The 144,179-nt window shown below is 39.5% G+C and overlaps 4 protein-coding genes across 5 annotated transcripts; 2 read left to right on the top strand and 2 right to left on the bottom strand.

The window, feature by feature from the left end:
* Positions 1–1,899: 1,899 nt before the first annotated feature.
* TFPI2 (tissue factor pathway inhibitor 2) lies at positions 1,900–10,316 on the bottom strand. The gene is made up of 5 exons (XM_083377212.1): positions 10,202–10,316; positions 9,087–9,266; positions 7,294–7,473; positions 5,053–5,226; positions 1,900–3,673 (listed from the first exon to the last, which is right to left on the bottom strand). Exons 1-5 carry the CDS (start codon positions 10,281–10,283, stop codon positions 3,651–3,653), a joined length of 639 nt encoding a protein of 212 aa, XP_083233338.1. The 5' UTR covers positions 10,284–10,316; the 3' UTR covers positions 1,900–3,650.
* Positions 10,317–15,870: 5,554 nt separating this feature from the next.
* LOC310648732 (guanine nucleotide-binding protein G(I)/G(S)/G(O) subunit gamma-11) lies at positions 15,871–20,974 on the top strand. 2 transcript variants are annotated; one of them, XM_083376750.1, is made up of 3 exons: positions 15,871–15,963; positions 16,457–16,554; positions 20,703–20,974. In XM_083376750.1, exons 2-3 carry the CDS (start codon positions 16,459–16,461, stop codon positions 20,826–20,828), a joined length of 222 nt encoding a protein of 73 aa, XP_083232876.1. In that variant the 5' UTR covers positions 15,871–15,963; positions 16,457–16,458; the 3' UTR covers positions 20,829–20,974. The 2 variants fall into 2 exon arrangements, with proteins under 2 accessions (XP_083232876.1, XP_083232877.1); XM_083376751.1 differs by lacking the exon at positions 15,871–15,963 and adding an exon at positions 15,980–16,345.
* Positions 20,975–28,962: 7,988 nt separating this feature from the next.
* LOC310650414 (putative acyl-CoA dehydrogenase 6) lies at positions 28,963–103,081 on the top strand. The gene is made up of 10 exons (XM_083379399.1): positions 28,963–29,218; positions 48,314–48,434; positions 63,137–63,266; positions 81,180–81,286; positions 89,841–90,008; positions 94,115–94,288; positions 95,894–96,055; positions 96,156–96,306; positions 101,129–101,215; positions 102,465–103,081. The coding sequence occupies exons 1-10, from the start codon at positions 29,006–29,008 to the stop codon at positions 102,478–102,480; spliced, it is 1,329 nt and encodes a 442-aa protein (XP_083235525.1). The 5' UTR covers positions 28,963–29,005; the 3' UTR covers positions 102,481–103,081.
* A 246-nt stretch (positions 103,082–103,327) lies between these two features.
* BET1 (Bet1 golgi vesicular membrane trafficking protein) lies at positions 103,328–114,238 on the bottom strand. The gene is made up of 4 exons (XM_083379400.1): positions 114,025–114,238; positions 108,147–108,262; positions 106,975–107,031; positions 103,328–105,333 (listed from the first exon to the last, which is right to left on the bottom strand). Exons 1-4 carry the CDS (start codon positions 114,041–114,043, stop codon positions 105,178–105,180), a joined length of 348 nt encoding a protein of 115 aa, XP_083235526.1. The 5' UTR covers positions 114,044–114,238; the 3' UTR covers positions 103,328–105,177.
* Positions 114,239–144,179: the final 29,941 nt, after the last annotated feature.

The following is a 144,179-nucleotide window of genomic DNA, read 5'->3' as shown; positions in this document are numbered from 1 at the left end:
ATTCTATTTACATTAATTTATTACAAATTTGGGGAAAGCCACAAATAAATGAAAGCTAAGAAGCTTTGACATCCGTAAGAAGCTTTAAGCATTTTCTAAAGACTGATCAGATTCACATTTTTGCTTGTGATTTATTAAATAAAATAGTGGTTTCACACAACTTACTAAGTCAAAGTCAAACGTATCATCAAATGGCCTAGCTTGATGAATGAACTCAACTGCTATCTCTTCCCAGTTCTGTTGCTAGTCACAGCAAACAATATTTTTCTCTTCAAGTTCTAATCTGATAGGAAACAAGAGTAAGGGCTCTCTATAATGATTATACTGATAGTAACTATGACGTTCTAGGCCAGGGGTCAGCAACCTGAAACAGTGAAAGAGCCACTCGGAACCTGTTCCCTCACAAAAGGAAAAACTGGGAGCCACAAAAAATGTGTGCACATGCGCGTACATGCGTGCATGCACAGAACGGTTTGACTGAAGAGTGGAGCCAAGGCGAGATATGCACCTACCCTGCATATTTGAATTGATTGGTTGACCTTTTTAGGCCCACTTTTTTTTTTGGACTGCACATGGCAGAGGACTGGGAGCCACAGCAGACGGCTGAAAGAGCCGCATGCGGTGCTAGGATGTGTCTGTATTGTTCTAGGCAGAATAGTTTCTTCTTACTCATGCCCACCTGGGAACTTTGGGGAGCACCAGAACTGTAACCCTAAAGTTTTTGTGGAATTCACTGGAAGCTACTAGTACACAAGGCAAATTAGAAATAGATATGGTTGGTTGTTGCTAGAACAAAAAAAGTGTTATTTTTATTTCATCGCTTTATAATTTTCCCTTTGTTCTCTCAGAGGCTCAAAACACAGGTGCTTTATCTTTCTTCATTTTAACCTCATAATGAGCCTACCTGTCAGCCCTTCAAGGTAAGCAGAAAAAAACCACACACTATGAGCAACTATACTACTTTTATTATAAGTTTATATGCACAAGATCTTGTGAGTTTGAAATAATTTCTCCCCTACTTTACTTATACTTTCAGAGAACTAGGAAGAACTATTCCTTCTGGGATGCTTCCCACATCCCATTGGCTTCTGTGGATTGAAATATATTTTGCATGGTGGTTGTCTAGTCCATGGTTCTTCGTCCAGTGACCCAATTTACTTATTGAGACCTATGATTAGATGAGTTAAACTTGGGTCTCCCCAGATTTTTCTAACACCTGAATTATTGTACTTCATTGGCTTTCTTAAAACATGCTAAATGCTTCCCCTTCTCAGCCCTTAACCTCTCTCTTATCTTTATCTAGTTCAAATGCTATTTAATTTTTAAAAATGTTTTATATGTTCAATTTATAAGCCACTTCAGTTGCTCAGACAACTCCAGGGGTCGTACAACATAGTAAAAGAATAGACACATAGAAAAATAATTAACAAGAAAAAATACTATTAATTACTGTTGTTGTAGAAGATACCCCAAGAATGATTAGACTATCAAATTCAGATATCAGCACAATCACAAATCATCCTGTTCTAGTGCTTACTAAATAATCCACTCTTTCCTAAATGACAACAGGGTTTAGGCCATGTGGGTTCGGAATCATTCTATCTGTAGGACATAGTTGGCCACATAAAAAGCTTGCCTGCAAGGTTCAACTAGGCACAGTGATTTGAACAATGGGAATCTTGTGCATACTACTCTACAAGATATGTTCTACCAAATCTACAAATTCCAACCTTGAAGAAAGGACAGTCATTGCCACACTGTGGTGAGGTTGTTCTTTGAATTGGAAATGTTTTGTTTTGCAGGGGTGGCAATTAATACAAAGAAACAAAATAGCGGAGGCATTTGTTTTTACCATGTACAATGAATTTATTCACAGCAGGTATTTATAACAGTGGAATATACAACAGTCCCAAGAAAATTCCATACCTGTTTGAACTCTCATTCTGGTGACTGAGAGGATACAGATAAAACCCCCAATGATTTTCAGAAAGCTAAAGGACCAACCCTCAGAGTGCTAACAAACAGATGACTGCAAAAAATATAAGTCCCTCCATTCCCTTCCATTCAGTCAGAACTGAAGAAGCATCTTGGATGAGAAGCAAAACATCTTCAAGGGAAAAACCAAGAAAGTCCAGATACCTTCTGGAAAAGTAACTTTGGAACAACCATTAAGAATCTCCATAAATAGAATATACAACATAGTACTGGTATTCACCCGGGTTTCCTCCTAGGTCTCCCTCCCAGAGACTAGCCCTTTCTAGCTCTCCTTCACCTTTCTGTCAGTCTTCTACCCTCATTTCTGGATTTGGCAAAAAAAGAGAGTAAAAGAAATGAATTAACTGGAATTTAATGTAGTGTGTTCAGCGTGGCTTGACTTTCTGCTGGAACTACTCACCTGAACACCCATGCTTTTCTGCTGGGGGGTGAACCAAAGCTTGCCACCAACAGCTGATGCCCTCCTTCCCATCTGAGCTCTTGGAGGAAGCTCTCATCCCTCTGGGCCTTCACTTCTTTTTTCCAGAGAAGCCACCCATGGAGTTTTCTTCTCCCTTTTCCGACGAGGAGCCAACAACTGCTCTGCACCCTACATCTCTTTACAATCTTTAGCTTCAGCCACTCCATTCGCTCCATGAACAGACTTTGCCCCCCCTTTCTTTCTCTCTCCCTTTTTCCTTCTCTCCAGTATTTAGGTTTGACTGCTAGCATGTTGCCAAAAGTCTGAGGTGATGGATGTCATCCCAGGCCTCTAGTGCCCAACACCTTTATATCAGACTGGACCAGTGGGACCACTGTCTTGACCTCTCACTACACCAGACCTGATCAGCAGTTAGGTCAGCTCCTCAGGCCTTGTGATAGCACAGCTGCTTTCAAGACTGAGAAATAATAACAATAATAATAATAATTTTATTTATATACCGCCCTTCTCCCGAAGGACTCAGGGCGGTGAACAGGGCAGATATATAAAAAATACAAAAATACAAAAGTTAAAAGAGAATTAAACATATGCCCAACTAAAAACAGTAAATACATATATTAAAAATGACAATAAAAACCCAACCCATCCCCCATCAGGCCAGACCGGCTTGTTCAAATAAGAATGTCTTCAGATCGCGACGGAAGGAGGGAAGGTCGGGCGCCATCCGGAGCTCAACCGGCAACCGATTCCATAGCTCCGGGGCGCCCACAGAGAAGGACCTCCCCCTGGGGGCCACCAATCGACATTCTCTGATCGGTGGCACCCTGAGGAGGCCCTCTCTGTGGGAGTGCACAGGGCGGAGGGAAGTTGATGCCGGCAGCAGGTGCTCCCTAAGGAGCTGTGTTCTTTTCCCCCACTTCTTTTACTCACTCCGTCAGAATAGCAATCTTTCAAGGCTACTTGAACAAAGATATTTAGTCAACAACAACTGAGGAAGGATTACAAAAAAGGGAAGAAGAGGCAATAATTATATACTGTGCCTTCAGAGGCATTATAATGAATTACACAATAGTAATTTCCTATATTTGAGAAATGATCATAATATTTTCTGTATATAATGAGGTAATAAATTATAGCTTCCAGTAAATTCAAATAGTTCAGATTTCCAGATTTAGGAAACTGTGCAGCATTCATTTTGCTGGAGAGATTTTTGTATTCATCCATTTCTTTGGTCTCACAAAATTTGCTTCCTTGTTCCTATTAAGAATAAAATACAGACTGAGTCATTTTCAGACATAACTTGATCACATTAATTTAGATAATAAAATGCTGGGCACAACTTCTCTGCAGATCATAACCAATTTGGGATGATTTACCAATCTGGGGTAAGTATAAAAGAAAGATCACTATTAAAACTTACTCCTATTCTCACTGGCAAGTCAAGAGCTGGCTTAGACAAGCAAAATCCAGAACAAATAGGGATCATAGGGTTCCCAATTTGTACACTCACCATTCACAACAAGCATCCGTGTTTAAAAGCATTTGGATCACATCCTTCTTCCTCCTCAAAATTATTTCAACTCTTATACTATTAAAATAATATTGTAATATTAATGAAGTTTAGCAGAAATTCTAATTTGACATTTCCCATTTAAACCAACCCATTAGTTTCTTGGTAGTCCTTTATAACATCACAAATATTTCAGCTGCCCTACAATTCTTTACACCTTACTCCTGGCTGGCTGTGCTTTCCTTTAATGCCCCTCAATTTCCTTAATAGTCCCAACATACTGGGATACGGGGAGAAGTAAGATACTAGAGAATCAGATTCATCTTGCCTGCCTGTAGGCAAGGCATATTCATTACTTCTGTTATAATAGAATCATTTCCAGTGTAGGAATAATAGAATAACAAATGGCTAGGTGTGATTTAAGATGCCAAGAATTATCCAGGTTTACTAATAGGGAGCTAAATCATGAATATTCACAGAAAGGCTAACTGTTCTGCTTTCTGACACTTCACTGTGAGGGTCATACAGTATGGACTTTATAGTACTGGAATTTTTTTTATGCAGTATTGTTGCACTGGGTAGCTCACATGCACTGGGTTTTCTTGTATTTTAAATTTGTTTTTGCAAACGTACTGCTCATAATTTGCCATAAGCCTTAACTTTCAAGAAAAGCCTCACTTTTAGAAACCAGAAATGGCAGAAAAGCATTTAATAGCTTGCAGATAAAAGTTTTGTTTTCACCTCTTCTTATGCCTCCAAGTATAAAGCAAATATTTCAGACCCAGGATTGGAAAGCGCTGACATTTTTCTCTTACAAATATTTCTTTTACTTTTATTCTGAATACATTTTTTTCCCTACAGTTATGCTCATGTATTATCGGGTGGTTTAATTCCTATGATGTAAAATGGACAGATTATTATTTCTAAATCAACTCTTACTCTGAAGTTCTCTGTTGTGCTAACTATAAAAATGAATACAGGCTATTTTTCCAGGTTCACCCCCCCTCCACTTTATTAAAGTATTGTGATAAATTGTTTTTAAATGATCTTCCAATTTGGTTGCTACCTAGAGCCAGATTTGGCCATCACCTGGGCCTCCCCCCAAAGCAAGAGGAAAGGCACCTACTTCTCCTGCAGATCTTGAGACAGGATCTTTCTGTGGTAAAGTTGTTATTATTCCCACCGCAGCCAGTGTAGGTGAACCTCTCACATGTTTTTGTCCTAGTATTGTAATAAAAGCGAGCGACTGAAGCTGAACACGATCCTTCTTCTTTTGGACTGTAACAAAATGAAGGAGCAGCTTTAAAACAAAAAAGAAAAAAAATCATTAGGCTATGACATGCTTTAGATAGAGCAGAATACCAGATTACAGCAACAAAGCCCACTTGGGCTTTTTTTAAATAATAGCAATCTATTTTTTAATTAATTAACCAAAAACATGGATAAATTTGTCTAAATCTGCAATTGAAGTCTGGCCTCCCTGGCCATTTTTGTATTCAGATGTGACACTCCTGTGCTATAGAAAGAGAGGAACTTCAGTTGGAACTTTGCAACCGCTAAAAGGTAGGTACATGATTAAAGCAAAATATGCCATTCCAGTCATCCTCCCTTATTATGTCATTCAAGAAACTCCACATATACACATCTTCCTGAACCTGATCAGGGGTTGGACTAGAAGACCTCCAAGGTCCCTTCCAACTATTCTATTCTATTCTATTCTATTCTATTCTATTCTATTCTATTCTATTCTATTCTATTCTATTCTATTCTATTCTATTCTATTCTATTCTATTCTATTCTTTCACCTTCGTTCTGAAAAAAGTAGTAGCTAGTTAGGAAACTTTTTTCCAACAACAGAATTCCATGATCTTTCTTGGAAGGAGGAAGTAGTTGAAATTCCTATTCTTTCCAGATGGTTTATATGGAAAGATATTTCAGATTATCTTCAAATAATAAAAAGTAAATTTAATACAGTTCGTTTGCTGGAAATATTTAAAAATATTTAAAAATTTAGCTGTGCAAACATTCCAAAGAGGTGATTTATAAAGTACATCAGTGGAACTAAAACATGCCTCACAGAATCGTTAAAGAAGTCATCATCTTTGCTAGATATTTTATAACTTGTATTTGTTTGCATGCACATGTACACAAATACACTTCTTTTGGTACTGATAGGAAACCAGACTGGATACAAGTCTGAATATCTATACACACACTCATAAAGGTAATTCAGTCATACTCAGAAACTTTTGAAGCAGCCATTAGCTCTGCAAAGAATATGGCTCCTTAACAGAACAAGAGTTGAAAAGGACCTTGGAAGTCTAGTCAGAAGCAGAAGATCCTTGAGATAAATGGTTGTCCAATTTCTTCTTAAAAACCTCCCATTTTGGAACACCCACAACTTCTGGAGGCAAGTCATTCCAGTGATTAATTGTTCTTTAATATTCTGAAAACATACTTTTTTTGCCTTCATACATTTTGAAACACTTTTTGCCTATTCGTTCCTTAACTTTTGTGAAAAGCAGTAAGTTTATCTTATAAACCAGTATTTCAGACATAACTTTTTAAAAAACCTGTTACATCTGGATTTGAGGGAAGGGGATTTCTAGGAACAGCTAAAATGATAGGCTAAATTGACCTTTCAGAACATAGGTTTCCAGTTCATTTAGTACTTATAATATGGGTCAAAACCAACTCAGGATAAGACTAGAAGCAGGTAAAAATTGATTAAATTCTTAGAGATAGAAATCATTAATAGCCTTTAACTTCAAGAAAATAGATTACTGCTTCAAAATTTCTGGAGGCAAAAATAAAGCACAATGTTTTCAAAAACCAATGGATGAATGGGACAGACTTGTTTACAAGTCTTGATAATAAGTGACTTTGACAGCAACAGTTGATATACAGTGGAAGCAGGGATGGAAACATCCCTTCCGTCTTAATGAAAGCCATTTCTATTTGCCAAGGGGTGGACAACTAATGTTTCGGATCTTCCTCATCTAAACTTTGTAAGTGTTGGGTTAAAACATAATTAAAGCATTCCTAACTCTAGTTGCAAGAAGAAATAATTTTGTTTATCTGATTCTCAAAAGATACAAAACAGGATTTATTTGAGGTAACAGAAGGGCTAAATTTAGAAAAAAGTCTGTTTAGAGATACATTACATTATCATTCAAAATGTTAACAGAGATGAAGGAAACAATATACCTTTATTATCTTATTTACTACAAACACTTTTAGAATGCTCAGAGCAAGCCAGTTCTGGTGTGACCACACACAAAGGTAAAATTAGGGAAAGAAATTCAGCTTTCTGGCTCTTCTTAAACTTCCTAGATTGTTGTCTGCCTAGTAATAAAATGTTAATTACTTCTTCTTGGCAAACAGAAGTCCATGCAGGTGTCTGGGCTGTCAAATCGGTTTTCGTTTCCAAAACAACCTCCATAATAAAACTTTTCACATTTCATTGTTCTGAGGTTGAAGAAATATCTTGCAATGTAACCTCGGCATATTCCTGGGTCAGCTTCTAGTCTGCATATTTTTGGCACTTCTAAAATAAAAACAAACCCAAGGCAGATATTGAACATTAAACCATTGCTATGAGCTTTTGTGTGTTATAGAACTTACAGTAACTAGTAATCTAGGAAATACGTCAGAGTGCAATTAGTCACTAGTCAACCTTTCCTTCCTATCAATTGGAACAATTTCAGCATTATTTTTTTTAGAAATAAAATAACGTGCTGGATGTCCATGTTCATCCCCAACAGATAGTTGTCCAGATCTCCACTGAAGAACAACCCACTCAGTTTTCTGAATAACTGATGATTACTGAACACTCAGTAAGTTGCTCCTAACTGTATCATTTAATTTTGTCCTGCTCAGTTGGCACTGGAGAGGTTTGTGTCTTTTCTCAGGCGCCAATCTCAAATACTTAAGAAATATGCTCACATCTCCATTTTGCTCCTCTTCTCTAAGCTATACATGTTTCTTCAGTCTTTCTTCACAAGGCCTGTGATTCATAGCATTGACCATCATTGTTTTCTCTTCTCACAGTTTGCACTAGAACAGAAGCACACGTCCTTTTTGATACCAGAAGAAAACAGGGCAAATGGTTGGGCATGATCAGTGTATGGGGCATGGCAGTGATGGTATAAAAGGAAGGTAAACAATTTTTTCAGCTTTTGGGCAGGTTTATTCCAGTGCATAATATGCATGCTTCTGTCATTAAGGCTGAATGAAAATGTTGGGCCCTGCCATCTAACATAAATCCAGAAGACATAGATATTTCTTTTCTCTTATTGCCTGACTTACAACTCAGGAGCCTTTGATTCTGTTGGACTCATCAACCATAGACAATAGATACTGCAGTCTATGAAAACTGAAGGGAAGTGAAATAAGGAAAACTGGATCGATGCATATGGCAGACTAGCCTAGATCATATAATTAACAGAGGTTTTAGGAAATCATACAATGGCTTGAATAATAAATTATATAGCAAAAGGGAAATTAAACAACTCAATAAGTTTGAATAAAGTAGTCTCAGTATCTTAAGATATGCATGTAAGCTTTACAAAACACATTTAACTGTTAATTACTAACCATGTCTTCCTCAAAGAAATCTGCTGCATTTCAAGGTAATTTTTTATTATTATTATTTTTTAATCCCATTTATATCCCGCCCTTCTCCGAAGACTCAGGGCAGCTTACATTCTAAGTACAATCAATGTGCTTAGCAATAGCCTTCATTCTATGTATATGCCTGCTTATTAGGGCTTTCACACACACCCCAAGTGGCATTATTACAAAGTCAGCTTAATTGCCCCCAACAATCTGGGTCCTCATTTTACCTACCTCGGAAGGATGGAAGGCTGAGTCAACCTTGAGCCTGGTGGGATGCGAACCTGCACTAATTGCAGGCAGCTGGTGTTACTTAAGGAGGCATCAGCCCACTGCTCCACCAAGGCTCTTTTAAATTCTTTTAGAATTTAATTCTAGGATAATGCATATAAGGTTTCAGCCTTGGACTTATTTTTTAATTAACCAAATTAATAAATTAAACAATGGGAATTATAAAAGTAAACAAAATAAACTTGTCAATAATAGTAATTTATCTAATTAAATCCACACTTGCTTTGCGAACTGAAATTTTTAACAATAACGTACTTTTGATCCGCTTGCATGTTTCCGAACACTCTGTAAAATCTAAGAAATTGTTGTCATTCCCTTCGCAGCCTCCATACGTAAACTGCTTGCAGGTTTGCGAATATCTATTGTAGTGCCACCTGTAATGTATGGCCCGACAGGGTCCTTTAAGTGGCGGCTGCAAACAGATACTTGTACTCCCTTGCCAGAAAAAGAGAGAAATAAATGAGACAAGCAACTTTGGTACAAATCTTAAGTATAGGGAATAAAACATTATTAAGTAATAAAAAATCCAGATGTTACAAACACTTCATTAACAGCATAATAACTAGGTTTCAATTTTTTTTAAAAAAATCTCATTCTCAATCATAAATAAGAGAAAGAAGGCATTTCATCTAGACTTTTCTATTCAGCCTTTGCACCTGATTTCAAATGGTTTCTGGAAGAAAATGTCCTGTTCATTCATTCACCAAATATTTAATTTCAGTCTATTCATCTGAGCATGGTCCTTTAGTGAATTGAATCAGTTGAATTATCATTCCTTCTCTGGGAATTTGATATTTTGCTACTCTTTCTATATGTGATGCACCAGGATGAGGGCTAATCCTCATGTATATACATAGAGTCTTACCACCAACTATCAAGAAAAAATTAATTAATAGTTCAGAACGCCCTGGTTCAATGAATAGAGGAGAAAATAGAGGAAAAACTGAAGAGTTCCTTATACTACAGCGCTATAGGGCCTTAATAGCCTGGGTAGTCAGAGTATCAAAGTATGCTAAAACAGGAATACCATGATCCGACAGGTTTCTCCCCCCGCACCGCGCGCGCCCATTTTAAACCACCACTCGCCTATTAGGACCACGCTGGTTTCTTCTTGAAGCCTAATTTTAGGGAAATTCATTGGAGTGGGGGTATTCGACCAGGGCAAACTTAAACCCGCAACCGGCATCCCCACAAGCTAAGAGCCACCGTGGACAGCAAGAGGGCAGCACAAGCAACGGCTTGGCGAAGGGACACTTATCTAGCGAGAAGTCAGTTCAGATTCCCGGGGAAAAGTGAAACCCAGCTTGAGCGCAGCGACCCTCTTTTCCACCTCCTTTCAAGAGAGCGAAGCGGCTCTCCGTACCGCTTACCTGACAGTGGGGACTCTTGGGCACACGCCCTCTCTAGGAGTAGCGGCAGCGAGCACACAAAGAAGACGTAAGGGCTAGTCATGACTTGGAGCCGAAAGCAACCCGCGAGCGAGCCCCAAACAACTCTGGTTCTCTTCAGAACCCTCGCGCGCATTTTTATTGATTCCGAACCCTTTTTTCCCTCCGCCTCCTCCTGCTGGGCGACTTTCCAAGGCCGGATGATTCATATTGTGATCTGAGGGCGAGGCAAATCTCTCTCGGGAGAGGGAAACGGGGTGGAGAGGATAACCCGACGATCCCGAAGTAGTTCCCCTCCTCAGAGGAGTAATATTTGGAAAGAGAAGGATGAGCTGGACTTGATTAGGAAGCCAGTGAGATGGAGAAGGTGAGGCCCCACAAGAAGAGCTATGAATGAGTATAGCATAAAATCGGAAAACCAGAGAAAATTGGAAGTAGTGGTAGATTGAAAGAATTAATATTACTTGATATCACTTGTCTTTACACAAGGCTGAATATTTGTCCTCTTCATCATCAGCCTACTAACCTACCCTCCTACTTCCACATAACACAATACCAGAATGGCTTTGACTGGGCCCAGAAGCTAAACAGCCTTGATCTGGAAGAGAATAATTGGTGAGAGTCCAATATTAGAGGCAGACTGGGTAGTTGAAAAAAATATCGCAAGAAGTCAATGATAAAACAATGCCATCTAGTTGCCAAGAAACAACATGAGCAATAATATCAAATCATCAGGCATCAGGTTCAGCTTAAAAGACACTAGATCTTTTTATAAAACACACCGTCCCCAATACCGCACCATGATAAGATAAGATAACCTTTATTGTCATTTTTTTTTACTGTGGGCACAATAGCACACATCAAAAAGCTAATGGAAAACTAAAATTGGGGTCGGTTGCTATGAAAACTGTTTTCCAACCAGATGTTTCAAATTTCTGGTCTGTACTGCAGTGTCTGTAGCATACTTTAGTCAGAATAAGCATAACCATGATGAATTGGGTTATGGGAATTATAGTTCAATATATTGGAAAACTCCAATTCGCAGAAAGTTATGTTAAGTCTTCTTTTACAGGCTAGTTCTAGAAATTTAGGAAGTGATCTACCATTGAGCTTCAGCCTTTGGAAAAGAAATATCACTACACACAGTCCTCGACTTACAACAGTTTAGTGACCGTTCAAAGTTACAACATCACTTGAAAAGTGACTTATGACCATTTTTCACATTTACAACCATTGCAGCATCGCCATGATTGTGTGATCAAAATTCAGACAGTTGCCAACTAACTCACATTTATGATAGTTGCAGTGTCCCGGGGTCATATGATCACCTTTTATGACCTTCTAACAAGCAAAGTCAATGGGGAATGCAGATTCACTTAACAACCATATAACTAATTTAACAACTGCAGTGACTCACTTAAAAACTGGCATGAAAGGTCATAAAATGAGGCAAAACTCACTTAACAAATGTCTCACTGAGCAACATAAATTTTGGGCTCAATTGTGGTCATAAGTCAAGGACTACCTGTACTTTCTTGAGGCATTGTATTTAATGGCCTTTTAAAAACTTGTTAATCTTCTTGTATGTTTTTGTTTGTATATTTACCAGTAGTTAGGTATAACAATTCTTGGCATTGGATGAAATTGTTCTTGTCCACTGAGTGTAGTACCAGACTAAAGTCCTTAGATATCATAATAAATTTTGAACATACTGCAACATCCTGGGTTTTTTTCCCTTCAGTTTTAACACTGCTGGGGAAAAAATCAGCATAATTAAAAAGACTTTTGCCAACTTTAAACACTGCCACAAATGTGGCAAAAACATGTGGTAACAAAACAACTTATTTAAAAACTGTGAGGTCCTTGATGATCTCTTATTTAAAAACTTCTGGAACATTATTAGAATGGAAGCTTTATGGATCTTTGGATGGATCTCATTCCATAGCGCAGGAAATATTCCGAACCCTTTAAGAGACTTTTTCACTTGCATTTTCAGTGGCAAAGACATGCTCTAGCAACAAATTTTTTCTGCCATGAAACTGTCTCTAGCTTATCTCTAGCCCATTGATGAAAAAGTCTCGTCTTGTCTTTGGAAAAAAAAATCTTGAATTAGTATTTTCCTCTAGCTTGGACACTATTTACAGCACCCTCAAAGTGTATAAAATCTGTTAGGCTTTTCACTCTATTACCTCTCAACGAGTTCAAGTGGTTTGCCAGTGTCTTCATAAAGGCAGGAATGCATCTAAAGTGAGAGTAGCAAAATTCATGCTGGTTATTTGTCAGTTCAGGATTAAGTGGATACAACTTCAACTCAGCAGAGAGTCCTATAGAGTTTCATTCAGAAGCAATTCCATGGATTGTCTGCCAAGGATTTACACTGTACAAGATGCAGTATAATTTTGATAATTAGTACTTGGGGGATTATCTGTGATGTGTAGGATGTTGGCTAGATTGGCTACTTAAAAAGAATCTTCAAAGAAGGCATTGGTAAGCTGCCAGTTTTATAACAAACACTGCAAAAAAAAATATGCATGATGTAGTTCTCAAAGAATGTTTCTTTTTAGTCCAGTCCCTCATGGAATTGATTAACCTTGAGTTAGAATGTAGTATGAATTATTCTGCACAGGATCTGATTTTATAAGTTCCAGTGCTAAATAGTATGTGTGTGTGTGTGTGTGTGTGTGTGTGTCTGTGTGTGTGTGTTAATTTTCATGTTAACTTTTTAAAAAACTTCTGGTGACTGCCTGAACAAGTCCACACAGTTTTTTCCCCTAGGCTGAGAGAGAGGAACTGGTCCAAGATAACTCAGCTGCCTTCATGCCTAAGGCTGGACTAGAACTCACAATCTCCTGGTTTCTAGCCTGATGCCTGAACCGCTACAAAAACTGGTGCTAAGTAATAGTAGTAGTCATTATCATAGTAGTTATGATGATAATGATGTGGTGGTAGTGGTGGTGATGTAGAGCCCACTCCAGAATAACCCTGGGTGGTTTACAGTTAAAAGTAGAAAACAAAAAAGAAAAAAAATAAAGTATCCATGTCCCACATACCTAGAAACAAAAACAAACCACCACAGTCAGGGCTCCATAAGCATACTACCTGAAGCTATTTTTTAAGACTTTTAGAACAGGGGTGTCAAACTCAATTTCATTGAGGGCCGCATCAGCATTGCGGTTACCCTCAGGGGGCTGGGTGGGCGTGGCCAGGGTGGGCATGGTTAGAGTGCGTATGGCCTACTGGGTGGGCGTGGCCAGCTCTACATCGTTGGCATCAAGGGTGCCTATGGGGTCCTGGGCAGGAGTGGGACAGATCTGAGGGTCTCTGGCAGGAGGAGGGTCTCTGGGCCAGGGCCAAGGCAGTGGAGGCCGTTCCCTCACTGTTTCCAGGATGGCTTCGCGGGCCACATGAAACCACTTCGCGGGCCAGATCCGGCCCCCGGGCCTTGTGTTTGACATGTCTGTTTTAGAACATCACAAGAATGGGATGTATATGCATCTCATTCCACAAGGATAGACATCACAACGAAGAAGGCATATTTGGGGTTTCTGACAGATGGCATTGTTTAATAACAGGATCCAAAGTGCACTGACTACAGTGTGCCAGTCTTACTGAGTGGGAAGAAGCCATGGGAACAAGTAGATCCCCAAATAACCTCACCCTATGCCATTAAGTTATTTCTGCTTTCATAATAAGCATTTCTGCTTGGAGGTTTTCCCATCAAAAAACAAACCAAGACACCAACAGGTTCTTTCTGTTTTCACCTGAGATTAATTTCCTCCTCCACCTTCAGTTTTTAACGTCTGAATGCTATAATCATAACACTGGCTAGCCTGCGGATATTAGAGAGAATCTACAAGACTAGCTTGCCCCACTGTATTGGCTACGTACCCTTTTTCGATGACAGGAATACATGGCATTATCTTCTTTGTCATCCAGCCTACCAGAAAACCAATTTACAGCCATATTTTCCTGTTACGACAAAAATAGAGTTTTCTGAATTGTATTGGCTTACCCATAATTACCCAATGTGCATAGTATCTTCATTTAATTGCAGGCAAACACCTCTACTCCAGCTGGCTACTGTGCACTGTATAGGCATGACTCCTGTGCCCACAACAATCTTCCCCCCAAATAGCAAGGAATATAGAAAAGCTGTATTTAAAAAATTCCATTCTGAAGCCACAACTTTTTATTTTTCTTTAGCCAGGTAATTTGACAAGAGTACCGCTACTTTCCTTTTTCAAGGGACAGCAGAACTAATAAAATTGGTATTTTCTTTACTAGTTCAGGAGGTGTAAAGAAACAGGGAACTACATTAAACAGGCCTTGTGATAAATTGATACGGGCAGGCTGCTGAAACACAGGAGCTGAAGGACTCATCCTGCCTTAATTTGGTGACTTTAGCACAGTCATTCTCTCTCAGTACACAGGGTTGTTTTTTGTGGGGAAAATAGAAGGAATATATGTTGAATATGTTCGCCGCTTTGAGCTATTCGAAAAAATAATAAAGGCTGGATACAAACAAACAGATAAACTCTAACTCTAAGTACCATCTAATTAAAGGACCAATAAATACACTTTAATAATTAATATTTTAATATACAGTATGTTTCATTTGATACTTTGTGCTGCTTTTCAAAGTGTCTGATTTATCTCATCAAAGCTACAGTTATGAGAACTGCACAGTCAACCATTATGAATAATAAAGCCATAGTTGTATTGCAGCCTGCCTCTGTGGGGGTTGAATATAGCCCTTAAATCTTCTCTATCAGGCATGGAAACCCTCGAACAAGACACCTCCAGAAGCTTCTCTGGCTTTCCAAAACATTATCTCCTTGCTTGGGAGAAGGTAGGGAAATAATTCCAACCTGTTTTCTCTTTGGTTGTATTTATATGATAGCGCAGTTGACAGCTAGTCTTCCTTTTTTACTTACATTGTGCTTCTATAATTCTAATCTATGCAGTTTGGTTATAATTCAGTGTGAAGGTGAAAATTAAATGGAATAGGTTGTTTCCTGTAAACATAGTCATGGTGGGATTATCTTTTTTTATTTAGTAATGGCATTCTAGCTCTCATCTTAATGTGGGGAAGGATGGGCTGTGGTTTCACAGCTTCATGAAAGCATACCCTCCAATGGTATTTGTACAACACGTTAAAATGTTGTTCAGTGGTCTATGTAAGTGATGTGCAAACTTAATCCAACTTTGGGTTAATTCAGCAAATTATAGTTCATTTGCATGTTGTAACCTGCAAACAATTTATGCAATCAGCAACAACAAAAATACAAATTTGGAATCAGCATTTTGGGTGTTGTAAATACAAAAGCGTGGGAAACAAGAACCTTCTCATATATGCCTCCTTGGAAATAAGTCCAAAGGCATTCCATAAGGCACTCACTTAAATGAACTTCCATCTAAATGAGTAATATAGGACACGTGCCTAGAGGGACAAGCTTTTCTGTGTGCTTGCCTTTTCCTATTTTCCCGTGTTAGTTTTCCAAACACCCCCATTGTTTAGCTCCTCCAGCTTGGCACAGGGAAACAGCCAGATGTTTCCTTAGCAAACCTGTTTCCTGTGGAACTCTCACAATAGTTGGTATTTCCATTGTAACAAAAGGAGAGGCACACATCCTGCCTCTAATAGCTTTCTTCTCTTCACTCAGCCACTCTTCACAACTCATTCCATGCTCCCTTCATGGATGGAAGACATTTTACACTCAAAGGTCTTTGCGTAGTGTAAACAGGTGTGCCAATCCCAGATTAAATTTTTCAAGGGGATTTTTTTTCTATGATAACTCTCCTATTTCTGAACAGTTCAAAATTCATTGTAGCCAGAACTGGCTCTTCTTATGTCTGTGTTTTCTGTTAGAGCTATTTTAGCAAATTTAGGCATGGCATGAAGACACATGAAGGAAGATTGGCTGGCTTTCCATGAATGTGGAAGGCCTCATTTTGGTTTGAAGTAATAAAAACTAGAAGGGGAGGGGGCACTTTTTGTGGCGTAATCAGATTTGGGCAAATACTGCTGATGGATTAAAATCCTTCAAATAGTTACTAGGAGCTTGAGAGAGCTGGCAGAAAAAGAAACAGCTACTTTAGAGAAATAAGGAGGAATTCATACAAAAAGTAAGGATTTTCCTTCATCAGCTGTACTCTCTTATTTTACTTTCTTACACACACATACACACGCAGACAGATATACCACTAAACTCACACTTTCTTTTTTCTCCAACCCAGCAATGCCAGCAATCAACATAGATGATCTAAGTGAGAAGGATAAATTGAAAATGGAAGTAGAACAACTCCGGAAAGAAGTCAAATTGGAAAGGCAACCTGTAAGTAGTTCACCCTAATGTTTTTCTCTTGAGTTCTGACTTTTAAGAACAGGATTTCAGTGTTTTCAATGGCTGTGTGTGTGTATGTGTTGGGAAAAAAAATCTGTTTCGCAATGTATTCCATGTGGGTTATAAATGCATTGGAGCTGAGTTGCTTCACTTAAGGAGGCAAATATTTTCTACTGGTAGATTTACTGCACATTTTCTTTTGACAGAGCGGTAGAATAAACAGGATTTACTAGACTAATATAATTTTCACCTCACCCCTCTACACCCCACAATCTCTCTTAAGTAAAGTGAGTAGACATAGTTTGTATTGTATTCCATTGTTAAAAAGATCAGCCTGATAGCACTAAAAAGTTCTTAAAACGTACAGTCGCAGGTTTCTTTAGTTTTTAGAAGTATTAGAAGCATTTTTGTTTTTGTTTTTTATATCAGGGCTACATTTGATGTACAAGTCGCTTTTTGTCCTCTTATTTTTATTGATGTCATTCTGATAATGCTTTTTTAAATTACCTGATAAATTATCTGTTAGTTAATGATGAATGGATCTTCTAACAAGACATGACATGTTAAGTGGATTGCTCATCTTTATTTTCCTGATTTGCTTCCTCTCTCACTTATTCCTCTATTTCTATCCATTTCTTACTGTAGCATTATAGTATTCTCAGATAGCAGGCTGTACTCAATGAGTACAATCAGCCTTCACTGAGATTATCCTTTTGTGAGTTGTTCATCTTTCTTTCTTTCTTTCTTTCTTTCTTTCTTTCTTTCTTTCTTTCTTTCTTTCTTTCTTTCTTTCTTTCTTTCTTTTCTTTCTCTTTCTTTCTTTCTTTCTTTCTTTCTTTCTTTCTTTCTTTCTTTCTTTCTTTCTTTCTTTCTTTCTTTCTTTCACCATGCCTATGAGAAGCAAAGCTGATGAACCAATTTAATATATTATTATATTTAATAACCAAGAATGGGACTTTTAGCATTTTCTTACTTTGGGCACTAAAATGCCTAGGATTCTGCTGGTGATAGCATTTTCATTATTTATAGGACTGTTTTGTTTACCCATAACTAGTCCATAGTTAATGTATTATATTTTACAATCCAGAATGGGACTTTTTGGGAAGGAAGGGACCAAAATGCCTTGGGCTCTTTCTACTGGTTCTCAATAGCTTCTCCTTCCTACCTGTAATCCCAACCGCAGCCTGGGAATGACTGACTGTGGACAATGTCGGTTAAATATTCATGGCAAAATGGATGACACATATACAGCTTAAAGAAAACCTATAATTATCAGGAAAGGAAAGAAGTGTGAAAAGTCTAATTATGGGTTGTAAAAGCAGTGAATTAAATTTGGGGTGTTTTATAGCTTAAGTATAAGACTTAAGGAGCCAAGTTATAGAACAGCATGAAAGAAATGAATGGTCAAAGGGGAAAAAAAGCTTTCTTAGCAGTATTCAGAATTGTGATTACTATGATAGATAATTTCCATGACATAAAAATGAGGCATTTACCTGACTAGGGGAATTGTTTTCAGAAAACTGGACAACTATGTATTTCCTGAACATGTAATAAAGTAGATAAGTATAGCATTGTTAGTGTATTAGCAGAAATGACAATTTTTTAAAATTAATTCATTGGCAATGTAAGTACCAGGATGTATTAAAATATATATTAACACTGTGTTTAATATTTGTGCTGTTTTTGAATGATACCCAACTGCTATTTATAAAGCTAGCCATAATTCCAAGTAAAAAAAATCTGCTTTATATTGAGATAGTAAAGATTCTATTTCTCCAATTAAAAGAAACACATTTATCTTAACAGCATATTATGCATTCATTTTAAATATTATTTTGATTTGACGTATATGTATTCATTCTTCTCCAGAAGAAACCTTAGTTCTCCCCTTTCTCTTTCTCTTTCTTTCTTTCTCTCTCTCTCTCTCTCTCTCTCTATATATATATATATATATATATATATATATATATATCCAAATTTTTAAAAACATTAGCAATAAAATTTAAACATCTACACAGAATATTTAAATAAATAACAATAAGCATTTAAAAAGCAATCAAACCAGCAGTTTGATCTTGGAACATTATCCCATAAATTCTTATATGAACTGAGATTTATTATTTATTTAAACAGAGTAGAGTATGTCTTTAAGTATTGTCTAAAAATGTTTGGGGGCATAGATCTCCTCTAATTGTGAAGACTTTTCCATTGATATCATCCAACCTATTCAATAGGTCAGCTGGGAAACTGTACTTAAGACTCCCAAAAGTTGGTTCAACTCTGAATATGGTGGCCAGGATTAGACCCTAACAACGACACAAAGTATTTTATATAAATTCAAATGCAGAACATGCTAAGTCAGATGGCTAAAAGGAACAACATAATATAGAACCCAAAATATTGCACTGACTGGCAAATTACATTTTTCTTTTTTTCTTAAACAGGTGAACATACTTCTAACAAAAGTGCTAAACTGTGACTTTATATTCTAAGAATGCCTGCATAATCTATTGGTGCCCAGATTAATTGCTAAAATACATGACACTAGAATTGGGTACCTACCTTATTTAGCTGTGATAAACAAAAAGACTTTACCTAAATGTTTTTAATCAAAATACCTTACAAGAACAAAAAAATCTGATGGGCAGGAAATTTGGTACTTAAATAAGAAAGCAGACAATACTTGCCTTTTTTGTTAATTAAGGATTTTAAAAGAAGAAATAGAACTATATACAAATACTTTCTACAATAAACAATTCTAAAACATGTCCTTTAAACTTCTGGTAAACTTGAACTGTATTTATGTTACCCTTTATAAAAGAAATATAATACTGCTAGTCCTGATAAAATAACTATTTTCCCTGAGCTTTTTGAACAAATGATTTTTTTTCTCAGATGCTTTATCAAGCAGACTCATTCTTCTCAATTTGTTTTTCAAATAAAAGATTATCCAAGTGTTTCCATTGGTGGATCTGAATTGAACGAAGTTGATTTTTTTAAATATCCCATTTATATCCTGCCCTTCTCCGAAGACTCAGGGCGGCTTAGAATCTAAAGCAACATGTGCTTAGCAATAGCCTTCATTCTATGTATATACCTGCTTATTAGGGCTTTCGGGGGCCCCCAAGTGGCATTATTACAAAGTCAGCTTATTGCCCCCAACAATCTGGGTCCTCATTTTACCTACCTCGGAAGGATGGAAGGCTGAGTCAACCTAGAGCCTGGTGGGATGCGAACCTGCACTAATTGCAGGCAGCTGGTGTTACTTAAGGAGGCATTAGCCCACTGCTCCACCAAGGCTCTTAAGGCACCTTCATACATTATATAGATATCTTTTCAGTCTTAAGTGAAGTCATTATAAATAATTTTTTTAGAATAGCTACAGTTCATATAGTAATGATTATATTATGCCAGGAATTTCTATTCTTCCATTTAATTTCTATTTAATTTATATATTTAATGCAAATATGGTGTTTCAGTGACCTCAATTCTGTATGGCACTTCTTGAACTGGAATCTTCCATATTATGTACAGTATATATTGACAACATGCCAAAACCCCATAATTAGAATTTTAACTAGGAATGCCTCTACAGAGAGTATTATCCGATTTTTATATCGTCCTTGTTTGCAAATTCACAATATTTCAGTTTCCAAGTCTTGTTTTTCAAATATCAAAATGTCTTGGACTTTTAATATTGTAGACTACCCTACCACATCTTTGTACATCATGCTACATATACTATATATAATAATAATAATAAAGTTGGAAGGGACCTTGGAGGTCATCTAGTCCAACAGTTATTGCCAGGCACCTGAATAATTGCAGACAAAGTTTACCGGTATATAGTTTTAGGCTGTCCTTGTATGGAAAAATACTGCTTATCTCCATCCTTACAGAACAGCAAGAGAGTTTTATCCAGCAAATGGGAAAAAGAATGCTGTTTATTATGCAACAATTCATTATAAACATTTTGCAAGGTATTCCATAAACACCAAGTTATGCTTGTTATGATACATAACAAGGCAACAGTTCTTCTTTCTCTTCCTCAGTTTCATAAACTCTGCATCTCAAAGGAATCTTTCCTACCTTTACAAAGGAGATTTAAATATTTTTTTCTTTTCTCTTTTTTCCTTAAGGTGTCTAAGTGTTCTGAAGAAATTAAAAATTATATTGAAGAAAGATCAGGAGAAGACCCTCTAGTGAAAGGCATTCCTGAAGACAGGAACCCTTTTAAAGAGAAAGGAGGATGTGTAATTGCATAGAAGAATGCAGATAATTTTGAATGGGAAAAATAACAATAGTATAGCTAGTTTAATTTAAATCTCAGGAATCTTATTGTACAAATGAAACGTTTTTTTTTTAAAAAATAAGAAAACAAATGATTGTATTGTTATTTCCTGAAACAAGTTTTGGCTTACCATATTATTAAATTTCTTTCAAGAGGCTGTTTTGTATTCTTAATTTTTTGTGTTCGCTGGTTGAAATTATTATTAACCATAGTATAACTTTGGTAAACTATTACAACAGCACTAAAAAGTGTTTTGCAACTAATCTGGTCCATCCTTACAACCTTTGCAGCATCTTCATGGTCACCTGATCAAAATTACAATAGCATATATTTACAATAGTGATAATGCCCCAGGATCTTATGATCACCATTTGTGACTTTCCTAGCAGACTTCTCACAAGCAGAGTCATTGAGGGAAGTCAGATTCTCCTAACAACCATATGATTCATTTAACAACTGCAGTGATTGACTTAATAGCTGCAGTAATTCATGTAACAACTATGTCAAAAAAAGGATGTAAAATTGTGTATGCCTAATTTAACAATCAACTTGCTCAGCAACTGAAAATCTGGTCCCAATTGTGATTGCAAATTGAGAAGTATCTAGAAGTAGTATTGTCTAAATCTAAACAAGCACAGGTAAAATTAACTTATTTATTTATGCTACATTTTTACATCTGTTCCTAATCAGAAGTCCAGGCAGGATTATTATAGGATAAAAAATATAAACTGTACAAAACAATGTATGAATTCTAAGGATCTCCCTCAAGATAAATACCAGTAAGAATCAATTTATCAAATTTATTGTTGCAACCACAGATCATAAAATATAGTTTGCTGTACAATAGAATAAATAACAGTGAAACAATAAAATTATGAAATAAAGTAATACAATGAGGATTATGACTTGTGGACTTCAACTCCCAGAATTCCTCAGTCAGTGTGCCTGGCTGAGGAATTCTGGGAATTGAAGTCCACAAGTCATAAAAGGACCAAGTTTGAAGACCCCTGAAGTAGACCATAACATGGTACTTGGTAAGATAGAAAAATGTGGGTTAGACAGCATCGCCACCAGATGGATTCATAACTGGCTGACCAACTGCACTCAGCATGTAGACCTCAAAGGAGCTACATCTACATGGAGAAAAACATGCAGTGGGGTATCCTGAGATTCTGTCTTAAAATGACTACTCTTCAACATCTTCATATATGATTTAGATCAGACATGTCAAACATGTGACATCCTGTGACATCACACAATGTATCGGAGCTTTTTCCCCATTGCCGGCAATGGGGTGGGTGCGGTTTCCTTGTGATGCATCTGGCCCGCGGGCTGGCAGTTTCACACCCCTGATTTAGATGAAGAGATGGAAGGAAAACTCATCAAACTTGAAGAGGATATCAATTTGGGTGGAATAGTCAACACTTTAGACGATAGCTCAAGATCCAAAAGAATTATGACAGACTTGAACACTGGGTCCTCTCCAGCAAAATGCAATTTAGTGGTGAAAAAAAAGTAATCTTTTACAGGTAGGCAAGAACAACCAAATGCACAGATACTATATAGCAGACATGTCAAACTCGCAACATCACGTGACGTTGTGCAATATATCAGATCCTTTTCGCCATTGCCAGCAATGGGGTGGGCACGGCTTCCGGATGACGCGTCCAGCCCACGGGTCAGCAGTTTGACACCCCTGCTATATAGAATAGAAGGTATTTTACTCAATAGCAGTAACTGTGAGAGGGATGTAGGAATCCTAGTGGACAACCACTTACATATGAGCCAAGAGTGTGCTGCAGCTGCCAAAAATGCCAATCAACAGAAGGATTGTGTAGTGGGTTCTGGACTGCATGGATGACTCCGGACAACAGGGTTCAGCATAATAGACCTTTATTGAAGTTAACACATGACTCCAGACAAAGGGCTATTAGCCCCTCTTATATATTTAGCTACCAACTTATCCAATTCACTCTCAATCTTTTGCTTGAGAGCGAATGGGACTCTCCGGGGCTTGATGCGAATAGGTAAGACCCCTGGGTTTAGCTTAAATTTAATGGGGGTGTGTGTATTTACCCAGCTTGTCATCGAATACGTCTTGCAGATGAATTCGAGACTTTTGGGTTGGATGTTATGTACTCCCCCCAACCAAATGCCCAGGGCATCGAACCAGTCCAGCCCCACTAGACTGGTCCTCCACCCATTGGTCACCAGGACGTCCAATGGAGTTGTCCAATGGACCCTGGAATTCCTTGAACCCCACAATCATGGTGGCCTTTCCCCTGATTTTAATGGGGGAATGCTGAAAGTCGGACAGCAGCAATGTGGTGGGCTTTAAAGGGATTCTCCACTTGCTCCGGTCACAAATTCCTTTAAATGTCTCATATGAAATAATTGAGACTGCGGAACCAGAGTCAAGCTCCATTGTGCAAGGTACCCCTTGCAGATGGACCTGTATTGTAATTTTAGGCTTGAGCAAATGGTGTATCTCCGTATGAGACATGGTCCGCCTGCTCCCCCCAGATTTCAGTGATATGCGCTGCAGGGACCCAGTACCTTCGAGTGCCGACGCCATGGCTTGTAATTCGTTCAAGCTGTCCCAGTTGCGGTTCCGGCAGATGGCTGCGATGTGCCCCATCTTGCCACAGGAGCGACATTTTTCAGATCTGAATCTGCAGGTCGCTCTCGGATGGTTTCCTCCACAGCTGGCACATTTTTGGCTGGCGTAGTTGGTTGCTCTTGGTTCTCTGCAGCTGCAGCTGCAAGCAGTGCTTTTGCTGACCAATGTGTATTTTCATTGGCTTCCGTCGTTGTCCTGCCGCGTTGGCTGTTTCCTGGGCCTTTGCTGGACCACATCTATCTCTGCCTCTCTGTCCGTTTCTCTGTATCCGCTGTTCGTGGCACATTCATGATGTATTGTCACTCCTGGGCTGCTGCCAGGATGGTGTGTGGGCTTGCCAGTGCCATTGGCTGCCTCATGAGCCATTACCTTGTCTAGGACTTCTCACAAATTTATCGGCGATTTTGCGAGGATTTTTTGTCGGCACTGATGGTCTCTAAGCCCGAACACCACCTGGTCTCGAATTCTATCTTGGAGATCAGGGAACTTACACAAACGGCAGTCTGTCTCAGAGCTGTGACATAGTGTGATGTTGTCTCACCCGGGAGCTGGATTCACTGGGAAAATTGGAAACGCCAAAAAATTGGAGCCCTGGACGGCATGAAATGTTCAGCTAGCTTATCCTTGAGTTCATCATATGGGATGGATGCAATGGGTGTTGGTGTGCACAATCTGATGGCCACATCGTATACATCCTGGCTGCTGAGGCACAGCAGGGCTGCTGCTTTCATCTGCTCTTCTGTGATCTTGTTGATCAGCAGGAACCCGTCGATCCGTCCCAGGTGCGCTTCCCACCGCTCGGGCTTGTCAATGTTAAAACGGAATTCGCTGGTGTGTCTGAACCTCACCATGGTGCACCCGGTCTGTGGATACTGCTTCGCTTGGAAGGTTTCTCGGGAAAGATTTGCCTTTCCTCCTTTCCAAGTGACTTCAGTTCTGCATGAAGCAGCATCCCACCCTCGTCGCCACTATTGTGTAGTGAGTTCTGGACCACATGGATGACTCCGGACAACAGGGTTCAGTATAATAGACCTTTATTGAAGTTGACACATGACTCCAGACAAAGGGCTATTAGCCCCTCTTATATACCTAGCCAGGTATACCTGGGACCAATCCCCTTATCTGGATTTCCCGCCAAGGACTACCCTGCCAATCCTGCCAGGGTACCATGCCACTTGGTGGTGTCAGTGGCTCACTACTGTGGAAACATTCCCTATATACATAACAGATAGTATCAAGATCATGTGGGGTGCTAGTGCTAGTGCCATTTTATATTGCACTGATGAGACCATACTTGGAATACTACAGCTACATCCAGTTTTGATCACCATGATACAAAAAAAAATTTGAGAGCTGAGAAAAAGTGCAGAGAAGAACAACAAAGATGATTAGAGGACTGGAGGCTAAATGGTTGCAGGAATTGGGTATGTCTAGTTGAATGAAGAGAAGGACCAGGGGTGACATGATAGCAGTCTTCTAACATCGAAAGGGCTGTCACAAAGAGGTGGTCAACCTATTCTTCAAAGCACCTGAAGGCAAGACAAGATGCTCTACCCTTAAGCAAGATGGAATCTTATCAAAGAAAGTTCCAACATAGAACTAAGGAGAAATTTCCTAAGAGTGAGAACAATTAATCTGTGGAACAGCTTGCCTCAGAAGTTGTAGGTTCTTTTTAACTAGAGATTTTAAAGAAGAGATTGGAGAGCCATTTGTCTGAAATGGTATAGGGTCTCCTGCTTGAGCTGGAGATTAGACTAGAACTAAGGAGAAATTTCCTAACTGTGAAAGCAGTCAACCAATGGAATAGCTTGCCTTCAGAAGTTGCAGTTGCTTCATCACTGGAAGCTCTCAAAAAGAGACTGAACAACCATTTGTCTGAAATGGTATAGGGTCTCTTGTTCAAGCAGGAGGTTGGACTTGAAGACTTCCAAGGTCCCTTCCATCTCTGTTATTCTATGTTTTATGTTCTAGAAGACCTCTCAGGCCTCTTCCAACTCTGTTATTCTGTTAAATGACAGCAGAACAAAAGTAATGACTTGAAGAATATAAATCCTTCCATTCCCCACCATTCAACTGAAGAAATTTCTTGGATGAGAAGCGAAACATTTTCAAGGAAAAAACTAGAAAGTTCAGTGTCTCTTTTGAAAAGCATCCTTGGGACCCCATAGGAGTTGACTGTGGCGAGTTGTTCCATTCCATGGAAAGAGACCTTATTTGACAGGGATTTATGAAATCTCCCTTCAAGATCTGTGGAGAACACAATTTGCAAGTGAAAGGACATTAAAGCTTATCGCAGTGAAGTACTGGTAGTGTTAACCAGTGGGAGAGGCTTTTATATATTTTATAATGGTGAGACCAAGATGAAAATTTGGATGATTATACCTCCTAATGAGAAGGAAGGACTCACTGGAGAAGAGCCTAATGCTGGGAAAGATTGAGGGCAAGAGAAGAATGGGATGACAGAGAATGAGGTGGCTGGATGGAGTCACTGAAGCAGTAGGCGTGAGCCTAAATGGACTCCAGAAGATGGTAGAGGACAGGAAGGCCTGGAGGAATGTTGTCCATGGGGTTGCGATGGGTCGGACACGACTTCACAACTAACAACAAAAGTAATCACAAGTATTGACTTCCCAGTCTAATTTTTTTTAACTTAACTCAATGGGTAAGAAAAAAACTTTCTTTTACAAAATGGCAAGTAAAATGTCAGAAATATAATCAGCCGCTTTAAAATTCAGGATGATTTTTTTTTACATCTAACAATATTTTTAAGCTTGAGGAAATCTCTTGACATTATTTGCAGTCACTGAGCCAAGCATAATTAATTTTGCTGTAAAGAATATTGTGAGTCCATGCTGTAATTTTAAGTTATAGTTCACTTGAAAAAAGCAAAAACAAAAGCAGGGGTGGTGCTTTTCTTCTCTTTTTATAGATTTAACTGACTGCTTTAATTCCCAACACAACAATTTGAAATGCCCGTAAATATAAATACAATCCTCATATGTTTTTTAATGTGCACAATAAGAATCTGCCAGAGCATGAATAGTCATTAGTTAGTGCAGGGCAACATCTGTAAAGCTACATGTTATTAACGACTATAAATATATTTACCATATTTCCTTCAGCTAATGAGAGAAAGTAGCCGGGACTTAAACTGGACAAATGTAATCTACAAACAAATTGTAGTATGGACTCCATTAAGAATTTAGCCATTTTTAGAATTTTGCATTATATTATTAGTCACAACACACTTTTCAGTCCTCCCACTACTAACAGCTAATAAACATTCTATAACTAGGAGTAGTAGTGATTTTATTGATTTTTATTGTCTTAGACTAGTGAAACAAGACAATAAAAGCAACAAGAGCAGCAAGAACAATAAAATTTAATGAATTCTATTTGCCAATCAGTCAGAGTTAAAAAGCACTAAAAGTGATAAGGTTCCATCTAAATATATTGAATTACAACCTCTGTAATCTTGAGTCAAAGAATTGAGGCCTTTGAACTCTGGTGCTGGAGAAGACTCCTGCGAGTCCCTTGGACTGCAAGGCGATCAAACCGGTCAGTCCTAGAGGAGATCAACCCTGACTGCTCTTTAGAAGGCCAGATCCTGAAGCTAAAACTCAAATACTTTGGCCACCTAATGAGAAGGAAGGACTCACTGGAGAAGAGCCTAATGCTGGGAAAGATCGAGGGCAATAGAAGAAGGGGACGACAGAGAATGAGGTGGCTGGATGGAGTCACTGAAGCAGTAGGCGTGAGCTTAAATGGACTCCAGAAGATGGTAGAGGACAGGAAGGCCTGGAGGAACATTGTCCATGGGGTCGCGATGGGTCGGACACGACTTCACAGCTAACAACAACAACAACAAATACTACATGGCATCTTTATTGATATTACTTTTGAAAAGCCAATCTCTAATATTTTCTCTGTTCCAAGAAACATGTTTTCCCAAAGGTACATTTGTACGATGGGTGATAAAAGTTCTTCCATTGGTTCCCAACTTAGCAACTGAGAAAACAGACTTTGAAAAATGGGATTCTTGAGCTCTTTCAAGCTTCTCATAGTGCCCCAACAAAAAAAGATATATTCTTACCATGATGGAGACTGGCCTTAACTCTGTTCTTAAATAGGCAGCAAGTATACCTGAGGAGAATTTAAAACCTTCCTGTTTTGGAATACTTCCAGTTGGACAATAACATTCTAGTCCCAGTCTGTTTTATACAGCATCTGAGTGATCACCTTGTCTTAAAATATTTTTTAAAAAAATATTTTATTGGTTTTTTACAATAACAATCTCCAGTGCCTTGTGTACAGCATGTTGTCTTGCTTTATATATTTGAAAAAAAAGACAGTAATAATTAATTAACAGTCAATAATGATTGATTTTTATAATTCCATAATTAGTATATTAATTAATAATAAATTTCTTTGATCTTCCCTTCTCCCAATTGTATTCTCCTTCTTCAACCTTAAACAGATATAATTCTTAATATTTTCAATGTATAAATAATTAAATATAAACATTTTTCATGTTTGTACAGATGATAATTTATCATCAGCTTATATTATTCTTATAGACATCATGTCATTAGTTCACCATGCATCCTATTTTCATAGTTTGTTTAAGCTTAATTTCCCCTTTATATTCAACCCATTCTTAACAATCATGATTTTCTCAATGTTAGTCATGTAAATATCCAATTTTTTCCATTTAAGTACACCATCCCAATATTTTCACATTTCATATATTATAAAAATACTGTATTTCTTATCTATCTTATAGTATCTGCATATAACATCCTTTCTGATCAGTTTATATTTCACTTATATTTATAAAAATTACATCTTCCCAATATTTTTACATTTCATATATTGTAAAACATACTATACTACTTAAATCTCTTATCCCTCTTCTTGTAGAGCCCCTTTATGTTCAAAGTTCTCTATTCTTTTAGCCATTTTGAAACAAGAGTTTGCTCATGAAATACTCCATCTGGTAGGGTGAGTCGAATCTCTTGAATCTGCGATTCTAGCGATCCTCCACTTTTCACAATTTTTGGAAATACAAAAAACAACTATCATTTGATCAGAGAGAAGCAACCTGGAATTAAGGAGAACTTCCTGACTGCGAGGACAATTAACCAGTGGAACAGCTTGCCATCAGAAATCGTGGGCGCTCCATCACTGGAGATTTTTAAGAGGCTAGACAGTCACATAGGTTCTCCTGCTTGAGCGCGGGCTTGGGGGGTGGGGGCTGGACTAGAAGACCTTCAAGGTCCCTTCTAGCTCTATCTATCTATCTGTCTGTCTGTCTGTCTGTCTCTCTCTATCTATCTATAAAATTGGGTAATTCTCCGGCGTCAGTTACTGTTCTGTATGCCTCTACGTCAGCAGTTGTGTAATTTATTAAAGACCCAGCTCAGTATAACTGCTTTATAGAAGCGAAACAACCGCATTCGAGGATAATCCACCGTCACTAGTTGCCGTTTTCTAACTACAACGCATGCGTTCGTCGTGCTTTACTCAACAGCATGGCGCTTTCTCGGAATTCTTTTTTCAGTCGTAAAGACCTAATGAAGTTGTTAAAACTACCGCTGCTACGTTTTGTTGGAGTCTCAATTGCAGGTTTTCCAGAAAGTTGGTCGCTTAATCCGAACAACCGCCCTTATAGTAATGGCACCCTTTCCGGAGGTCACCTAATATACACCGAAGATCATTTTGCATTAAGATCGTCTCTGAGAAAGGTACTTGTTTTTTAGATCTATGCGGAAGGCAAAACTAGCTTTTATCCTTTTATTCGCTGAATTGGTTATAGGGAAGTGGCAGGGGGCAGAATCTGAAATTAGGTTTGTCTATGGTCAGGTTGCCTCAAGATCGCTTGGCGAAAAAAGTTTTGGATCATTGTTCGGATTATGTTACAAAGTTTGTTAAATCTGGAATCACACAGATCGCCCGGTTTATCTACTCGGAGTTTTATTATTATTCCTTCATATAGTTGGAGAAATTCAGATTTAAGAAGGCCAAAAGTGCTGCACCTCAGTAGGAACTTCTAATACTGTGGCAATTCCTTTAATTCCCCCGTCCCCCGCAGGAAACATTTAAGTACTGAAATGTCTTATTAAGATACTGCAAAGCCTACTTGAATCAGTTGCTTTAGTAATGCTTCATGCCATTGTTACAATTATTCATTATTATATGCTGCAGGATATAGTATTGTGAAACACATCTGTTCTTATTGGCAGAAATAAAAAAAAATATCTACCTAAGCGTATAAGCATTTGTAATTTGGATGGTTTGGGCAGAAGTCAATGGTGCTTCTGAAGCTCCATAGTTGTTAGAAATCTGCAAAAATCACTTGTGGCTCTATGGGCTCATTCCCACAACCAAATTAAAGTGCAATCCACCCAAATTTGAGGTTAGCAGAAAATGATAATCATCTAACATTTGCTTTCTCCTTTGATGTTTCCTATTTTGCCATAGATATTCATTACAGTAGAAGAGTTACCTCCCACTTGACCTTTCAAACTGCTTCCCCCGTAATTGCTTGCTATTTTCAAGTTATTTTTAAACACAGTATGGCTTTGTTGCTCTTCTGAAAGTGGCAGAATTGTACTCAAAATCAGCCTAGCAAAAGCTGATGCGCTGATGTACTCTACAGCAGAGAAATGACAGGCTCTTTCTCTCTCCTGCTTCACCATTCAGCTCCTCTTCCTTCCCTGTTTAGCCACCATCTACGTCTCTGGCCAGTGGTTGGGCTAAAGCAGGGGACTTCAAAATTGGCCCTTTTATGACCTGTGGAGGGACGCGGTGGCTCAGTGGGTTAGGACGCTGAGCTTGTTGATCAGAAGGTCGGCAGTTTGGCGGGTCAAATCCCGAGTGCCGCGTAGCAGAGTGAGCGCCTGTTACTTGTTCCAGCTTCTGGCCACCTAGCAGTTCGAAAGCACGTAAAAAAAATGCGAGTAGAAAAATAGGGACCACTCCGGTGGGAAGGTAACAGCGTTCCGTGCGCCTTTGGCGTCTAGTCATGCCGGCCACATGACCAGGGAGACGTCCTCGGACAAACGCTGGCTCTTCACCTTTGAAACGGAGATGAGCACCGGCCCCTAGAGTTGGAAACAACTTGCACGCATGTGCGGGGGAACCTTTACTTTTATGACCTGTGGACTTCAACTCCCAGAATTCCCCAGCCAGCATGCCTGGCTGAGGAATTCTGGGAGTTGAAGTTTGCAAGTCATAAAAGGGCCAGGTTTGAAGACCCCTGGGCTAAACAGAGGCCCCCTGACTGGAACTAACTGGAGGCGACTGTGTTGAAGGGTAGAGATTAGGGCCTGGAGCAGAGGGTCTTGTAATGCACCAGTTTAAAGTGGCCAATAGATGTTAAATATTTAGTTACCATTTATTTGTTTTAAGTAAACATTTTTATTAATTAAAACCAGACTGCTTTAGAATAATGGGGTGGCTTGATGGCTCAGCGGTTAAGACGCTAGTCTTGTCACCTGATATGTATTAATAATTCTAGATAGATTTAGTGTGTATTAAGGAATTCTCTATCACATTTTTTTGTTCACTAAGACTTTCAGAACAGCAGGGTATTTAATTTAATATAGTCCTATAGTAACTGTATCTGCAGCATATCTAGGATTACAAAGAAAAAATGCAATATATTTTTTTATAAAAATCCTGTTTAAGTATCAGTGATCATATTGGTCAGTGGTGGCGAACCTATGGCACGCATGCCAGAGGCAGCACTCAGAGCCCTCTCTGTTGGCACACGTGCCACCACCACCAGCAACAGGTCCATCAGGATGCCACCGCTGCCCAGAGCAGGAGCCCCGCCCAGCACAAAGGAGGCAAAGTGGCCAACTAGCAAGCTTGAGTAGAGGTGGTAGAGCAGACGTCACCAAGCATTGTTGATTGGTGGACTGGAAGAAAAGGGAGAAGGAAGCATTTTGCATGTGTGCATGCGTGCACAGGCCTGCGAGCACGCACCTGCTGTGAATGGGGTGGGGATAGCGCATGCGTGATACTAGCTGTGCCCCGTTCTTGTGTGGTGCAGTGCCTTGTATCTGCACCCCGCTGCATGGCGGTGGCCATTTGTACACCTTGCACACGGTGGCCCATTTTTGCACCCCACTCAGTGGTGCCTCCCTGCCACCCCCCCCCCCGAAGGCACCACAATGCTGATGCAGTCCTGGCACTTTGCGATATACAAGTGGGTTTTGGGTTGCAGTTTGGGCACTCGGTCTCTAAAAGGTTCGCCATCACTGATATTGGTAGTTAAAATTATGAATATAAATTTTTTGCTTAAGGTTGAATTTCATTTTGCTTGTTTTATTCCAGAAGGAATAAAGCCAAGTACAAGGGAAGGGATGCGGTGGCTCAGTGGGTTAGGACGCTGAGCTTGTCAATCGGAAGGTTGGCAGTTTGGCAGGTCGAATCCTGAGTGCCACATAACAGAGTGAGCGCCTGTTACTCGTCCCAGCTTCTGCCAACCTAGCAGTTCGAAAGAACGTAAAAATGCAAGTAGAAAAATAGGGATCACTATGGTGGGAAGATAACAGCGTTCCATGCGCCTTTGGTGTCTAGTCATGCTGGCCATATGACCATGGAGTCGTCCTTGGACAAGCGCTGTCTCTTTGGCTTTGAAACGGAGATGAGTTGGAAACAACTAGCACGCATGTGCGCGGGAACCTTTATTTTTATTTTATTTATTTTAATTCCATTTATATCCCGCCCTTCTCCAAAGACTCAGGGCGGCTTACAAGCTTAGCAGTAGCCTTCATTCTATGTATATGCCTGCTTATTAGGGCTTTCACACACACCCCAAGCGGCATTATTACAAAGTCAGCTTAATTGCCCCCAACAATCTTTACTTTACCTTTACAAGGGAATAGCAGGAGAGGATAATGTATCAGTCAGAATATGTATCAGTCAGAAGTCAGAATATCAGCAAATAGCCTGTGCCTGCAAAGATGAAGTGAGGAAAGCTAAGGCTCAAAATGAACTAAGGATTGCGACCAAAGTCAAAAATAACAAAAAATGCTTCTTTCAACATATATAAAACAAGAAAAAAGTTAAGGAAATGATTGGTCCATTAGTGGGGGAAAGTGGCAAGAAGGTGACAAGCAAGAGGGAGAAAGCAGAACTATTTAACTCGTTTTTTGCATCTGTCTTTACACAAAGGGAAAAAACAGTCCAAACTACCAAAACCAGTGCCATAAAAAACAGAATAGAAACGCAAGTTAAGATAGGCAAAAAATGGTAAGTGAACACCTGTCCAGCCTAGACGAGTTCAAATCACCAGGACCAGATGGATTACACCCCAAAGTTCTCAAGAAACTGGCAGACGTGATCTCAGAACCACTGAACTATATTTTTCAAAGATCCTGGAGCACTGGGGAACTACCAGAGGACTGGAAGAGAGTTGATGTAGTTTCCATCTTCAAAAAAGGGGTAAAATAGATCCAGGAAACTATAGACCTATCAGCCTGACCTCAATACCTGGGAAGATTCTGGAAAAGATAATCAAACAACAAATCAGCGAACACCTTGATGCAAACAAAGTTATCACTAAAAGTCAACATGGGTTTGTCAAAAACAGATCATGCCAGACAAATCTTATTACATTCTTTGACCAAGTGACAAAATTAGTGGACCAGAGGAATGCTGTCGATATAATTTACTTGGACTTCAGTAAGGCATTTGATAAAGTAGATCACAACCTACTACTTGATAAGATAGAAAAATGTGGGTTAGATAGTATCACCACCAGATGGATTCGTAGCTGGCTGACAGGCCGTACTCAGTGTGTGGTCCTCAATGGAACTGCATCTACATGGAAGGAAGTGTGTAGTGGGGTGCCCCAGGGCTCTGTTCTGAGCCCAGTGCTCCTCAGTATCTTCATTAATGCTTTGGATGAGGGGATAGATGGGGAACTCATCAAATTTGCACACGACACCTAGCTGGCAGGAACAGCCAACACTCCAGAAGATAGGCTTAAAATACAGGAGGATCTGGACAGACTCGAACACTGGGTGCTATCTAACAAAATGAAATTCAATGGTGAAAAAAGTAAGGTTCTACATGTAGGCAGGAAAAATCAAATACACAGGTATAGTATAGGTGGTAACTTGCTCAATAGTAGTAACTGTGAGAGGGATCTCGGAGTCCTAGTAGACAATCACTTCAATATGAGCCAGCAGTGTGCTGCAGCTGCCAATAAAGCCAACACAGTGCTAGGCTGCATTAACAGAGGGATAGAATCAAGATCAAGTGAAGTACTAATACCACTTTACAATTCTTTGGTAAGGCCACACCTTGAATACTGCATCCAGTTAAATAAATAATTTTTATTTAGAATATGATTATTGTAACTATAATCCTGTATTTAGCTCTGGGAAGTGGGGGGAGGGAAGTGGGTGGGAGACTTGTTTCGGGGGATCCAGCCTCTGTCACCCCCTTCTCTCAGTGAATGGAATAGAATAGAATAGAATAGAAATATAGAAAGTGAATAGAATAGAATAGAATAGAATAGAATAGAATAGAATAGAAATATAGAAAGTGAATGGAATAGAATAGAATAGAATGGAATGGAATGGAATGGAATGGAATGGAATGGAATAGAATAGAATAGAATAGAATAGAATAGAATAGAATAGAATAGAATAGAAATATAGAAAGTGAATGGAATAGAATAGAATAGAAATATAGAAAGTGAATAGAATAGAATAGAATAGAATAGAATAGAATAGAATAGAATAGAATAGAGCTGGAAGGGACCTTGGAGGTCTTCTAGTCAAGCCCCTTGCTCAAGCAGGAGGACCTATACCAGTGGTGGTGAACCTATGGCACGCCTGCCAGAGGTGGCACTCAGAGCCCTCTCTGTTGGCACGTGCGCCACCACCGCTGCCAGCAGCAGGTCCTTGTCGGTTCGTGGACTGGAAGAAAAGGGAGGGGGAAGCATTTTACATGCGTGCATGCGCGCACGGGGCCACCAGCAGGCACATGCTGCAAAGGGGGCGGGGCTAGTGCCTGCGTGATACTCACTAGCCCAGCCCCGTTCTCACGTGGTGCGGTGCCTTGTATCTGCACCCTGCGGCGCGGCGGTTGGCGTTTTTGTGCCTTGCGGTACGGTGGACCATTTTTTGCTCGCCCTTTTTTTTCGTGCCAGAGGCGGCACTCAGAGGCGCCTCCCTGTCCCCTCCCCCAAGGGCACCAGAATGCCGATGCTGCCTTGGCACTTTGTGATAAACAAGTGGGTTTTGGCTTGCGGTTTGGGCACTCGGTCTCTAAAAGTTTCACCACCACTGACCGATACCATCTCAGACAGGTGAATGTCCAGTCTCTTCTTAAAAACCTCCAGTGATGGAGCACTCTTGATTTCTGGTGGCAAGCTGTTCCACTGGGCAGCTGAGAGAAAGGGGCGGCAGAAGCTGCATCCCCCGAAAGAAGTCTTCGCCGAGAAAATGGGCGCTGAGACGCCTCATTCTCTCGCTCAGCGGAGACTTCTTTCGCGAGATCCAGCCTCTGCCATGCTGCACCGAGAGAACAGCAAGCCGCCCCATTCTCTCGGCAGAGCACTCCACCGCCCCATTCTCTCGGCGGCTTGCCACCCCGTTCTCTCATCTCAGCAGAGACGTCTTTCGGGGGATCCAGCCTCCAGCTGCTGCATTTCCCAGCCTCAGCTTATACTCGAGTCAATAACTTTTTCCAGTTTTTGGGGGTAAAATTGGGGGTCTCGGCTTATACTCGAGTCGGCTTATACTCAAGTATATACGGTAAGTTATGTTGCTATTAAGTATTCATAGAAGCAATACTGGCATTAGGAATGTGGTTAGCAAAAAATAGGTTGGGATAAACTTAAGTAAAAGGCATGCAAGGTTGTTTAAATATTAAATAGAAGATGTAGTGCATTAATCCTAATAGAAAAAAAAACAATTTTAGAAAACACTCCGGATTTTTACATTGTGGTCAATCAGTACAAATTGTTTGATTTTGGCACAGTATGGATTATTTTTAGCTTATCTAGTAAACCACACTTAAAATAAACCCCAATAGTTAGAGTAGAATAACTTAGAGGAAGTTATTCTAAGCCCTTCACTATTGTTTTAGTAATTTTTTCTGCGTAATTTCTAGTATGTTTTGAGAATACCTGGGGAAGGTTATTGCTAATTACTAGGTAACCATTTTAGCTGTTCCATATTCAGGTCACTCAATATATGCTTGAACATTTTATATTTGCCCTTGTGGAGAGGAAAGAGCCCCTCCCTTGGGGATTTTTCCAACTGGGACGCAACTATCAGCGCTTTGGAGAAATAATTGAATTGAAGCAGAGCTGCTGGAAATAAGTATTTTAATGGCAAAAAACTAAGATGAGTGACATTCAGCAAAGTTTCTTGGCTAGCTAGAAAGAGTGGTCTCCAAATGTGTGTCTTTATACTTTTCCAGGGTTTTCAAAATTGTCAATTTTGATTTGTTGAATTTCTGAGTTTTCAAAATGTCATTCCTGAATCGTGGAGCAGTGCATATTGCTAGGCTGGTTTCTTTATCCAGTCTTGTTTAGGAAAAAGGTTAAAAGTTAATCCCTGTCTCAGGAAAGAATCTGATGTGTTTCATTAATTTTATATATTTTTCTGTGTTTGTGTTCTAATCCTGTCAGTCTTCCTGTGGTTAAGCTTACCTTCAATGTTTGTTCAAGTTGATACTTTCCACCCGTTTGTTAGCACTTGGGTTGTGGGTTCTGAAAATGAGCTAGACAGAGTGTTTGTTTTAATTTATAAAGGACTCATGAGGGCTTATTTGGAAAGATTTAAACTGTTGTGATTAAATTTTCTTCCCGCCTTCAGATTTCTTCTTCTATCTGAGGAGGGGGGGAGGTCTTCCTTCACCATGATTGATACTTTGTTTGGATGGTGTTTTAGACGCTCTTTGGGAAAAAAGTTACAAAGACTTGTTACAATTAATCAGAACTGCTTGTCCTCTTTTGTTATCTCCCCTGAACATAGAGATAGTGATGTCTTGCTTTCATAAAATATCAATAATGGTACATTGTAAACTTAGTGCTAAGGAATATTATGTATGTTTGTTTATTCTACAATTCCATTAAATAATAAAATAAGGTATGTAGTAATTGATGGAAATATTTCAATCAACAAAGGATTGTAGGAAGGTAATAAAAATCAAATGAAAAATTAACTTCCGGTTTGCCGCTGCAGCTGCCGCAGCCATTGGAAGGCGAGCTCGGGCTTCCACGTCTGATTTCACCCTGCTGGGGGACCCTGGAAAGGGTCGAAAATCACCCTGTAGGGGCAACAAGCAAGGAGGGGACCCCTGCTTGTTCGTAGGAGGGCAGTAGCCCTTCCGCTTGATCCAGGTCAACCCTCCACACTGGCGGATGAAAGACCGGCCATAGAAATATGGCCCATCACTAGGCTGCAGACAGCCGAAGTCAAACTTACCACCAGGCACCTATAAAGCAGCGCAGATGAGACTGGGTGTCATGCCTTCATCCAAGCCTGACTCTGAGGATGACATGGAGTGCTTTATTGAGGCCCAGGTGGGGGTGTCTGTGGCTTCGGAGGACTGTGGGGAAGAGCAGGCTGAGGCAGGCCAGGGCTCTTCAGGTTTGCAATAGGAAAGGTATAGTGCAAGCGAGGAGCAAGGTCCCACCACCTGATCCTAGAGCAAGGAGAGCAGAGGAGGAGAGAACAACGGAGGCCCACTTCACAAGGCACACCTGGGGACTAAGATATAAGGAGATGCTGTGGGATGGAGTATTTGCCGGGAACAATACGTGTTATCTGGAGATGTGAATTGTGCCTTGTCTAGCCTGGTCACCTTGGAGTTCGGACTGGTCAGTTTCCTGTTTCAGCCACAGAAGATATTTCTGAGTCTTCCCTTGCAGACTGCAGGCAGGGCGAGAGTTGGAAGGATTATTTATGTTCTATTTTTGTGTTATCTGTCTTGCCTGTGTGTGTTTGCTTGAACTCTTGCCAGCTTCTGTGGGAGCTTTTGGAGAACTTGGGCAATGATTAAAGAACTGTTTCTTTGCTAGCTTGTCTCCTTTCGGGGCCCTGGGTCATCACACTGGGTGAGATCTGAACCTCTCTTCAATCCTAACTATTTTTTCTACCTGTATAAACTGCCCAAAGTATTTTCCTCCCTGAGGGAATGGAAATTTTATCCCACCCTCTAAAAACAGTGGGGACTGACTATCCAGGGGAGTTTAAAATGCTGAAAGAATAACCTGATTTTAACTGGATTTCTATCTTTCTAAAATTCGAGGACTAAAAGATTTCTTATTCTTATTGAAGATTTGGGTTTTTACTACAAAAAAGAAGTAAAATTGGAAAAAGGATTATAAAAAATTTTGGACTTAAAAAAAAGTTAAACGTTATGGGTGACATCTTTTGGCTTACCCTGATATTACAACTTATTAGAGAGCCTTGGTGGAGCAGTGGGCTAATGCCTCCTTAAGTAACACCAGCTGCCTGCAATTAGTGCAGGTTCGCATCCCACCAGGCTCAAGGTTGACTCAGCCTTCCATCCTTCCGAGGTAGGTAAAATGAGGACCCAGATTGTTGGGGGCAATTAAGCTGACTTTGTAATAATGCCGCTTGTGGGGGGGTGTGAAAGCCCTAATAAGCAGGCATATACATAGAATGAAGGCTACTGCTAAACTTGTAAGCCGCCCTGAGTCTTCGGAGAAGGGCGGGATATAAATGGAATAAAAATAAATAAATAAAAAATATTATTGCCTAAAAGAGACTTGGCTTGAAGCCCAGACTATAGATAAAACAGATATCAGCTGTGAGAAGCCCAGTGACAAAATTATTTTCATTCTTTGGTTGTAAAGCTTTTAATTTAACACACTACTAAGAGAACATGGATGAAGATCAGGAACAGATTCTCTTTATGTTGAAAGCAATTTATGAAACTATTCTTACAGCTTCTGATGAAATAAGAAGCTACAGAAAAGAACAAGATGTCAGCCTAGATATACGAACCCAAACTTTGATTACAACTAAAGAAACAACTACACAGAATATAATAGAAGAAGTGCAACAATCAAATACTATGATAGAAGATTCAACTGATCAACAAACACAGTTAACAGAAAACCCAGAAAAGGGACTGAAAATGGAAAAGACTTTCTATATAAACCAGAAGAAATCTGAGGATCAAGAAGAAGAACAGACTGAAGGGAAGATAAATATTTCAGGACAACTACGTTAAGATGGAAAAATAGACAGACGATTTGTTAGTATTTGATGTTGAAACAAGAGAAACTTTGGAAATTAAATTTAAGACATTTGGAAATTAATAGAAAATAAGAATGTTACACTGAATTATTAATTAGATTATATAAGATGGTGAGAAATAGAATATATTTAAATAGATAAGACGTGTATCCTGAATATTAGATTTTGTGATGAATTGTGATAAAGGGAACTTTGATTTCTTAAAACTTGGAAATTAATATGAAATGTTAAGTTTAAATATTAATGGGAAATTAAAATTGGGAAAAGCTAATTAGGACATAGATTGTCTATAAAGACTGAATGGTAAAATAACCAGGATATGTATAAGCTAAAAATTATTGATAAATGTAAGAATGTTTTTGTATTTAATTGTTATAATAAGAATTGTATTAATTTAGTGGTTCTGGATTTTTGGTGCAGCCAGACGCACGAGGAAACCATTCCTTGTGTCGCCTGGATTTCTTCATCAGGGAGCCCCTGTAAAGGGGTCGAAAGTCGCCCTGGAGGGGCGATGAGTGGGGGAGAGGTCTTTCCAGTCAGCAGTAGAAGGGTGGCGGCCCTCTTGTCGGCTTGGAGCTACTCTCCGAACCGAAGAAGAAGGGATTGGCCACTCCCATGGCCCATCATTTAGCTGTTTCCTGCCGAAGCCAAAAACACAACAAAACACTTGAAAGCACTTAAAAACTGGGTCAGAATTGCCTTCTTGTTTTCCTAATTGTCTACTTTCCCTGCCAAAAGCTTCTCAAATTTGCTTCCCCCTGCGAGGAGAGAGGGAAGGGATTTTTTCCCCCACCCTCCTTAAGAGCAGCCTTTGTCTAAATTTATTGGACTTACTGCCTTTCTACTTTTGGCCCATTTCTACAGAAATGGACTATTCTACCTATTAGTCTAAAAAGGGGACAAAAAAAGAAATAAAAAGATACTGTCTGAAAAGGATTTGAAGTACTCTGGGGATATTTAGTGAATACTATTGGCAAACAAGCTTGTTTACATTTTGGACTGACCTTGGCATTAAGATAAAAATCTGAAACAGCTGGAGATGAATTTGGCTTAGACTTGTGGAGGTGGACTCTTACTGATTTTTGTTTGAAAAATAGCCTCCACCAAGGACTATTTATAATTATTACAAAATGGAGAATGATCAGCCACAAACCTCGCTTGACTATAACCTCATACTTGAAACAATCTACAGTCACTGAGATGTCTATCTCCAGATTTAATAATTTACATACCAACCTTAAGTCACAAATTGAAACCCAGACTGCAACTAAAGAATTTATACTTCAGAATATAACAAAATTTGAAGATATTACTACTGAGGCAGAGGAATATAAGCAACAACTATCCAAAGAACCGACAACTAAAAGTACAAGGAACTATCACTATGGCAAATAACCTTAAGGACCAACAACAAACTATGGGAAAACTTAATACTCAACTTTTGACTCCATCAAAAGAGCCTATAACTTTAGAAGTATACTATGTGCAAGTAGTGATGCTAACTTAGAGGATGTGGAAGATCAACAAAGACAGTTTCCTGAAAGCCTGGATAGCCAAACATTAATTACAAAATTGGATAAGACTCTTTACTTAAAGCAGATGAACCCAGACGGAAGAGGAATCCAGACCGAACTGAAGATAAAGTTTTTAGAGCAAATTCAGAGACTAGAATTAACAGGGCCACAAAGTAATGATTACAGATTGTAATATCTGCTGCAGGTTCCCAGTAAAGAGGACAGCAGTCTTAGGTATGATTAGCTGTTTATTGCCTCCACAGGAACGAACAAGTATGTTTTTGAAACCCCTTATATAGTGGTGCTGGCGAGCCTCTGGCCAATCCCCGCTTGTGGATTCTCCCGCCATTTCGGTGTAAGCCAATCCGCGCGGACCGCGTGCACAGCTGTCAGTTTCAGCTGTCATCGGTAGCCGCGTGTGGAGCTGTCAGCGGTAGACGTGTGTGGAGCTGTCAGCAATAGCCGCGTGTGGAGCTGTCAGCTGTCAAAAGCTGTCACTTGCGTTTCTCTAAGTTTAACAGTGTTTAACTCACATATATTACACAAATGGTTTTGTTTTTGTGGATCACTGATGGCTAGATGGCCTCCTTCGATTCAAATAATATGTACTGGAGCGAAGGGAGACCTATCTGACAATTCAAAGGCCTTGGTCTGGAAACCTGATTGGCAAAAAAGGAAAGCCAGAGTTAAATATAAAAAATGAGTTCTTAGAGAACCATTAAAGGCTATCCTTTTAGTAATCAGTGCTCTATCAGGATCTAAGATAGAAAATGTTTATGAGAGAACTAGAATGTGTTTATGTATCTATTAGGCTTATTTTAGACATTATAATTTGTGCACTGACATAATGGAAATTTGGTTCATAGATCCCACATTTGATGTTAAAAGACATTTGATTATTCTATTTAAGAATTAAGAATTAGCTAAAATTTAAAACAGAATCTGGTTTTGTATAAATAGTTGTAGATAGATAAACATAGGCTGTGGTCCTGTCAGTAATGTGTGATGTATTAGGATGTGAAACAGACAATGTTTCTTAGGTAGAACATAGCTACTCAACCACTGTGTACATGTTAGATGCTATAGTTTTTGCTGTAATGAAATAAGGGAAATTTGGGTTGTGAATATTATTTGGGATGTTAAAGGCTAAATTTGAATAATATAATTAAAAATAAAATTAGGTAAACTTTAATAACAGTACATAGATATATTTCAATGAAATTGAATTAGCAATTTTTTCAACTGACCATGCTATTTCTGGAAATTTATTAGTTTAAACTGGTTGTATGAAATGTTAAGGGAAATTGAGAAGGATGTTTTGATAATGTAACCTGAATTATATACTGAAAACTCTGTTACTGAATCTCTGATTACCCAGTCATCGTGATGTTTTCTAAATATGTAGATTTTAACTGAAAAACTAATAAAACTTGTTAAAAAAAGAATTGTATTAGTTTAAACATGAGACAGTAAATACTAAGGGGAAAAGAGAAGAAATATTTAATATGGTAGTTTGAGACTTGTACTAAAGATATTTGTATGTCATTGAATTATCAATTAACCCAGCCACCACATTGCTTTTTAAATACTTAAATGTAAAATTTAAGAGAGAGAGAGAGAGAGAGAGAGAGAGAGAGAGAGAGAGAGAGAGAGAGAGAGAGAATATTAGAATATTAAATGGTACAGCAAACCTGGCCTGCAAATAAAACTAGTGCTTATGATGTCACTGGGGATACCAGAATCAGAGAATGTTTCTGAAATATAATTTTCTAAACAAATAAATACCTCCTCCTGTGGAAATAAAGCAGTAGTGGAACCCTTAATATATAAAGGTAGACATTTTGAGAACTTTGTATCTCCCTTGACGGAGGAGGAGGAGGAAAGAAGAAGAAGAAGAAGAAGAAGAAGAAGAAGAAGAAGAAGAAGAAGAAGAAGAAGAAGAAGAAGAAGAAGAAGAAGAAGAAGAAGAAGAAATGCACTTGATTAGATTACAGTGGAGCAGCCTATTCTTGCAAATCCACTGAATCTCACTGATTTACTGAGTTGCTCAGGAAGATGAACCAAGATACCTTGAACATATCTTAATGACGATCTCTCTTGAAACTGCCTGGACACTGGTAAGAATCCATGTTTGAGCCTACACCAAGGAAACATTATGTCATTTCCATTGCATCTGCTGGTCCTCATTCCCTTTTCACTTTGGGGGAAAGGCATGTGTGAAGAGGTGCAATAAAGAATTTAAACAGCAAATGGTAAATAACATTTCTCACTTTCAGATGGGGTTGAACCGGGGATAGTACCAGTGGAGATGACTGAAGTTCCTTCTGTGGAGTGATCTTATATCAGTTTGAAGTCCTTTTGAAATAGAAAGGCTTTCTGTAACCTCAGCTTTGCCACTCTTACTTGGATTCCTGCCTTTCAGGGTTCCTTAAGGCCACTCATGAGAAGGCTATGGGAGGCTGGACCTGAGCAGTAATAAATGCTTTTTTGTGTGTAAATGGGTGGTCAGGTGCATCCCCTGATCAATAAGGCTCAGAATACAACTATATTGAATAATTTGAGACCTGACTCCAACTTCATTTTTATCATAGTTCCAAAACTCCAGACACTCTAGAAGAAGTGGGTTTCAGGCCAGAATAGAGCCCATAAACTTCATTAGTTGTGCTGGTGGATGACCTTTTGAGAGAATGGGACAATGGGAATGCAATTCTCTTGGGCCTCCTTCTTCTCTTGGCAGCTTTTAATACTTGGTTTAACTCTCAAATATTAAAACTGTTTTTAGTTCTCAAAAGTAGTTTCAATAATTTTCTACTCTGGCCTATGGATTATAATTAAAATCATTTGTAAACCAGCTTAGATTTTCAGAAAAAATATCTTTAATTATGTTGATGTTTTTTATGTCCTCTGTTTGCGCTGAGGGGCTATTTGGAGTTTGGGGTTAAGGGTTCATTTATCTTTATAAATTTCACAAGGAACTTGAAGCTTGGAGTTAATTCAGACCACACACATTATTAGAATATAATAGAATAACAGAGTTGGAAGGGATTTTGGTGGTCTTCTAGTCCAACCCCCTGCACAAGCAGGAAACGTTAAACCATTTCAGACAAATGATGTCCAATCTCTTTTTTAAAACGTCCAGTGTTGGAGCATTCACCACTTCTGGAGGCAAGTTGTTCCACTAATTAATTGTTCTAACCGTCAGGAAATTTTTCCTTAGTTCTAGGTTGCTTCTCTTCTTGATTAGTTTCCATCCATTACTGCTTGTCCTGCCTTCAAAGGCTTTGGAGAATAGCTTGACTCCCTCTTCTTTGTGGCAGCCCCTGAGATACTGGAACACTGCTATCATGTCACCCCTCGCCCTTCTCTTCATTAAACTAGACATACCCAATTCCAGTAATCTTTCTTTATATGTTTTAGCTTCCAGTCCCCTTATCATCTTTGTTGCTGTTCTCTGCTCTCTTTCTAGAGTGACCTTACTAAGGCATTATAAAGTGGTTTATGGATTATAAATCCTATTTTATGACAGAAGAAGAAATACATTGTTTGGGTGGTTCATTTATCCCTCACATCCATACTAACTAGCTTGGGTAAACATTTGGGTGTTTTACATTTTGAAGTGATTTAAAGGACAAAATGTCTGTCTTAAGCTTTTCAGTTACTTAAGGCACCCACTTCTCCCCACAACATTTCTGAAACTTTTCCCTAGAATAACTTCTAATCCTGCCCTAGTTTAAAGTATGACCCTTGATGTATCATACAAACCAACAGGTTTAGCACACCTGGAATGAAATGTACACTGCAGCAGCAGAAGAGAAGCCTTTTGTTAACTCAGAGCTTTCCCAGAAAAAGGTGAAGATTCAGAGACTGTAGTCCCAGGATGAATGGAGAAAGAGAAAGAAGTTTGACTTCTCCGAATATATTTAGTGTGCTAAAATGTTTTTTACTTTAGTTTGGCAAGATTCTGTCCATTAGGTGTAAATAAATAAAGGAATGGACTCAATTGAATCTTATTGTCTCATCGCTGGGCATGGGCATGAAAACTGATTTATGATTTAGCAAAATATTCTAAGCAAAACATAATTAGACCAACTGTAGTTTAGCATGGTGTCTCAACTAGCTAGTGTCTGAGGGTCCTCCAATGAGTTTCATAATTCATTGCAGAATTGAATAATTTTATCCCAGTATTCTATTTTAACCATTTTACATGGTTACATGTTTCAGTGGATTTTAAAGGGAGGGAGTTCTCAGTATAGAACTCTAGCTTTTCAGCAATAAAACATTTTTTCTCTTAATTTAATATAGTCCTTGGATACAGATGATTTCATAATCAACTTCACCTGCTCCCCTATATCTTCAGTTATAGAAACTGTCTCATCATGACATTAAACATTAAACTACGTACTGAATTCATTATTAGGAACATTAACACAATAACTGCACTTAGAAGCATTCCCTGTTCATAAAACATAGACCACTTTAAAGTGAAAATGTTAATAAAAGATCTTTTAAAAGCGGTTATTTATATAAATAATGAAAGAATGGGTAAGATATTTTGTGCTGTTGTCTTTGCTGTATTATCATTGATCTTAATTTTAGTTTTTTACAAGACTTGCATTATTCTCAAGGAACTCCAGTAGGATTTGTTCTTCGATATTTTGATATTTTTCTTCTTCTTTTGTCATAAAAAGAAAGTAATTTTCCAGAAACAGAAAAACTCTGGTAGTAATATAAGTTAAATGAGTTCTTATTTTTCTCAAATAATCAGATATACTAAAACATCCAGACACACTTAATGATTACAAAATCTTATATTTTACAAATTCACTGGCCTTTTACCATACAGTTGCCAAAATGGTATTCTCAACTGTGAACAGTACTTGAGATATTCTTTAATAAAATTACACAATCATGCAGTCATTAAATAAACCCTTGCAGGTTGCTGCTGAGAATGCATGATTTGAACTGCAAACATAAGTATTGTTTACAATCAGTAGCATCTATTAATAAATAAAGGGCTAAACAAGTACAAAAAATGTTTACATTTTTTTAAAAAAAACATTATTTCAATTCTAGCCTAAAACCTGACAACATACCAGCGACTAGTTTCAGATTATGTATTTTTATTTATTTATTTATTTAATTGATTGATTTTATATATCGCCCTATTCCCGAAGGACTCAGAGCGGTTTACAGGGCAAATTAAAACAATACAAATAAATACAATTAAAATAGAATTAAATTAAGACTAGCCCACAATTAAAACAAATTAAAATTTAAAATTTAAAGTTAAATTAAAACCCCCTCAGTCCAGGCCAGAAAGATCAAACAACCAAGTTTTCAGATCCCGGCGAAACGAGCGAAGGTCCGGGGCAGTCCGAAGTTCCACCGGCAGTTCATTCCATAGGGCAGGCGCGCCCACAGAAAATGCCCTCCCCCTGGGGATCACCCATCGGCATTCCCTGACCGGCGGAACCCTAAGGAGGCCCTCCCTGTGGGAGCGCACAGGACGATGGGAGGCTGATGCTGGCAGCAGGTGCTCCCTGAGATAATCTGGATCCATGCCATTTAGGGCTTTATAGGTCATCACCAGCACCTTGAATTTTTAAACCTCAAAGATTACTCCATATTTTTGGGGAAGGAGGAAACATTTAATTGTGGTTTGTGGAGATGTACGAGAATTATTTGGGTCTCTTACAATTTATGTCTTTTTTATCTCCTCATTTTCTTTCTTTACTGTTTACACGTTCTAAGTTATAATTCCAATAAATCTGGAGATGGATATATAATTCAGTTTGGAAAAGGATCAGCTAGCTAGCTAGCTAGAGATGGCCCGAAACATCGGATTCCAACAGTGAACTCTTATCAGCTTTCTACACACAGTCACCTTCTGTTCAGTGTCTTCAGATCATTTGTTTATGTACCGTATTTTCCTGTCTGTGTTTCATATCAGAGCCTACCAGTGATGGGAAATACATATTACAATACACCAGGACATGGAACCAGTGTTGTTAGACTTTAGGAAAAAGGAAGTCAGGCATTAACCTACTCTTTTTGTGTAACGTTTCCTCTAAATCTCTCCTTAACAGCTTGTTCCTTCCTTCCTTTTTCTATTATGCCTCTTTCATACCTTCCCTGAGGTCAGGTCTCAGTTTGTTTACAGAGAGGACCAAAAAGCACTATGAAATATCCCCAAAGCCGAATCCTGGCAGATGGCACAGGAGAATACCATACTAGAGCTAGCAAGGGATTTAGGGAATTTAGCAGTATCCTTTTTCCAAATCTGCCATAGGCCATCTAACCATGTAAGCAAAAGAGTTTTGGTGTCATGTCCTGGATAAAAACTCTGAAATGTGTTCCGAAAATCAGGTCAGCTAAAAATATATCTGAAGTTCTGAAGCCACTGCTTTCTTGATCTTCTTACTCAGCAGTGAAATATTTGTGACTGACTATAATTAAACAAGATCTCTGGATCAAGGGAACGATCTGATTTTCAATAGTGGTATGATAACTTCCTCCTTTAAGCAGGCAGGAACACATCCTGCATTTTAGTAATCATTAATTACTTCTCAAGAGAGGACCTGTTCCAGTGTGGCTGATTTAGTCAGCCAAGAAGTACAGGAGTTGAGCAATCAGGTGATAATATCTTTCAAAACAGATAGGAACAGACTGCTTATTGAGCAATCTCAATATGGGTATTTATTTTATTTATTTATTTATTTAATTGGATTTATATACCGCCCTTTCCTGCAGGACTCAGGGCGGTTTACAGGGTATTTAAAACAAGAAATACAAAAGTTAAAAACAATTAAAATAATTACAACAGTCCCTGAAAAAGTAAAAAAACCCAATTAAAATTAAAATTACAATTCTCAGCCTGGGCCAGAGAGCTCGAAGAGCCAGGTCTTCAGGTCCCGGCGGAATGAACAGAGGTCGGGGGCAGTCCTAAGCTCCACGGGCAGCTGGTTCCAGAGGGCAGGCGCACCCACTGAGAAGGCCCTCCCCCTGGGTGTTACCCACCGGCAATCTTTTACTGGCGGCACCCTGAGAAGTCCCTCCCTGTGGGAGCGCACTGGACGAAGGGAGCTTGATGCCGGCAGCAGGTGTTCCCTCAGATATCCCAGACCCAAGCCATTTAGGGCTTTATAGGTCATTACCAGCACCTTGAATCTCACCCGGAGTGCAACCGGAAGCCAATGCAGCTCGCAGAGTAGAGGTGTTGCATGGGAGTATCGGGATTATTTAAATCTTGACTTGAGAAAAAGAGACTGTTGTGCAGTTAGAACACTAATGTTTTCCCTACATTGTCACAGTTATCCAAATGCAGTTACAAATACTATACTCCAAACTGAGAGATGATTAGATAGAAATTCTGGTTAGTGAGATGAGGTTTCTATAGACTTACCTATGGACATCACTCTACAAGACTCAGCCAACTGCATCATAAAATAACAGAATAAACACAGCTAGGAGAGATTACCCTTCTCTTTACCCTAGTTTATCTCCACAATATTTCAGCACTTTCAGCCAGGATTAAATCTTGGATAAGAGACATTTTACAAAACGATGGTATAAATTATTTCTTGATTTAGTGCCAGCATCTTCTGAAATAAACTTTCCTTTTTTTGCATCTTTACAATTTTGTGCAACATTTAAAGATGAAATATTAAGCAAGTTTTCAAGCTTCATATCACTAGTCTATATTTAAATTTGAATGAAGAACTCTGAAACATGATAGTTAAGCTGTTGTTGGTATTGCAATAATAAGGTTGCAAATCTATCCAATTAACTCTAGCTTCAACTGGTTTTGAGCATCAAACATAGATGGAATTAGTAAATCCATTACTGCATTAAACCAGCATTCCACCCTATTGTTTTAGATTCTGACTACCTTATACTTGCTGGAGATGATGGGAACTGTAGTCCAGCAGAGCAGGGGAGCTTCTATTTATGAAAGCCTGGAATAAATTACTATAAAGCCTGTATTAGAATAGTATTTATCATATAGATGTAATTTCACTCTGTAACTTTTTTCAATTTTCATCCTTCTCTTACTTTCCAAATGCAGATTATCAACAAAGAAATTAATCCATTTGTGGACAAATGGGAAGAAGAGGGACAATTTCCAGCACACCAAGTTTTCAAAACTCTTGGGAAAGCTGGATTTCTTGGAATAGACAAGCTGACCGGTGAGAAAGAAACATACTTTAACAGTTGCCTGTAATTTAGAAAGCATGTAATAATAATAATAATAATAATAATAATAATAATAATAATAATAATAATAATAATAATAATAATAATAATAATAATAATAATAATAATGAAGAAGAAGAAGAAGAAGAAGAAGAAGAAGAAGTAGTAGTTGGAAGGGACCTTGGAGGTCATCTAGTCCAACCCCTGCTCAGGTAGGAAACCCTATAGAAGTTCAGGCAAATGGCTGTCCAGTCTCTTCTTAAAAACTTACAGTGTTGGAGCATTCACCACCTCTGGAGGCAGGTTGTTCCACTGGTTAATTGCTCTAACTGTCAGGAAGTTTCTCCTTAGTTCTAGGTTGCTTCTCTCCTTGACTAGTTTCCATCCGTTGCTTCTTGTCCTGCTTTCAGGTGCTTTGGAAAATAGCTTGACTCCCTCTTCTTTGTGGCAGCCCCTGAGATATTGGAACACTGCTATCATGTCACCCCTCGCCCTTCTCTTCGTTAAACTACACATACCCAATTCCAGCAACCGTTCCCTATATGTTTTAGCCTCCAGTCCCCCAATCATCTTTGTTGCCCTTCTCTGTACCCTTTCTAGAGTCTCAACATCTTTTTTACATCATGGTGACCAAAACTGGATGCAGTATTCCAGGTGTGGCCTTACCAAGGCATTGTAAAGTGGTATTAGTACTTCACATGATCTTGATTCTATCCCTCTGTTAATGCAGCCTAGCACTGTGTTGGCTTTTTTGGCAACTGCCGCACACTGCTGGCTCATACTGAAGTGATTGTCTACTAGGACTCCGAGATCCCTCTCACAGTTACTACTATTAAGCAAAGTACCACCTATACTATACCTGTGCATTTGATTTTTCCTGCCTAAATGTAGAACCTTACTTATTCACCATTGAATTTCATTTTGTTAGATAGCACCCAGTGTTCGAGTCTGTCCAGATCCTCCTGTATTTTAAGCCTATCTTCTGGAGTATTGGCTATTCCTGCCAGCTTGGTGTCATGTGCAAATTTGATAAGTTCCCCTTCTATCCCCTCATCCAAATCGTTGATGAAGATGTTGAAGAGCACTGGGCCCAGAACAGAGCCCTGGGGCACCCCACTACACACTTCCTTCCATGTAGATGCAGTTCCATTGAGGACCATACGCTGAGTACGGCCTGTCAGCCAGCTACGAATCCATCTGGTGGTGATGCTATCTAACCCACATTTTTCTATCTTATCAAGTAGTAGGTTGTGATCTACTTTATCAAATGCCTTACTGAAGTCCAAGTAAATTATATCTACAGCATTCCTCTGGTCCACTAATTTTGTCACTTGGTCAAAGAATGTAATAAGATTTGTCTGGCATGGTATGTTTTTGACAAACCCATGTTGACTTTTAGTGATGACTTTGTTTGCCTCAAGGTGTTCGCTGATTTGTTGTTTGTTTATCTTTTCCAGAATCTTCCCAAGTATTGAGGTCAGGCTGATAGGTCTATAGTTTCCTGGATCTATTTTTTCCCCTTTTTTGAAGATGGGAACTACATCAGCTCTTTTCCAGTCCTCTGGTAGTTCCCCAGTGCTCCAGGATCTTTGAAAAATATAGTTCAGTGGTTCTGAGATCACATCTGCCAGTTTCTTGAGAACTTTAGGGTGTAATCCATCTGGTCCTAGTGATTTGAACTCGTCTAGGCTGGACAGGTGCTCACCATTTTCTTGCCCATCTTAACTTGTGTTTCTATTCTGTTTTTTATGGCACTGGTTTTGGTAGGTTGGACTGTTTTTTCCCTTTGTGTAAAAACAAATGCAAAAAAATGAGTTACGGTAAATAGTTCTGCTTTCTCCCTATTGCTTGTCACCTTCTTGCCACTTTCCCTCACTAATGGACCAATCATTTCCTTAACTTTTTTCTTGTTTTTTATATGTTGAAAGAAGCTTTTTTTTGTTATTTTTGACTTTGATCGCAATCCTGTTCATTTTGAGCCTTAGCTTCCCTCACTTCATCTTTGAGGGCTATTGGCTGATATTCTGCCTTAGTTATGTGCCCCTCTTTCCACTTCTTTATACTTGTCCTTTTATCTTTCAATTTATCAGAGAGTTCTTTATGCAGCCATGCTGGTTTCTTTTGAGAGCTGTTGTTTTTCTTCTTTGTTGGTATTGTGCTAGACTGGGCCTTTATTATCTCACTTTTCAAAATTTTCCAAGCTTCTTGAGTTGTTTTCCTCTTTAGGATTCTCATCCATGGAATTCTTCCCAAGGTCTCTCTAAGTTTATTGAAATTAGCTCTTTTAAAGTCCAAGACTCTAGTTAGGCTGTGTTCTATTGCTTGTGCTTCCATAATGTTGAATTCCAATATTGCATGATCACTTCCCCCCAAGGTTCCTGTGGCTTCGACACTTTCTATTATTTCATTTCTGTTAGTGAGTCTAATATTTGGGTGAAGCATTTATTTAGAGGCTGGCCTTTCTAAATACATCCTAATTATATAGCATTTTAACATGGATGGAATAGAATATAAAGTCATGCAAAAGCAAATACAAATATAATTTTACTAAAATCTAAAGCAGGCTTTATGTGGGACGTGTTTTGACATGGTACTCAAACTTGTTTTTTTTTAAGCTGTCAAACTATGGTATATAAATCTTCATAACCTTCTTTAATAAATAATTCTACTTGCTGTTTTAATTAACTAATTTAAATGCATTTATTTATAACTTTAGTTATCCCTCCACTATTCAATGTTCTATGTTATGAAAGTATATTTTTAAGGTGATTAAGGACTATTTGTTATGAACCTTTGCAAAATACGCAAGAAATAAAAGTCCTAAAGATATGTAAACTGAAAAGCCTTACAACATTGTTCTAGCAAAATATTAAATTGACTTTTGCAAGCTACTCGTGTCCATTTTCTGACTTTACTATCTCACTTGCACAACAGTATTTGCAGCCAGAGAGCATATTGAATCATTATTGGGCTGTTCTGGGAAGACTACTGTCTAATCAATTAATTTCTGCAAATATTAAAGTGTTCTAAGTTCCAAGCACAGTGCTTTCTTTCCACTTAGAAATGGATAGAACTGGTTGTACTACAAAAGAAAAGTGTGGTTAATAATACACAGGTTTAATTGAACATTTAATTGTACAAAAAATTTGGTGGTTTTATTGTTGAGCAGTACTGTGTGTCATCACCATGAAATTGTATTTTCTACTTAAAATCAGCTAACTGTGGAAACAGATGACTAGCTTTTTTAAGTATCTGATTTCCTTAATAGAAGTTTTGAATGTGTGATCTAATAGACAGTTGTGTTCATGATTAAATTTAATTATATTAAATACTTTTTGCCTATTTGTCAAATATTCTGCTATGGATTGTTGCTATCTTAAGTAGGAATCACAGCTTAAATTTAGAAAGGAGCTAATTAAAGAAAATTTTGAGATTTGAATGCCATAGCCAGCCTAATTCTGGTTTCTTAGATGTTATGGAATTCACTGAGAATTGTGAGCACACAAGACATGGGGTAGTCTTTAAATTTTATTTATTTATATATGTTTATATAAATAACCTGGAGGTCTGGGTTCAGTTTTTTTCCAGGATTGAATCTTTTGCCTCCCCCCACCCCACTCCTTTTAAAAATCTCTTCTCATAGGCTGTTTACAGTACAAACAAAATTTTACTTTAGGCATTTTCATAAATATCTTTTTATCTTATATCTAATGCTGTTGCCAACGCTACTAACATCGGATGTTTTTGCATTGACAACAGATGGAAATGTAGCCATTTTTCCCTTTCGCTTTTAGAGTGAGATGACGGTGGGAGGGGGGGATGTGAATGAGAGTCCAGCTAGACATAACAACAATAAATCTTAGCGTGAGAATCAAGGTTATTGAACTCAGAACTGATAAAGAATTGGTGGGCTGGAGAGCTGGAGAGGAAGTCAGCACTTCAAGCTAATTGGGGAATGTGATTTATGACTGTTAATTGGAGGAGGGAATTGTGCTTTGATACTATGTGCCCAGGGGAGGGGAATTTAGTTTTTGGCTTCAATTATTTAAGTGCTGATATTATGCTACTCAAATAAAAGATCCTTTAAAGTAAACAATACCTTGAAGTTCTTTTGAAGAGTTTCATCTGTTGGAACCATGACAGCTGTATTGATGCAGCATCTTTGAAAAGCAAATAAGGGTTAATTGCATACTTCAAATCTTGCTTTGAATAGACAAAAGTGAACATGTTTATGAATGCATGTTGTTAAATTATAGAACAAAATGGAACAAAGCTTAGTAATAATGTATATTTTGTCTCTTTCTTCTGCCATTTTGGAAGGAAAGTGTTCAAGTTTTTATGTTAGTTATTTTGAAGCTATTTCAGATCTTACAGAGTTGTCATTATAGTTTAGCATTTATTTTCAAGTATAATTTTCCTCACAGGGTGGAATATTTCAACATTTTATTCTTATATTCAGGTTTTGCAGTACATAATAGACCTCAGTTCACCTTGAAAAAAACTAAGCTGGGTCAAAAAATAATTAGGAACTCTTAGGTCAAGCCCCTGAAAATGAACCATGACCAAGAAAAGAAGATTCACATCAAATTTCATTAATTTTATTCAATATATGTATCTGTTAATATAAGTGATTAAAATATAGAAACTAAATATAAATTGTTCTCAGTTTATGACTACAATTGAGCTAAAAATTAAGTGTCTAGAAATAACAGGACAGTAGAAACATCAGAAAATTTGTGCAAAGATCAATGGCACAATGGAAGACACAGTTGCAGGTTAATGTCAAGAGAGGAATATTTCAAGGAGATTCAATAATGGTGATGATGATGATGTTGGAGGTCATCTAGTCCAACTCCCTGCTCAGGCAGGAAACCCTGGCTTATATCATTTCAGAAAAATGGCTGTCTAGTCTCTTCTTAAAAACTTCCAGTGTTGGAGCATTCACAGCTTCTAGAGGTAGGTTGTTCCACTGATTAATTGTTCTCACTGTCAGGAAATTTCTCCTAAGTTCTAAGTTGCTTCTCTCTTTGATTAATTTCCATCATTGCTTCTTGTCCTACATTCAGGTGCTTTGGAGAATAGCTTGACTCCCTCTTCTTTGGGGCAACCGCTGAGATATTGGAACACTGCTATCATGTCACCCCTCATCCTTCTCTTAACTTCATTAATACCCAATTCCAGAAACCGTTCCTTATATGTTTTAGCCTCCAGTTCCCTAATAATCTTTGTTGCTTTTCTCTACTCTTTCTAGAGTTTCAGCTTCTTTTTTACATCGTGGTGACCTTAGCAAGGCATTATAAAGTGGTTTTAAGTTTGGGTTTCCATGCTGCATAGTAATAGCTCTCTGTGAGAGTTAAAATCCAAATCCCAGGCTACCTGCATATTGATTGAGATAGCTCTTCAGTGAATTGCTATGTGGATTATCCTTTCTTTTCCTTTCTTTGCTTTTATTCACAGTCCATAGGCTAATTTCTTCTCCCTTAATCTAGATTCTCAGCAGGAACATATGTGAGAGTTTATCATAAAATCCTTCAGGATTTAGCAACATACTTAAAAATCCATTAACCTTCTGTCACATTCTCACATCTACAAAACCTGTTCTATTATTTCTTGTTAGGAAAAGAAAAGTGGGAAAGAGTAATTTCAAAGAAATTTAAACATTCCCAGATGCCCAGCAATTTAATTTTCAGTTCAAAATCCTTTCCTTTTTTACCTTTTTTTGTCATTGTACAAAGTAGGAAATATTCTTTACTGTTAATCATTAAAAATAAGCTTTAGAATGCTGACGCACTATGAACCAAATAACTTGGAATACATACTTTTTAAATATTTGTTCTTGAATTTGTCAGAAATGATACATAAAGGATTGGGTTGAGTTGGATTTGATGTGGTGTGGTTTTACCCAAATATTTGACCCAAACTATGTAATACTGAAATGCAAGCTTTAGTTCATTTCCTGGATATTGTTTTGTTTTATGACCGCACTTTTGTTATTCTACCTAAATTGGCAGAGCAAGTTTTTACTAAGGGAAAGCCAAGGGAAACAATTAACAGATAATCATTGTCTGTTGTCTACAGCCAGGTTTTTCTCTGGTTTCAGTACTAGAAGTCAATAAGAAGTCATAAGTTAATTTTGGACTTGTAGTTCACAGTTCTTTTTTTTTTTATTGAAAAGTTTTATAAAATACAATTTTCCTTTAAAAAAACCCCCCTTCCCCCTCCCTCCTCCCCTCCCTACCTCCCCCCTATCTCCCCCCCTCCCCCTCCCCCTCCTCCCTCCCCTACCTCCCCCCCTCCACTTCCCCTCCTCCCCCCTCCCCCCCCCCGACTTCCCAGAGCAAAATACAAGGTATATATCTAAAAGGCAATCATAAACAATCATATACTAACAATTATAAACTCTAAAATCCATCACTCTCTAGCTTGTATATAGTAAACCAATCCTTAATAATACTAAATATATATAAAAAACTAAAATAAAAGAAAACTAGCATCATTCCCATCTATGTTCTTCCACAATTCACTATTACCTTAACATATTCTCATTTGCACATTAATAAATAGTTCTTACACAAATTAACCCACATTAACCCACAAAACTTTCTTCCTCTTCCTCTGTAGTAAGTTGTCCATTAATTCCAAATTAAAAAAAAAAAATCTATTACCATACATAGCATCCCAAAACTTTTTTTTTTTAAAAAACACAACTACCACTTAACTATAAATATTTTGTGGAAGTTCCATAGATTTCTACTGGTCTTATTTTTTTTTTCTTTTTTGAGCGTTTTAAGGCAGCACGCGTCACCCTCTGTTCTCTAAGATCATCCAAAAGAGTTGCAGCTTGAACTCCTCCTGTACCCTTCTCGTCTATCTGTGCATCTTCATCCTCTTGATGTTCTCCTTCTCCAGATCCCTCTGCAGCTTCCAGAAGTGTTGATGGGGTTACTTCCAAGACATTATTATAAAAATCATGCGCTTGCTTCACATTACTCAAACAGTATCTTTTGCCATCATACATGAAGCTCAACCCAACTGGGATCTCCCATCTGAACCTTATATCTCTTTGCTTGAGCTCTTGCACAAGAAATATAAAATCCTTCCTTCTCTTTAAAATCTTTGGAGGAATTTCTTTTAAAACCAAAACTTGTTGACCAGCAATCACAACTTTGGTATCGTAGGCAGCTTGTATAACTTCATCTCTAATTTCCCTTTTTACAAAATAAACCACCACATCTCTAGGCAACTTTCTCTGTTTAGCAATCCACGAATTCACACGGAACACTTTGTCCATACCTTGTTTTAATTCAGATGCTGGATGGTTCAATACTCCCTCAAAAGCCTCAGAAACCAGCTGCTTTAAATCTTCCTTAATATCCTCTTTTAGGCCTCTAATTCTCACAGCAAACTGCATCTGGTAAAATTGGGCCAAGCTCTGTTCACTGTCAATTTTGTCTTTTAAATCTTCAATTTCCAATACTTTTGCTTCTAATAAAGCATTCTTTTGAATCAAGTCTTGCACTTGATCATCCAGCACCTCCACACATTTAGCAACTTTTTGCACTGAGGACAAAATGTCTACCTTCATTTCTCTAAGTTTCTGTTCCATCCTTTCTTCCATTCTCTGCTCCAATTTCTCCAATTTCTCCTCCATCTGTAGAAATTTAACACCCATTGACTCCAAAATTAACTGGGTATGTTTTTCAAGATCCTTCGATGTCAATACATCAGGAGAATGCAACGCCTGCAGCAATGATTGTTGTTGCACCGGAGAATTTCCAGCACTCCGAAAAGTTCTAGGGGGAGGTTTAGCCGCCATCTTTTACTTACAATTGTGACGCACTTTCACTTTAAATTTTAAACAAAGTCCATCAAGCTTGAGAGTAAAATAAAATCTTCTTCATCTCTTCATCTTTCCCTCTTGTACTGCTCTGCCTGCTCTTTCCCTTTCATAGTCTCTCCTTCAAGCAGGGATGGTCGCAGACGCCTGGCTCTGCTCCATAAAGTCCGGAGCAGAGACGCTGGTCAGCTGGGAGCAGCCCAGGCTACGGGGGAGTTCAATCCTTCGGCCGCCCAAGCTCCAAGCTCAGGCGGCCCCGGAGAACTCAACCCCCACCTGGGGGCTCACCCCCTCCTCTTCTCCCGAGGAGGGGGCTTCAGATTCGCCCGAACAGCTGATCGGCGCTGTTTCGGGCGAAAAAGCACCAGCTGAGCCGCGGGCAGCCCGGGAAGGCTCCCTCCGTCGCCGCGGAGCCACCGGAAGTCAAAAGTAGTTCACAGTTCTGAATACACAGGCAGTCTTCAGAAGATGCTGAAGTTCAATTGTAAGGGTGAAGTACAGGCATATGAGGCAGCTACATAACATGATCTGCTCTTAGGAATTTGTCCATTGGGGTTGTGGAAGAAAATTACATTCTGCTATACCATTTGTTTTATTATTTTTTTTCTCCTATCCTCTCCCTCTCTCTTTTTTGCTTCTGAACTATTTTTATTCCTGCTCTGCATCTTCAGGTATTGTTTTTTTTTTCAAAAAACATAAATTTTTTAAACATTTTTATTTATCCACGAGGGTGTAATTGTCTCTCTGCATGTAGACTTTGATATATGATAGACAGTTTTCAAGGAAGCACTTGTGCACGGAAAGCAGTTTGAGGTTCAACTGTAATGCATTAGAAATGGCTCTTTCCAAAGGAACATTATTCACTTGTCAATCAAGACAACTAAATAATTTATAATTTATTAAAAATATAATTTTCCAACTTTCCTTTTTATGAAACTGACACCGGTTTAATCCACTTTGAAAGTCCCCCCCCACTTAAAAATTAGACAGGTATTTAAAAGTGTTTTGGACATTCAACCAATAAGTAAGTAAGTAGGTAGGTAGGTAGGTAATAAGTAAGCAAGTAAGTAGGTAGGTAGGTAAGTAAATAAATAAATGTAAGTTTGCATTTCTGAGCAAAAATATTGATGAAGCTGGCTATAAGAGAAGGGTGAATATATAAAATAATATTTTCCTAAGACAATATATAGTAACAAAATGTCTCTAAGTTCTGTTAGGCCAGTCTTCCATATCTTTTTTTTAAAAAAAAATTATTAGTTTTTAAAGGGTTAAGGAGGGGGGGTGTAAGGGGATGGGAATTAGGGTTAGGGTACAGGAAAGGTTGGGGGTGAGGGTTGGGGTTTCCCCCAATAACATTCAATATTTGGCAAACAGCATATTGTCTGGGTAAATATATATAAATAAAAGTAATAAAGCTAATAATTGATAACAATGATAGGTATAATAGATTATCATAAACAATAGTAAGTTTTCAATGTATAGTATTTTTCTTACTCAAATAAATTCAAAATTGCATATCACATTCCTTTCTCTCTAACTCGCTTATCTAGCCATTGATAGAATTTATTCCAAGTTCTATAGTAAACTGAATGCTCTTTCTCTTTAATCTCTAAAGTTAATCTATCCATTTCTGCACAATCCAATATTTTCTTGATTAATACTTATTCAGTTGGTAACTTTTCATTTTTCCAATATTGGGCATACATAATTCTCGCTGCTGTCAATACATGTAACATTAAGTATCTGCTCTCCTTGTCATAGTTGGGGCCTATCATTCCTAACAGAAACAATTCTGGTTTAAATTCTATTTGTTTTTTAATCATCTTCTCCAACCATAAGTATATCTTAAGCCAAATCCCTTTAGCTTTAGGACATGACCACCAGATATGGTAATATTCCATATCTTAATTTTTATATGCTACCTTTTTGCTGTGTGCTTTATACAGGTACCTAGTACAATCCTACTTTTCCATTTATGTTCAAAAGTATTTTTAATAAAATTTATTGCTTTTATAATTAAAGTTTTAATATGCCAATTACCTGGAATGCCTAATATTAAATTAAGTATATTAAATATATATGAGTATTTCAAAAGGCTTTAGTAAATTTCTAGAAATACAATGTTTATACATCTTTTCATAGAATTCATGTGTCTTAAAATGATTCTGTACATTCCGTATCTTCTCCATTAGTATAATTCATTCTGCAGTATAAAGCCATTCTATATTCTGCGTAGTTTAAGACTAATGTTTGAATTAAATAATGATTTTTCATTATGTGTATTTGCTTTTACACATAATCACCACATTCACTAGATATTTCTTGCAACAATGGACAAGCTTCTTAAAGTTGTTGTGAACGCTATATTTGTCTTTTCAGCCAGATTCTGTTATCTCTTCTTTGAGTCAAACATGCTGAAAAAAGTTTTTCTTCAGCTTTGGGAAAAGGTGAAAATTGTTTTGTGCCAAGTTTTAATTATATGGCAGATGGAGTAAGATAATGAGATCCAACTTTGTAATTGCCATTTGGGTAGCCTGAAAAGTGTGAAACCAGCCTTTAGCACATTACAACAAATTTACTTTCTTGTGCTTCTGAACTCTGCTTAATCATTGTTTCAAAGTTTTGAATATTTTAATGTAGTACTTTATAACACTACCTGATTCAGGGAAATCCATATGAATCGTAGCATCTGATTCCAAAAACTGTGGCAACTTTCCTCTGAGTGATCTGATTGTCCCTGATCAATTTATCAACCCTTCTCTTGTGAAACTTAACAGCTGCTGTACCACTTTGTTCATTTCATTCTTGATTACTCAATTAAACTTTTCTCAGCTTACCATCTTTACATTTGTTGGCCTAGCCGTGCACAGTGCTGATGTCAATACAATCATAACCTAATCCTAACCTTTTCCCCGCAATCATATAAACACATTTTGGGCGCTTGGCAGCCAGCCCACATTTATGGCTGTTTTCAGCATCCCGTGGTCATTAGGATGTTTTTTCCAAAAATCAGCAAAAATGCCTTAGAGAGAACCCTACTGTTAGTGACAGTGGGGTTCACTTAGCACTGTGCTCACTTAACAATCACAGCTTTCATTTAACAACCACTGCAAAACTCACAAAATTGGGTCACTCATGTGATGACCCACTTAATGTCTGGTAGGTCATGAGTCATTACGGTCATGATGGGGGTGGGAGTGGGAGAGAGATGGTTAGTACTCTTAAACTTTTTGTACTTTGACATTTCTTGGTATTTTTAACTCTATTGTACACCTCTTTTGGAAATATACAATTAAAAAGCAGATTATAGATTCTTTTGCAATACATTTTAATGAACTTCTTATATTCTGGCTTCCTGTTTCTCTTTCCTTACATTTTATCTCTAACCTTTTGAATAAAAAGTCAGGGAGATTTGTTTGACTCAGCATCCACTCTTCCAAACAAAACTAAGCCAGCATATACACATTGTTCCTTTTTCAAAAACAGCCATTTTTCCCCGCTGCCAAGAATTTTGTGCAACATAGGCAAGCCAAGAGAAAGACAGATGAACTCCGTAGTTTCCTTCAGATCTGTTCTTTCCAAGTATATGTTTGTTTTTGGGGGGAGCATGATTTGAAGAAATGAGTTTATCAAGCGATCTTAAAAATAATATTTTTTAATGATCAAGAAGACCATGGCAAAATTATAGTGTGCTTAGAAAAAGCACATTTAGCTGGAGGAAGGAACAAAAGTATCAGGCTGTCCATCCTAACTTCCTTGCACAAATTAAAGCGTGAACCCAATGTTATTTCCGCTTACTAGTTTTGTACATTGAATTCCATTCCTGCTAGAGCCCATCTACTAAATAAAAAATACCTATTTTGCAAGATTTTTTTTTATTTTTACTCTATTTTATAAGATGATTTATTTTGTCCATTTTATTATATACCACCCCTACACACACACACACACACACACACACACACACACACACACAGAGAGAGAGAGAGAGAGAGAGAGAGAGAGAGAGAGAGAGAGAGAGAGAGAGAGAGAGTTTCTTCTTTGTTTTCTACCTGCTCTATGTGAATGTGTGTCTGTCTGTCTGGTCTCGTGTCTATCTGTCCTGCAGTAGGCAATACAATTTGTTTTATCCAAAGTTATGCAAACAAAATTCATTAGTTTACAAGCAAGGACATGAGTGCTTAGTGTCTGATAGCTTCTGCTTGTAACTTTTATTTTTTTAAAAAAATTCTTTATTCATCAATATTTCAAGGCTGCCTGATTCTTCAATAGTCTGGGTGGCTTACAAATAAATATGCAAGGAAGCAAATTGTATAAAAAGAAGAATAGCCTTTTCAAAACCTAGGACAAAGCTAAACTAACTAAAAGGGATACACAACTATTTTAACCCATGGCCTTGGAGAACAGACAGGTTTTCATAATTTTCAGAATGTTATAAGGGTAGAAGCTGCATGAATCTCCAGGAAGATATCCCAGAGCTTGTTGCAGCTCAGTAAGCATATCTTCTGAGTCACCCAAAATCTCATTGTTTAAAGCAGAGGTGAGGAATGATGGCCTCTTTATGACTGGTGGACTTCAACAGCCAGAATTCCTGAGCCAATATTCTGGGAGTTGAAGTCTACAAGTGATAAAAGGGTCCTCATGTCCCACCTTTGGTTTAAAGGCTCCACAAGGCTCAGAAGGATCCTAGGTATAGTCAGATACCCCCAGCCAAAGATACAGTTACTAATTAATCCAAACTATAATGCAGAATTTGAGAATGGAAATCAAATGACGATTTTATGGCCATATTTATTATTTTTGTTTTGGCTCTATCTCCATCTGGTTGATATTGTCTTGAGGGCCTGATAATTAATCTTTCCATTTGGTTGAATTTATTATAGTTGAACATTTAACAGGAAATAGTGGTATTATTCAGAAATTTAAACCATCTGGAAAATGAGTTTTATTTTCTTCCTTGGCATAGCTGATGTTGCCCTCAGTTGCTGTATGATAAGCTAAAAACAATGCAATGTTTTTTTGCAGGCAATAGGTGAAGCAGCCAAGCAATGCAGTCATGATTTCATACTTTACAACCATGTCACTTAGCAATGGAAATTCTAGTCCCATTTCCCATCATTAAGTGAGGACTACCTGTATTTTCTATCCCTTATAGCCATCAATTCTCTTTTTTCCCCAGGCCTAGTAACAGCTGCCACTTGGTGAGGTGGAAACTACAACTGCACAAAAACAATCACATACAAAAATGTCATCCCCTGGTAGCCAGGAAGTGCTATATTATTTTTATATAGTATATTATTTTTCCCGGCACCATACTTACCATTTGTTTTCATTAAGCTTGGTATCATGGGATCACTATTTGCAGCCTCCTGTTGGTTTCCCCATTGACTCTGTGTTTAGAAAGCTGGCAAAGAAAGTTACGAATGGTACTCATGTGACCATGAGATGCTGCAATGTCATAATTGTGAACCAGTCATCAAGTATCTGGATCGTGATCGCATGATAGGATGCTGCAACTGAGTAAATACAAGAGCTAACTATAAGTACCACTTATTCAGTGCCATCACAATTTGAATGGTTGTTAAGTGAGATCACTTGTATGTATATCTGTGTCACAAAGGGAAGCTTCAGCTGGATACTATCATTCTTAGATACAATTCAAAAAGAGCAACTCCCTCCCCCCTGCTTCATTCTTGTGATGTGGTCACCTATGAGGAATCATCAACCCTTTTACTGCTTAGATCCTGCTCTGAGATATGTTGGTTTTTGTCACTGTGAAATTAACATTCACATTTTCTTATTTTTGTCCTCTCAATCATTTTTGTGATAGAGATTTCTGTAACTTTTGTATGCTGTTCTTTTTGCCTAAACTTGATCTAAATGCTTTTAACTGTAGTTATCTCAAGGAATGCTTTGAAGTTCTCTGTAGGGGAAAATCTGCTATTGCAACCTTCAACTCAATTCAGAATAGAATTGGAAGGGACCTTGGAGGTCTTCTAGTCCAACCTCCTGCTTGAGAACCTTCTAATAAAATGCATATAAACTGTGGCCATTATTCCAAATAGCAAATAATCTATGGACTTTCTGCTCCATGATTTCAATACAATAAAAGATAACATATGCTTATAAATGTTCCCAGATAGTGGCAAAATGCTAGTTCATATTAAGTGTATCTATAAACATTTGCAAAGCCATTTGTACTTTGCTATACAAATTTTGTGCAGGATAGGAACAGGGTACAAAGCCACATCTGCTCTGTAAGAAATACACAATATGGCATAAAGAGCTACACCTGACATCATTTTTCAGCCTGTGTAAAAATTATTGATTGAAATAGAGATTTCATTGTGCCATTGCTAGCACTGACATATAACTTTAAGTAAAATATTAAATGGACAGTGTAAATAAATTATTTTGAACAGATAGTTATAGTCAAGAATGATTTTTAAGACTATAAATCTTTCCCATATTTTCTCCTATGTTGGAAGATCAAGCTAAATATTCTTTCAATGCTATCCAGCATCTCCCAAACTAGATTATTAGAAGAAATGGAGGATTCCATTCTCTCATCAGTGTTGAAGTAACAATGCTATCCAGGTCACATTTAGGCATTGATCTAATTAAGAAGTATGATTAGTTCAAGTGGTGTTCTTTGTTGGCAAAATGTCTTCAGCATGCTTGAGCGTTCTCTGAAAGATCTGTTGTACTATCATTTTAATTCCATAGGTGATAGCAGTAATTCAACGAGGTAATTCATTAAAATGGACTTGCTACGTTATGCAAAGAAGCCATATAATAACTCTAGAATTCATAACTTTACATCAGTTTTGTAATGGTAATGTGTTTTCTTATATTCAGAATATGGCGGCCTAAATTTGGATTTCTCCTACAATGCTGCAGTGGCAGAAGAACTTGGATATATTCGCTGTGGAGCTATTCCCCTAGCTATTGGGGTACAAAGCAGTATGGCTACACCAGCTCTTGCAAGGTAAATTTGTGGGGGGAAAACCTTCTTGGATCCTGTCTTTTTTCCATTAAACCACAGAATTAGAGACCATTCAGAACATCAAGTCCAATTTCCTACTTAGTTTGTGGGGTTTTTTAAAGTAATACTGGAATTTCCAGAATCTTTAGAAAAGACAACAGAAGTAAAACAGTTTGGAATCTAGCCCTGCAGAGCAGAGATTTTTTTTTTAAAAAAAGTAATTTCGTTATTCCACATTTGATCTCAGGATTGAAGTGTAACAAAGTTCTGATTTTGGAGATGTGCTTCTATGGGTGTTTATTATTTATTTACTCATCATGGTGAGTCCTGGACTAGGGTGGTGGCAACTTAGACTTTAGAGACCCATGGCAGCTATGGCTGATGGTTACTCTCCAGCTCCTCCCTGCATGTCCTCAGGCAGCAGTTCATCCGGCAACTCTGGAACTCCTTGTTCGTTGTTGGTCACCTTATCTAAGTCTGAGCTCAACATGACAAGGAGCAAAGAAAGCTCTGATGACATTTGAGAAGATGCTTACCTTTTGCATTTACTTATTACATATTTGCAACAGTTCAGTGAAGGAGGTCAAAAATGAACCTAGGATATCCCCAGTTGAACCATTTGCTCTGACATCAGGCATGCTGTTGTTACTTCATCAGAGAGGCTGCTAAGATCTCTTCAAAGGTCAAGAGACATGGGTAATAATAATAATAATAATAATAATAATAATAATAATAATAAGGTTGGAAGGGACCTTGGAGGTCATCTAGTCCAACCCCCTGCTCAGGCAGGAAACCCTATACCATTTCAGGCAAATGGCTGTCCAGTCTCTTTTTAAAAACTTCCAGTGTTGGAGCATTCAACACTTCTGGAGGCAGGTTGTTCCACTGGTTAATTGCTCTAACTGTCAGGAAGTTTCTCCTTAGTTCTAGATTGCTTCTCTCCATGACTAGTTTCCATCCGTTGCTTCTTGTCCTGCCTTCAGGTGCTTTGGAGAATAGCTTGACTCCCTCTTCTTTGTGGCAGCCCCTGAGATATTGGAACACTGCTATCATGTCACCCCTCACCTTTCTCTTCATTAAACTACACATACCCAATTCCAGCAACCGTTCCCTATGTTTTAGCCTCCAGTCCCCCAATCATCTTTGTTGCTCTTCTCTGTACTCTTTCTAGAGTCTTGACATCTTTTTTACATCTTGGTGACCAAAACTGCATGCAGTATTCCAGGTGTGGCCTTACCAAGGCATTGTAAAGTGGTATTAGTACTTCACATGATCTTGATTCTATCCCTCTGTTAATGCAGCCTAGCACTGTGTTGGCTTTTTTGGCAGCTGCAGCACACTACTGGCTCATATTTAAATGATTGTCCACTAAGACTCCAAGATCCCTCTCACAGTTATTACTATTGAGCATGATACCACCTATACAATACCTGTACATCTGGATTTTCTTGCCTAAATGTAGTACCTTACTTTTTCACCATTGAATTTCATTTTGTTAGATAGCGCCCGGTGTTCGAGTCTGTCCAGATCCTCCTGTATCTTAAGCCTATCTTCTGGAGTATTGGCTATTCCTGCCAGCTTGGTGTTGTCTGCAAATTTGATGAGTTCCCCATCTATCCCCTCATCCAAACCATTAATGAAGATATTGAAGAGCACTGGGCCCAGAACAGAGCCCTGTGGCACCCCACTACACACTTCCCTCCATGTAGATGCAGTTCCATTGAGGACCACATGCTGAGTATAGCTGGTCAGCTAGCTATGAATCCATTTGGTGGCGATGCTTTTTAGAAAAGTACCGTATATACTTGAGTATAAGCCGAATTTTTCAGCCCACTTTTTGGGCTGAAAAATTCCACTTCGGCTTATACTCCAGTCAACAAAAAAACTTACCGAGGACTTGTGCGCGGCCGAGGCTTTGGTGCTTCCGGGATCGCGTGCACCTCTCCCAAGCCACCGCCATCCGGAGACCTGCCGAAGTTTGGGGAGGTTTGGGGAGGTGCGCGCGCACCTCCCCAAACCTCCCCAAACGTCGGCAGGTCTCCGGACCTCCGCGCCTTGCCTTCCTGCTTCTTTCCGCAGCGGAAAGAAGCAGGCAGGCAGGGTGCGGAGGAACGGAGACCTGCCGACGTTTGGGGAGATTTGGGCGCCTCCCCAAACCTCCCCAAACGTCGGCAGGCCTCCGTTCCTCCGCGCAGACCTGCCGACGTTTGGGGAGGTTTGGGCGCCTCCCCAAACCTCCCCAAACGTTGGCAGGTCTCCGTTCCTCCTGCCGACGTTTGGGGAGGTTTGGGCGCCTCCCCAAACGTCGGCAGGTCTCCGTTCCTCCGCGCAGACCTGCCGATGTTTGGGGAGGTTTGGGCGCCTCCCCAAACCTCCCCAAACGTCGGCAGGTCTCCGTTCCTCCTGCCGACATTTGGGGAGGTTTGGGCGCCTCCCCAAACCTCCCCAAACGTTGGCAGGTCTTCGTTCCTCCTGCCGACGTTTGGGGAGGTTTGGGCGCCTCCCCAAACGTCGGCAGGTCTCCGTTCCTCTGCGCAGACCTGCCGATGTTTGGGGAGGTTTGGGCGCCTCCCCAAACCTCCCCAAACGTCGGCAGGTCTCCGTTCCTCCTGCCGACATTTGGGGAGGTTTGGGCGCCTCCCCAAACCTCCCCAAACGTCGGCAGGTCTCCGTTCCTCCACGCAGACCTGCCGACGTTTGGGGAGGTTTGGGCGCCTCCCCAAACGTCGGCAGGTTCCGTTCCTCCGCGCAGACCTGCCGACATTTGGGGAGGTTTGGGGAGGCACCCAAACCTCCCCAAACGTCGGCAGGTCTGCGCGGAGGAACGGAGACCTGCCGACGTTTGGGGAGGTTTGGGGAGGCGCCCAAACCTCCCCAAACGTCGGCAGGTCTGCGCGGAGGAACGGAGACCTGCCGACGTTTGGGGAGGTTTGGGGAGGCGCCCAAACCTCCCCAAACGTCGGCAGGTCTGCGCGGAGGAACGGAGACCTGCCGACGTTTGGGGAGGTTTGGGGAGGCGCCCAAACCTCCCCAAACGTTGGCAGGAGGAATGGAGACCTGCCGACGTTTGGGGAGGTTTGGGGAGGCGCCCAAACCTCCCCAAATGTCGGCAGGAGGAATGGAGACCTGCCGACATTTGGGGAGGTTTGGGGAGGCGCCCAAACCTCCCCAAACGTCGGCAGGTCTGCGCGGAGGAACGGAGACCTGCCGACGTTTGGGGAGGTTTGGGGAGGCGCCCAAACCTCCCCAAACGTCGGCAGGAGGAACGGAGACCTGCCGACGTTTGGGGAGGTTTGGGGAGGCGCCCAAACCTCCCCAAACGTCGGCAGGAGGAACGGAGACCTGCCGACGTTTGGGGAGGTTTGGGGAGGCGCCCAAACCTCCCCAAACGTCGGCAGGAGGAACGGAGACCTGCTGACGTTTGGGGAGGTTTGGGGAGGCGCCCAAACCTCCCCAAACGTCGGCAGGTCTGCGCGGAGGAACGGAGACCTGCCGACGTTTGGGGAGGTTTGGGGAGGTGCCCAAACCTCCCCAAACGTCGGCAGGTCTGCGCGGAGGAACGGAGACCTGCCGACGTTTGGGGAGGTTTGGGGAGGCGCCCAAACCTCCCCAAACGTCGGCAGGTCTGCGCGGAGGAACGGAGACCTGCCGACGTTTGGGGAGGTTTGGGGAGGCGCCCAAACCTCCCCAAACGTCGGCAGGAGGAACGGAGACCTGCCGACGTTTGGGGAGGTTTGGGGAGGCGCCCAAACCTCCCCAAACGTCGGCAGGTCTGCGCGGAGGAACGGAGACCTGCCGAGGTTTGGGGAGGCGCCCAAACCTCCCCAAACGTTGGCAGGAGGAACGGAGACCTGCTGACGTTTGGGGAGGTTTGGGGAGGCGTCCAAACCTCCCCAAACGTCGGCAGGTCTGCGCGGAGGAACGGAGACCTGCCAACGTTTGGGGAGGCGCCCAAACCTCCCCAAACGTCGGCAGGAGGAACGGAGACCTGCCGACGTTTGGGGAGGCACCCAAACCTCCACAAACGTCGGCAGGTCTCCGTTCCTCCGTGCCCTGCCTGCCTGCTTCTTTCCGCTGCGGAAAGAAGCAGGCAGGCAGGGCGCGGAGGTCCGGAGACCTGCCAACGTTTGGGGAGGTTTGGGGAGGTGCACGCGCACCTCCCCAAACCTCCCCAAAGTTTGGCAGGTCTCCGGACGGCGGCGGCTTGGGAGAGGTGCGCGCGATCCTGGAAGCACCGAAGCCTCGGCCGCGCGCATGTCCTCGGTAAGCTCCGGGCGGTCACTTGCTTCGCGTCTCCTGAGGGAAGGGGGGGCGACTGGAGCGGGCGTGTTTCCTCGCCTGCTGGGCGCCGCGATTTGCCCGGGGAACGTGCGGGCCCCGAATGGCAGCGTGGAGCGAGGAAGCGGACAGCCAGGGCTTCCCCGAGAGCCGCGGCCACACAGGGTATTCCTATGTATTCAGGCTTGCAACATGGCGGATCGAGCCTCTGCTGGCGGCAGAGGCTTGCAGAACGGCAGATCGGCTTATACTCGAGTCAATAACTTTTTCCAGTTTTTGGGGGTGAAATTGGGGGTCTCGGCTTATACTCGAGTCGGCTTATACTCAAATATATACGTATCTAGAAAATACTATATAACTGACCCAAACCCATTTTTGTTTTATTTTCTTGCTAGACTATATTAGTATGGTAGATGTCATTCTTATAGACATTGGACACTGACTCACATTTTATTTAGTGCTTGTGAGAAATAAAAAATATTTAAAACATTAAAGTGTCCAAATTAATTCATGATTGTCATATCTCACAAGATTGCAGGATTTTTGTCTTGAAATTTAACAAGGATTCAGCATGGTTTACCACAGTCGGATAAAGATTTCAGCATTCTTGCACTCTTGCACTCTTATGGGTTCCAGCCAGTGGTGGGATTCAGCCAGTTTGCACCACTTCGACAGAACCAGTAGCTATTTTTTTGTTGCCCAAGCCCAGAATGGACTTCCGGAAGTGGCATCATAGAGAACCTGTTGTTGACCTATTTGAATCCCACCACTGGTTCCAGCTGTTTGTATTTGGATTTCCTGGATGCCATCATGGTGCCCTATAGTATCTATACTATACTATGGTGCCCTTTAGTATCACTTTGCTGATCCTAGATCAGGGGTCTTCAAATGTGGCACTTTTAAGACTTGTGGACTTCAACTCCCAGAATTCCTCAGCCATCATGGCTGGTTGAGGAATTCTGGGAGTTGAAGTCCACAGATCTTAAAGTTGCTAAATTTGTAGACCCCTGTCCTAGATGCAGATTATGGTTTGGAAGGGGAAAGCTCTTGTCTTTTTTGCAACATGATATCATCTGATGAATCAGTATTCTCCATGGGAATGTTTTAGATTAACTAAATAAATTAGCTATTTAGTAATTAGGCTTTGCATAATTATACTAAAAGTGATTTTGATATTGGTGGTTGCTTTCCTGTGGGCATGTTTTCAAAATTTGCATTGCCCAAAGCCTTGGGAACGGTCTCATTTATATATGATAGAAAGAAGCAGTTACGGTACTTATTTTGATCTTGACACCATACTTCTGTTTACACAGCCTAGGGATGAATTTTAATCTACTTATCCCATGCTCAGTAGAGGTTACCATATCTTCCTTTTTTAATAAAAGTTTTATTGATTTTTTACAATAACAATCCTTAGTGCCTGGTGTACAGTGTGTTGTCTTGGTTCATAAATTTTTTGGGAAAAACTTACAATCAATACTAGTTAATTAACAAGTCAATAATAATTAATTTTTATATTTACATAATTAGTATATCAATTAATAATATATTTCCTTGATCTTCTCTTCTCCCAGTAGTATCCTCCGTCTTCAACATTAAACAAATATAATTTTGATATTTGATATTTTCAATATATAAATGATTTAATATAAACATTTTCTTCCATATTTATGTCAACAATAATAGTATCCATATGTGGCATTTTTTTCTTATCAACATGTTATTTTCATAAAAATCTTAAATGATTCACCATATATTTTATTTTCTTAAATCTTGTTTAAGCTCAATTTCTCCTTATATTCAAACAATTCTTATCGGTCATAATTTTCTCAGTAATTAACTAAATACTTCATCCCAATATTTTCATATTTCATATGTTATAAAAATACTGTACTACTTATCTATCATAGCATCTACCTATAACATCTTTTCTAATCAATTTATATTTCACTTCTATTTGTAAAAGTTGATTTGTTAAATGACTACGTATCCTTTTTTCAAAGTTCTTATTAAGCCTAATTTCCCTTCAATATTTCAGTCATTAATACTAAATCTTTTCAAACTTAATTTATCTTTAAAATTCAAACTTTTCATTCATTTACACCAGCCCAGTATTTTTACATTTTGTATCTTATCAAAAATACTATATTACTTATATCTAGTGCTTTTTTTCTAAAAAAAAAAAAAAAAAGTGACGGAACTCTCATCTTGGCAGGCGCAGGAGGTGGGGGGTGGGGGGCGGCACTACTGTGGTCACGGGTGCGAGGGGTGTTGGTGGTGGGCTTCCCCCCAGGGCCGGAGCTGGCGCAGCTGGTGCTGTGGAAGCAGCGGGGCCTGTTCTATATGGCAGGGCTGCGCGGGGTGGGCAGCAGAGGCGGTTCAGGCCAGGCGATGCAGGACGGCCACTTAGGCACACAGGGCGAGGCGACAGTGGCACAGGTCCAGCACCAGATAGGCCACCAGCCTGGCTGACACGGGTGAGCACAAGGAAGGAGTGCACATGGACTCCGCAGAACCCACCTCCCATTCCTCGGCCTCTCTTACTTACCTAGTTGAGATAGTGTAGTTGGGCAGCAGGGAGGGATGCAAAGTTCCTGCCAACTTGCCTTCGCTGCAGACAACTTGCCGGTGCAATGTTTGCCGGCCAGGTCTTTGGCACACTCAGCAGCAATTCCTATTGGCTTTCAAAAGCCAATAGGCTTTTGAAAGCCAATAGAGGGAGTAGCATAGCTTGTGCAAAAGCTTTTTTGTGTGTGTGTGTGCAAAAAAGGGTGCCGGAACGCCATTCTGAGCATTCTATGAGAAAAAAAGCCCTGCTTTTATGTTTTAATCTTATGATTTTAAAAATATTGTAAGTTGCACCAAACCTCGCCATGTGGATTGCATACAAATATTATATAATCGGTAAATAAAAGTAGAACATATGTTAAATATACATCAAATGATAATATGCTTCCCTACAAAGTCAATTCTTGCTCAATGACAGACCAAGGAGTTAACTCGGAAAGGTTTGTGCAACTTGTAGAAGAGAAAGGCCCACAGTGATAAATTAAAAATCTTTGTGGTCTGCAAAGGAATGCTGGTGGGCTAATCAATGATTTGGTGACTAGAGGAGCATCTACAGTGTTGGAGTTCGTGGTTATGGTAAGCCATTGAGGCACTAGGCAACATGACTTTCAGGGCAGTGGTGGTGATTTTATTACTTTAAAAAAAAAAGTCTGTGCTCTGTCCAAGGGTGCTTGGTAGGCTGCATGTACAGGCCTGGTCTAGAATTTATTTTGGAGCATTCAACTATCTAGAGCAGGCATGTCAAACTCATTTTGTTTAAGGCAACTTCTTATAAAAGAATTGCCATTAATTTGTTTTAATAAAATAATTTACGGTAAATCAATTTTTCACTTGATTTCAAATTAAAAGAATTATATTGGTTGACAATGAGATTTTTTTTAGTACAATTGCCAAATGCAATAAACTGGTTTTAGGTATATGTATGCACTAATTATTTCAACACCAATACATTTTAATAACATATTCTATTTGTAAATGAATACAAATGCAAATTATACAATTTTTGTGCAAAAATAAAACAAAATAACAGATTTAAGAGCTGTTATCATTAGTTACCCTTAGATAAAAATAATTCCATCATCCAAAACTTTGTTATACTGTATTTAATGAACAGATGCTTTAGGAGTGTATCACCATGGCATTAAAACAAAATTCGAACAGTGTATGAAAAATAAAGGTTCCCTAAACGTCTGCTGGCTATATCTATACATTTTCCTTGATAAAACTCTATTGCCCTCTTTTTTTTCAGCTTTTTTTTTCAACTTCTCAGCTTAAAAATGGCAAGGCACCGGGAGCTGAAAGTTATAGAGACTGTTTAAGCAGGTTGCTAAGCAACCTGTTCACACTCGGCCCTTCTTACCCTCCCACTTTGAAATTAGCCTGTATGGATCGCATTTCCTTCGATGTAAGCCATCTGAAGGCCTGTCACTGTGATGCATTCTGCTGCTCTGCAACCTGGCTGCCTGAGGAGAATTTGGCTCTCCGGAACAGTTTCCTTCAGCTTTTGTGTGTGTGTGTGTGTGTGGGTGTATGTGCAAAAAACCGTGCTGGAACGCTGTTCTGAGCGTTCTATGGGAAAAAAAGCCCTGGATATATCACATATAATTGAAGATTGTAATTAGTTGCGTCTGCACGTTCAGCAAGTGTGATGTATTTGTGCTGGCATTTCTAGGCCTCTTTCCAATCACATCCAGAAAAATCATTGGAATTCTTAAGACCATGCCCTCGGACAAGCGCTGGCTCTTCGGCTTTGAAACGGAGATGAGCACCGGCCCCTAAAGTCGGAAATGACTAGCACGCATGTGCGGGGGAACCTTTACCTTTACCTTTACCTTAATTATTTAAAGACTGAAGTGCAACATAACTAGATTCTAAATAATCTATTTTTCAAAACATACAACAGTCTAAACAGTAAAAGTAAAGTCCAAATTAAGAATATTTCATTCTTAAGAATTGTTTAATTTAAAGTGGTTTAATTGTAATAGATGTTTAGATTCAAAATAGTTTTCAAGAGTATATACAAAAGAACTATTTTTTCTACCATCAGCTAAATTAGACATATTACATTGAGAAAAATGTTTCTCATTTCTTTCCTGTTACCTTTATTGATTTCATTGCAGAGATGTTAACATAGGAAATAGATTATTTTGTTATCTAATTTTACCTTCCAAAAGACAGAAGCAGATGAAAAATGTGAGGTTCTTTCCTGTTGGCTTTTTTGAATTAGCTGTTTTAGATTCTAAAAGTTTAGTTCCTAAAGAAGTAACCCTGTAAATAATTTTAATGACCTCCTCTAGTACAGGCTCTTTTATGACTCAAGGACTTCAACTCCCAGAATTCCAGACCTAGCATGGCTCAGCTTGGAAACCTCTCCCCTCAGCATGGCTGGCTCAGGATTTCTGGGAGTTGAAGTCCACGAGTCATAAAAAAGGGCCAAGATTGCCTAGCCCTGCAATAGGCTTTCAGAGGGAGCTTTTTTTTTCTTTAAAAAAAAGGTGCCGGAACACCGTTCTGAGCATTCTATGAGAAAAACAGTCCTGCTTATATCTCTTATCTCTCTTGTTGTAGGGCCCCTTTATGGCCAAAGTTATCTGTATATTTAGTCATATTAAAACAGGTGTTTACTTGTGTAATATTCCATCTTGTAGGGCAAGTCAAATCTCTTGAGCCCATCTCTGGCCTTCTTTTGCTAAATAGTTTTCCAAATTAATATTTTCAGCTTGTCAGTCAGTTCTTGTATTTTTTGTAATTATTGTTGGGAGTGAAGGATACATAAGATGTGTGCTTTTTTTCTCCCAAACAATGATTCTCCTGGCAGTGTCCATTTTGTTAAATCTTCTTTCTTCTCCTAAAGTTTATTTTGATGTTCTAATGCATCAGATATCTTTTCCATATTTATTGTTGTATCCAAGTCTTGTAAGTTTTTTTTCTGTTTGAATTAAGTTATAATTCTCTTCATTTGTTGGTTTGCCGATTAAGTTATTTTTTCTAGTTTATGTTCTGTTATCTGGTTTGTTTGTTCATTCTTTATCATTTTTGCTGTTTGCTTTTTGATTGTGAATTTAAATTAGAAATGTATTCATTTATGTTATCAAAGTTGTGTTTAATCTCCTTATGGTTTAAAGCTATTGTGATTTGAATCTGTCTAGCATTGCATAAATTTACTCTTGGAAAGTATTTGTCTTGGAATGTTGCTTCTAGAGATCTTTGATCTTTCAGGCTAAGTCCTTCAGCAGTAGGTTTTAAGTGTGGTTTTCTATCATTTTTAATGAGTATGTCATATCCATGTTGTGTCCCCCTTTCAAGTACTCCGTCATGAGTGCCATAATCTCTGTAATTAGCCTTGTCAAGCCAGCTAAAGCTCAAAATCCAAACAGTCCAGTTTTGTATAGTTCATGTCTTTATATATAATTTTTTATAATCCACTGTATTTTCAGTTGTAAAAGTTTCAGTAAAATCAATGTTTTATAACAATTCTTTCATTGAGGGGTCAATTGTCAACCAGTCAGAATTACAGTTCAATATATTTAGCCACCTTAAATCCTTCCTGTAACTTCCCCCCTCAAAGATTAGTCATAAATCAAGTTTTTCTTTTTCTGTAAATAATTCATAAATTTAGGACACAATCAGAGTATTTCTTTTCCTTCAGACACTTTCCAATCTTATATCTGGCCCAGTGTACATTCTCTTCTTTGTTCCCTAGCAGCTATCTTCATAAAGGTTATTAGAGTGCTATTTGCTATGTTCTACTTCTCCACTAGATGTCAACAGGTATTTGTTTTCCAGCTCTTTCAGACAAGAAATTATTCTTATTATTTTTCTTTTTTTATAATTTCATCAAAATCCTTTAGAACAGGGGTGTCAAACTCAATTTCATTGAGGGCCTCATCAGCATTGCGGTTGCCCTCAAGGGGCCAGGTGGGTATGGCCAGGGTGGGTGTGGCCTACTGGGTGGGCATGGCTAGAGTGCATATGGCCTACTGGGTGGGCGTGGCAAGCTCTACATTGTTCGCATCAAGGGTGCCTATGGGGGCCTGGGCAGGAGTGGGACAGATCTGAGGGTCTCTGGCAGAAGGAGGGTCTCTGGGCCAGGGCCAAGGCAGTGGGGGCTGTTTCCTCACTGTTTCCAGGATGGCTTCACGGGCCACATGAAACCACTTCGCGGGCCAGATCTGGCCCCCGGGCCTTGTGTTTGACATGTCTGCTTTAGAATATAATCTTAACAGTTTGTTTTATTTTCTAAGTTTGATCAGATCGTAGTATTTTAAATTTAATTTTGGTATGTTTCTTTCCTCCTTAGAGGTTAATTCACCCATCTATGGGGAATGGGAGTGTAGTCCCCTTCTCTCACTTTCAGAGGTTTTCTTGCTTTAGGGATCTTTCCCACGGACTTGGTTGCAAAATAGGAGAAGATCGATACTCTCACCAATTTCAAGCATGCTGTTCACTGTTGTTCTGGTTCATGCTTTTGGACTTTGGCTGCAGGTAGCTTGGCTAGACACTGTCGGGTCAGAGGGCTTTCCCCTGATTGAACGGAATGACTGCCGCCATTCTGTGATCAATGGGGCACCACTTTTCCTTTGCCGCCTCTCTGGGGCGACTTCAGACCCATTTAGGGTCCCCTGGCAGGACAAAATCAGCTGTGGGATGCAGAGCTTTGCAATCCCATGGCTGGGTGCTACGGCGCAAAAAACCGGAAGTCTACCATATCTTCCTTGTACTTGCATTTGTTTAAAATATTCTTGGTGTAAATTACATGCAGTATTTCACTCTGATTTATCCAAGCCAGAGTGTTTGGTTTTATCTTCCTGTTTAGATAATAAATAGTACTTCCTGCTTCTGACTTGACAGAAGCAGCAACATAATTTAACAGTTAAAATTAGAAAGATTAATGGAAGTAATTCAAATTAAGAAAATAATGCATGGGAAGAAAATACTTATCATCCAGGTGCAGTACTTAAATGGAAAAGACTAGAAATGTGTTTATAAAAAGCATTTTTGGGGAAAAGTAAAGATATAAGTGGAACAGTACTTCATCAGACCAAAAGCTTATGTAGCTGAACATTTTGTGTATGCAAATAAGTCATGAGTTCAGTTACCTTTTACCAAGAACATACGCTGTGGAAGATCACCTGAGAACTATGCAGTCTTCTACCTTGGAATGAAGTCATGGCTCATAAAGGGGCAGATCCTTTGCATTCAAAGGCTCTCAGGTTCCATCTCTAGAATTTTCAGGTAGGATACTCAAATATTCATGCCTAGTAGCTGACACTGCTTCTTTGCAGAGGTTAATGAAATTCTAACAGATTTGAAACTTTATTATGTCTGGTTTACTTGGTGAACAGAAAGTGCTGCTTTAAAAGTTGTATTTGTAAGCCAATGGATTGCTGGGCTGCTCCAATTATTATGGTTTTGGTTTTACTGTTTTTGTTTTATTGCTTGTATATATGGTTATATCCTTTGTTTGTGAGCCAGAGGTTGGCTTAAGATGGATGGTCATATAAACATGTAAAGTCTCTCTCCCTCCCTCCCCCCCCCCCACCTCTTTCTCTCTCTTGCCTTCTTCACTTCCATTCTGATTTGAATATTATTATAAATGAGTTTATCTGGAAACTGACATTTTTTCTGTGCCTTTATTCATTATGAAGACTTTTTCTGAACAAATCTTTGAAATAAAAATTTTCTCATGCCTTTATACATGCATAAGGGAGTTCTCTATGTAATTGCTTCTGACAGCTTTCTAAGCCATTTCTTGCATTGTGCAGATTAAAATTATAGCTTTATATAATACAACTGTAGCAAGTGATCCAGAGAACAATCTTATTGTGTTTAATTTTTCTCTGCAATTTAACATGAATCAGTAAACAACGAAGTTCTGGTTGCAGTCATTCATTCAGCAACTGTTCAGTTACAACAGTATTGAACAAGAGGGCCTTACAACCAACAAATCTGTGTAATTACAACTGTCACAGTATCCCCACAGTCATGTGTTTGGACAGCTGGCTTGCAATTACATCATGGTTACAGTCATGTGATCACCATTTGGGACCTTTCCTGCCAGATTCCCATAAACAAAGGCAGTGGGGAAATTGGAAGGGAAAGTCATAAGTGGCTCTTGTACTTTTTGTCCCAAGAAGACCTATAGTGTTTAAGATCCTAGGGTTATTGTTCCCCATGGCACTCATCTGTGCACTGTAGCGGCCCCTGTCAGCTCAGTAGAGCCCACCCGCACACAGCACTTGTCCCCTGCCCTCCTTACTTACAACTCTGATCACAGGCAGTCACTGGGTTTTCAAGGTTGCTGTTGCTAAGCCACGCGAATCGTACGACATTGCATTTTATGACCATATCACTTAGAGACAGAAATTCCAGTCTCAGTTGTCATTGTAAACTTAGAACTATTTGTTGAGTTTAAAAACGTTCAGTTTGCCAACTCCTGCAGGATAGCCCCCCTAGTTAAACTAACTATGGTCTGGTGTAACTTACATACGAATCAGACCATTTCCTATTCAATAATCATACTAATTTTTCTTCTCTTTCTTTTTGTTTTATGATTTTGTACACAATTTAGACTCATGTTTGAATTGGGTAACTATATAAATAAATTTCTAAATATATAAATAACAGCTGAAGCTGCCAGTATTTTGTTCACAATTAGATTTTTTTAAAAAAACAAAAGTGTGGCCTTAATAGCTTTTAATCCCAATCTGTGAGCTATAGAGATTTGGTTGATTTATTATGTGTCATCAAGTCAATGCCTAGTTATTTCTGCCTAGAATGGGAACTCTGGATTGATTTGTTCCATGATTTATTTGTTTGTTTTCTTGGCTGTCCATGATGTTCTCAAGACATCTTCTCCAACGCTAAAGTTCAAGTGCATTAATACTCTTTCTAACCTGCTTCTTCAGATTCTGTCAGGTGCAAGTCCAAAGACAGAACAATGAAATCCAAACGAGTATAGATCTTTATATTTGCTTACACTTAATAAACAGAATCCTATCAGATTAAAGCTATAACTTTCTAATGTAATAGATACACTCTGGGAGATTTCAGAGTATGACTACCCTAAACCTCTTCCTCCCCACTCCCCAAGTGCAGTCCAGGGCTGTGCATTCTCTTATTTTGGGCTTTTCTCTGGAATGTACTGCCTCCTCCATGTGAAACATCAGTGCTTTTGCTGGAATTCTCCTTCTCCTAGTGAACATTCCATCACAAATTCCAACTTTTCCTTCCATTGTCTGTATGAGTCTGATTTTTGTATATATAATGGATCTTCATATTTTTCCCCCAAAAGCTTCATTTCTGTTCCCAAGGTGCTAATCTGCATCATCATCATCATCATCATCATCATCATCATCATCATCATGTTGGAAGGGACCTTGGAGGTCATGTAATCCAATCTCTGCTCAGGCAGGAAACCCTATACCATTTCAGACAAATATCTGTCCAGTCTCTTCTTAAAAACTTCCAGTGTTGGAGCATTCACAGCTTCTGGAGGCAGGTTGTTCCACTGATTAATTGTTCCCACTATCAGGAATTTTCTCCTTAGTTTTAGCTTGCTTCTTTCTTTGGTTAGTTTCCATGCATTGCTTCTTGTCCTGCCTTCAGGTGCTTTGGAGAATAGCTTGACTCCCTCTTCTTTGTGGGAGTCCCTCTTTCTTTCCAACCCCTGAGATATTGGAACACTGCTATCATCTCACCTTCTCTTCATTAAACAAGACATACCCAAATCCAACAACCATTCATTATATGTTTTAGCCTCCAGTCCCCTGATCATCTTTGTTGCTCTTCTCTGTTCTCTTTCTAGAGTCTCAATATGGTTTTTACACCGTGATGACCAAAACTGGATGCAGTATTCCAAGTGTGGCCTTACCAAGGCATTGTAAAGTGGTATTAACACTTCACATGATCTTGATTCTATGCCTCTGTTAATGCAGCCTAGCACTGTGTTGCTTTTTTGGCAGCTGTAGCTCACTGCTGGCTCATATTTAGGTGATTGACCACTAGAACCTTACTTTTTTCACCATTAAATTTCATTTTGTTAGATAGCGCCCAATGTTCAAACCTGTCAAGAACCTTCTGTATATTAAGCCTATCTTCTGGAGTGTTGGCTCCCTTATTGGTGATAATTAATCTAAAAAAGGCAGAAATTATCCACTGTTTCCTTCATTGCCTGAGGCTAGTTGCTCTGCCTGTGTCACTTTTTTATCCTAATTGATTTTTCTACTGCGTTCATTGACTTTCATTATTAAAACTTGCAGATAATTTATATTTTCAACTATTATAGAGTAATGTGATCAGAATATCACAGTTACCAATGTTTCTTCTTCCTATTTTAAAACCACAATAATATATTTTCAATCAAGCCTCACTCAATATATAATCTACATATAGGTTGAATAAATAGAGACCATGTAACCTTTGCCAACTTGTAGCCAAAGTCTGTATATAATTATCTCTGTTCCCTCTTATATCAAACAAATTCAAAGCAGGATTATTTTGAGTTCCTTTCTCAGGCTTCCCTTTTCTCAAAACTCTATAATCTTTTCCCCTTAACTGCTTGTTTATTCCTTCACTATACAAAAAGTCAACTCTCATTTTCTTTACATCATGCATCACATGATGTGCATTATTTTTAGTACTCTTGGCTTTCTCAATTATCAAGCAACTGAATTGTACTTATGACAGAGGGGAGAGGAGAAATTAATGGAAACCCGTGTATCATTGAGAAACCTAAAGCTTTAATGAGCTGAATTATGTGCAAACATCAGATGAGAAGCCATTTTATATTGGAAAGCAAAGAGAAAAGTGGAGTGCATTACTTAAACCTCCTCACATTCATCTTCCACAATAGCATAGTGGAAAACCTGAGTCACTTTCATTAAAATAATTGTAGTAATTGAATATGCTTTCATAGATTTATGAATGAATGAATGAATATGAATGAAAATTATATGATGGCCCAACTCCCTTTCAGTGACTCTGGGCAGTTTACATGAATAAAAATCCAATATAAAGACAATAAAAAGTAAATATCCCCTACCCCCTTGGTGACTTAAGTTTCTGTTCCATTCCAACAGCTGTTTCATGCAAACTATGTCATTAAACATACACACATTTTGTAACTTGCACACACAAAATAATATACACCATTTTAGCTATAGAAGCAAATACAGAAATTTATCCTCCAGGTCAAGCTAAGTTGAAATCAATACAGTATTAAGTGGAGCTTTCATCATACTGTTTGCTCAGGCCCTGTACAGGTAGTCCTTGACTTATGGCCACAATTAGGACTGGATTTTGGTTGCTAAGCTCTGTGGTCGTAAAGTGAGTTATCATGTGACTGTGTTGCTTAGCAGTGCAACCCCGGCAATCTCTGTTGTTTTTAATTGGGGTTTTATATTTTTTCAGGGATTAAATTTAATTCTTTTTAATTGTTTTTAATTTTTGTATCAATGTTCTAATTACCTTGTAAACCGCCCTGAGTCCTTCGGGAAAGGGCGGTATATAAATCCAATACCGGTAAAATAAAAATAAATAAAAATTGTCAGTTTACTGGTCATCGCTAAGGATCCATTGCAGGTTTAACCTGTCACCAAACCCAACCTCAATAGGATAAGGGATTGCTCCTACCTCCCGACCCCACCTATGTGTCCTCCCCACCACCACCACCCTCGAGTTCTTTGCAACGGGATGTTTTGGTGTGTTGTCAGTTCCTTGTTTTATTTTATTTTATTTATTTTAATTCCATTTATATCCCGCCCTTCTCCGAAGACTCAGGGCGGCTTACAAACTTAGCAGTAGCCTTCATTCTATGTATATGCCTGCTTATTAGGGCTTTCATACACCCCCCAAGCGGCATTATTACAAAGTCAGCTTATTGCCCCCAACAATCTGGGTCCTCATTTTACCTACCTTGGAAGGATGGAAGGCTGAGTCAAGTTTTCCCTTGTTTATTTTCTTTTCTGCGGTATGGAGCCAGTCCCAGCCCAGCCCACAAGCATGGTGCACTGCAACTCAGGGGCTACTTTTTCCTTTTACTTTTTGCAGCATGAAGCCAGCCACAACCCAGCAGCCAAGCTAGGCATGCCTTGTCAGCAGTGGGAGCAACAGGATAGGAAGACCCTCTGGAGAAGCAGAGCTCAGGAGGCCAAAAGAACTTAGATGGGAAGGGGGGTGGTGGAGATATGTGGGAGTTGCAGCATCCCTGTGGTTATAAGTGCATGTGGGCTGCCAAGCGTCTGAGTTTTGATCATATGACTGCAGGGATCCTACAGCAGCCATAATTTCAGGTAAAGCTTGTAAGTCCCTTTGTTTAATCAGATATTTTGCAAACGATATTATTACTGGGAGATGCAATGCTAGAAAATTTGGGGGTTCCATGCTGAAGAATAGGCAAATGTTCAGTTTCTAAAAAAAAAACACCTTGTCATGCTCAGTCCTCTTTTTCTTGAGAGAAATGTGTTGAATTCAGAATACAAAATGTGATGTAAGACAAGGCCAGAACAAAAAGAGGAGCAAGCTAAGTATAGCCCCAATTTTATGCAGATGAGACCTCTTTTCTGCCTACTATGCATAGAAAGAGGACAACTGGGGTTCAAGTGTGAACATTTTGTAGAGGTACGATTTAAGTAAACTTTTTCCAATTTGTCTTCTCCAAAAGTGTAGGACAAAACACGTGGCTTTTTTTGTTTGTAGTGTCCTTGGTTTGCTTGCACAAAAAACAGTAATAGAAAATTGGTCACACCCTATGCATCAGATGATTGGGAGATATTTCTCCTTTCTTAGAAACTGTTGACATTTGATCATTTGCCTTGCTAGCTTTTGCTGCCAAATGTTACAAAGTACTTTTTTCCCCATGAATTATGTTGCCCAACTTCTATTGGAAAGACAGGCTTAGGATATTTTATGTCATGCTCTGCTTTCCGTTCTTTATTTTCAAAGTTATACATAAAAGTATCAAACCTTTCCTCTTAAAAAAGGAAGTGAAATACTGTTGTAGTAGATCTTGCTTTCAGAAATCACACAAAAGGGCCATGGAAAAAGTGTTTCACTTTGCCGTCATTGCAGATTTGGTACAGATGAGCTGAAGAAAGAATTTCTTGCTCCAACAATAGCTGGAGATATGGTGGCTTGCATAGGAGTAAGTGAACCTGAGGCAGGTTCAGATGTTGCAAGTAAGTATAAATCATGCATATAAAATTTGTAACTCATTTACAACTGATTATTATTTATTATGCAAATTTATATGGCTATTTATGTAGCATACACATTAAGAATTCTAGGTAGTGAGCAACAATAAAATCATAATACAATTAATAAATTAGGAAAGAAAAAGAAAGGAAAGAAAGAAAGAAAGAAAGAAAGAAAGAAAGAAAGAAAGAAAGAAAGAAAGAAAGAAAGAAAGAAAGAAAGAAAAGAGCAATGTTGTGGCCTCAGTTAAAAACTGATCTATAAACCACAACCAATTATGCCAAGCTTCATTAATATCCTGCCCCATGTATGTTTTGCTATTCTAAATAACTCAAGAATACTACTACTACTACTACTACTACTACTACTATTATTACTACTACCACTACTACTACTACTACTACTACTACTAATAATAATAATAATAATAATAATAATAAATGGAAGGGACCTTGGAGGTCATCTAGTCCAACCCCCTGCTCAGCCAGGAAACCCTATACCAGGGGTCAGCAACCTGAAACAGTGAAAGAGCCACTCGGAACCAGTTCCCTCACAAAAGGAAAAACTGGGAGCCGCAAAAAATGTGTGCACATGTGTGTACATGCGTGCATGCGCAGAACAGGGTTTGACTGAAGAGCCAAGGAGAGATATGCACCTACCCTGCATATTTGAATTGATTGGCTGAACTTTTTTGGTCCCACTTTTTTTTTTGGACTGCACGTGGCAGAGTACTGGGAGCCGCAGGAGACGGCTGAAAGAGCCGCATGCGGCTCCGCAGCCGCGGGTTGCAGACCTGTGCCCTATACCATTTCAGGCAAATGGCTGTCCAGTCTCTTCTTAAAAACTTCCAGTGTTGGGAGCATTCACCACTTCTGGAGGCAGGTAGTTCCACTGGTTAATTGTTCTAACTGTCAGGAAGTTTCTCCTTAGTTCTAGGTTGCTTCTCTCCTTGACTAGTTTCCATCCGTTGCTTCTTGTCCTGCTTTCAGGTGCTTTGGAGAATAGCTTGACTCCCTTTTCTTTCCCCACACATTTTGCTTTGTTTTGTTTTGCAATAATAACCATACCAATAGTGGAGAATATTTGTAACTCAGGATTTAAATGAGAGGTCCCTGGTGCTCTATAACTCAACAACTGTGAAGTAGCCAGAAGTACTGGTTCAGAGTATTAATGTTCTTAATTCTCAACTGATCAACAACAACTAGAAAAAGATGCTTTGTGAAAGCCCTGTTAAAACAATTGGAGAAGAAAGAATCATTGTTATTATTACAGTTTCATTGAATTTGTGTGCTGTAATTAATTTTTCTCCTATGCACTCCTTGGTGTGAGTTTACAGATGTTTTGTTATTGGACAAATTCACACGGACCATTCATTGAAGTTGTATCTAGTCTTGTAGCAAAACATCTGCGAGCTAACAACCAAACTCAGAGAGCACCATAGTTCAATCCTGGGTTACAGATATTCTGTTGGAATTCCTCTCTTTCAAACTAGCTTAAATAAATAGGAATATTAAAATATGCTATTAAAACCTTTTAATAAGGCCAAGTTTAATTTTCTCTTTTTATACATCTTTTATCTTAGTAATCTATAGGATTTATCATTTCTACCTTGACAACTCTTCAAATCAAACAATTAAGACAACACTTTCCCATCTTTCTTTATGGACCACAGTTTGCTTAAATATTTATAGAGCTTCAAAACTAAAGCTTCTGTTTATTAACTGAGCCTTGGTGGAGCAGTGGGCTAATGCCTCCTTAAGTAACACCAGCTGCCTGCAATTAGTGCAGGTTCGCATGCCACCAGGCTCAAGGTTGACTCAGCCTTCCATCCTTCTGAGGTAGGGAAAATGAGGACCCAGATTGTTGGGGGCAATAAGCTGACTTTGTAATAATGCTGCTTAATAAGCAGGTATATACATAGAATGAAGGCTATTGCTAAGCACATTGTGCTTTAGATTGTAAGCCGCCCTGAGTCTTTGGAGAAAGGCGGGATATAAATGGGATTTTAAAAAAAATTGTGAAGAAGTGAAAATCTAAGGTGGCTCAAATATAATGTTGATTATTGTCTGCACAAAGTACAATATTTAGTGAATGAAAATAGGATAATAGGGAGAAAGAAGGCATGGGATTGGATTAAAGGGTTCAAAGAAATTTGGGGCAGGCAAAAGAACCACTAAATTGAATTGACCAATTGCCATGAGTTGGTATCAGGTAATTTAAAAAAAACAACCTAAAACCCATGTATTAAAAACTTTTTTTCATATTAAAAGAAGTGGAATGTGACTATGGGGATGCTGCAGTGGTTATAAATGTGAAAAATGGTCATAAGTCCCTTTTTTCTGGGCCTCTTTAACTTCGAACAACCATTAAATGAACTGTTGTAAGTCGAGGACTACCTGTGAATGGTTCTTCTGCCATAGACAGAAGTTAGTAGGTATTTTCTTTATTGTGTTTTACAACTTTTAGAGAACAAGGTTCTTACCTCTTACTCTACGATTTCAGTGTGACTCTTCTTTTTGTAATCTCCTGTCTAATTATTAAACCCATAAACTGTAAGTTCATCTTTTTCTATTTCATGCAAAAAAAAATCTATAAGGAGTTTCCAATTATCAATAAACAGCAATGGGCATAGTCAAGTGATTCAGAAGGGTATAAAAGTTTTAGTAAATCACAAGAGTACTAGACTCTTTATCTACCAGCATATTTACTTAATTAGCTAAAAATTCAGCCTACTTTGAATTTGGGACTCTGTTGAGGAATCAGGTTCATTTAAAGGTTAAATCCTTAATTTCCAATGTATATAAAATAAATTGGTAGGTACATGTTATGACAGCAATTGAGATTTGTTGTGTATGTAAATAGTTAGCAATAAGCCATAAAAGATATTGCAAACACCGTGCAGCTTTGCAAGGTTTAAAGCGGGAAAATAAGGTGCAATCATTGGACGCCACAACCAAGGAGCGGGAAAACAGACTGTTTGTATTGGTTACAGTTCAAACGCTTTCTCTATAAAAGGGTTGCAACATTTGACATTTGACAGTTGACTTTGTGTATTCAATAAACTCGTTCAGTGTTAACCACTCTGAGTCCTCGTCAATTCGAACTAAACAACTGGCGACGAAGGTGGGATTGACAGAAGACCAGAGATTAGGAAGAATTGTCGTGAAGGCGGCAAAAGTCTGAGCGAGTCACAGTCAACCGAGCGGCCGCGGCAGAATAGGAAAAAAATTCTCCGAATGGCGCAAATCGGGTCATTGAAGGAATTTGACCCTAACTTCCCCGAAGATTGGGAAGAATATATTGGTCAGGTCGAAGGATTCCTGTTAGTGAACGGAATCACCGACGACCGAAAAAAAGCGGCGGCACTTTTGACAATTTGCGGCACACCGGTCTACAGAGTCGCTGTCGGGCTGTGCCAGCCACAACCAGTCTCCAGCGTGCCCTATGCCGACCTCCTTGCAAAACTAAAGGTGCACTTTACTCCCCGAAGGTCCGAACTTTTTTGGCGGCGCATCTTCGAGAAGAGAAATCAGAGACCGGGGGAGTCCATACAGAAATTCGTCGCTGCCGTTAGGGAAGCCGCAGTTCGTTGCAAATACGATAATTTAGAAATTAGGATTCGGGACAGAGTTGTGCTAGGCTTACGCGATGAACAATTACAAAACAGAATAATCGCCAAACCTACTGGCGATTTACAGGAAGTGCTCGACGAACTCCTAACGTATGAGTCAACCGGGTATCGCGACCCCCCCCGCAGTAGCATGGCGACAGCACCTGAAATTAACCAAGAGGGCTATGTGGACTGCGGGGAGGTGGATCAGCAGTGGGAGGAAGAGATCGCCGAAGTCTCCAGGCGATTTGGGAAGATGGCACCCAGACAACTTAGAAGCGAAGGGCCCGAACCCGGCCGCCGGCAACAACCCGCAACACCGCAGAGACCACCGACCGGGGCACAACGACCGTGGCGGGACACCGCAACCAGACCGCGCGACAACGACACCCAGAACCGATGCGGCAGCTGTGGCGGCAACCATCCCCGCGCTTCCTGCCGATTCCGCACCGCCAAGTGCAGGGCTTGTGGCAAGACCGGCCACATCCAGGCCATCTGCAGAAACCGCGTCCGGGACTCCCGTCTGAATGAAGTCGATGTGTGGCCAGAGGGTAAGGTAACCCCCAATGCTAGTGGCAAGGAGACCCCTAGATCCCGGGCGAAATTTTCAAACCCAGGGGAGGTGGCCCGAGTCAATCGGAAAAGGCAGGGAAGGGGGCACAATTTTCCGGACGGAAAATTAAAAATCACAGTCCTTCTGCAAGGGGTTCCTTGCAGAATGGAAATCGACTCTGGGGCTTCAGTGTCGATAATTTCCACTGAAACCCTGGAAAAAATCGAACAACTAAGTGGAAAAAGAATTCCACTTAGCCCAACAAATATTCAATTAATGGACTTCCAAAAAAGTCCAATAATCGTAAAGGGAAAGACCAGCCTTAGAGTTAATTTTAAGGGATTTAAGGGGGTCTTAGATGTGGTAGTTACGGAGGGGAATAGGACTAGCTTAATAGGGCTTAATTGGTTTCCTGCCCTGGGAATTTGGATAGGGGGAATAAATTCTGTGATTAGAAATAAGACCCTCGAATCCGTCTGCAAAGAATTTGCAGACGTATTCGATGGATCTCTAGGCAAGTACAAAGGGCCCCCCATTAATTTTAACCTAGACCCCTCAGTAAATCCAATCAGGCTAAAGGCCCGGAGGGTACCTTTTGCCTTAAAAGAAAAAATCGAGGCCGAGCTAGACCGGCTTGTAGGCCTCGGAGTTTTAGAACCCGTTGAGGGCGGTTTATGGGAGACGCCGATCGTCACACCCCTCAAACCCAATGGGGATGTGAGGATCTGCGCCGACTATAAAGCGACCCTCAACATTGGAATGAAAAAGCATGCTTACCCGGTCCCGACGGTGAAGCAGGTCCTCGCCACGATCCAGGACGCCGCCATCTTCGCCAAGCTCGACTTGGCGCATGCGTACTTACAGTTGACTGTTTCCAAAGAGGCTGCAGAGGCGCAAACAATTGTTACCCACAAGGGGGCGTTCCGAGTCCACAGACTGCAATTTGGGATTGCAGCTGCTCCAGGCATCTTCCAAGAAGTGATGGAGAGGACCTTAAAGGGCATACCTGGAGTATGCCCTTACTTTGATGATGTCCTAATAGCTGGAAAAGATGAAGGAATGTTAGTAGAGCGGCTGGAACAGGTACTGGGTAGATTTAGAAAGGCTGGATTAAAATTAAAAAAGGAAAAATGTAGCATAGGGGTTAAATCCACTGATTTTTTGGGGTTCAGGATTGACAAAAGCGGAGTCCACCCTACCCCTGAAAAAATTAAAGCAATAAAAGGGGCTCCTGAACCAAGGAACAAGGCTGAGCTACAGGCCTTCCTAGGCTTGGTAAATTTTTATCACACTTTTGTGCCACATAAGGCTGCCATTGCAGAACCACTGCACAGGCTTTTAGATAAGAAGACCCCTTGGCATTGGCAAGAAAAGCACAAAGTGAGTTTCCAGACCTTAAAAGATATCCTTTCCAGTAGCTCAACTGTAACCCACTTTATAGAAAATAGACCAATCTACCTGGCGTGCGATGCTTCGCCTTATGGCGTTGGGGCAGTAATCAGCCATTTAGACACCCAGGGAATGCAAAGACCCATTGCTTACTACTCCCGCACACTAACCAAGGCAGAGCGGAACTATGCTCAAATTGACCGGGAAGCTTTAGCCATAGTGGCAGGAGTTAAAAAGTTCCACGACTACCTGTATGGCAGGAACTTTACAATACTGACAGACCACAAACCCCTGCTGGGACTGTTTACCACAGATAAACAGACTCCCCAAATTATGTCTCCCAGGATGCTGAGATGGTCCATTTTCCTCTCAGCATATTCATTTTCCCTCCAATACCGACCAGGTAAAGACATGGGTCATGCAGACGCTCTTAGCAGATTGCCCCTTAGCACAACAGAGGAGGACCCTGCCCCAGTGGGACAAGTAATGTCCCTACAAGATATTCCTGATCTGCCCCTAACTGCTAAAGACATAGCTGAGGCAACCAATAAGGACCCCATCTTAAGGAGAGTAATGGCCTGGGTCATGAGCGGTTGGCCCAACGCCAACCCAGACGTAAAATACAGTCCATTTTTCCGAAGGAAGGATGAACTATCAGTTCATATGGGTTGCTTACTTTGGGGAACTCGTGTAGTAATCCCAGGAATCCACAAATCAGCTATTCTATTGGAATTGCATGAGGGACACCCTGGAATAGTAAGGATGAAGGCCCTAGCTAGGAGTCACTTGTGGTGGCCAGGATTGGACCAAGACATTGAGGAATGCGTTGCCAATTGCCATCTGTGCCAACGTTCCAGGCCTGAACAACAACACATCCGCACACATAAATGGGAGCTAGCTAGGAATCCTTGGTCCAGGATTCATATTGACTTCGCTGGACCTTTCCAGGGGTTAACGTTCCTTGTAGTGGTCGACAGCTACTCTAGATGGCTAGAAGTAGTACCGGTCAGTTCAGTAACGGCAGGCAGAACAATACAGGCATTAAGGGGCCTCTTTGCCACTCATGGGTTGCCGGATTTAATAGTGTCTGATAACGGGCCACAATTCACATCTATTGAATTTCAGGATTTCCTCAAGGCCAACTCGATTAAGCATAAGACTTCTGCACCCTTCCACCCCTCCACCAACGGATTGGCTGAAAGGAACGTGAGGACCACGAAGGACGCGCTTAAAAGAATCATTCGAGGTGACTGGCATCAGAGACTAGCTGAGTTCTTGTTGGCTCAACACACAACCCCTTGTTCGGCTACAGGGAAAAGTCCAGCTGAAATGAGGTGGGGAAGGAAAATCTTGACCAAGTTGGACAGACTACACCCCGACCGACTCCAACCAAACATTGAATTAGACATTCCTAACAGAACATTTGAAGTGGGGGACTTGATTTGGGCCAGGAACTACGCCCAAGGGGATAAATGGATTCCTGGGGTGGTAACTGAAATCTTAGGTCCCCTATCATACATCATTGAGGGGGAAGGGAATAGGGTCTGTAAAAGACACATAGACCAGCTGAGGAAAAGATCTAGTGGGTGTGTGCCAGCTGAGGGGGACCAAAGCTCAGTTAGGGCAAACAGTACAGATAACATTAGGCCAGAAAGTGGTGTAGTGGTTGGGCAAGATGACATATTTCCTGATGCCCATCAACAACAATTCAGTCCAATTGATTGGGAAATACCCCTGCGAAGTAGGCCAGTGACAACTGAATCCCAAACACAACCTAATACACAAGGCAGTACATCTGAAGCCAGTAACCCTGAGCCCAGGTCTAGTAGTAACCAGCATAGTAACCAGCAGCCAAGCAGTCAACCAGGAAGAAGGGTCCCTAGCAGCCAAAGTAACAGATACCCTTCTAGAATACATAGGCCACCAAAATACCTAATGGACTTTGTAAAGAAATGACACCAACTGGGGGGTAAGGGGTGTTGTGTATGTAAATAGTTAGCAATAAGCCATAAAAGATATTGCAAACACCGTGCAGCTTTGCAAGGTTTAAAGCGGGAAAATAAGGTGCAATCATTGGACGCCACAACCAAGGAGCGGGAAAACAGACTGTTTGTATTGGTTACAGTTCAAACGCTTTCTCTATAAAAGGGTTGCAACATTTGACATTTGACAGTTGACTTTGTGTATTCAATAAACTCGTTCAGTGTTAACCACTCTGAGTCCTCGTCAATTCGAACCAAACAAGATTGGGGGTGTTATAGATGAGTGTTGCTGTCATAAAGCGTGCCATCATATATTTCATTGGTTAATGACAACAATCCCAGCATTCCTGGTTGCTGTCAGCTAGGGTACATGGATTATTAACCGGGAAGTGGCAGAAGTCACAGGAAGGAGTGCCAGGAGGCTGCTGCAGGAAAATGTGGGATGCAGGGTCATAAGGGACGCCCTGAGAAGCCTGGGGCAGGCTGTGTACAGTGAGAGGGCTTGGGAGATGAGGCACAAGCTGCACACAAATGCAAGAATGCTGGGGAGTGGATGGCACAGGCAGGATGTGAGAACAGAACGTGTAACAGGTGGGTGGCATGGAGGGAGCACCACAGAAGGACTGGGGAGGATGGGTCATTAGAGCAACCTGTGATCTTCCCTGTTAGCTTCCACTTTGACTTTGCTAGTGGGAAGGTTGTAAACAGTAATTACATGATTACTGGATGCTGCAATTTTCCAAGTGCCAGTGATCAAGTGCCGGTCATTTGCTAAAGCATGTCAGCAGGGAAGATTGCAAGTTGCAATAACATGACCTTAGATAGAATACTGCAACTTCATAAATGGAGCCAATTGCCAAGTACTCAAATCACAATCACAGGCCAGTGGGGCACTATGACGGGTGAAATTTCAAATTCATAAGGATTACTCATTTAGCACCACCATCACTTCATATAGTGGGACTCTTCACATTGCTTACCATTTTTTTCTTCTTTGTATATAGATATAAAGACCAAAGCTGTAAGAAAAGGTGATGACTATGTGATAAATGGTAGCAAAATGTGGATCACTTCTGGATTTCAGGCAGACTGGATGTGCCTCTTGGCAAACACAAAAGATGGACCACCCCACAAAAACAAATCACTCCTATGCCTGCCAATGAAGCTGCCTGGTAATAAAGTTAAGATAAATTGTTCTCAGGAAAAAAAAAACTAATATAAAAGAGTAAAACTTAAAAATTAGAGGAGTGGAAATTCGTATTTAAACCTTATAAATCATCATGAGACATATCACTTCCAAATTATGACAATCTTTTTGAAGTAAAATAGTGTTGGGTATAAGAATTTGAAAAATGTATATTGTGAAAGTGCCTTGTTAGACTAACACAAAATCTTCAAATAACTATCAGGCTTTCCAAATTAAAAACAGAAATCTTAATTGAAGTTTCACAGGGTTGTTGTTTTTTGGGTTGGTTTTTTTTTGCTATCTTAAAAGTTTTTATCTTAAATGTTGAAGCAACCAAGCAAATAAGTACTTAAAATTGAAAAAACCTTAACAACAATTTGATATAATTGATAGTTATCTACTCAAACTTATGTCATAATAGGTTTTTGTGTGTGCTATAAAATTATTGCATGACTATTTCTTTGTTAATTGAGATATCAATCATTAACAGCAGGGTCAGGAAAGAAGAAGAAATTAGTAGGAACAAAAGTATTTTAGACTACTGGTCCCATTTCATGCATTTTACACAATATGTCTTTTTAGTTGTAGCCTGCTGTAGGAACAGATAAATTAGAAGCTGCTACTGATTATAAAATAGTACTTGTAAAAATATCAGTAGAAACATCCAAACAAAAACTGATTAAGGCTATCACTTGCAGTATTCCAAATGTCGTATAATTGATTGCTATTAGGGCATTTTGAAATTATAATTTCTGTTTTCATTACATTTTTAAAATTATTTCTAACATGCTGGGGTTTTTTCCCTTTCATTTTGGTTGGACACTGGATTAACATCTTCATTTAACTGTTTTTTATTACTCACACATCAAGTTAATGCTAGCTCTGATCCTATTAGCTTGCATGAATAGTTAGGTTCCTTGGCACCCATGTATATCATTTTATACTTGCTCATGTAGAATGACAACTACGTCCATTTTCTTATTGAGTTCTTTGCAGTTTATTGTGGTTTTTATATCACTCTGAACAATTTAGTGTTTTCACCAACTTCACTAGTCTACAAGTCACATTCAATTCTTTTATAAATATTTTATAAATCATAAATATTTTAAAAGACATCATTTCTAAGATAAAAAATGGCAGACCCCACAAATTATATCCTCCCTTGTGAGAAATATCCATTTACTCGTGTGTATTGTTTTCTATGATGTAGCCTGATGCTTATACACAAGAGACCCTACCCTTTTTTCCCATGGTTCTTAAACTTACTGAGAAATATTTGATGAGTGAGTTATCAAAAGTTTTTTTTTAAAAAAACTTAAGTAAATAATGTCTACTGGTTCATCATTATCACATTTATTAATATTCTAAAATATTAATATAGATTAATTAGATAGGACTTTCTTTTTGTGAGCATGTTGGATATCCTTCAGCAAGGCCTATGTCTCAAGGTTGACTGTCAGGTTTTTTTTCACACTAAGTACCCAGATGAATATCACTCAGAAATGCTATTAATAATGAAGAAATGATGAAGTCAGTTTTCCAAATATGTCTGGGGCACATGATCTGGTGAAGGAATAAAAGTTAACAATACCATAGTCCCATTTAAATGGGAAAGTTTTATAGCTACTTGAAAGTCGATAAATCCACTTTGGGAAATTTCATAAGAGCTAGTCCTCTGAATCTTGAATGTGTTATTAAATACAATATTAGGGTAGTTTTTTCTAACAGGTGGGAGTTAACTAAAATAGGAAGAACAAAAACAATTTGGAATGTTCTCTATCCAAAAAAGAACTAATGCTAGGTACCACTCAATCTTAATTGCAGTCTGTTAGTAGTTAAAAATATAAATGAAATTTTTGGATTAGTGAAGTTACTTTAAACAATCAAAGGATTATATTATTTAAAATTGTTCTACGCCCACTGATGAGTAATTCTAAAGAAAGAAGTAAGATTTTTTCAAATACATTGCACTGATTAAGCTATGAGTGATTTTTTTCCAATTTTCCAATATAAGGACAACAGTTTTATTGACAATTTAAAAAAAAGAATTGGACTGTAATATTGGGTCATGCAGGGACGCGGTGGCTCAGTGGGTTAGGATGCTGAACTAGTCGATCAGAAGGTCGGCAGTTTGGCGGGTCAATTCCCGAGTGCCGCAAAGCATAGTGAGCACTTGTTACTTGTCCTAGCTTCTGCCAACCTAGCAGTTCGAAAGCACGTAAAAATACAAGTAGAAAAATAAGGACCACTGCAGTGGGAAGGTAACAGCGTTCTGTGCGCCTTTGGCGTCTAGTCATGCCAGCCACATGACCACAAAGACATCTTCGGACTTGGCTTTGAAACGGAAATGAGCACCGGCCCCTAGAGTCAGAAATGACTAGCACACATGTGCGGGGGAACCTTTACCTTTACCTTGTATTGGGTCATGCTGCAGTCCCGTTTGGTCTTAGTAAAGTTGGTAATTCTGATATACAGACATTAGTCTGTTAATTTTTTAAAAATAGTAGAGCCAACATTGCCCATGTTGCTGATATGGAATAGCATTCTTTATATATAATAGTGTGTATTATCTAGGAAATACCACTAAAGCCTATTATTTATCATCTTTAAGAAGAACCACTCATCTCCCTCATAGAAGGACTCTGGGCAGTGTACAGTAAAATATTAAAAACATAAAAACAATACATAAAATTTAAAAGAGGCAATGAATGTTAAAAAAAATAATTAAAAGGTGGGAGAGGGGTTTCAGGGCAGTAATCAGCTCCACGGTTCTGTGCTTCTCTGCATGCCCCAAGCAAGGCCACAGAGCCATGTTTTTAAGCATTTATGGAAGGCCAAGAGAGTGGGTGCCCACTTCACTTCAAAGAGAGATTGCTCCACATTCCGGGAACAATGGCAGAGAAAGTTTTTCCTCCTGGAGCCTGCCAGTTGGAATTCTTTGGTTGACAGAATCCATAACATATCTTCCATGCCACATGGGTGGGATGGGCTGATATAACAGGATGAAGAGAGTCCCAGAAGTAACATGGCCCTGAAGGGCTTTAAAGATCATAGCCAACACCTTGAATTGGACTCATAAGCAAACTAGTACCCAATGGAACTCACGCAACAGAGGTATTACATGCACTATTTTTGGTGCCCCTAGCTGCATTTTGTACCAGCTGAAGCTTCTTGATACTTTTCAAGGATAAGTCGATGTAGTAGTCCAAACAGGAGATGACCAGGGCATGAATCTCCAGAGAGTTCCCTATCTAGGAAAAAAAGTAGATGCACATAATACAAAGACTTATCCGGAGCTCAAGGGGAACTTGATTCCACAGAGAAGGCCCTCCCCCTGGGGGTCGCCAGCCAACATTGTCTAGCTGACGGCACCCTGAGGAGGCCCTCCCTGTGTGAGCGCACCGGGTGATGGGAAGTCATTTCTGGTAGCAGACGGTCCTGCATTTGTCTGTACTGTATTCCTCCTTCTTTCTTTTTTATTCAAATCTGTAAATTTGTAAATTCATTGATCCAGATGGAACGTAGACTATCCAGTCAAAAGTCCCTGATTCTTTCAGGCATATTTTCCCCCATTTTGAATTAGTGAAGGTACTGAATGTCTCAAAATACATACAGTCTCAAAATACATACAGAAGCACCACAGTATATTGTGAGTGATTGGCAGTCAGAATACTATTCCTAGTGTAAATAAAGGATATTATCGAATGACATTCTTGACAAGCCAATACACAAGGGATTTTATTCATTGTTCAGGAAAGTAATAGGCATATTGCACTGTAAAAAAGTGAGCATTCACATTTATGTGTTTATCATATATAGAGATTGCCCGTTCATTCTCAGAGTGACTCTTTAATTTTGTCTTCCTCAAATCAGAAAGGATCATTCCAATTTTCTTATTGACAGTGGTAGCTTCCGCCCCCCCCCCCAAGTGGAAACATTAATTTTACTAACACTTGCACTTTTTTAAAGATGAATTTTAATTAGGATAAAGAAAAAGCCATAATGTAATTGTCATTGAATGTCCCACATATGCAATTCATATTATTCATTTGTATTAATCATTTCCCTTAATCTATAAACACTCATTTTCAGGTATTCACATTGCTAGGAAAATTAACACACTTGGTTTGAGATCATCCGACACAGTGGAAGTTTTCTTTGAAAATGTCAGAATTCCCAGCAATTACCTTATTGGGGAAGAAGGAATGGGATTTATTTACCAGATGTTGCAATTCCAAGAAGAACGAATGTGGGTAGTAGCCTCAGGTAAGTAATAAGCCACACTGTCCAGCCACTAAGATGGCTTTTGCTTTGAAAACAATGTGGAAAGTTGATTTTGGCAGTAAAATATAACACTCAATTATGAACGTGGAAGCCAAATTCTTGTTGAAGACAATATTGTACGCATTTCCATAGCTGCAGATTCTTTCCATATACAAACCTGTGAAAAAGCATTTGTTCCCATTCAGTTTTTCTGAATTTTGAATATTTTTGCCATTACATGTTACCAAAACTTTATATGGGTCTCTCTGTTATATAACAGGCTCTGATGAAAAACACCAAATATGTATTGTTTTATAAACCAAGTTGTCTGTGTTGATTTGGTTTGACAAGTACAACTTTAATAAATAAAATAAATATTTTAAAAACATCAGTTCAGTTAATACAACTAAAAAACAAACCATAACAGTTGTTTGAATACAATTAATTTGGACCAGCTCTTCTCTACATCAATTTCACAAAGTTTGGTTCTCCTTATTACAGTAAAGTGCTCTCCAGAGAACATATGACAACTTCCACAATAAAGTCATTGATGTCTTATCAGTCTGGACGATACTACAAGGCCATGTGGAACCTCTAGGACTCCACTACTCTAAATTTTTTAAAAAAGGTTCTGTGGTAGTGAAAGTTTGGAACAACAGAGAAACTTCTTCTTTTAGCTTTTTTAAAAATAAAGAAGTAAAGAAAACTGACTCTAGCCAGATCAAGAAAGGGCTGAAAAAGCCAAGCATGTTCTGAGATTCCTGGAAATGTTATCCTGTACTTTGGGAATATTCTTGAGAGATAGCCACTGTTTCAAGTTGGCTAAAAAGCATCTGGATGACCTTCCAGATAGGTGGACCTTTTCAGGCTCCATAGGTGCTATTATGTTTGGTGGAAACCAAAGAATTCCAGATTGGTTTTAATTAATCAAATAAATTAATTTCAAATCTCATATCAGTCATCAGAGAGGTGGTAAGTTCATAGTTTGGAGATGCTCTTTGGTCTCAGGATCTGGACTACTTGCTATCATACAAAACGTATCATACAATTCTGCAGAATATCAAGCCATACATGCATCGCAGATGGGTCATAGACCAAAGCAGCGTTGCCAAATAAACAAGCACATTTTTGAGAGATTGGATGGAGAACTACCTCTGCATTTAGATACTCTAGATCTAAAAGCTGAAATATTGTAGCAAGTCTTGAGGCAAGCAGTTCAAATAATAAAAATTCCAATTTTACTGAGCAAAGCAACGTGCTATGAAACAGGCAAAATCCCTGCATAATTATTAGGAAGCATTACTGCAGTTCAAGATGGTGCAACCACTTACTGAATTTTGAGGTTGCTGCTGACTTGTTCCACACACATTGCATGTTGTCCATGAAACAGAGTTTCATTGTGTAGAGTATTATTACTCCCTTTGACTCCCTTTAAGTAACAGTAGCCTTCATGGAAAGCTCTTGATCATGTTCTGTGGCAAAGATATGCAAAGATTCAGAAAAATCTGAAGGGAGAGAGGCAGAGAGGGAGGGGAAGGGGGAGACTTAACCTTCAATGGAAAGGAATTAAATAAACTTACTTTCATCTTTTATTATGTCACATTTTAGCAGTGATAAGTCTAGAAACCGTGATAAAAGAAACTATTGATTATACTTCTCAACGGAAGGTATTTGGCCAACCAATACTTCACAATCAAATAGTGCATTTTCGCCTGGCTGAACTAGCGACTGAACTAGAACTCCTTCGTGCATTGCTATATGAGACGATAAGTAAATGCAATAGAATTTTATTTCTAATGATCTAATAAAAAGTAATTTTAGTTTTGAAAATATGGCTAACTTGACAGGCGAATTTGTATTTTTACTTGAGGTCTCTATATACGTGGCAATGATGTGACAAAACTTGTATCCATGGCCAAGCTAAAGTGTGGACGTCTATGTCGAGAGATTACGGATAGCTGTCTCCAGTTTTGGGGAGGAATGGGGTACACTAATGAAGTGCTAGTAAGCAGAATGTACAGGTGAGAATGATTAACCCTTTAGTCTATGTTGGTATACATGTATAAGTATGTAATGTTGCTGTTGTTAGATGCGAAGTTGTGTCCGACTCATCGTGACCCCATGGACTCCAGGCCTTCCTGTCCTCTACCATCTTCTGGAGTCCATTTAGGCTCATGCCTACTGCTTCAGTAACTCCATCCAGCCACCTCATTCTCTGTTGTCCCCTTCTTCTATTGCCCTCAATCTTTCCCAGCATTAGGCTCTTCACCAGTGAGTCCTTCCTTCTCATTAGGTGGCCAAAGTATTTGAGTTTCAAATGTAATGTTACAAACATTCAAATTATTAATCAGGTATTCATATTTGATGCATTGAATTTGAAGCATGGCATTGGATTCATGTAGTTAATGTAGAATTTTAAGAAAAGACACATCTTATAATCCAAGAAACTTTATATACTATGTATCCTGCAGGATATTTACAGTATACATTTCTTAAATTCCCCACGCCTCATGTTAAGCTCAAATGCACTCAAATCCACCCCCTCAAAAGAATCCTACAAATACACAGGGAGAACAGTTGAAGCAGTAATAGTAAACTTTTATTTCTGTTATTGACCAACAATATTTATATTCATTGTAAATTTAAATGCATTCTATTATGCCAGTAGTCAAACTTAAGTACAATAAGAAATATGAGGTGGCAACAGGAACTACTATCTCAAAACAATGAACATATATACAATAGATTTAATATGTGTATGTTTGTATATGCACATACACACACCTGGAATAGTGTGTCCAGGTTTGGTCAGCACAACATAAAAAAGATGTTGAGACCCTAGAAACGATGCAGATAAGAGCAAAAAAGTGACAATGAATTATTGAGAGAACTAGGTATTCCTAGGTGGCAAATCATTAAAGAGCGTTCCAACCTAGAACTAAGGAGAAAACAGTGAGAACAATTACTCATTAGAATGTCTTACCTCTGAAAGTTGTGGCTGTTCCATCACTAGAGATTTTGTGTGTGTGTGTGTGTATGTATGTATGTATATATATATATATTCATTGCCCGTGTTCTCATGCCAGGGGTCTTAAATGGTTGTTGCTCTTCTTCCCTGTGTTCAACATTGCAGGGCGGTTGTCTGTTGGTGTAATCTTGGATTTGATTGTCGCTGCCAATTGCCTCAGTCCCTGCTAGATTATAGACGTGGTTGTGTGTAGCCATGTGTGCCCACACCTGTGAATGTTGTTCTTGTCTTCTAATAGCAAGCTTGTGTTCATGCACCCTAGTCCTCAGTCATTTTTCTGTCTCCCCAATGTAATTGCAATTGCAATTCTGGCATGACATCTTGTACACAACCGAGGATTTCTCTTCATTGGGGAGTGGATCTTTAGGGCGCATGACACAAGCTCATAAGGTCCGATCAGGTCTGTGGGCAACACCGACTTTGTGAGGGGCTAGTATGCGCAGTCGGCAGTTTGGCGGGTCAAATCCCGAGTGCCGCGTAGCAGAGTGAGCGCCTGTTACTCGTCCCAGCTTCTGCCAACCTAGCAGTTCGAAAGCACGTAAAAAATGCAAGTAGAAAAATAGGGACCCCTCCGGTGGGAAGGTAACAGCGTTCCGTGTGCCTTTGGCGTCTAGTCATGCCGGCCACATGACCATCGAGACATCCTCGGACAAGCGCTGGCTCTTCAGCTTTGAAACAGAGATGAGCACCGGCCCCTAGAGTCGGAAACGACTAGCACGCATGTGCGGGGGAACCTTTACCTTTTAGTATGTGCACTGTGGCCTCAGATACACCATAGATATAAGGCAGTGTTATCCGTGATGTTAAGGCATTTTCACATTCATGGCGGATAGATTCACCTGACATGCTGTGTTGTCTGATGAAGTTAGATGGGTACCCGTTGTTTCTGCAGACACGATAAAGGCGGCGTCTTTCTTCCCTTTTTGCCTTATTCATGCTGCAATGCGTGTCTATACGTCTAAAGAGGGTCCCATAAGGCCAGCTGTGTTGAACACAGGGAAGAAGAGCAACAACCATTTAAGACCCCTGGCATGAGAACACGGGCAATGACCAGAGCCATGGCTACAACACATGGAACTATCAGCAATTCACTTTTAACAACAGATACCCAGAGACAACTACATCCCCCCAAAACAGATGTGCGACAACTCAAAGAAACACGGCAGACCTCAACAAACAGATTGGTGACGTGCTCCATGAGCAGAGTGCAGACATCAACAGTATAAACGTGATCTCCCCACCCCAGCGTCTCCATCCTGACGACGTTGGCAGTTAGCCAACGAAAGCTTGATTTTTTAGCAATAAAAACTGTTTTAGTTTTTTAATTCCATCCCAGTGTTTGGGTTTTCGCGGGTGTTTGTATGTGGATGTTTGGTCATTCGGGTTTTTTCCGGCGTAGAACTAAAGGTGTAGGAGCAACGTTTCGACGAAATCTCATCCGTCATCCTCAGGCTGGTGGCTTCCCAGAAGAACGAAGCTGAAACCACCAGCCTGAGGATGACGGATGAGATTTCGTCGAAACGTTACTCCTACACCTTTAGTTCTACGCCGGAAAAACCCGAATGACCAAAGATCCATATATATATATATATATATATACACACATACACACACACACACACACATTGTAAAAGAGCCCTTATTTCTTACATTATCAAGATAAGAATACAAAAATCTTGCTGTAAAGGAAAGATACAGCAAAGTGCAGCGAAATGCACATCCTCATTGTCTACTTTGGATGCAGATAAAACCTAAATTCAAAGAGTTCACAGAATGTATTTGAGTAATTTTTACTAATTTAAGTAAATGTTATATATTATCAGGATATACATGGCAAAAATTATGTAAATGTTAAGTGTTACATAAAATTTTATATACTACATAAAAATTACATATAGTTTTAATGGTCATTAGTGTATTTTGAGATTTTTAATCGAACACATTTTTTCAATTTCAACAGTGTAAAACACTGCAATTGATTAGGAGTTGGGATGTTACATCTCATATTATCCTCTTCTAGGCTTGCATTAGTCAATTCTCAATGAACAGTTTTGTGCTGTGAGGCAAAATGATCTCTTCTTTATTTTGAGGAAATGAAGAAGTAAAATTTGCCTTAACAAAACACTTTGCATTACTTAAGGTGAAGCATTTACCTCTGTCATTTGCAAAAGCCTGAAGAACTTCAAGTGCTTTTGACAAGTGACAGGTTATGATAACCATACAGTTCCCTTATAAAAGTATCTTGAAGGGGGTTTTTTGCTCGAAACCTCATTGAAGATTCTTCAAAGATTAGCATAAACCTATTTTATTCTGCATGATCACACTGAAACAGCTTTTTCAGAATGAAACTTCCCCCCCCCAGTGATTAAAAAGTACACTAATCTATAATTCTTAGGTAGTCCTTGGTTAATGACCACTCATTCAGCATCTATTCAAAATTTCAATCATGCCAAATAAGTGGTATAGATAGTCCTTAACAACAGCTCATTTAGTGACTGTTCAAAGTTACAACAGTACCAAAAAAAGACTTATGACCATTTTTCTCACTTATGATCATTGCAACATCTCCATGGTCATATGATTTACACTCACATGCTTGACAAGTGGTTCATATTTATGACAATTGCAAATGTCCTGGGGTGATGTGATCCCCTTTTGCAAGATTCTGACTAGTGAAGTTAATGGGGAAGCCAGATTCTCTTAACCATGTTACTAATTTAACAACTGCAATGATTCACTTCACAAACATGGTAAGGAAAGTTGTAAAATGAATTAAAACTCACTTAACAAAATTCTCAATTAGTAACATAAATTTTGGACTCAATTGTGGTGATAAGTTGAGGACTACCTGTACTAGTAGACATTCCTTAGCATTCCAGCCATTGCAGTGTCCCATTAATGTGGTCACTATTTGCAACTTTGTTTGGCAGCTTCTGAGAAGCAAAGTCAATGGGGAACCCAGCAAAAATAGCAAATGTTGATCATGCAATGGCCTCACTTAATGAGCCACCGTGATTTGCTTAACAATGGCAACTGGGACTGACAGAATTGATGTCACTAAGCAATGTGACCACATGACATCATTCTTTATATTTGTAGTGCTTAATGATGGTAATTCCAAGCCCAATTGCTGCTGTAAACCAAGGACTACACATACTTGCAAATAGATAGGTCATTTCTAATTCAAGGAGGTGTACCAAAATGGAATTGAAATAACTCTGCCCACCCCCCAAGGAATTATCATGCTTTTCTGAGATAAGAGGACTGACTGGAACTTTGGGGAATTTTTATGGGCTGCATTTTTTCTGACATAGAGAAAATATGCATCAGAACAATTCTGTTGAAAGCTATGACTCCCACAACCATTAAAATCATGGGGATTAATGCCTGTGTATCAAAAGATTAAACCCTACTGTGGATCCAGGATTGATGTTCAAGATTGTGTTTTCCATTTTCCAAAGAGCAGCACTAGAGTAGGAATCTTGTTACCCAATTCATGATTATTTAGCTTGGCAACAGAGAAAGGTTGGCAAGACTTCCTTTGTAGGCTTTGGGTGCTATATATGCAGCCACACTCAGTTACACTTGCTGACCATTAGACTGAGGATCATTAGATTCTGTCCCAAACTGAACTTTTGTACTTATAAATCCAATACATTATAAGTGATGATGATGACTGGTATATTAAAGCATCTTGCAATTCACTTTAGTTAAACAAGAACTGTTAAATAATATTTAGCATAACTGAAAGGGGAAAGAGAACAGACAAATTTCACTTTATTGATAAGTTTCTTTTGCCTTTTCTGTCATGGCAGAGATTTAAGACTGACATCAATAGGAGGTGGTCCTGATGAAATCATGCTGTCCATTATATGCAAATACATGGGTATATTGCCACAAAAGTAAGTCTTGTGAACACTGTAAATGTTTAGTACTGTTTTAATAATCTGTATTAGACAAGAGGTTTTTTTTATGTTGGTATGATAAATATATCCAAAGGAATTACATTTTTAATTTTCTTCATGATTTTTTCCTTGCATGTAAATTATACTTAAATTTAGGAGATAGAGTCTATAAGGCTACTGAAAGTGTGCTGAAAGCAGGTGCATTTTTTCCCCTGATTTCATGCACAGTGAGGAGAGCCAGGCCAGATCTGAAACCCCTTTTCAGCTTTAATGTGAATGCCCTGCACATTCATACCTATAAATTGTTTTTCTGGGTTTTTCTTTTAATTCTAAAAAGTGAATCCATCGTTTGCTTCTGAACAATGTAAGGTAGGAATATAATGTAAAAAAAGGTAATGATAGGATCAACCTAGAATTCTTATCTCACATACTTTATAATCAAGATATTTAAATATTAATCAGAGATATGATCACACATACCAGTTCATATATTTCATGCATCTCATAGATATTAACATATGCATTAATATTGCACATCTTAATGTCCACCATACAACTACATTGATTTAAATAATTATTTAAATGTATTGTTTGTGCAACCCTGTTAGTAACAATCGAATAAGACATAGAATGCATTCTATATTTATTTATTCATTCATTTATAATACGTAATGTATTAAAGGCACCATTACTTTCCAAAAGATGTGGAAAAATGTCTACCTGTAGTTGACTATATAGTTTAATTGAATATGGTGCCTGAAAAAGAATGAGTGCCATGGTGCACATGAAGTTATGCATAGCTTAGATAGGAGAAAAGTTTTTATACTTCTTTCACACTGTTAGAATTTCAAGTCATCTATTACCCAAACTAAATGCAGAGAGGCTAAAGATGGTAAGAAAGAAAGAAAAATTCACACCATATAGAGCTAATTTAGGAAATTCATTGCCAGCAGTTGTGATTACAGCAAGTAATTTGGACAGCTTTCAAAGAGAGATGAATGGGTTCATTCAGAATCAAGCTATCAATGCTTGCTAACACTGAAGGTTTACTATCCCCTGCATCATAGGCTGCATACTCAAATATTGGTTATTGGGAAGTAATTGTGAAAGGGAACCATTTTCTTCCAGTAAAATTTTATGACATTAGGACATTCAGATATAATATCAGTAAACAGTGGGCTTGTAGTTAAGTTACAAAAAAGCTATTTTAAATTGAAACATTAATCTGTATTCTCTTATTTTATAGGAACCAAAAAGGATGACCCCTGGAATTTTCAGAACTATATAGCAAAGGTCCCCCAACACCCAGTCCATGGACTGGTACCAGGCCACGGCACGCCAGCAACCAGGCTGCACAAGAAGCAAAGCCCCATCCGCGAGTTGCAGTCAGCACACAAAACCATGCTCCCTCTTATCCACGGAAAAACGTCTCCCCATGTAACCGGTCCCTGGTGCCCAAAGGTTGGGGACCTCTACTATATAGCACAATTATGATGAAAAAAATCTTAACATCAGTCAGCCTAATCATATTCTTCAAATGGTTTAAAGCTTTAACGTTAATAACTTTAATTTTTCATTTTTCTTTCTTTTTATTATTGTAAGTTGCATAGAGCAGTCCCCCCCAAGCAAGATAAGCTGCAAATAAATTGAATAAATAAATGATACGGAAATTGAAACACTCCTATTGCATTTCTCTACATTTTTAAATGATAAATATGTATAGCGTATATAAGCCTTACCATTAGTAAAATCAAAGATATTCTTCACTATTTTCAATATAATAAAATAGGATAAAATTTTTATAATTGAAGCATTTATATATGATTGAAATAAACTTCAAATCATGAATTGTTCTACTATATTTTTTTAAAAAATCATTTCAGTTGGAGAATTTGACAGTATAAAATATATATAAATAAAACAAGATACACTTGCTCCATATTGGTGTGACTCTATTTGTTGGAACTGAAAAATGGATGGAAATTATCATTGCTGTTGAAATGGCCAATTGTGACGGTGACTAGAATCCTCACTTTAACACCTTAATGGGATCATAGCTACATAGTGACTGGATTTGCTGAAGATTAACTAGATATTTATCCAGCATCTAACTTAGCTTAATAAAAATTATTTACCAATTTTCTCAAAAAAAATTCTGCATGCAAAAGACTTCTAAGAAGCTTAACATAACACTCAAGTCTATTCTGTTAACAGTTCTTTACAGGTCTGTTAACTCTAGCAAGTTAATATGAAGTTGAACACTGGAAAAAATCTTCTATTATCTTTCAATTTTCTCAAACTTGCAGGTGTGTTAAAAAATAAATATCTATGAACTTAGCAAAAACAATATTTAATATAGAGAATTAAATATATACTACCCTCAAATCAGATTTGACTTCTGGCATCTGCTTGGATAAATCCATTATTTTTTGGAAACATTTCAGAAGTGGTTTGCCATGGCCTCTTCCTACGGCTGAAAGTTAATGACTGCTTAAACTCAACCAGCTGGCTACCATCTATAAAGCAGGGCTAAGTCAGGTTTTCGCACTTCTAATCTAACACCTTAACAACTAGCTCTGAGCATGAATTTTAAAATCTGGGGTGACGCAATGGGTTAGAATGCAATATTGCAAGCTAACTCCGCCTACAGCCTGGAGTTTGATCCTGATATGCTCAAGATTGACTTAGTCTTTCATCTTTCTGAGGTCGGTAAAATGAGGGCCCAAATTTTTGGGGACAATATGTTGACATCTGTAAACTGCTTAGAGAATGCTGTAAAACACTATGTAAAACACTATGGGCTGGTATTTAAGTTTAAGTACTGCTGCTATTGCTGTTTTAAAACAAGAATTGCAAGTTAAAAGAGATTAATTGAAGCTCTTGCTGTGAAGAAATCTTCATATGAGATAGGTATTCCTTATAGAGAGAGAACACTTTTTTTTCAAAGAATATATACTGAGGTTCTGTTCTCATCACCAAAATTTATCTCTCTTCTTGGAATTGTGTAAATATCACCTATATTTCAAATGTCACATACTATCAGATTTCATATTCTGGAAGTTAACACTGTCCTACCAAATTAAAACAGCAACATTATTAATGGTGCAAATATGTAGTGTTGCTACTAGGAATATACCAATATATAATAAAACAGGCCATTTATTTAATGGGGATTTAATATTTGTGGATCCCTTTCATTTTTTAACTAAAGGGAATCTAACCCCTAAATTTCTTTTTTCAAAAAAAAAACCAAAGCCAGCCTGTTTCACTATTATATTACATGAAACCTCAAACATTATAACAGCGGGTTATGCAACTGCCTTGCCTACCTAGAATGTTGCACAAACTGCCTATTGTAAGATAGTGTAGAAAAATTAGAACTGCCTATTCTGGTCTATTAATCCTAAACATAATAGTAATGGAACCCCAGTACAGACATGTGGGTAAAGAACCACGTTTATCGCAAAACTATTATATAGTATAAAGTATATAATTAACTGCAAGCCAAATTCAGAACACAATTAACTATTTTACTAAAACAATAGCCCTTCAATTAATTTAGCTTTAAAGTCATTTCACTTTTTAAAATATTCGATAAATTCATACAAAATCACCAAGATTATTTATTACTAGGAAAAAAAGCAACCATTTTACAGTGTAATTTTTGAATAGGAAAATGCCTGTTTCAATAATGGATTTAATCCGTAGTAAACGTGTTTTGTCTGCAAAGAGTTCAGATTTGAACAAATTCAGTTCAGGAAAGTCTACAAAATAAGGGCTTTTTAAAACAAAACACAAAAAAAAACCCCACGTCTAGCTTGATAAGCATTTAAGGGTATACCACAGAGATCCAAATGCATTAATCCTAAATCCAGTTACAAAAATTATTTACCAATTTTCTCAAAAAAGGCTTTCAAGAGTCTATCATGTTGTAAATAATCTCATAATGGAGATCTGCATTACCTTAGTTTAATAATCCAATAAATCACAAAAAACACAAACAATGAGAACAGCATCATGTAGCATAACAGTTTTGTCTGGCTTCCTCTGGAGAGGATTTTCAATCTGCCCATTGTTGCACCAAGGAATCCACTTGTTGAATCAAAATCATTGTCCTGTTGTTAAAAACATGCAGAATTATTTTACTGTTTGCATCTTACCTAAACTTTTAATACATAAAGATAGAGCTTGCAACCAGATGTATTTTCTCTGCTCATAGATCAGCAAGCTATCTACAATGTTTTTCAACATTGAGAGCCGTGGTGGAGCAGTGGTTAGAATGCAGTACTCAGGTGAACTCACTGCTCACTCCAGGAGTTTGATCCTGGCTGGCTCAAGGTTGACTCAGCTTTCCATCCTTCTGAGGTCAGTAAAATGGAGGACCCAGATTGTTAGGGGCAATAGACTGCTTAGAGGGCTGTAAAGCACTGTGAAGTGATAGATAAGTCTAAGTGCTATTGCTATTGCTATTAGCAACTTTTAATACGAAAAGACTTCAACTCTCAGAATTGACTACAACTCTCATGCCTTAGAATATTTTTGCTCAACTCGGGCTCCCTTCAAATGTGTGGACTTCCAGCTCTCAGAATCACTTTGTCATATTGGGTATTGCTGAAAAACATATGTTCATATTTCCAAGTAGTACGGGTTGTCCTTGTGTTACAACCATTTGTTTAGTGACCATTTGAAGTTACAATAGCACTGAAAAAAGTGTTTATGACTTTTTTCACACTTATTACCACTGCAGCATCCCCACAGTCACATGATCACAACTGGGGCGCTTGACAATTGGCATATATTTATGATAGTTGCACTGTCCCAGGCTCATTAAAATATCATTATTTGTAATCTTCCCAGCTGGAGTCCGACAAGAAAAATTAACAACTGCATGATTTATTTAAAACAGCAGTGGCCTGCTTACCTGTAGCAAAAAAAGTCATAAAATGGGGCATAAATCACTTAACTGCCTTGCTTAGCCATGAAAATTTTGGCCTCCATTATGGTCATAACTCGGATTGTAGAAAGCTAAATCAGTTTTGAACAGAATATTGAGTTCAAATCACCATTCAGACATAGTCCTCACTGGATTTATTTAGGTACGTTACTGACTTTTTGGTATAATGTTTTTTACTGAATTTCACTGCTTGATCCTTAGAGAGAAAGTGACATAAATTGAATAATTCCTTTGCTTCATTTGAAAATACTAAATTTTAGACAGTGAAAGTTTAGCAAAATGTTGAAGAAATTAAATTGTTCTCACTTATACGGAAAGAACTGTACTTCAGTGTTTAGTTCACCTTCCCAAAAAATGTGGCCATGGATATTTTTGCTTTTTAAAAAAATGTCCCATGTATTTAACTTCATTTATTTTAATAGCTGTATGCAAAATTTGGATTTTTTGCGTCATTCATTTTTGCACCTTGCAGCACGGGGGTGGTCTGTTTTTACATCCCACAGTGCGGTGGCACCCCGTTTTTGCGCCCTGCGGCTGTGGTACTAACACAAGTGAGAGTGTGTGTGCGCACTGGCCAGCCTGTCTCACGGCCCAGTGGCCACGGCCCACTACAGGGCCATGGCCCACTGGTTGGGGACCCCTGAAATAAACCTACTGAAATAACAAACCTAAATCTTTATTCACTTATTAAATTCAGTGGTGTCATGTAAGCATGACTTAAGGCTAAATTGATTTATTTGAAAGCTTAGAGTTAAGCTGTTTCTATGCTCATCTAAAATAAACTGCTTAAATAAATACATACCATTTCAGTTAATAATTTATTATGTTGTTTAACTTCTGTTCCAATTTCAATGGAAAGCTATGAGAAAAAAAGACATACATCATATTTTACCATGCATAATAGTATATAATGAGATAACAAGCTTATTTAAGGTGTTTCAGATGATCCTAAAAGATCCCAGGTTTGTAATGGAATTGAGTAAGATAGCGTTATTTTTCCAACAATTTCATTCACTTTCAAATACAAATTCTCTCCCTTCTGTTATTTTTTTCCTTATGCAGTAGGAATTACAGTATTACAGTTTGCTTTGCTCTCTGAAGCTTTTAACTAAAGACACTTTGTATACTGTTAAATCTGTGTCTTATTTCTTATTTCTTTTCTGCTTATATTGTACTTAGATAATTTCTTTTTTTCAGCATTTTATGTTTCAGTATTTTAAAGCCTATACTTCAGAACTACAGACCAGCCTTGTTGAGCAAAAAATGGTACACACAGCAGATTAAATCACAGATGGTGATTAATAGTATAGTAGCTAGTTTGGGTAGTAGATTACTCTATTACATCTCATTTATCTCTTATAGATTCTTTTGAGCCATAATAATTCCACAAGATTTGGTACTTAGATCAAGGGAGCTATTAGGCAGTTAAAATGTCTTGGTGTACCCTCCTTACATGGTGTATAATAAGTCAAGTTGGAGTCAATGAGTTCTTTTTGAAGCAAACCTGATCTTTTTTTGCCATGCTGAGGATTATTAAAGACATAGTAAATGAATTGGCGTGAGGATGTGCAAATTGCCAGCTTTATTTATAGGGACCAGACTAGACAACTGGGCTGGTTCAGTTTATTTTCAGTATTTATTTAACAGAACAATTTAACTTTGTGGCTTATAAGTAGACTGACTTACTAACCTTTCCTGATTTATCATTCCCTTAGGAACACAATTCTTAGTCACAATGCCAAACAAGAAAATCTTCTGACTGTTCCAGCTTGTAACTAATACTCTGATTAGCTAAAAAGGGCAGCTGAAACTCAAATCCAATTATAGCTAGAATCTATTCTACGAACAAATGTACCATGCTTTCTGATGAGCAACATTGTGCCTCAATTCAATTAAATTGTTGCTACACACTGATAATCCAACCATTATGTACTCCAATCAATTTGGATGTTGCTAGTATAATGACATACTTACAGATTTTATGGCAGTGACTTTTGAACGCAAGCTTTCTGCTAGCTTTTCATTTTCTTCCTCATATACACTATAGCCACTATTGGTATAACCATAATTGCTGCCAGCAGCTCCTTCACCTAAAAAAACCAATCAAAGCACCAGAAGTTCAGATGGGAAAATACGGTTTCTGGAGGGAAAGATGATTATTAAATCATCACCTGTTTTAAAAGTACAGGCAAGTAATGTCATCATGCAATAGGAACAACCTAAACCTTTCATAATGTAAAATTGAACAGGGTCAAAGTACTCAATAAGGGAAGAAGGAAGATATAATACAAAGGGTGATTAATTCATGTTACCCTCAGAGCCTTTCAGTCTACAGCCCAATCCAGTGGGTTGCAAAGAGAATTCAGGATCCAAATCTACTGTCTTAAAAAATAACTAAAAGGGACAGTCCAAAGCTTCCATATACCGTTAACATTTTGCAAAAGAATATACATTAAAGTCCATCTCTCTTCCTCTTCTTTGATTTTCTAAGTATTTGGATCATCTATTAAATTAGATGTGTTATTTTCTTACTCCTTTCTTCATGACAACACAAAATCAAAAACATCTTCCCCAAATGCTAGGTTCCACTCTTCAAAACTGGTCTTAGAAATTGTCCCTTGCTTTTTTTCTTTCTTCAGTCAGAATAGGCAGTGTTACTCTTCAAGATTAGCAATTAAAAAACTTTATAATTGGGTAATTTTGGTCACCTGCTCCCAGTGGGTTTTGACTGATACATTTTGTAAGGGAGAGCTTCTTTCACACTCCTATTTAGTATCAGGGACCACATGGGTGGGTCTTCTCTGTGCCAACATCACTTTTGGAACATCCTGAGATTGGTTAGAATACAATGATAATATTCTGCATCACTTTAGTCCACAATCAGGACTGAAATTCCAGTCCCAATTGTATTCATAATCCAAGCACAACCTGTATTATTTTTATTTGCAATTATTTATAAAATACAAAATTGAGATTTGAATTTTTTCTACAAATTGAGATTTGTAGAAAATTTTGCAATTTCAATTTTTGAAATTTTATTATTTCTTTACCCTTTTTCCTCCCAGTTACTTTATTATTTTAGCTCCTTTTAACGTACTGCTTTTCCTGATATTTTTTCCTTTGCTTTTGAAAATTAGCCACATGTAGGTTTTTTATTTTTACATACACTTTACCTCTTAATACTTTCAACAGATCTAAAGATGCTCATAATTAGTATATCATTGAAATGTTTTTAAATAAAATTCAATTATAATATGTTGTAAGGTAAAAGGTAAGATGAAGAAGTCCCTGCAGATTTTACTCCATTAGTTGTTGCTGACTGTAAGAGGCAGTGCTTATCTTCGTTTCAAGGGCCATTGGGCATTATCTGAAGATTCTTCCATATCATGTGGCCAGCATGAAGTCATGGAGCACTGTTGCCTTCCCATTGAAGAGGTACGTATTTATCTATTGGCATTTGCATGCTTTCAAATTGCTAGATTGGCAGTAGCCAGAGCAAGGACAAGAGCTCACTGCATTGTGTGATGCTTGGGTTTCAAACCCAGGCTGTCATCTTTAATTTTGCCTTGTAAACCGCCCTGAGTCCTTTGGGAGTAGGGCGGTATATAAACCGAGTGAATGAATGAATGAATGAATGAATGAATGAATAAATAAATAAATAAATAGTTGAGCTATCGCATCACCACAATTTATGTTACAAATTCAGTAAAAACTTTACCTTCCATACATATTAGGCCTATCATACATCTGTATCTGCTGTGGGATACAGAAACTTAATACTTTACTGCCATTTAGTGGTAGCCTAAGAAACACACTATTTAATAATTTATTTACATACACATACATACATAAATGAACACATAAAGTCATTTGTCGCTATTTTAGAGAACTGCATTAACAAAGATTTAGTAATTTTTTGTACAGTTTTTTAGGTGCTACAAAGTACTATTAAATCCCACTTTGATTAAGTGAACAGGATCCACAAAAACTTGTAGGGTTAAATCTGTTATGTTTTTAAAAGGCTACAAAACTTCTCTACATTCCCCCCCCCCCCCCGCCACCAGCAGACTAATATGGCTAGCTCCTTTGGAAACAAAAATACTAGGTCAACTTTTAGAATGAAAAATATAATTTGTCTGTTGGGAAATAAAGGAATATATTTGTTTTCTTAGGTAGAGGACCATTTTTTCAAGTCCTGTAGAACATGTTACATGAAGGTAGGACAAATTGAAGTGGTTATGTTGAAATACATCCACGCATAAAACATCTCATCCACACATAATTAATACATACATCCCTCTTATACAACAGCCCACAGATATACCAAATGCTTGATAAATTTGGCAGGTGAAAAAGTAATGGTTAGACAAGAGAAGGAAGATGAGGGTCAGGTAAGAGATACAGTATGTTGACCTAAAAAAACCCAATTTATTATTTTACTGAAAACATGGCATATAAACTGAGTCTCAATATCCCAAGTAGGAAAATAGATTTATAATTTTCATAGGGGGGACAGGAACTTCACTTCCAAATAGTTAAAATAATAGAATAACGATGGAACTATGTCTACACATTTCTTGGATAGCTAAAAGTTGTAGTGACCATTTTTCGTGGATAGAATTCAAAAGTTATACATCATAGACTGGAAATGTTTTCTTGTAATTCCAGATGTCTACTTCATAACTGATGCAACACAGAAATACAGCTAGTTTCTTCCCAGAATCCCATTAATCATTTTTACTCAATGATGTACTTTAAGATTCTTCAGAAATCCATTTATGACATTACCTTGGGAGAAAAGTCACTACCCTTTTCTTCAAGGAAATTTGGGTAGAGGTGCCATCAGGTTTGCACTAATGAAACCTTGTTCTACCCCACCTTTTCCTCAGATAGACAAAGCAGTGGAACCAGTCTTGAAAAATAGTGCACTTATGGAGGAACTTAAGGCAAATGAAGTTTAAACAAGTCAGGAGATAAACCATTGTCAATGTCAATGGGATTTCATTTTCCTAAATAAAGATATGCAACATTTTAGTCATAATCCATGAAAAGCACTCTGGCAGGTATATAGCGGATGGCAAACAACTAATTTTGATTTTATCAACTGCAAATAAAGAAGACATCAAGGTGCATTTTCTAATAACCTGCAGCATTAATAAATTAATGATGCAGCAGCAATTTGAGGATAGAACTGGGGGCTCCACACAAGACTTAGGAAGCCACATACCTAAACAAGTGTATTCTAAAGAATAAGGGTGCTGATACATATTGTCATTGGAAGGCCAAGTGGCAACTGTAAGATGCAACAGGCTTGTACCCAAACTGAGATTATCTGAATGTTTATTGCTTAGATTACTAGCATGTGGTAGGTTTCCCTTTACACATTTTCTTAAAATTTCAGTTATCTAGCCACTAAATTATTACTTGGCTAAAAAATTAAAACTGCCAGTTTCTAAATACACTTTAAATTGGTGAAAATCACTTATACAATTGGTAATAAATTGGGGCATACAGTAGATAAAATCAGTATTAACTTTTTCTGTTTGAGACACACACACCACACACACACACACGTTATAATCACCTCAGAAATCCTATATTTAAAACTAGAATAGTGTGCCCTGAAACAAGTCTAATCATGGAATGTTGCCATAACATCTAATTTAATGTCCTTCCAGCTTCACCTGAATGGTAGAAATCTATGTTTTTATACATATTATAATTTATAGTTACTGGATCTGCTGGATTTTATTGTTCATTCAATGCACAAGTTGTGAATAAATTGCTCAGAATTTGAAATGGGTCTGTGGTTGTCAACCACTTCTGAATTTTAAAAAGAAAAGTAGCATACACTATCTTTCATTATTTTCTTGAAGTTTTCTATGTAAAACATAAAATACGGTGAGGTTATTAAGTCAAAATGCACAGATCTCTGCAGTTAGTTGACTAAATTAGACAGTTTATCCATATGAAATGGAAAACATTTTTGACAAGAGCCAAAAATAATTTATAAATAGGAGAAAGTGAGCTACAAAATACTTTATTATGCAGAAATCACTATAATAATTACTTTGAAGATAATTAATTTATATATTTCACATTATTTTGCAAGTCCCAAATGCTTTCAGAATATACCAGATTTCTATGAATTTCTTGAAAGCTGATTAAAATTTGCAAGCTATCTGCATAATGTGTAGTGTTAATTTTGTCATAGTAAATGGTATTTCTAGTCTTAGGCCTCCAATTAGCATTCAATGAAAGATTTCTCATAAATTAAGTTATTCCTAGATGTCATAGGCCAGAGAATAGGAGCTTTTGATGGCAGGGTTGCATACCTATTATAAAAGTTAATGCAGTTTTTGATTCTCATTAGTGCAGTGAAAACTGGGCTGAATATTAAGCAACCGCAAGAGCTTATTATTAAAGCCATAATATTCATTGCTGCCTCATCTTTTCATTATTCATGCAGTCTTGAACTTCCTGATACAATTCCTTGGTTGTGTCTAATCAGTCAGTCCATTCCTCCGTAAATCTCCTCCCACATATCTGGGAAAGAGACTGGTAGATATCTTTGTAGCATATGTGGGGCGACATACAGAACAGACAAGCTACAGGTAGTGTTTTATCGCTTTCATCATAGTCTACAGTTGGTTTCAACTTTATTCAGTAATGATGATTTTTGCAAATACTTGATGACAGTAACCCATAAGTACACCCTGACTCTCAATGCATATAAAGGTAAAGGTTCCCCCGCACATGTGTGCCAATCGTTTCCGACTCTAGGGGCTGGTGCTCATCTCTGTTTCAAAGCTGAAAGGCCAGCGCTTGTCCGAGGTCATGTGGCCAGCATGACTAGGCGCCAAAGGCGCATGGAACGCTGTTACCTTCCCACCGTGGTGGTCCCTATTTTTCTACTTGCATTTTTACGTGCTTTCGAACTGCTAGGTTGGCAGAAGCTGGGACGAGTAACAGGCGCATACTCTGTTACGCGGCACTCAGGATTCGACCCACCAAACTGCTGACCTTCTGATCGACAGGCTCAGCGTCCTAACCCACTGAGCCACCACGTCCCTTTTAAATAATTAACCTAGTATATATATAACAATATATGATGTTTTCCATGATGAGCTCAACATCAATAAAAACATTTATTAAAAAGGCTAAAATAATTTCTGGTGGTATTATCTGTACAATAAATAAAACCCACTGAGCCACTGCATCCCTTTTGCATAATACATAGCTGGCCTTTAAAAATCTGAGATAAGTGTTCATCTAGCTAGAGTAGGATGATTGAACTATACATGATACTCCACTTGTATTTATTTGCTAGATTTATATCCTGACTTTTGGTAGAAGACCATAAAATAGTGTGCATAAAGTTCCTTCTATTTTTCCCAACCACAGCCCAGCAGAGTAGACTGAGCTGAGTGTAACTGGCCCAAAATCACCCAAGGAGCTTCAGTCTAAGCCTAATCTATTGGATGCTCCTCATGCCAGTCCCTCTTACACCCCACTGGCTCTTTGCATTTCTGCCACCTGTTCTAATATCCAACTACGTGGCTTAACTCTTGGTAGGAGACATCAACCCAGGATGTATCCATACCGGCAATTGAGTGTTTTGAACTCTTAGGCATATTAAGTGTAAATCCCATTGAGGAAAAATGTACTAAAGACATAGGTAGGCCTCTGCTATTCGCCTTAATGAATAAGAGGAAAGTTAACCTAGATCGCGGGAGGGGCTTGGATCTTTTCCCGAAGACGCGGCCGTGACTGAACTGTGGCAACTACGCTGAACCTCTGAACGCCGGTTTCCTTTCTAGAGCCCAGCTCCCCGCTGTTAATCCCCACTTACCCAGCCCAGCCCTCCTCATCCTTATTCGCCACAGAAGAGATGAGATAAGTCCTTCTCCTGAGACTCACGGGCACCACTGAAGACCGCTGTTCACACACACACAGCGGCAAGGAGAGAACGGGGCACACTTTCAGGCATTCCCACTGTAACCCGCGAAACGCCACGACAGCGTTAAGTTCCTCAAAAGCCTTCCGGGGAATGTAGTTTCGCTTTTGTGTGTGTGCCCTCGCGAGGCCTTCTGGGTAACGTAGTTTCCCTATAGTGCTCCCGGAGATTTCTGGATAATGTAGTTTTATAAGCCTGCTTGGTTACTTCTGCGCATCAAGGACTTGTTATAAAGATCGGTAATAAGATCGAGAGAATAAATACCGGTAATTTTTTTTAACGAGGGTCATCACTTATACTTTTACACGTGGAAGAGAAAGCGAACAATCGGATTAAAGCGGGCCCAAAGAGGGAACCCTCGTTTCTTTTCCTTTTTTGGGCGGGTTTTCGGGCTAGACAGCAGCTGGCAGGAGAAGCGAGGGCAGGGCGAGAGACTCAAAGGCTCAACAAAGCTGACAAAAGCGGCAGCTGCTACCCTTCTCTCGTTCATCCACGTACGTATAAGGAGATGGAAACATATACAGGTTGTCCTTGACTTACAACAGTTCATTTAATGACTGTTCAAAGTTACACCAGCACTGAAAGAAGTGACTTATGCCCCGTTTTCACCCTTAAAACCATTGCAGCATCCCATGGTGATGTGAGCAAAATCTGGACACTTGGCAACTGACATATTTATTACGGTTGCAGTGACCAGGAGTCATGTGATCAGCTTTTATTTATTTATTTATTTATTTATTTATTTAATTTATATACCGCCCTTCTCTCAAGAGACTCAGGGCGGTTAACAGGGCAATACGTAAAAGACAAATACAAAAGTTAAAATTATTAAAACATGATTAAACAATGCCCATAGTACAAATTTAAAATTAAAGTCATAATAACAAACCCACCCCGTCCCATCAGGCCAGGCCCGCTTCCTTAAAGAGATGGGTTTTAAGGTCGCGCCGGAAGGAGCGGAGGTCGGGCGGCATCCGGAGCTCTACCGGAAGATGGTTCCATAAGTCCGGTGCACCCACAGAGAACGCTCTCCCCCTGGGGGCCACCAGTCGGCATTCTTTGACCGGCGGCACCCTGAGGAGGCCCTCTCTGTGGGAGCGTACTGGGCGGAGGGAAGTTGACGCCGGCTGCAGGTGCTCCCCAAGGTATTCTGGACCCATGCCATGGAGGGCTTTGTAGGTCATTACCAACACCTTGAACCTCACCCGGAAGACAACTGGCAACCAATGCAGCTCGCGGAGCAAAGGTGTAACACGGGAGTATCGGGAGACCCCCGACACAACTCTCGCGGCTGCATTCTGTGCCAGCTGGAGCCTCCGAGTGGTCTTCAAGGGTAGCCCCATGTAGAGAGCGTTGCAGTAATCAAGACGAGAGGTCACGAGCGCATGAGTGACCGTGCGCAAGGCATCCCGGTCTAGATAGGGCCGCAACTGGCGCACCAGGCGAACCTGGGCGAACGCCCCCCTAGTTACAGCTACAATATGGTCTTCTAAAGAGAGCTGTGAATCTAGGAGGACTCCCAAGTTGCGAGCCCTATCTACAGGAGGTAATGACTCACCCCCCATAATGAGGGGTGGGATATCCTGAATATCCCGAGATGCCGGTACGCACAGCCACTCCGTCTTGTCAGGGTTGAGACGAAGCCTGTTCCTCCCCATCCAGACCCGGACCGCCTCCAGGCACTGGGACATCATGTCGAGGGCATCACTGGGGTGGTTTGGGGTCGAAATGAAAAGTTGGGTATCATCAGCATACTGATGATACCCAACTCCAAAACCACGAATGATCTCACCCAGCGGTTTCATGTAGATGTTGAACAAAAGGGGCGAGAGGACCGACCCCTGAGGGACTCCACAAGCGAGAGGCCTCGCGGTCGACCTCTGCCCCCCCCGTCAACACCGACTGCGAACGTCCCAGGAGATAGGAGGAGAACCACTGAAGAACCGTGCCTCCCACTCCCAATCCCCTGAGACGCCGCAGCAAGATACCATGGTCGATGGTATCGAAAGCCGCTGAGTGGTCTAATAGGACTAGAACAGAGGAGTATCCTCTGTCCCGAGCCCTCCAGAGATCATTCACCAGCGCGACCAATGCCGTCTCCGTGCTGTACCCAGGCCTGAAGCCCGATTGGTACGGGTCTAGATAATCCGCTTCATCCAGGACCAGAGGGAGCTGGTGCGCCACCACACTCTCAACAACCTTCGCAAGGAAGCGAAGGTTGGAGACCGGACGAAAGTTATTCAAAACAGCCGGATCCAAGGTAGGCTTCTTGAGGAGAGGTCTCACCACCGCCTCCTTCAAGGCGGCGGGAAAACTGCCCTCACTCAAAGAAGCAGCTATAACCGCCTGGAACCAGCCTCGTGTCCCCTCCCGGGCTGCATAAACCAGCCAGGAAGGGCACGGGTCCAATAAACATGTGGTGGAGCTCAGCCTCCCCATGATCCTGTCCACTTCCTCCGGAGTCACAGGATCGAACTCCTCCCAGATGACATCGACAAGATCACTCGTGTCCTGATCGTCCGATACTGCCCAGTCGGAGTCCAAACCGGTCCGAATCCGAGCGATTTTGTCCGACAGATGTTGACTAAATTCCTCGGCACGCCCCTGCAAGGGATCCCCACTAACCTCCTGGTTGAGGAGGGAGCGGGTCACCCTAAACAGGGCGGCCGGGCGATTATCTGCGGACGCGATGAGGGCAGCGAAATAGTTAGATCTCGCTACCCTCATCGCAGCGAGATAAGACCTAATATGGGTTCTTAGTCGCAATCGGTCGGATTCAGATCGGGTGGACCTCCAGACGCTCTCTAGGCCCCGTCTCCGACGCTTCATCTCCCGGAGCTCCGCGGAAAACCATGGAGCCCATTGGGATCTGCGCCGGGTCAGGGGCCACAAGGGTACAACTCGGTCAAGTGCCTCCGTGGCCGTCCTTTCCCAGGCCTCCACTAAGGCATCCGCCGAGCTGTGAGCTGGGGAGGCAGGTGGGGCCCCCAGCGCTGCCTGAAACCTCTCAGGGTCCATTAAGCGCCTGGGGCGGAACCATCTAGTTGGCTCAACAACCCCACGGTGGGGAGTGGCAAAACGGAAGACCAGCCGCAGGAGATGATGATCGGTCCATGACAGGGGCATAACAATTGGGGAGCCCCCACCAAGATCATCTAACCACCGACCAGATAAGAAAACCAAGTCAAGGGTGTGGCCTCCCTCATGGGTTGGTCCATGAATTACCTGCGTCAGGTCCATGGCCGTCATGGAAGCCATGAACTCCCGAGCTAACTCAGATACTCCTCCCAGGGATGGTAGATTGAAGTCTCCCAAAACCATTAGTTTAGGAAACTCAATCACCAGCCCTGAGAGGATATCGAGAAGCTCAGGCAGGGCTGCTGCTACGCGACTAGGCGAAAGGTACGCGAGCAGCAAGCCCAACTGCGTCCTAGGACCAAACCTCAATAAGAGAGATTCACACCCGACTATCTGAGGAACGGTGGCCTCCTGCGGACATAAGGTCTCCCTCATAACTACAGCCACTCCCCCACCCCTACCCTGAGTCCGAGGCCGGTGTAGCACCCGGAAGCCTGGTGGGCAGAGATCCACCAGGGGGATACCACCCTCTGGGCCCAACCAGGTTTCCGTAATGCAAGCCAGGTCCAGTTGTTGTTTTCTTAAGAGGACTAGCTGATCTAGCATATCGTCTCCTTGTTTTTCCATCTCGACGTACTTGTCCCGAAGTGTTTATCTCCTCTTTTATCTTTTTTTTTTCTTTTTGATATTCAGAGTCCTTCTGGTTTTTAAGAAAAGTCCTTTCTTGTTCTCTATTATCAGTTTCTTTTTTGTATTTTCCATTATCTATATTTGTTGAGTAACTAAGTCTTCTGTCATAGCATTTGGTTGTTTCACTTTCTCTGTAGAATTCTGTTTAGATGATTCTTTAGTTAAAGTCATAATTTTATTTTTTATTTTTATTTTTATTTTAATTCCATTTATATCCCGCCCTTCTCCGAAGACTCAGGGCGGCTTACAAGCTTAGCAATAGCCTTCATTCTATGTATATGCCTGCTTATTAGGGCTTTCACACACACACACCCAAGCGGCATTATTACAAAGTCAGCTTAATTGCCTCCAACAATCTGGGTCCTCATTTTACCTACCTCGGAAGGATGGAAGGCTGAGTTGTTTTTTCCTGCCATTTCTTAGTTCATTACCATTGTAAAATTGTTCATCACCAATTGTTCTTCCTCTGTTGTTGTTGTTGTTGTTAGCTGCGAAGTCGTGTCCGACCCATCGCGACCCTATGGACAACGTTCCTCCAGGCCTTCCTGTCCTCTACCATCTTCTGGAGTCCATTTAAGCTCATGCCTACTGCTTCAGTGACTCCATCCAGCCACCTCATTCTCTGTCGTCCCCTTCTTCTATTGCCCTCGATCTTTCCCAGCATTAGGCTCTTCTCCAGTGAGTCCTTCCTTCTCATTAGGTGGCCAAAGTATGTGAGTTTTAGCTTCAGGATCTGGCCTTCTAAAGAGCAGTCAGGATTGATCTCCTCTAGGACTGACCGGTTTGATCGCCTTGCAGTCCAAGGGACTCGCAGGAGTCTTCTCCAGCACCACAGTTCAAAGGCCTCAATTCTTTGGCGCTCAGCCTTTCTTATGGTCCAACTTTCACTGCCATACATTGCAACTGGGAAGACCATAGCCTTGACTATACGCACTTTTGTTGACAGGGTGATGTCTCTGCTTTTTAGTGTGCTGTCTAGATTTGTCATGGCTTTTCTCCCCAGGAGCAAGCGTCTTTTAATTTCTTGGCTACAGTCCCCATCTGCAGTGATCTTGGAGCCCAGGAAAATAAAATCTGTCACTACTTCCATTTCTTCCCCATCTATTTGCCAGGAATTGAGAGGGCCAGATGCCATGATCTTGGTTTTCTTAATGTTAAGTTTCAACCCAAGTTTTGCACTCTCCTTCTTCACCCGCAACAAGAGGCTCTTTAGTTCTTCTTCACTTTCTGCCATTAGAGTGGTATCATCTGCGTATCTTAGGTTGTTGATATTTCTTCCGGCAATCTTAATTCCAACTTTTGATTCATCTAGCCCTGCCTTTCTCATGATGTGCTCTGCATATAAGTTAAATAGGCAGGGCGACAGTATACAGCCTTGCCGGACTCCTTTCCCAATTTTGAACCAATCAGTGGTTCCGTGTCCAGTTCTCACTGTTGCTTCTTGACCCGCATATAGGTTTCTCAAGAGACAAATAAGATGGTCTGGTACTCCCATCTCTTTAAGAACTTGCCACAGTTTGTTATGATCCACACAATCAAAGGCTTTAGCATAGTCAATGAAGCAGAAGTAGATGTTTTTCTGGAACTCCCTAGCTTTCTCCATGATCCAGCGTATGTTGGCAATTTGATCTCTAGTTCCTCTGCCTCTTCGAAATCCTGCCTGTACTTCTGGTAGTTCTCGATCCACATACTGCTGAAGTCTAGCTTGTAGGATTTTAAGCATGACTTTACTAGCATGAGAAATGAGTGCAATGGTGCGATAGTTTGAACATTCTTTGGCACTGCCTTTCTTTGGAATTGGAATGTAAACTGATCTTTTCCAATCCTGTGGCCACTGTTGAGTTTTCCAAATTTGCTGGCAAATTGAGTGTAGCACTTTTACTGCACTGTCTTTTAAGATTTTGAATAGCTCAGCTGGAATACTGTCACCTCCACTAGCTTTGTTGTTGCTCAGCTTTCCTAAGGCCCACTTCACTTCACATTCTAGGATGTCTGGCTCGAGGTCAGTGACCACCTCATTGTGATTATCAGGGACGTTAAGCTCATTCTTATATAGTTCTTCTGTGTAATTTTGCCACCTCTTCTTAATCTCTTCTGCCTCTGTTAGGTCCCTGCCATTTTGGTCCTTTATCATGCCCATTTTTGCATTAAACGTTCCCTTCATCTCTCCAATTTTCTTGAAAAGATCTCTGGTCCTCCCTATTCTATTGTTTTCTTCTATTTCTTTGCACTGTTCATTTAAGAAGGCATTCTTATCTCTTCTAGCTATTCTCTGGAATTCTGCATTCAATTGGGCATATCTATGTTTTTCTCCCTTGCCTTTCACTTCCCTCCTTTCCTCAGCTATTTGCAAAGCTTCCTCAGACAGCCATTTTGCTTTCTTGCATTTCTTTTTCTTTGGGATGGTTTTGGTTGCTACCTGTTGTACAATGTCACGAACCTCTGTCCATAGTTCTTCAGGCACTCTGTCTATCAGATCTAATTCCTTAAATCTATTTGTCACCTCTACTGTATATTCAACAGGGATATGATTTAATTCATACCTGAGTGGCCTAGTGCTTTTCCCTACTTTCTTCAGTTTGAGCCTAAACTTTGCAAGGAGAAGCTCATGGTCTGAGCCACAGTCAGCTCCTGGTCTTGTTTTTACTGACTGTATAGAGCTTCTCCATCTTTGGCTGCAGAGCATATAGTCAATCTGATTTCTGTGTTGACCGTCTGGTGATGTCCATGTGTAAAGCCGTCTCTTGGGTTGTTGGAAAAGAGTGTTTGCTATGACCATCATATTCTCTTGACAAAATTCTATCAGCCTGTGCCCTGCTTCATTTTGTACTCCAAGGCCAAACTTGCCTGTTATTCCAGTTATCTTTTGGCTTCCTACTTTAGCATTCCAATCCCCCATGATGATAAGGACATCATTCTTTGGTGTTAGTTCTATAAGGTGCTGTAGGGCTTCGTAGAACCGGTCAATTTCATCCTCTTCAGCACTGGTGGTTGGGGCATAGACCTGGACTACTGTGATATTGAATGGTTTGCCTTGGATTCGAACTGAGATCATTCTGTCATTTTGAGGATTGTATCCCAGTATTGCTTTTCCTACTCTTTTATTGACTATGAAGGCTACTCCATTTCTTCTGAGGGATTCTTGTCCGCAGTAGTATACCTGATGGTAATCTGAATTAAATTCACCCATTCCTGTCCATTTTAGTTCGCTGATACCTAAGATGTCGATGTTCAGTCTTGTCATCTCTTGTTTGACCACGTCCAGCTTTCCTTGATTCATGGATCTTACATTCCAGGTTCCTATGGAGAAAAAATCTTTACAGCATCGGACTTTCCTTTCACCACCAGACACATCCACAGCTGAGCGTCCTTTCGGCTTTGGCCCAGTCGCTTCATTCTTTCTGGCGCTACTAGTACTAGCCCTCTGCTCTTCCCCAGTAGCATATTGGACGCCTTCCGACCTGAGGGGCTCATCTTCCAGCGTCATATCGTTTTGCCTTTTGGTACTGTCCATAGGGTTTTCATGGCAAAGATACTGGAGTGGGTTGCCAATTCCTTCTCCAGTGGATCACGTTTTGTCAGAACTCTCGACTATGACCTGTCCGTCTTGGGTAGCCCTGCACGGCATAGCTCATAGCTTCATTGAATTACGCAAGCCCCTTCGCCACGACAAGGCAGTAATCCATGAATTCTTCCTCTGTAGGAAAGATCAATTCCTGTTCTTCCATTATAGTGTATTAAACTAAAAGCTTACAGTCAGGAAGCCCACTAAGTGAGGAGCTGAGCTAAGCTCCTTGCAGCTGATGCTTCAAGGTTGCTTATATCTTATCTATTTTCAAAACTGTCAACAAGTCTCTCTTAAAGAATTGCAGGTACAATCTCAAGTTTAGCCATCAGATGTCATCCCAGAGTTGTTTGGATCTTTTCAGGTTTTTCCCCCCTTCTATTTTAAGAAAAAAACAAACCCAGATCTTCAATAATAATAAGAGTAAAAATCAAAGAAAAATAAAGAGTAGAAAATTACAAATCTTATAATCCACCTGTTTTAGGAAGTAGAGTTCCAATTAGATCCCAGTATTTTTTCCAACATTTTAAACTCCCCTGGGTAATCAATTGCCACTGTTTCTGGAGGGAGGGCTAAAATCTCCCTTCCTTCACCACAGGTGAAAAGTATTTTAGCAGCTTATGCAGGTAAGTAAGTAATTAGGATGTAAGAGTGGTAGATCTCACCCAGTCTCTTCCACGCTGCTTTATAGTTGCCAGATGGCTGTTCACAGAGTAGCGCTGAGCCATATTTCTATGGCCAGTCCTTTTGTCTGCCAGTTTGGAGTGATTTGCCGGCTCTAACAGGAGAGTTGCCACTCTTCTGCGATCCAGCAAGGGCCCCTCACTGGTCACCTCTACGGAGTGACTTTTGACCCTTTTCAGGGTCCCCCAGTGATGCAAAATTGGACAGGGAAGACTAGAGTTGTCTTCCGCACATCCATATTGGCCGCGTGGCAATCCGGAAGTCTAAGAATGTGTATATTTAACTGCAGCGAGAATTATATTTGCTCAACATTTGAAAGATGAAGAATTACCAGCAGAGGAAGAGATAATTAAGAAAATTTTGGACTGTGCAAAAATGGACAGACATTGAAAATGAAAGAGAAAGAAGATTCAGAATATTTTAGAACAAGGGTCCCCAACCCCCAGGCTGTGGACCAGTATCGGGCTGCAGCATGCCAGCAAGCAAAGCCCCTTCTGCAAGATGCAGGCAGCACACAAACCATGCACCCTCCACAGAAAAACCTCCTTCCACTTAACCCAAAGGTGCCCAAAAGTTTGGGGACCTCTGCTTTAGAACATGGGATAGATTTTAACAATGGCTAGAAAAATGAGGTAGAGAGAAAGAAGTTTAACATGTATTAGTAAGCTAAATATTGGAACGCAGACAACATGTTGCTGATAAAATATTAAGGATTTGTGACTATAAAAAATTAATAAAGTATTGTTAAAAAAAGAATCCCTGAACACCATTATAATTGCTATGATTCTATCCTCATGTTGTTATTTGCCACCACCCTCTTCCCCCTGCAGGTTCCTGGCTTGTATCTTTCTGTCAGCCTCAACTCTAGGCCTTATTTGTAGAAGGCTGGTCACAAATATGAGAAAAGAATGACAATTCCAGTTCTTTCTGAAAAGGGGCAACCCCTTACCTTCTGAATAGGTCCCCTACAAAAATACAACCTATTATTTCAGAAAATAATCACATAGAATTTGTACAATAGCATAACCATCATTAAGACAAAGGGGGCAATCATTAAACATGCAGGTAATAATCGTAGCAATATCATTTTTTCATTATTTTTTATTTAAAGTTTAACACCCCTTTAAACTGACACATGTAGCTGTGGATGAGAGGTTGCCTCAAATATGATTTCTGACCTCAAGAAAAGTTTTACACCTCTTTCTGTCATGATTCCTAGCAAAGGGTTGGGAGCAAAATTAGGTTTTTTCTGCTAAAGATGTTACAAGAGGAAAGTCATGTTAATCTGATGGCAAAAAATCACAATAGCATTTTTTCCAACCAACAATGTTAGTAGCTCTCAAAAAAGCTTATGCTTTTTAATAAAATGTCTTAATTGGAAAAGATGCTACAAGATAATTCCTACGTTTTTGTGCTTTCACCATTTCTTTAGAAGCAACAAAAATCTAATGTGACACAGGATGGGCAGTGAAGTGGGCTGGAAAGGGGAATAGTTCTATCTGTTTCTCTTGGATGTGGGGGGGGGGGCGTTCCCACTCCTGGAGTGAAGGAACTTCTAGAAAAAAAGTGTATTTCTGTTAACTATACTGTTTGACTTCCTCTGCCAGTTTTTTTTAATAAAGCTACAATGTGAAAGATCCTTTTTAAATTAAATTGGATGGTATACAGTACTTAAGCCTAAACATCTCTAATGAAAGAAATGATTTTAGAATTAAAATCCAATTGCCTTGCCTACCCTAACTGTATAATTTTTTTTGAAAAAAGTAAAAGCAATCCATTTTTTCTATCTTCTAGTCTCTGTACATTTAAATGGTGCAGTACCATGTATGTCTATGCAGAAGTGAGCCCTAATGAAATAAATGGAACTTTATTTGTTTTTATTAAATGCATCAATAACCAAACCTATTTGTGTAAATGGACAAAGTTTTGCATGGTGCAGCACCATATAAATATATCAATATTTAAGCTAAATATTTTTATTGGATATTTGCTAGGTAATTTTGTTACATCTCATATTCTGAAACAATATTTAAAATTAATTTGCAAACTAATTCATTTCCTTCAACTTAACTCAAATGTTAAATCAGAATTGAGCTTTTACCTTTTTACATTATAGATATGACTCATGCCATTAACCACAGGATTATAGATTTATTTTCCGCAAAATAACTTAGACAAATAAACTGGAAACTGAATAATTCAAGTATACTTCATTTCTTTCTCTTTTCTTCATTGCCAAAACTATTACAGAACTCTTGCATCATTTTGTATATCTTTCCATTATCCCACATTGCTGAATCTTAACTACAGAAAAAAGGATATCATTACAATAAAAATGAAAACAGAAGCTTTTGCTTGAGAAAATTTAAAGAGTAGATGTCTCTATATCTGTTTATTGCTTTTCTTTAGACAGAGGGAAGGAACATATAAAATTTAAGAAATTTCATAATATTGTGGATAAATTTAATCATGGACGTTCTGAAAAATAACTGGAATTGGAACAGATTTTCTTGTGGCTTTCTCTTTACTTAAATTTTATCTCAATTTCAAAGGTGTGTCTTGAAATTTCACAAACAGACAACATGAATAGTTGTATTAGCTGTATTAAAACATGCATACATCAGCATTTTGCATCAATCAATCATGTCAGTTGTTTTCCTAAATTTATACAACATGTAAAATATGTATTGTTGATTAGAAGGTTCTTAATATTTGAAAAATAGTTGAAAAACATTTTCCAAATATAATTGTGAGGTTTGAAAGAACTTTGTCTCAATAATATAATATTGTGGCTGTGAACCTGACAGAAATCTCTTAATTCCCAACTGCTCAGCTCATGAGCCAATTGCAGACACTTTGTTCCTGCAGTTTACTTATGAGTAGTGATGTCTGGAGTACAGAGAATGATCTCACAGCCTTTCCCTTTTCCATAGAGTTTTTACCAGCTGGAATTTACCTTTCGACACCATACAGTCTCTGCTGCTTCAGAGACATTTAGTTTACGATGAATCTTCTTCACCAGTAGTAGTTTGTACTTGTTTTTATCTATTCAACTATAACATTTAAATGGAAATATTATTAAAAAAAGGAATTATAAAATTCCCATCTTTTGAGGAGCCAAGCTAGAAAAACATGAACAATCTTGGGTATGTGGGAAGTTTAATTCTAGTGTCATGTATTATTATTTTTTTATTTATTTTTATTACATTGATATCCCGCCCTTCTCCGAAGACTCAGGGCGGCTTACAAGCTTAGCAGTAGCCTTCATTCTATGTATATGCCTGCTTATTAGGGCTTTCACCCCCCCCCCAAGTGGCATTATTACAAAGTCAGCTTATTGCCCCCAACAATCTGGGTCCTCATTTTACCTACCTCGGAAGGATGGAAGGCTGAGTCAACCTTGAGCCTGGTGGGATGCGAACTTGCACTAATTGCAGGCAGCTGGTGTTACTTAAGGAGGCATTAGCCTACTGCTCCACCAAGGCCCATGCTAAGCCACAGTTTGTTTAAATTATGGTTTATTGAAAAATGACTGGTGAAATTCAGAAATAAGGCAAAGCTACATAAATAGTAACCTATGAATAATAATTACCCAGGATTCTATAATATGCTAAGCCAAACACAAACAAACTACAACAGGACAGCAGTCTTTGTCTTGTGTAATAAACAACATTCTGTCTGAATGGGTATTTGCATTCTTAAAAGAAATAATTTTGGCATCATTATTCTTTTCTCTACTAAAGCAATTCTCTAGGTTAAATTGGGGACTTTTAGCATTGGATTCATGGATTCTACCAATGAGCTGATATCATGCATATGATATTATTGTGGCTTCTATTGAACATTTATGCCTTCCCTAGAAAAAAACACAGCAGTAATTATATGCATGAATTGTTCTTCTTTTCCCAGATCCTCGAGTGCCACAGCCTACATAACATATTTTTTCCTAAGTCTTCTCTCCTTGATAGATTTGCTTGGCATCATTACCGAGTTACCAAGCTGCTATTGTGGCCTTTTATGTCTTTGAATCTAAATTTGCAGTTGGCTTGCTTTTTGAATCAGAAATTGCTTCCCCCCTTCCCTTAAATATGGTTTTCCTCTTAAGGGTGATTTGTCACTTTAACGAGTTAGTGTCTTATAGGGATTTTCTGAGCACAATCTTCTGCATCAGCCACATAAAAGAAAGTGTCCATTCTTATGAAAGAAGCACTTAGTGTTTCCAGGAGGAAATGAGGCAAGTTTGGCTCTCCTACTATTCATTCAACACCTGATACCTGTATGAATACAATCTAGTAATTGCAAACGTGCAAATTGGTTGGCCATTGGAACCAGGATAACCTTTACATTTGAATGCCTGTTGGGCTGCTCTTCACTTCGGTGAAATTGACTTTGTGGCAGCAGAATCTAGTGGTATGGAAGTTTTCTGCTACATTCTAGGGGATTTCCTTTCTTTGTGCATATAATAGTTCCATCCCTTTTTTTAAGGAATTCTAATTGTCCTCCATTTTAAACAAGAATATGCATATGGGAATCATTTACAAAATTACTTGTATTTTTCAATTGACTACATTCTAAGCATCCTTTGCTGATCTCAGCAATCTACTCTGTGTTCTTTTTCAAATGCTCTGTAGCTTTCCCAGAATTCTGCTTTTGCCCAGAACCTTATTTTGTTTCATCAGGCATTATAGTTCAGCTTGGCTTATATTTTGCCTAAACAACAACAACAACAACAAAACATAAGAGAGCATCTTTGTTTCCCAGCATTTAAGGGTTCCAGGGAACAATATGGCAAGACACTGAGATTACTGGAGAGGAAGGGTAAATTACAGCATTTTTCCTCCTGGGTGATTAGTGTATATATTTACTATCAAATCTGACGGAAAACTGTTCAAGAGTTCAGTGCTATCATCTGGGAACTTGTGGCTAAATTACAAAAGCAGTGTGATGTTGAGAGATGGTAGTGGGTGTTCTAAGGCCAAAACAAGGGTGATGGTATGTGGTTTGTAGGTCTGTCTTGCCCATCAGTATTAATAGCCTATATTATTTATTTCATAATGCACAAAATAGTGTTTGCTTCCAAACTACAGTGAAACTATAGGGTTCTATTAATTATTCATTTTGGTTAGAACTGATTTGAATCTACATAACACTGAGGCTTGGGTTAAGTTAATTATTTACTGTAGAGTTGACTAGTTGCTGGGGTTTTTATTTTCTTGATGGGATTAGATGATCAGAGTTTTCAAATTTTGAAACTCTATAATGCATGAATTTCAGCTCCCAGAATCTCCCAGCTGAGATTCTGAGAGTTGAAATCCACACTCTTAAAGTTGCCAAATTTGAGAAACACTGGATTAAATTAAACATGCCGTATCTGGTAGGTGTCATGGGGGAGTGATGTCAGCATCACATAGTTTGTTTACTTTGATGACATGACTGATTAAAGAAACGGATAAGCCCACATTATCTGTTAGTATTCACTAATACTAGTCCCCAGTGCTTTTTTTGTAAAAGAAAAAGGTGCCGGAACTCACACATGTCATACAACCTGCCTTGCCTACCCTACAAGGTTCCATCCAAAAAAGGTGCCGGAACTCCGTTCTGAGCGTTCTATGAGGAAAAAAAGCCCTGCTAGTCCCAATATAGTCCCAATGAATACAAACTGAAATTATAAATTGCAGTTTCAGAGAAAAAGATTGATATGGAACCATTACATTTCTTTCTTTCCGCTAGCTAAAATAGAATGACTCAGTTAGATATGAATGCCCTTATCCACAGCTTACCATTGCCTCTTTTTTTAGCAAGTGAGAACACCTCCAAAGAAATCAGTAAGCTGTGGCATGGCAATATCTTATTCTCCAAGAATGCCTGTGGAATAAAGAGGTATCTTTATTGTAATTAAAAATGATGGAAGTTGGCATACTCCTTTGCAACAAGCCACCTTTCCATTTAACCTGTATTTTTTCCAAACTAAGATAGCTTTAGAGAATTAAAACCAAATGGTCAAGACATATTGTCTCTCTGCACATTTGTACCAAATCAACAAAGACTTTTAATAAGCGACAATATTCTACCCTGCTCCCATTCTCTACCCATTTTCTCCTTTCGAATGACTCCATAGAACTGTATTGCTCTTAATGGATAATAGTAGTTGCTACTAGTCTCAAAGGTGTTGTTTTTTCTTCAAAAGGCAACTGGACTGTTTTTTCTTTGAGAAGGAAGAAGCAAATCTTTGTTTCTCATCAGTTTCAAAGCTTGATCAGTTCTGATGGAGGGGGTGTATGGAAAGATAGGTACTGACAGTTGAGACTGCAGATGTAGCTCTTTTAGGATTCAGGTTCTTTCAGGATTCAGATGCAACTGAAGTTTATTTGTTAGGAGATTTAAAATACAGAGAGAAACATAATAGGAATATTACCAAGTACATGCCTGTTCTCCTGCCAGAGGATCTAGCCCGGGGTCTTCAGACTCGTCCCTTTTATGACTCATGGACTTCAACTTCCAGAATTCCTCAGCCAGGCACGCTGGCTGAGGAATTCTGGGAGTTGAAGTCCATAAGTCATAAAAGGGGCAAGTTTGAAGACCCCTGATCTAACCAGTCAAATGGAACACAGCACCTTCACCCTAGTCTGTAACTGAAGCCTCCAAAACTGCAAGTGTCTTTCATTGCCTTTTATATCTTAATCCCCACTTTGTTCTGACCATAAGCTTGTCCCTGGATCAAGTGCCAAGGACATCCTTATCTGTGTTTGTCTGTATCTTTGCAGATATGCATATTAGGGAGTCTTATAGCCAATTGCTAGGTAACAGATTCATTTGCATAATTTTCTTTCATTTTTCTGCTTTGGGAGAAATCCAAGAAAAAGTAGATGTGGGAAAAGCAGGAGGCTACTTTCAACCTTTTATACGAGGTGAAACATCTGGCACCCTACTGGTATCCCTCTGCCCAGTCTTCCAAACTCCAATTGCTAATAGCTATCTGATCTTCTATTTTCTTTACACAATCTTTGGAAAATATGCTAATTTGATTTATCCATTTAATTTTACTGACAGTCTCCAATAATTCTCTGATATGTTTTGGGTATTGTTCCTTGTCTTCAAAGTCACTTCAAAAGGAAGAGTATAGATTATATCTTTATTAATGAACTATTTTTATAAACAACAAATATATAAATTGTGGAAACTCAGTCCCCCAGAGAAGGAAACATTAAAAGGGCAGAAAAATATATTTCTTCAAAGGATCTTAAAGAGGCAGAAAAGCATGCCCAGTTTTTCTTAATATCCCCAAGTCTCCCTCCCCCAAGCAGAAACCAGCTATGTAAAAATGCAGATGTAAACCATCCAGGAAGGTTGGAGGCCCTCAGCTAGAAGATTAAGAAGACACCTAAAATCTACATACCCCACCCAAACTCTAAAACAGAACATAATAGGATTAACCCACAGATGCCAAAAGGCACACCCAGACTCAGGTCAGAATACATGACACAGGAAATACAAAGCCTCAAACAGGAACAGGAAACAACTCCAAACAAAAGGCCCCAGAGGGTATAAAATCCCACTCCCTACATGTGTGCTCTTTTTTTCCCCAGAGCCATCTTTCTGTCTGGCTCTCCTCTTCAATAAACTGCAACCTTCTTTCTAAAGCAGTTGCCATGTTGTTTATCCCTGGCTTAGACTGAACCATGATGAAGACTTTTCCCTCAACAAAATAAAATCATCTTTATTTGCTATGCAACATGAGGTTTTTCATATTAATTTTCTGCCATTGCACTCACCTCCGCATTTAGGTTGCAGTCCTATACATCTTTACAAGCACAGTCTAACTTAGTAAACATGCATAGGATGTTTCATGCTGTGATGTATCTTAAATTATTTGTTAGCATGTATAACTCAGAAATCAAGAAATCTATCACGTTTCCACTCTAAATTCTATCTAATTGCAATTACTAAATCTTGATGGAATGCTTTTTATTATCTTAACCTTCAAGACAGACCATATTGAACTCTAACAAATGCACTACCCTTTGTCCAACAGCATTAATTGATGAGTTTCCCCCCTTAAACTAGTACAATGAAGCAAAATAACTTTGACTTCAATTGCTCTTTTTTAATCTCAGTAGGCTATGTGGCAGACATGCTAGGAATCTTTCATTGCAATGAAGAGCTCTAGTCAGTTACATCAATGTTGATAGAAAAGAATTTGAAAACAGAATTGTTTTGTGTAAATGAAAATTTGCTGTGAAGTTAGAAAAATTAAATGCCTTGTCCTTATTTTATCCTTACAACATCCTGCAATAAATGGAGTATGCAGCATTTTCAACTTGATCACATTTTTCTTCTTAGAAAGCCATGTTTCTTAAAAAGCATATTGTAGTAATACTACGGAATTTCTTTTGCAACATTATTCAGTCTACTTAAAAACTTGCTTAGACTTGTTTCATTTGGGAAGGTAGATGCATTCAAGATGTCCTTAAAAAAATGACTAAGGTCTAGCCAATCTGATATTTGCTGGCTGAATCCATGCTAAATCCAAACTTTTCCCAGTGAAGAGTGTATGCTTGGATTTCCCATTGCATTCAGTAGTTGGAATCAGCCAAAGACTAGTTCGATTTTCTGCTAGTTCTGAGCACATCAGCATTTCTCTGCCTTGACTTTTACCATTCCTGCTGATAGGTTACAGCCTTGTGCTCAAAATCATCTAGCAATTTTAGAGTCAGCAGAAGTGACTTGGGCCTTATGTGAACCCCACTGGTTGATGCTTTTTTAATTGAAATTGGATCATAAGAGAGACATAGGAACAGGTTATGAAGGTGGGTGGGTTGTCAAGGTACACTCAGCTTGTTGGAGTGGAAGATCCTATTATGTCTTTGGTAATATATCCCTATTATCAAAAAGAAGTCAAGGAATCCTAGAATTGCTGTACAAAATAACTAAAATAATGGATAAGATGATCCTGCTGATTGGGCACTTAAAGAATTCTGCTGAAATCTAAACAGCTACACTGACCTTAGTTATAACAGGTTAACATCTTAAGTTCCTGTAAATATGCTATCCTATAAATTACCTATCACTTGTTTGTCAAGAGTCAAAGTGCTTTTTGAATTAATAAAAAAAGTAGGAGGCTGTATTTATACATTATGTTTAGCTATATTTATTTTGTCATGGTTTGGTGATAAGTCACATTTGGCTTAGTCCTTACAATTTACTAAGCCATCTGTCCTGATTTACAAACCATATATGTTAGGTTCACAAAAGGGGCTAAACCAAAAGCAAACAAACCATATTGCAGGAAGCCAATCTGGGTTAGTTTACCATTTGCTTCCAAATTCAAATGCAAAGGAAATACTCCCAGAGAGGAGGAATGGGTCTTTTCTACTACAGGCAGATCTCTGCTTAAGATATTCTTTCATAGTCAGTCTTAATCTAGTGAAAATGTAAAGAACTATGTCTTGAAGATACCCTTCATTTCTTTGGATGGAGACTCTATAGTGAATAGGCATGCAACTATAGCCATATTGCATACCTGGGAAAGTAGGGATAGATAGCGGCAATAATAGATACAGTTTGTGGTAATTACTGCACTGGTTAAGTGTATGCTAAATAGCATGGCAAGTAAAGGGATGCAGAACTGGCTCAGTCCTCTTCAAAATATGACCATCCTCATCAAACTGCAGAGCAAGAAGAAGATTTAGAAGGCAAAACCCAAGGTATTAGAGACCCAAAAAGAAAACAACCTTCAGTTATTATTATTTCATAACTTTCTGTCCTGGTGGGAATCTACAGCAATCTGGATGGACAATTGGAGTGCGACATATCCAATCACTTGTCTCTTTTTCCTCTTTGACAATTTTCTCAACACTGGGCTCTCTCCCTCCCCTATTTTGATAGAATTGTCAAAGAGACTTTTTCCCATTTAAAAGCAGGAACCAAAAATGACTCTTAATCAGTTTAATGCATACAAAAAGGATAGACAGCAAGTAATCATAGTATTATCTTCCCATTAAGGATATTCTTCTTTCTTGGAAATGCAACTAACTAGTAACATCACATTTCTGAGAAAGCTCTGCTTTGAGGCTATCATCTGTCTTTAATAATATTAAAATAAATTCTTAAATACCATAAAAATAATTTGCAAAACTTGGCTGATTTTTGTGCCAAAACTCATTTGCTTTTTTTTCTCTCTCATTTAGCATGTCCTTTATGGATTGCCTGAAAAAGCGTTGTAAAAAATAAACGTCTTTCACCTCATCCATTTCTGGATATTTAGAATTTGCTGTCAGATTTTCTTTAGGTCATTTTATCTCCTCCTGGCTCCATTATCTTTGATCATTTAAAACTTGTTTCATCATGCTCTACCAACAACAAGATTTAGTTTTAGTAAATCTATGCAAGACCCCATAATAAAATGTAATTCTTTGTATCTGTATCTGGTATCTGTTATATAGAATTCTAATTTATATCAGCAATATAAGTGAGCATAGAAGATAGGAGCATATAATATTTTACAAAAATGTATCATACCATTTTTTCTTTCCATTATGAAACTCATGACAGCATAGATAGTTTCCAAGCATTTAACCTCTGCAAGGTAGTTACATCCTGTACCATATGAAAACCATAATGTCTGAGGCATCATAACCACACCTCTATTGGCCTTACAAACATCACAGCCCAGCACGTGGGGACTAGCCAGGTCTTTGTAGCCTTCTGAAAGGACAAGAGGATGGGCCTTCCAGATCTTAGAGAAATCCTACTTCACAAACAGACATCATGATAGTGAAGAAATATTTATTCAGTCTCACCAGTTGACACTGTTTGGTAGAGAAATTCTGGAATGCACTTATCCTTTCAGATCTGGTGTGATGGGCAAAAATCTTTGGGTAGAGATAGTTCCACAAGTAATGTCATCCTGTATCATTCAGGACTTTAAAAGTGATAAGCAGAATCTTGAATGGCACCTATAAGCATACTGACACTCATTCCACAAACATATAACTGAGAAGTAATAGGGTATGTATGCCCTAAATGACATATCCCATGGCATTTTGCATTGGCTGAAGCTTCTGAATGTTCCTTAAGAACAAGCCCATGTAGACCCCTTTGTAGTAGTCAAGTCTGGAAGTGACTAACTAAGGCAGTGGTGGCTTAGAGACCAAGTGCCCCAAACCCACACCGCCCCCTGGCCTGCCCACCTGCTCGGCCGCCTGCCCCTGCTCCACCCCCTGCTCCACCCCACCCACTCGCAGGGCTACCCACCACCTCCACGGCCCACTGATCACCCAGACAGCCCTGTAGCACCATGGCAGCCATGCCCTCCACCCGCACCCAGCAGCATCATCTGCGTGCTTCGGGGTGTGAAGGTGGAGTCTTGTCCCTGCTGCCTGGCTGCCATCTTCTTGGCTGCGCTGCTCCACACAGGCCATGCCCAGGGTCTAATCTCCGGGGGTCTTCTGGTGAGGAGGGGGACGTGGAGGGAGGGGGCTGGGGCAATGGTGCACGTGCCCACAGAGAGGGCTCTGAGTGCAGCCTCTGGCACGTGTGCCATAGGTTCGCCACCACTGAACTAAGGCATCAGTTATTGTGTCCAAGAATGGACACAAGTGGCACACAAGATGGTTTTGTACAAAAGCTTCCCTAGCACTGGATTCCACTGGATTCTTTAATCAGGAACTGCAAATCTAGAAGCTTCAAATTTTGAAACAATTTTATCCAAGAAGTGCTGCTTTACCAAGAATGAAGACAGAACATTTCCATATTTGGGGGGCTGTAAACCACAAAGCCAATCTGTTTTGTCAGTGTGAATTGAGTCACAAGGGTGAGATGAATATAAGGGGTAGATGAGGGTAGGACGGGTGCTTCCATTATGTAATCAATAAAAGGAACAGTCATGTACCAAGTCTCTTCATTGTCCCTCTCAATTCCTGGCAAATAGATGGGGAAGAAATGGAGGTAGTGACAGATTTTATTTTCCTGGGCTCCAAGATCACTGCAGATGGGGACTGCAGCCAAGAAATTACAAGACACTTGCTCCTGGGGAGGAAAGCCATGGCAAATGTAGACAGCACACTAAAAAGCAGAGACATCACCCTGCCAACTGTTGTGTATGTAGGATGCTTTGACTGGCACAGCCAACCTAGCATCACTGACATCACCCAGGTGATGAGATTGGTAAACCTGTGTGGTGGGAAATACATAACACCGGGTTCGGTGTTTCCTGATGAGCGGTTGCAAAACAAAGTAATTGCTAAGCCCACCGGAACTCTGTTGGAGGTCATGGAAGAATTAATGACCCATGAGGACAGCGAGTTATGGGAGCCCCCCCGAAATAGCAATGCTGAAAGAGGGTCAATTCATCAACAAGGTATTGTGGAAGTCGGGGGGGGTAGCTGGATTGCGAAGCGGAGATCGATGAAATAACCCAGAGGTTCGAGAAAACACCGATGAGGAGCAATCACTGCGACAATGCAGGACGACAAAGAAGACCAGCAGCAACAATAGCGAGACCACCGAGGGACGGAAACAACAGTCGCCGGGACACGGAACAAAAATGTGGCAGCTGTGGGTGACTCCACTCCAGGGCATCGTGCAGATTCTACAGTGCCAAGTATCACACATGTGGCAAGATGGGTCACATTCAGTCCATCTGCCGGAGCCGAGCCCGGGACAGTCTTCACGACCTAGATGCGTGGGCCCCAGGTAATTCAAAAACCCTGCACCACGGCTCCGAGCCCTTTCGGCCCCAGGCACTCACCTGTAACCGAGGGGAAAAGGTGGCATCCGGGACTCGCTATTCCATTCATCAATTATTAGGCCCAAAGATCAGAGTCGAGGTTCTCTTGCAGGGATTCCCTGCAAGATGGAGATTGACTCTGGGGCTGCAGTCTCCATAATTTCTTGGGAGACATTATCCACAATTGCAAATAAAAGCGGCCACCAGATCCACCTTAAACCCACTCCCATTCAGTTAACAGACTTCCAACGGGCACCGATTAAATTAATAGGCACGGCTAAAATAGAAGTGTGCTACAAAAAGTTTAAGGGCCCATTGGAATTACTGGTAACTGAGGGGAAAAGAGCTAGTTTAATTGGGCTTAACTGGTTTGGGGCACTAGGAATTTGGTTAGGAGGAATAAATACAATTCAGTCAAAGAATCTCGAATATGTCTGCAAAAAATTTGCAGATGTATTAGATGGGACGCTGGGAAAATACACGTCCCCCATTAAATTTAATTTAAATCCTGAGGTCTTGCCAATCAGGATTAAGGCCTGGAGAGTCCCATTTGCTCTCAAACACAAAATTGAGAGCAAACTGGAAAAATTAGTAGGCCAAGGGGTCTTAGAACCGGTAGAAGGAGGGCCCTGGGAAACCCCCATTGTCACCCCCCTCAAGCCCAGCGGTGAAATTCGCATCTGCGCCAACTATAAAGCGACATTAAATAGAGCAATTAATCCTCATGCTTACCCGGTTCCAACGGTGAAGCATGTTCTCTCGGCTGTGCAGTCCGGCGCCATCTTTGCTAAGTTAGATTTAACGCAAGCTTACCAACAGTTACCGGTGGCTACGAAAACTGCGCACGCCCAAACTATCATCACCCACAAGGGGGCGTTCAAGGTAAACAGATTACAATTTGGAATCTCAGCAGCCCCAGGTATTTTTCAAGAAGTGATGGAGAGAACATTGAAAGTTATTCCTGGGGTATGTCCATATTTTGATGATGTATTAATTGCTGGGGAGGATGAGAAAAATTTAGCTAGCAGATTAGAAGCTGTCTTGGAGAGATTCAGGGCAGCTGGCCTTAAACTTAAAAGGGAGAAATGTTCCATAGGGGTAAGGTCCACTGAGTTCTTAGGCTATAAAATTGATGCCCAAGGCATACACCCTACGGAATCAAAAATTAAGGCTATTAAAATGGCACCTGCACCAAAAAAGAAGGCAGAACTACAAGCTTTTGGGGGGCTAATTAATTTTTATCACACATTTCTTTTGCATAAGGCTGCTATAGCTGAACCTTTACACAGGCTGTTAGATAAAAAAACACCTTGGATGTGGAATAAGGTTCACAACAATAGTTTTGAGAACCTTAAACAACTACTGTCCAGCAGTTCCACTGTGACACATTTCATTGAGAATAAGCCCATCTGCCTACCTTGTGATGCATCCCCTTACGGAGTGGGAGCGGTAATAAGCCATTTGGAAGCAAATGGGTTGCAGAAACCCATTGCTTATTATTCCAGGACGTTGTCTAGGGCAGAGAGGAATTATGCTCAAATTGATAAAGAAGCTTTATCAATAGTAGTAGGCGTTAAAACAATTCATCATTATTTGTATGGAAGAGAATTCACTATTTTCACAGACCATAAACCTTTGTTGGGACTTTTCACAACAGACAGACAAACACCACAAATTATGTCCCCAAGGATGTTAAGTTGGTCAATATTCCTTTCTGCCTATACGTTCAAAATGGTCTACAGGCCGGGGAAGGAGATGGGACATGCTGACACATTAAGTAGGTTGCCTTTACCGTCCAACGACCCAGATCCAGCCTGCCAAATCTTAGCCATACAAGAACTCCCTGAATGCCCCCTCACAGCAAGGGATATTGCAGCGGGTACAGTGAGTGATGCTGTGCTAAGCAGAGTGGCACTGTGGGTACAATCCGGTTGGCAAGAAAAAACCCGGGACCTCAGTTTCAGCCTTATTTTGTGAGGAGGAATGAGATGTCCTCGCACAAAGGATGCCTATTATGGGGAAATAGAGTGAATTCCAGAAAAATCCAGGAAAAGGGTTTTGAGAGACTTGCATGAGGATCACCCGGGAATTGTACGTATGAAAGCATTAGCAAGGAGTTACTTATGGTGGCCAGGTCTGGATAAAGCTATTGAGGAACAAGTGGCAAGTTGCTACCAGTGCCAAAGATCCAGCCCTGAACAACCATGTGCTCCTGTACATAGGTGGGAGACAAAGCACAACCCGTGCTCTAGGGTACATATAGACTATGCAGGACCATTCCAGGGACAAACGTTCTTAGTAATAGTGGACAGTTATTCTAGATGGTTAGAGGTGGTGCCTGTTAAAAGTATGACGTCTGCAAAGACCATACAGGTGCTGAGAGGGCTCTTTGCCACACATGGGTTACCTGACGTAATTGTTTCTGATAATGGCCCTCAATTCACATCTACTGAATTTCAGGATTTTATCAGGGCCAACTCGATTAGACACGCAACATCGGCACCCTTCCACTCCTCCAGTAACGGATTGGCGGAGAGAATGGTAAGATCAACGAAAGACGCACTGCGAAGAGTGATAGCGGGCGACTGGCATCAGAGACTGGCACAATTTTTATTGGCTCAACACACAACTCCATGTACAGCCACGGGTAAGACTCCAGCAGAGCTGCGTTGGGTAGAAGACTTATCACTAGATTGGACAGACTTCACCCAGACAGGGTGGCCGCAGAGGCGGAACAACCAAACGCAGCTAGGGAACTGTCTGTGGAGGAATTAGTTTGGTACAGGAACTATGGACAGGGTGACAAGTGGATGCAAGGGGTGGTGGCTGACAAAACGGGACCATTGTCTTATGTTGTTGAGGGGGAAGGGGGAAGACAGATCAGAAGGCATATTGATCAGCTAAGGAAGCGGGTACCTGAGAATCTGCAACTTCAACAACCTCAACAACAAGTGGCTCACTCAGAGACGGAAGAAAGACCAATCAGTGAACCACAAGTGGTCTTGGCGGCGGGTCTACAACCACCAGTACCGACGGCGGCCTTCTCTGTACCAAACATAACTGCTCCTCGTTTTAGGCAAGAAACAACTGAAGTGAGCAGCAAAGCAGTCACAGCCGGACGGTCTAATCAGGAATCTGCCACAGACCACACAGGGACTGTAGAACAGGCAATGGGAAAAGAGTCCTCGCACGAAAAGAATGTTGTGGTCAGTAAGCCTGCTAACACAGAGGCCAGGAAGCCGTCGGGAAGGTACCCTGTCAGAACTCACAAAACTCCGGCCTGTCTTAAGGATTATGTGAGACCTTAATGGGAGGTGATTGTTGGTGTTAGATGGATAGTATTCGTTCTCGTGGGGGGGTAAGGGGTGTTGTGTATGTAGGATGCTTTGACCGGCACAGCCAACCTAGCATCACTGACATCACCCAGGTGATGGGATTGGTAAACCTGTGTGGCGGGAAATATATAACACCGGGTTGGGTGTTTCCTGACAGGCGGGAAAATAGAGCAATCGGCTTGGTCAGCTGGTGGGGCATCAGTAGAATATAAGGGGTAGATGAGGGTAGGATGGGTGCTTCCATTATATAATCAATAAAAGGAACAGTCATGTACCAAGTCTCTTCATTGGCCCTCTCAATTCCTGGCAAATAGATGGGGAAGAAATGGAGGTAGTGACAGATTTTATTTTCCTGGGCTCCAAGATCACTGCAGATGGGGACTGCAGCCAAGAAATTAAAAGACGCTTGCTCCTGGGGAGGAAAGCCATGGCAAATCTAGACAGCACACTAAAAAGCAGAGACATCACCCTGCCAACAAAAGTGCGTATAATCAAGGCTATGGTCTTCCCAGTTGCAATGTATGGCTGTGAAATTTGGACCATAAGAAAGGCTGAGCGCCAAAGAATTGAAGCCTTTGAACTCTGGTGCTGGAGAAGACTCCTGCAAGTCCCTTGGACTGCAAGGCGATCAAACCGGTCAGTCCTAGAGGAGATCAACCCTGACTGCTCTTTAGAAGGCCAGATCCTGAAGTTGAAACTCAAATACTTTGGCCACCTTATGAGAAGGAAGGACTCACTGGAGAAGAGCCTAATTGAAGTAGCCGACGGACCACTCGGGACGACAGGCTAGTAACAACAGATTTATTTAAGAGCAAAGGCAAACATAGAATAACTGTCCGGCTTTTATAGCCGGCAGCTGGTAGTGAGAACCAATCAGCGGTGTTCCTTTTGGCGCCCTGTCAGGCAGGGACCAATCCGCGTCGTCTTTTGTTGACAGCTCCGGCCTCCGCGTGTCTTGGTGTTTTGACAGCCGCGAGCTGTCAGTGGTTGCGCCTGCGCTGTACGGTGGACGCTTTGACAGCTCAGGCTTCTTCGTAGTCCGGCGTTTGACAGCCGCGAGCTGTCAGTGGTGGCGCCTGCGCGGTGCGGGGAACTTTGACAGCTGTCAAAGTTCCCGCGTGTTTTCTTGTCAGGCTGCTTTAGTTTATACGCTTGCTGCTGCCGTATTATTTGAACATTTAACATATATACATCTCTCTCAGGGGATTGTTTACGTATATAACACACCAATGGTGGGAACAGTTGAGGGCAAGAGAAGAATGGGATGACAGAGAATGAGGTGGCTGGATGGAGTCACTGAAGCTGTAGGTGTGAGCCTAAATGGACTCCAGAAGATGGTAGAGGACAGGAAGGCCTGGAGGAATGTTGTCCATGGGGTTGCGATGGGTCGGACACGACTTCACAACTAACAACAAAAGTAATCACAAGTATTGACTTCCCAGTCTAATTTTTTTTAACTTAACTCAATGGGTAAGAAAAAAACTTTCTTTTACAAAATGGCAAGTAAAATGTCAGAAATATAATCAGCCGCTTTAAAATTCAGGATGATTTTTTTTTACATCTAACAATATTTTTAAGCTTGAGGAAATCTCTTGACATTATTTGCAGTCACTGAGCCAAGCATAATTAATTTTGCTGTAAAGAATATTGTGAGTCCATGCTGTAATTTTAAGTTATAGTTCACTTGAAAAAAGCAAAAACAAAAGCAGGTGGTGCTTTTCTTCTCTTTTTATAGATTTAACTGACTGCTTTAATTCCCAACACAACAATTTGAAATGCCCGTAAATATAAATACAATCCTCATATGTTTTTTAATGTGCACAATAAGAATCTGCCAGAGCATGAATAGTCATTAGTTAGTGCAGGGCAACATCTGTAAAGCTACATGTTATTATTAACGACTATAAATATATTTACCATATTTCCTTCAGCTAATGAGAGAAAGTAGCCGGGACTTAAACTGGACAAATGTAATCTACAAACAAATTGTAGTATGGACTCCATTAAGAATTTAGCCATTTTTAGAATTTTGCATTATATTATTAGTCACAACACATTTTTCAGTCCTTCCACTACTAACAGCTAATAAACATTCTATAACTAGGAGTAGTAGTGATTTTATTGATTTTTATTGTCTTAGACTAGTGAAACAAGACAATAAAAGCAACAAGAGCAGCAAGAACAATAAAATTTAATGAATTTTATTTGCCCATCAGTCAGAGTTAAAAAGCACTAAAAGTGATAAGGTTCCTATATCTAACCATAAACTAAAATACAAAAAGCAATAGAAAACATTTTTTTCTTTATTTACTGAGCCGGCTTAGTGACTATGGGAGCCTTTGTGCCTCCCCTTAAAGAGTCTTTTTATCCCCGTCTCCCCAGTTAAAAGTGTTGTGCTTCTGTAAAGCTTGAAGTTTCTCAGGCCTGTGCAGGAGATGACCCAGGGGATCAGTCAAATGAATTATCACTTTGGAGTCCTGCCCACAAGAATCCAAGTCCTCCCACCAGTTTTGTTTTGATCATTAGTAGTTCAGGTTCTTGCTTACAGCTAGCATGGAATAAACTTGTACTCATTCTGGAACTAACCCTGATTCTCAGTTTCTTGCAACTTACAGCCTGCTAATTTTCCAGGATAAATAACTTCTGTAGCTGATATGATACTATTTGCTTGGGTGATGCTGTTTTGAATATATAGAGCTCCATAAGAGTGCGTTGTTTTATATTAACATTTTCTCCAAATAGAGACAGCTCTTCCCAGGTGAATTTTACTCCATCTCCAAGAAATACATTCAAGTTTGGGCTATTATGATTATTAAATCATTTTGAAATGAAAGTTTTCATCAAGTTGGGAGAGAATAAGCAAAAGCTTTTAACTTAAATGTGCAAGTATATAAATATCTCCTAGTTATCAACCTCACATCAACAAATAGAATACACTGTGTCAAGATTTCTCTTCAGGTAACAAATCCTTTTGTTATGATCTGTGTGGTAGCCCCAATTCATATGAGACGTTCTTTTAAACATAGAAAGGAGAGTGGAAAGTAAATTAATCTTTTAATTATTATCTTATGGCAGCATTTCTGCAACTTTAAGATGTGTGAACTTTGACTCCCAGAATTTCCCACTTAGCATTCTGGAGGATTTAAGTCCACACTTTTTAAAGTTGCTAAGTTTGAGAAATGCTGTCTAAAGGTTAGAGCCACCAAATGGAAGGATTGGAAGATAGCTAGGAGGACATCTGATAAATGCCCTATCAACTGGAGAAGTCCATTAATGTACTACAGCATCCATAACACATGGCTGTCCAATTTCTATTTCTTCTTCCATGTGTAGATCAAACTTTAAACTGCCAAGTCATCTTCTTGGCTTTGTCATTGGCTAAACGTAAATCATTATTAGTACATGTTTCTGGTAGTAGCCAACATACCAGCAGATGGGCCAGGCTCTGTGTCTCTCCACATTCACACAGCATGCAGTTATCAACTAAGAGCCTCCATTCCAGCTCTCAACCTATTCAGGGTCCTCCAAATAAGATAAGGGAGGTGGTATCCTTCAGTCAGATCCTCCTTTAATATCTCAAAACTAGATCAAATCTGGGAACTTCTATTTAAATACCTCTATAAAGGAGAGTCCACTACAGACACACTCACCCAGGCAGTTCTTTCCATTGTTGAACAGCTTATACCATTAAGGAAATTTTTCTTCTTGAAATTTACTTCCATTTATTCTTATCTTCTGGAATAACTCTGAATGGTTATCCTCAGCTTCTTAACTTAAAGACAGCTATCATGAGTCATTATAGTCCTCTCTAATTTGACATGCCTAAGGCCTCTTATTATTTGTCACACAGTAGATTTTTCCATCCATGCGCTTATCTTCTTGATTGTTTTCTTCTGAGAGGATCTAGTTCAGGGGTCTCCAAACCTAGCAATCTTAAGACTTGTGAAGTTCACCTCCCGGAATTTCCAAGCCAGCATGGTATCGGCTGACCAGTACAGAATGGACAGGAACAGTGTCTTATATCAGTTTTGAAACTATATTACTGTTGATAGAAATGCTATTTATTTGTTTGTTTAGTATCTACAGCGCACTGTTGTCCTATGTTCAATATAATTCTTAATGATACTCAGATCTTTTCATATATACTGCTGCATATTACGATTCCTTCTATCCTATACTTCTACCTTTTTTACTTTGTATTATTGGCTTCTATCTCCTATTCCAAAGTGCAAAGATCCTCATGAATCTTGATACTGCTTCTAAATTATTTGCATACTTCATTATTATACTTATTCTTTTCTTTTGATTAGGTCACAGTTTTTTCTTATATTAAATTATCCAAACAACCACAAAATGAATATTTAGAAAATTATGTGTCAGCTTGCTTTATTTTGTTTTAGTCAAAAGACCATACACATAGACAGATTCATTGCATTATTCTCTTTCAGGTTAATAACATTATAGTAAATGTACAAAAGGTTGACATATTATAATTTAATGCCTGGATGCTTTTTTGTCATGTGTTTACCTCTTGGCTAGTGCTTAACACTGAGTCACAGTGAAGCAAAATAATTTTGATATAGAATATTATGTTGATTGAGAATGCCATTCACCTTCATGAAAAGTAAGCAAACAAAATGAATTAATGGTAGGAAATATGTTGTGTCATTTCATTTATGGAGCTTCCCATACTTTTCTTGCTAAAATGGATAGCCAATATATTGTGTGTTTTTGTGTGTGTGCGAACACACGCACCATGTAAGTTATAATTTAGCAAAGTCGGTCTGTGACTGTAATAAAAATTTATTAAAATTATAATTTAGCACAAGCACACACACACACATACTTTAAGTCAATCATCTTTCTAATATGAATGTCATTAATTATTAATAATTCTTAATATTAACCTGCCAAGAACATTTTTAAAAAGTCAAGATATAACTATGACAGTACCATTGAGGTTCTGTCTGTTGTTCAACAATGTACCAATTAGTTGCATCCATTAGTTACAATGAAAATTTACCAACCGGCTTATCACCCAAGGCTGACATCTCTTGGTCTGGGTTCAGCTCAGTACCATGTTTGCGGGAATGCAATAGCTTCAACTCAGAGGAAACAGATCTCGCCATCTCATCACAGCCATGACTTTGACCCTTTTGGCTGTAATCTAGGTATACTCCTGCAGTAATGGAGGTTCCCTGGACTTTTAATGAACATTATCTTGTTACGTAATAACACAATATAATATCTTGTTAATAGTATCATAATGAAGAGATACTGTTACATAATAACATAAAAGAATTATGGACCGTAAGAGGGACCGTTTTTTGGACTGTTTTTCCCCCCACCAATAGGATACACTCCTGTATAGTATAAAAGGTAAAGGTAAAGGTTCCCCCGCACATGTGTGCTAGTCGTTTCCGACTCTAGGGGCCGGTGCTCATCTCCGTTTCAAAGCCGAAGAGCCAGCGCTTGTCCGAGGACGTCTCCGTGGTCATGTGGCCGGCATGACTGGACGCCAAAGGCGCACGGAACGCTGTTACCTTCCCACCGTAGTGGTCCCTATTTTCCTACTTGCATTTTTACGTGCTTTCGAACTGCTAGGTTGGCAGAAGCTGGGACGAGTAACAGGCGCTCACTCTGTTACGCAGCACTCGGGATTCGACCCGCCAAACTGCCGACCTTCTGATCGACAAGCTCAGCGTCCTAACCCACTGAGCCACCGCGTCCCTCTGTATAGTATAGTATAGGTTTATCTTTTAACTTTTGAATATTATTTTTATTATTGAGTAATAAATATTTGTCTTGGCAATAGGAAGAAAAGAATTCATATCTGATGTAAAATGTGTTTACCATTTATACAGAAAATGGATCATTTTTTTTTGTCCAGGGTAAACTACAATCTTATTTGACAATGAACAAATAGTTATAATTGATCATTGAACACGATATTATTTACTCTATATTAGGT

This window comes from Vipera ursinii (genome assembly GCF_947247035.1).
Source record: "Vipera ursinii genome assembly, chromosome: Z".
In the NCBI taxonomy this organism is placed as follows: domain Eukaryota; kingdom Metazoa; phylum Chordata; class Lepidosauria; order Squamata; family Viperidae; genus Vipera; species Vipera ursinii.
This window is presented reverse-complemented; position numbering and strand designations above follow the sequence as displayed.

Excerpts from the sequence above, each read along its gene's own strand:
- LOC310650414 (XM_083379399.1), top strand. The coding sequence starts at position 29,006 with ATGGCGCTTTCTCGGAATTCTTTTTTCAGTCGTAAAGACCTAATGAAG. Across the intron at positions 63,267-81,179 it reads GCTACACCAGCTCTTGCAAG|ATTTGGTACAGATGAGCTGA; the intron begins GTAAATTTGTGG and ends CCGTCATTGCAG. Across the intron at positions 96,056-96,155 it reads ATTGCTATATGAGACGATAA|GTCTCTATATACGTGGCAAT; the intron begins GTAAATGCAATA and ends TTTTTACTTGAG.
- BET1 (XM_083379400.1), bottom strand. Across the intron at positions 107,032-108,146 it reads AAGTCACTGCCATAAAATCT|CTTTCCATTGAAATTGGAAC; the intron begins GTAAGTATGTCA and ends TTTTTCTCATAG. Across the intron at positions 105,334-106,974 it reads ATAAATTATTAACTGAAATG|GACAATGATTTTGATTCAAC; the intron begins GTATGTATTTAT and ends TTTTAACAACAG.
- LOC310648732 (XM_083376750.1), top strand. The coding sequence starts at position 16,459 with ATGCCAGCAATCAACATAGATGATCTAAGTGAGAAGGATAAATTGAAA. Across the intron at positions 16,555-20,702 it reads TCAAATTGGAAAGGCAACCT|GTGTCTAAGTGTTCTGAAGA; the intron begins GTAAGTAGTTCA and ends TTTTTCCTTAAG.
- TFPI2 (XM_083377212.1), bottom strand. The coding sequence starts at position 10,283 with ATGACTAGCCCTTACGTCTTCTTTGTGTGCTCGCTGCCGCTACTCCTA. Across the intron at positions 9,267-10,201 it reads CCAAGAGTCCCCACTGTCAG|GGAGTACAAGTATCTGTTTG; the intron begins GTAAGCGGTACG and ends TTTTCTGGCAAG. Across the intron at positions 5,227-7,293 it reads CTTCTGTTTGCCAAGAAGAA|CTGCTCCTTCATTTTGTTAC; the intron begins GTAATTAACATT and ends TTTGTTTTAAAG.